At 38.9% G+C, this 144,179-nt stretch overlaps 5 protein-coding genes across 13 annotated transcripts; 1 reads left to right on the forward strand and 4 right to left on the reverse strand.

Moving 5' to 3' along the window:
- Positions 1–25,507: 25,507 nt before the first annotated feature.
- Positions 25,508–53,123, reverse strand: opa1 (OPA1, mitochondrial dynamin like GTPase). Of its 6 annotated transcripts, none has more exons than XM_011473988.3 (31): positions 52,908–53,123; positions 51,592–51,919; positions 51,402–51,498; positions 51,177–51,284; positions 50,307–50,360; positions 48,592–48,671; positions 47,111–47,260; positions 45,922–45,975; positions 45,591–45,695; positions 45,328–45,414; positions 45,035–45,148; positions 44,834–44,914; positions 44,677–44,751; positions 44,508–44,579; positions 44,207–44,306; positions 43,928–44,058; positions 43,382–43,454; positions 43,225–43,297; positions 43,024–43,139; positions 42,089–42,153; positions 41,825–41,901; positions 40,341–40,506; positions 39,936–40,088; positions 39,653–39,761; positions 39,279–39,358; positions 38,932–39,072; positions 38,721–38,837; positions 38,549–38,642; positions 38,190–38,300; positions 26,690–26,762; positions 25,508–26,598 (listed from the first exon to the last, which is right to left on the reverse strand). In XM_011473988.3, the coding sequence occupies exons 1-30, from the start codon at positions 52,934–52,936 to the stop codon at positions 26,698–26,700; spliced, it is 3,105 nt and encodes a 1,034-aa protein (XP_011472290.1). In that variant the 5' UTR covers positions 52,937–53,123; the 3' UTR covers positions 25,508–26,598; positions 26,690–26,697. The 6 variants fall into 6 exon arrangements, with proteins under 6 accessions (XP_011472290.1, XP_011472288.1, XP_020558024.1 ...); XM_011473986.3 differs by having other exon boundaries at positions 47,111–47,263; XM_020702365.2 differs by lacking the exon at positions 50,307–50,360.
- Positions 53,124–56,437: 3,314 nt separating this feature from the next.
- Positions 56,438–86,046, reverse strand: atp13a3 (ATPase 13A3). 2 transcript variants are annotated; one of them, XM_023954222.1, is made up of 34 exons: positions 85,839–86,046; positions 79,746–79,825; positions 77,449–77,535; positions 77,165–77,338; positions 75,433–75,660; positions 75,043–75,113; positions 74,800–74,883; positions 74,276–74,345; positions 71,256–71,390; positions 70,377–70,449; positions 69,840–69,971; positions 69,564–69,734; positions 69,146–69,303; positions 68,103–68,291; positions 67,923–67,984; positions 67,624–67,774; positions 67,165–67,284; positions 66,979–66,996; positions 66,531–66,684; positions 66,143–66,263; positions 65,788–65,912; positions 65,257–65,417; positions 64,399–64,527; positions 64,215–64,294; positions 63,985–64,027; positions 63,787–63,896; positions 63,498–63,594; positions 63,343–63,415; positions 63,052–63,229; positions 62,698–62,876; positions 62,521–62,609; positions 62,266–62,346; positions 61,493–61,585; positions 56,438–60,139 (listed from the first exon to the last, which is right to left on the reverse strand). In XM_023954222.1, the coding sequence occupies exons 3-34, from the start codon at positions 77,497–77,499 to the stop codon at positions 59,957–59,959; spliced, it is 3,783 nt and encodes a 1,260-aa protein (XP_023809990.1). In that variant the 5' UTR covers positions 77,500–77,535; positions 79,746–79,825; positions 85,839–86,046; the 3' UTR covers positions 56,438–59,956. The 2 variants fall into 2 exon arrangements, with proteins under 2 accessions (XP_023809990.1, XP_023809991.1); XM_023954223.1 differs by lacking the exon at positions 61,493–61,585.
- A 3,127-nt stretch (positions 86,047–89,173) lies between these two features.
- Positions 89,174–95,423, reverse strand: tmem44 (transmembrane protein 44). 3 transcript variants are annotated; one of them, XM_011473992.3, is made up of 10 exons: positions 95,143–95,422; positions 94,954–95,065; positions 94,788–94,878; positions 94,464–94,642; positions 94,080–94,166; positions 93,829–93,999; positions 93,581–93,742; positions 92,421–92,540; positions 92,201–92,344; positions 89,174–89,410 (listed from the first exon to the last, which is right to left on the reverse strand). In XM_011473992.3, the coding sequence occupies exons 1-10, from the start codon at positions 95,313–95,315 to the stop codon at positions 89,231–89,233; spliced, it is 1,419 nt and encodes a 472-aa protein (XP_011472294.1). In that variant the 5' UTR covers positions 95,316–95,422; the 3' UTR covers positions 89,174–89,230. The 3 variants fall into 3 exon arrangements, with proteins under 3 accessions (XP_011472294.1, XP_004068012.1, XP_011472295.1); XM_004067964.4 differs by having other exon boundaries at positions 94,954–95,080; positions 95,143–95,421; XM_011473993.3 differs by lacking the exons at positions 92,201–92,344; positions 92,421–92,540 and having other exon boundaries at positions 94,954–95,080; positions 95,143–95,423.
- A 225-nt stretch (positions 95,424–95,648) lies between these two features.
- lsg1 (large 60S subunit nuclear export GTPase 1) lies at positions 95,649–100,894 on the reverse strand. Its single transcript, XM_004067899.4, has 14 exons — positions 100,551–100,894; positions 100,338–100,464; positions 100,092–100,212; positions 99,927–100,013; positions 99,659–99,745; positions 99,512–99,572; positions 99,125–99,301; positions 98,590–98,943; positions 98,343–98,444; positions 98,107–98,250; positions 97,797–97,920; positions 97,515–97,594; positions 96,336–96,509; positions 95,649–96,220 (listed from the first exon to the last, which is right to left on the reverse strand). Exons 1-14 carry the CDS (start codon positions 100,647–100,649, stop codon positions 96,041–96,043), a joined length of 1,917 nt encoding a protein of 638 aa, XP_004067947.1. The 5' UTR covers positions 100,650–100,894; the 3' UTR covers positions 95,649–96,040.
- A 1,068-nt stretch (positions 100,895–101,962) lies between these two features.
- On the forward strand, positions 101,963–103,899 carry fam43a (family with sequence similarity 43 member A). The gene is made up of 2 exons (XM_011473994.2): positions 101,963–102,063; positions 102,169–103,899. Coding segments are annotated over exons 1-2 (1,068 nt in total). The 5' UTR covers positions 101,963–102,062; the 3' UTR covers positions 103,236–103,899.
- Positions 103,900–144,179: the final 40,280 nt, after the last annotated feature.

Here is a 144,179-nt window from a genome sequence, read left to right on the forward strand (position 1 = left end):
GCCACATAAAGGCCCTCTGCCTCCCAGCACTTTCACCTTCTGAGTAAAGGTGCCCCAGATAGTAAGGATCACCTTGCAGCGCCTGCAGCTTCACTGAACACAGCGCTCAATGTTGGCCTGCCTGCTGACAGCAGCCTAAGAGTGAGCGGAGTCCTCAGAAGTGGGACGAGTATGTGCATACATTTCATGTGTATAACTTAATTTTCTCATTGAAAGCACTGATTTGATCCCAGGACCGAGCAGACCAAAATCCTGCATCCTTTTCTGAGGAATTTTCCCATTAGTGAACCAGCTCAACTGCCCCTAAAATTACTTCACTCACTAAGCTGCCCTTGTCCTCACTCTAATCTAGCCTTTAAAGTCTTGAATCATTATTATGGCACTTCCATGCACAATGAAAGCAATAGAAACATAAAGCCTCTCCCAGCAAGCAAGCACAACACTCCAGGACGGCCTCCACTCGGGTCTTTGTTGGTTTCTGGATTATAGATTCATTTTTGCTGGACGTGTGGTCAAATTCAACCATGGGAAAAACCCTGTGTCCCCCACTCTTTCATGTCGTTCTCATTTTCTGGGCATCTAATGGTCATAATCGAGGCGGCCATTCTGGGTATGTGTTTGAAGGAGTGGTCAAGGAGCCACTAATCCCCTCATACACTGTTTGTCGTGGTGGCCCCCAATACAAGAGCTGATTTTGTTGCAGAATTCCAAAAGAGAAGGGGGAGGATTTGGGTTTTTGCTCTTATGAATATACGCACCCACACTTACACAAAGACACAATTGCTCTGGTGGGAATGCTGGGACTCCTAGAACAACAGCAGCCAAGCCTTTCAATGTTGGAGGGAGTTTAAAAACATAGATTGATCAGGAGAATTTTATTCAATTACTCAGATTTATCATGTTGAAAATGGTTAAATGAATGTAGATCAGTGGGTAAACTTCTTTGGAAAGAATTGATTTATCCAAGGTTGAATGTTTAAACAGCAAATGAAAACTCAAGGAAAGAGGTCACATTTAGAAGGAGAAACAATAAATGATACTGAATTCACTCTTTTAACTTTCCATACTTTTTCCCTCTGTCTCATGAAATTAATTGGACAAAAAGAACGCAATAACTTGATGTGAAACACAACAGAGGGTTGCAGCTGCATCTCACTGAGGTCTCAGGTCCTTTAGTGTTCAGCAGATTACCAGAGTCAAGTGAGGAGTTCTTAGCCCTGAAGTCCACTCAACCCTCCCTGAGCGAGTCACACAAAACTAGATTGAAGATGCTCTCTTAAGCAGCTGTTTGTGAAAACGAGGAGACCCTCTCTGCTAAACGCTGGGGGCCCTCTTCAGACCGACATCAGCAGGGTTTCTGCCTTCAGTTCCACCCCCACCAGTGATCAAGTTCACCCTTTTCACAAGCACCTGGGCCTTTGGCTGGATGGCCTGTCACTCATACAGATCCAAAAACTAGATGAGAAGGTTTTATGATGGAGCAAAGGAAAGGAAAGGAAAAGAAAGGAAACTGAGCAGCTCTCACTTGTTGACAGCTCCCTAATCCACCTCAGTTTTCCCTGTTTCTTTCCATTTCCCCATCTCCGCCTGTCCTGTGGGGCTGCAGATTTCTGGTCCAGCAGTCTAGGACAAGACCACCATTAACTGCAGGGCTGTGCAGAGGGCGCGTGGGACAAAAGGCCCAACACGCCGTCCCTGCCCTCGGACAAGGCCTGAAACAAATGTTACAGGGCTGGCACAGAATGGAATCATCCGGCCAGTGTCACTGAATACATTTACCTACCTCAGAGTCCTTTCAGATCCATGCTTTGTTTTAGCCCAGGAAGAAGGGAGGGCGTGAATGGAGGGGCGGGCGAAGGAGGGGATTCGGTGGTGGTGGTGGTGGGGGAGGGAGGATGCATGTGTTGAGAGAAAAAACGCAAGGGAGGAAGGGAAGTGAACGCATGAAATGAACGAAAGAAGCTCCAGGTTTCCACAGTGACAGCTCCAGCTTGGAAAACACCAGTTTTGTTAGGGATGGGAGGAGGCGTTGATGTGGGTGTCCTCCCCCCACATGGACACCAGGTTTATTGTTGTGTCTTGTTTTTCTTTTGGCCACTCTTTTCTCCTCCTTTGTCTCTGCTGTTCTTGCTGGGGCCTTTTATAAGCCTAATTGGAGACCTGGAGAGCAGAGCAAACTGAAGATGGGACGTCCTCCAAGATCGTCGACCTTAGTTTGGTCAAATAATTAACAGTGAGACAAGCTTTCAGACCACAAGGTTAGAGGTAACAAAAAGTCAAATTGCAAGTCTGAGTGATCGGCTGACTTTTCTTTCACACTTTTGAGTTAAGCTGGAATTCCTCACAAACAGGACAGGATGGAGTATAGTACTCAAGTACAATCCAACAAGTAGTTAACATCATCTTTAATGACCCGCTGCAAGGAAAATTGTGTTTTGGGTGTTTTTAACAATCCCTTGTAACATTTTAATGGAGGACATATATTAAGAAAATTAAGATTAAAATTGCATTTCTGAGCAGTTTTTTTTGTTCTAACTGTGAATCAGGTGCAGAAGAAAAAATGCCATTGGAAAAAGCTTGTAGTTGGATCAAAACTCTACAGCTGGAATAGTTCCAATCTTGTGCGCCATCTTTGTTGCACCAATAATGTTAGGATGGGGTTGTGAGGAGCTGTAATCTATTGGTAGAGAGTGCAAACAAAGCAATGATGGGAAATGGGGACAGGTTTACTCTGCACCAACAGACAAGAGGAAAATTTCAAATGAACTACTGCTGCTCTGCAGAAACTATACAGGGTTTTTTTTGGTCCAAAAGTATCATAATCATAACTAAAATATCACTGGGAACACTTTTAATCACTAGACTAGATGATCGGAGTAAGTTTTCAATTATAGTCTTTTGTTCCTACAAAAGTGCTCAATTTCAGCTAAAAATACTTCTAATTAGACACATTCAATTAAACCAACATAAACTATAACATTTTTAAGGTTTATTTTTTAAATTACATTAGTTCCAAAAAAGTCTTCAAAGAAACCTTGGAGGAGCATCTCTTAATACATAAAACATCTCCCATGTTCATCTTCATTTAATTCAGCAGGGAACAATCTCAAACGCAAAACATCTATACTGCATTCACAAACCTAAAGAAATAGCCTTTAAACTCAAATTCGGCCCCTAAAAAGTAATTAGTGTGTCATTTCTCCTTTAATCCCCTCAGCTAATCTCCTCCAATCCACTGGGTTTGATTCAGTCATCTTTTCTCTCATATTCTAATCCATTTTGCCTTTGAGTTTTTGTGTGGCTCGCAGTGTGCTGCCACACTCACAAAGAGCAGTCACTGAGCTATGACATTAAAGGTTTTGTTGGGCAGCTTTTGGGTGCACAGTGCAAGGAAGTGCATGTTTTCCTTCATGTTGTCATGGGAATGGACAGTGTCTTTCTTGTACTGCTTTAAACAGAGATAAATTAATTCTTTTGTGTAAATCATGGCCTCTCGTATCCTGCTTTAGAGCTGCTTTCAGCACCTGAACTGTAAAATGTGAACCAGGAAATTTTTGTCATAAAAACAGGGGGGGTTAAGTGGCAAAAATGTTTTATAAGGATGTGGGCCTTAAGCATGTGAGGAAGGTCTTAAGTATACCTCAGCCAGTGCCACCGCAAACTGCCACTGCTATTCATCAGAGCTTTGAGGGGAGTCACAGAGATGAGAGATGGAGCTGACTGCAGAGAACAGTTAATTTGGAGCTCTGGAAATCCCCACATGGAAGGACAAGTTCACGTACCAAGTGAGCTAGTTGTCAGTTGTGGTGAGGAATTATCAAGTAAAAGCTGCTCTCATAAACCCAAACATGAAGGTTTTTGGTTGTTTTTTTTATCTAAAATGTTACCAGGAACTTTTCTTTTGATCAGTTTTTTCTTTATTTCCTCACAGCAAAGTGAAGTCTGAGGCAAACATGCAAAACGTGGATTTCTTTTCTAACAGTAAATAACATCTTACATTCAAAACTCAACAAGTAAAGAAAACAAGAAGCCATGATATGAATATTTATCTGAACATGCGGTTTGAACTTTTAAAAGGTTGTAAGTATCTTGCATAGCCACACCATTTACCGCATTATTTCTTTGACTCTTTTGGATGCCGTGGAAACGTTTTAGAAATATTAGAATCATGTTTATTTTATTTAAAAAAATACTCACTCAATGAATGATGTATAAAGCTGCAGAGTAATCCACAGAGACATAGACTGGAAAGATCACCTGTCCATCAATGTTCAAACTACTTGCATGTTTTTTGAGAGTAAAAATCTTCTTATACATGACAAATAAATGTCTGAATGAGCTACATTTTTAAAATCAAGTTCTGCTTTCCTGATAGCATCAAAAAAAGTTAACTTTTTAGTTTACATTAAGAATAAATGTAACTAATGTAACTGGAGCCACATAATTTCACCAAAAACACTGGTTGTAGCAGAAACAAGTCACTCCTGTTTACCAGAATTTTAAGCTCTCGTCCAACTTTTCAACACATTCGCATTCAGAAAATGTTTTTCCTTCTGTTGCCAGAAAAATTATCAGAGAGATGTGATAGAAACTTTACTATGTTATTTTTTAAAATTTGAAATGATGCACAGAAGGAGGTGTGCTCTTTAGACTGACAGGTGATACAAAATCTTTAGTTCTAGAATGACTCATGGTCGTATCTAAATCTGTGTTTACACTGAACACGATTTGTGACGGGCCAGTTTCAATATTAAGTCAATGTTACAAATGCAATATGAGGTCCTGCAGCATGAATTGAGCAATGGGTGTGGCACAAAGGTCTAGCATTAGCGGGATTGGAGCTGCGCGGCCACAGTCAAAATATGTCAACAATGCTGAGGTTGCTGCGTCACGTCAACCAATCAGGGACTCAACTTTGGGCATGTGACGTTTTCAGTGGCCAGGTAAAACATAAAACCAATATGGTGGATCGATCTGGTAGTTCTCCTCCTGAACTTCCATCCACTTTCTTAACCCGCTTTATCCCTTTCGGGGTAACAGTGTTGCCAGAGCCCATCCTGACTACTGTTGGAGGTACACAGGTACTCCCTAGACAGACTGTCACAGGGTCATTGGAGCTGGGGCAATCACGCTCACTATGCTGGCTGCTGAGAGACAGAGAGCCGCTGCGGCATTAAAGATGCAGCCTGCTCGGGCCTCCAGAATCTTATGACATTTTCTTATTTTCATTGAAACAATGATGAAAAAGGTCCCCTAATTTTATTTTTGTTTTAATGTTTTCCCTCTTGGGTTAATACAGGACAGCAAGGCTTCAAATGCGGTCAGACAAAAAGACCGGGGAAGCCCCCATCTTTCAGACACATCAGGAGTGAAGTTCACTGTACTGGGAGAATCTCTGAGTGATCTCATGAACCCAGACATGGTGACATGATTACCGATATTTTTGTAGAGCTCTTTAAAATAAATATCCGTGTCTTCCATGCATTGTAAATTAGTTAAACACAGACAAGTATCAGGCTAGAAACATTAGCTGGAAGCTAAAGAACAATTTTTTTTGGACAGGGGGCGAGCAGAGAATTCGCCGTGCAGCAGACGAAGGGGAGCTGATGCAAATTTGTGGCTTTAAAAGTGTCTAATTTTCCTGTTCAACCATTTACCAAACGGTCAATCAGTAGGTTCTACCAAGTTAAGAAGTTGGAAAACATGGAACAAAAAAGTACCTTAAAGCATTCTAAAAACAAACTAATAGGTCACATGTCCTCTCCTTTTTCTTTTATCTCTTTAAAGTCTCTGTTTTTAATCAGTTTTATAATAATAATAATGGATTGGATTTATCTGCGCTTTTCAAGACACCCAAAGCGCTTACATTGTGTCCATTATTCATTCACTCCTCATTCATACTTGGTGATGGTAAGCTACGGTTGTAGCCACAGCTGCCCTGGGGCAGACTGACAGAGGCGTGGCTGCCATTTCGCGCCTACGGCCCCTCTGACTATCACCGGGATCATTCATGCACATTCACACACCAGTGGAGCCACACTGGAGGCAAGGAGGGTGAAGTGTCTTGCCCAAGGACACAACGACATTTTGGCTGGTGGGAGCGGGGATCGAACCGCCAACCCTTCGACCATTGGACGACCCGCTCAACCACCTGAGCCACTGTCGCCCAAATTATCTTAAAGACCCACTTCGATAAAAAATGTTGTAGTCTTCTTCTTATGATGGAGGACACAAATAAAGGAAATTAATCTTAAAATTGTATTTCTGTGTATTTTTTGAATTTTAATTGTTCAGGAGCAGACACAGATATGTCCTTGGTAAAAGCTTGTCATCGTTATGTACAAATTACTACAGAAAGACAAAAGCTTTCTGCTCCACTCCATTCCTATGCATCCACTTGCAGACAAATATATCTATGTAAGTCTTTGTTTTCCTTGTCTGAGCTGGAATCTGGCTCAAAACTGATGAACTCCTGCCGCTCTGCAGAAACTATGTCCTAGAGAACAACAGTTTTTTTTATTTTGCCTAAAAACAACATAATCATAATTAAAAGACCACTGGAAATGTTTTTAAAATAGATCAAAAGATGATTAACTACAGTATTAAGTTGTTTCTTTTTGCCAATATTGTGGATTAGTATTAGAACATTGTTGGAAGCTGACTAAACTTTTCTTGGCCTTTTATAGTTTCTCAGATGAATTTCCTCAGTCCATCACTAGGTAATTAATTATGTCTTTATTCCAATACCTGGAATTATACGGTGACCCCTTACCCCTCCTCCCCCTCAGCGCATCAGACTCTCAGAATCAGTCTGTCCCTAATCTGTCTGCCAGTGTTTCAGAACCACCAAAGAAATATGTTTGCCATGTATTCAGCATGGCCTTATGTCAAAATAGAGGCCTTATGTGGTCACAAAAGACACCTCCGCCAAACCTCTATTCTGGCTAATTGAGTTTGTCCATGAGGCCGTCATTCATTGTTAAAGAAGAGAGCAAAGTCCCCCCCGACAATCTTGCCAAAAAGTCAACACTGGGCCAGACGTGCACCCACACGCACTAAAAAACACACTACAATACAGCGCCAAGGGGTCTGGGACATCCTGCAGACAGCATCCTGTTCCCAATGAATGACTCTTGTTTCACAAAGGACAATTTGGCTTCTCTGTGGCTCGGCTACCTGCGTGGGACCGGAGTGCCTGCCTGGCTGACTTGTGGCTTCTCGTTTTAGTGTTTGGCTTTGGAAACGTCTTTCCTATCTTGTCTCTCCTCCTCCCCTGCTCCTTCTCTTTCCTTCTCTTTCCTTTTCTTTTCGTCTCAAGTGGATCGCAGAGAGCGCCCTGAGAACCTGGCTGGCTGCCTCGTTGACAGCCCTCCAAACCTTACTCCCCCGTCCTCCAAGGATGGCCCACTGAATTAGCCTCTGTCAGTGCATGAACTGACATCAGCATGCACTGTGTCATAGAAAGCAGGCATGTAACTGCACTAGGATGGTGGCAGATACACACACACACACACACACAGAGCAGACAATGCCAGAGCCTAACAAGCAGTTTGCTAGATAAAAGTCAAGAGGCATGGGAAATGAGCAAAGTGAACTTTCTGCCTGTAGAGGAAGACCTACAGATACATACGTACACACACGGTGCGAATGCCACAGCTTCTGTTTCACAAGCTTCATCTCGTGACCCTTGTGCTATCCTAGGCACTTTAACATTGGGAGTGGGGTCATCTAGACCCACTAGACAGTGCGCTGAACCTTTTTCCTTCAATGATTTGTGAACCTCACTGGTGTCCATGGATTACATGAAATCTTTCCACCTTTATCCACCTTTGTCATGGTAGGGAGAACACGTCAATGTAAGGGTGGGGTCATCTAAGATAGCACAAGGGTTAAAAAGTGAAAACAAATGATGTAGGCATTAGTTATGAAACATTGAATATTCAGGCTTTGAAAATTACTCAGAACTGAGAAACACATGACATAAAATAAAACTAATTTTGTAATTTCATTTAAAAATTAAGCTGAACTACAAAACATTTAAGACAATGCCCGAGTGTCTGAACATTTTTTAAACGTTATTTTATTATAAGTGAAAAACACAACATTACAGCAGACAACACACATGTGATGGCAGCAAAAAATGATCAAGCCATCACTACACTCCAATGTGTGGAAACACTTTGAATTTTACAAATACGTGTGACCACACAGTGTGCTAGATTGGTCTAATAATGTTCCCCTTTGGATTATTTTCATGTGGAAAAACAACACTGGGCACAACTTTATGAGACTAAAATGTGAATGGGTTGATTCTTGTTTACTTGTTTGTTTGAACACATGTCCAATTCACACTTGGTTATCTTGCAAGAAATCCAAGGAATCTGAAAAACACCTGCACTGTTTAGGTATTTATCTTTGTGCTACAAACAACTTTTGGCTAAAAATGTCCTGAATCAATTTTAGGTCAGTGAATTGGATCGTTCAAAATGAACCAATATCAACTATCAATTGTATTAGCAACCACTAATGATGATATGAATCGAATCATTATTAAAATTAATCGTTAGACCTCTATTAATAACACAGATTGGACAGAGTTGGAAGTATCCAATCATAATTTGTGTTTTCCAGAGACCACTTTCTCCACATTGGCGCTGAGCTGTAAGGCTTTTTGTGAATGTGCGGTTACAGTGTGTGTGTAAGTGAAGAGGTAACATGTGGGAAGCGCCCCCCCGCTGGTTCTTGCTCATTACCCAGAGGGCACAGCCCACGCCTGGTCACTTCCTGCCTGACCTCCCTCAGGAGAGCAGAGCATGCTGGGCTTCGGCTCACACGTGCTGATCACAAACAATCCTGCTTCCTGTCCCAGATGGGGCAACAGACACAGGCAGAACCACTGAGAGAGAAAGTCATGGCTTCTTTCAGACACTTGCTGCGTTCACTTCCTTCAGTCTAACTCTCTGAGTCTCCCTCTCATTCATTAGCCTCCTGACTATTCACTCCGGCCCAGCCGACTCAGCACTAGGAACAAAATAGTCACTTCCAGTCTTGTTCCAGTCTTCCTCCCACACTCCTCTGTTTGAAGATGTGAGTCACCTTAGTCTGAATCTTTCATGAATGGGGTTTTTATGTGAGGGACTTTTTGTCAGCTTACTCAAGATAACTTGGCAAGGAGTTAACACCTGAGCAGGGAGCAAGCTGGCTGGGGATCAGTCGCTAGAAACTAAATCTGTGTTTCTTTGTAAGGGCTTGTAACTTTTAAAATAATGAAACAGTTCTTCCTTCTAGATGGACAGCTCAAAGATTTTTACAGAGAATAGATACCATCATGACACCTGTAGACCAGGACTTTCTATCATTTTCATTTCCTTACAATTATGAAGGAGGGGAGCATTACCAATAAGCATACAGTTTCTGTTGAAATCCGATGATTATTAAAATAAATATTGATTTTTCCTTCTAACACAATTTAACTTAATTTTTTGCATTTGATTATCATTAATTCTACCATTTTTTCCTTCACTATAGTAAATTCATTAGTTTTATTTTGCTGTTTGATGGCAGATGAATAACAAATCATTGCAGCTAAAAATCTGAACGCTTTCTGTAAAATAAAAGAGAAAAATAGTTTTGTTTATTTAATCATGTCAACAAAAAACATTTGTCTTTTGTCTTCAGATCATTTGAGAATCATTTGAAAGATTTGGTTCAACAAACGAAAAACTATTATGGACCTTTTAAACATTAATTTTATCCAATTTTTCCAGACTTTTTTGTCACAAAAAACATTTTTTCTTGGAAATGGAGCGCCATGATCATTGTGAAAAGCTACAGGTTTGTGACATTTTAACTCGTGAAATGAAGAAAAAAAAAAGGATCCATAATTCAGATTATAGTCATGAATGCCTTACAAAATATTGGGTAAAAGTTTTTGCTCAATACGATATACTTTGTTAAATTTAACTACTAAAATGACTTGTTTTTCAAGTTGAGCTTTTCATTATATTTTTTTTCAGTGGAGATCTTTAGCTGCTTGTAGATCTGCAAATTTTGCTTTTTTCTTCAGAACCATATTCTTTGAAGGATTCCTCTGTTTGCTTTTGTTAGTATTTTCTTCTGTTTTTGGGTTAGTGATGGTTTATATTGATGGTTCATGACCTTATTCCTTCCTCTGACTCCTGAATGTGTTCATTCATTTTTTTAAACTTCCCATCATCTTTTCAGTGCTAATTCAAGGTGCCAAAGTTTCCTCGGCGTTCAGAAATTTAACTGCAAACTATTTCAAATTGTTGATGCAAATGTATAAAATATAGGGCAATTCAATTTTTTCCCCCTTGTTTTTGGTTCCCTTTACACCTCCAACTAGGACAGCATGAAACTAAAATATGCAAACTGATGGATTTACATATGTCCCTGTATTTTCAACACGTCTTTTCATAGCATCTGTTGGTGTGTGTCAGCCACTGCTGAAAATTTGCCATTAAAGGGAAATATCTCTGCAGAAAACCTCACACAATATGACGACTGATGTGTTGAATTGAAATTCGGGGCATCTTATTGATGCCAGATGGGCTTTGTGAGAACTAGATCGACCTCAGAAAAAAGACGTTGCTCAAACATTATTGTTTACCAGAGGAGCCATTGTTCATTCAGCATCTGCAGCTTGTGCATCAGCATCCTGCAAACTGTGGACTGCAGCGGCAGGGGTGCACCTTCTCCTTTGCTTTCAGCCTCCCATAGAAACCTGCTGCTTAACCACAACTCTTTTCATCGTTGGCCAGCGTTCTTTACATTGAACCACCAGGAGACTGACCCTCTGACTCACCACAGGGAGGCTAACCAGCCCTGCGCGAGGTCATCAGCTTAGGCTGGTGGCCGGAGGGCACAGGCCTGGTGTGGAGGTCAGACCAGAGTTGTTGACTCTGGTACCTGACCCGGCCTCGCTCTTCTCTGTGGGGTCAGGCCTGGAGCTCAGACGACGGATCCCCTGCAGAGAGCAGTGGATGAGCAACTATTCAGTGTGGCTAAACCAGGAGCTGTGTCCCGCTCTGTGCTGACCGCCTGGACCATGCAGTGGACTCCTGCTGCTGGCCACACATCAGAGTGCATGAGGCCACGCTCATTAGCGAAGGCTTTCTGCACCAGAGATATGTGTGAAAAGTCCCAATTAGCCGGAATTAGGTTACACGGAGCAGTGACTCGTCAATTGATCATATTGATCAGACTCTCGGTCTGCTGTGCAATTGGTCATAGTCAATGAGGTGAGAAGAAGCAGCTGAAGCAATGCAGCCCTGGAATTAAGAAATCAGAGAAATGTTAATACAATATTTGAGGAGCTCAGAAAAAAAGTCAAATGAAAAAAATTGAGAGCACCATCTGTAGCCTCTGGAGGAACAGCTGGCAGTTTATGTGTTTTGCAGTTTATTGTCTCCAGAACTTTGAGAATTGTTCCTTAAAAACTGTTTTACTGCAATGCTCTTTTCTTAGTTGTACAAGTCAAAAACCACTTTGATCACTTTAATGGATTAGGTTAATAAACTCCAGTTTAAAATCAAATCAACAAATCTTTAAGTGTTAACATTTAAGTGTGTCTTTAATTGGTAATTGTGTTTTAATTCAACTTTACCTTTTCTCTCTGCATGTATCTGTGAATAGGCTGCAGTAGCAGTGTGCCATATTGTTAGACTACAAATAAATTATACAAAAGATATCTAGTTGCATATTTTATAATTGCTTTCTTTCTCACACCCCTCTTTTTTTGAGTAAATTGGAAAATATAAATTTTTCATTAGGTACAGTTGAAGCCCCTTTTGCTGAAGTTTTCAAATGTTTCTGCTCATTTTTCTGTGCCAGAATAGTAATTGTATCTTTGTACTTTGATATCTATGCATTAGTTACAGGTTGTCCGCAAGCAAAAAATGGGCAAACTCTTAAAGTGCACGCTGTCGATTTTTCAATTTTTGAACCCCTTCAAACACTGCACACAGTGCACGGAGCTGGTTGGTGCTGTTGAAGTGATAAGTGTGCACTTCTTGCTTGCACCCTGGCTGTTAGAATCTAAAATATTAGACATCAGAGTGTAGTTTGTGTTGGTGTCCTCCAGCCATCTTACAGCAACTTACATATCACGTAAACATCCCGTGCATACAGCTTTTGCGCTCAGTCAGTAAAGAGGCAGTGTACCCACCTCACTAACAACTGGAGTGCTGCATAAAGAGCACCGTACATCAGCATCACCTGTACATCATAGATGCATATAACTTACATTATCCTGACAAATACTGTGACACATGACAATTGTACATTCCATTTTCATAACGTTTCCTTAAGGTGGCTGCATGAGCCTTGAGGGAACTGCAAGACACACTCATGTCTATGACCTTCCCGCTGCTCCCACACAGGTCAGGCCGGCGTTTGACGACTGGCTGCACCGCATGAATCCAAGGAAAATGAATAAATAAATCAAATGAGAGGGCCTTTTTATTATTGTCTTGATACAAGTAAGAAAATTATCATAAAGTTCAGAAGGAGAACAATCAGATTCTCCTCCAAGTAGGTTTTGGACTCCACCCACTAAAGGATAGCCATCAACATGTCACAGGCCAACTCTGAGTACCTGATTGGGTGGTCACAACATGTCTTATGCGCCAAAGTTCTGAAATTTGAACTCTGAAAACATGGTGCTGCATGAACCAAAATGCACATAGTCACCAGACCACCTTGCGTGCCTGACACTAAAAATTTGAGTCTGCAGGACCTCTGATCACATCTGTACATTGATTTAACATTAAAACTGGACGCCCCTGTGGCACAAACCACACTTGGTGTGAACGTAGCTTTAGGTGTATAGAAGCAATACTCATTCAAGCTAGTTCTAATCCAATGGAGTCGTAAATTATGATAAGGATGGCTCATTATTGTAAGTATACATTGTCCATTAAAGTTGTTACTAGTTGAGTGTTTAAGTGACCTAAGTTGACCCCCAAAGCTCATTAGGATTTATCATCTGGAGATCTGTTTTAGTCTGGAATTCAAAAATCAAAAATAGAAGTGACGAGCTCTGCCTTCTATATGGTCAGTTTCTATTGACCACAAATACTCAAACATTAAACTGCTTCAGCCAGTCTGCTCCTCTGAGACAGGACAGGCTACATTCAGAGAAAAGGCAAAAAAAAAAAAAAAAAAAAAACAACTGCTGGGGTTACAAGGTGAACTGATAACACACAAGGACAGGGTGTGTCTTGTTCCATTAGACACCCTCATGTCTGTCTCCTCCTCATCCATCCATCCGTCCATCCACCCACACATCCATCTTTCTCTGTCGACAGTGTGTGACTGAGCGCCGGCTCCGAGAGGAAGTCCGTTTCAAGATTAGAGTCCTTATCAGTACCGGGGCCGCCCCCTCTGCTCCCATCATCCATCAGGCGGGCAGCCACCTGGACAACTGCTGACCCTCTAAGCTGGTTGGACGGTCAGGCTGAGACGACTCGCAGGAGTGGAAGCGATAAAGTAGATAAGGAGCAGGAGAACATTTTTTACCTTCATGCTTTTGGGAGGGGTTAAGTAATGCTATTTTCCTCCTGCATATATATTTGTACAATCAGTAAAAATGGAACAAAGAAAAAAACAGAATAAAAACAAATTGAACACGCACTTCTGCATTAAGTGTGTGTTTTTCTTTGCGTTAGTACAGTACCCTGTAAGGCCAAATCATGGATTAGTGGAGAAACATCCATCTTCATCTCACCATAGTCTCGTGCTCGTGCTAAAATAAGTGGCCAATTAACTTGGCAGCAGCCGAGTGTGTGCCGATCTGACTGTAGATTAATGACCAGCCAACACTTTCCCTTCCCAGACCCATTTATCAGAACCAGCAACCAGGTCTTATGATGATTAAACATCCGGACTGCAGGGGCCTCTTGGGTCTTGGGTCCCAGCAATACTGTAGGGACCAATTGGATTTAATTGCTCTCCTTTCATGGTTGTGAAAGGGAAAAGAGACAGTTTAATTGGCAGGTCCTATTAGCCATTGAGGGGGCCGGAGCTGAGGAGTTCTGGATGTCGCAAGGATCTATAGGCGGAGAACACTTTGTTCAAGTACACTCATTTAAGGCAACTGGACATTTCCTAGATTCTGTCCTGTCTTCAGACTTGACAGCCTACAAGGACTTAGAATAGAAGTGGGGGCACTGCATGTTGACAGAATTTGATTTTAACGATGAATAAAAGATTTTATAATCCAAGTGTTTTTTGTTGAATGGAGAATCATGAAACATAAAGTACCTCTACAGATTAAGTTAGAGTTTTTACATACAGTCAAACAAAAAAAAAACATTAGGAAACTGAATAGCTTGTATTGCTGCTTCTCTGGTGGAACTGCTCAGTAGCTCTAACACTATGTACCCTTGCTAACCTCAGCAAAAAGTACTTGATTCTGAAGTTAGCCAGGAACACCTGATATAATTAGTCTGGCAGACGGTTCTGATAAAATTACCTCATTTGGCTTCGTCTCCTTAGACAGCTGTCGAGCTGAAGCTGAGGAGTCCCTTCATGTCTGGGAAGGAGGTTTGTGAAGACTCCAAACAAAAGCAAACACGATTTGTGAACGGAAACGTAATTTACTAAACAAACTTAAAGCAGGCTTAGAAAAAAGGCAACACGAAATGAAATGTATCAAATAAGGACCCTGGACATGACGTGACAAAACAAACGGGGAAAAACAAAAACTGTGGACTTAAACAAAGCTGAAGGGTAATTAACTAAATAAGAGACACCTGAGATGATTAGAACTGAAGCCAGGGGTGACGTGACTGTGAGCAGACAACTAAACACAACGCATGCACACTGTTTGGCCAGATAAAAGAAAAGAAAAAACAGTTTCAGTTTGCTATCAGAAATATACAACGACACCGATTTAAGTAACTTTAGTTATCATTGCAGCAAAAACTGGAATTATCTTGAAACTTTCCTTTAAAAATGTATGAAACAGATAATGATCAGGAATGAAAATCTTATGAATAAAGATTAAAGCTCCTGCTTTTTACTGTAAACTGTTATTTCTTTTAAATGTTGGCTACTTGGAGGGTATCGATGGCATTTGAAAGGCGATGGAGCGCTGTGGCCAGTCTGACCTCGCCTCACCCTGGCCTTTTGGAGGCAGGCTTTTCAGATGCAACTGGACAATACCGACTGGCGTCCGGCCTCTGACTGGCTTCTGAGCCGATTAGAAACTGGACCTGCCACAGAGGAGAGGAGCCGCGGTGTGACACCACCCGCAATCCAAAGAGGTTCCTCTCAGGGGCCAAGGTCAGCGGCCAGGATGACCTCTGATCTCCCGCCATGTTTGAACACGTAAACGCACAAAGCGTGGCCCAAAGGGATTGATTAGAATATTGGGGATGAAAGAGGGCAAGAGGGCTTCGAACGGGTTCAAACAGTTGTTGGTGGGTGTGCATGCACAGTGTTGGCATGGCGACTTGGTCAGCGGCTGTCAGACCACCAGACCTTCACTGAAACCCCCTCCCCTTCCCCAGATGTGCATCTCTTGTTCAATGTCTTATTGTTGGGGGCCAGGGGAAAGGAATTACACCAGGGATGATCCTGTATTACCGAGCCGGCCTGCCTTTAAGGTTGAGCTTACTTTTGTTGCCCGTGCTCTGTTTTCCCCTTCTTTCTGTGTCGCCGCAGCTGAGCTGCTCTCTTTGATGTCCTCATACACTGACCAGCAGATTGCAACAATTCACATTTTCTTCTTTTGACAACAACTGAATGGATTGTGTCAGAATAGGTGAAAAGGAGACTGACTGAACAAAAGATGTGGCATCTGCGGTTACAAAACAAGATATTCTTTGATATCTTGGTGTAAAAATTATATTAATTTTAATGAGAGCAATTTTGGGAGGGAAACAATCAAAAAAAACCATCCAGAAGACCTTTATTTTGAAAAATTATTATTATGAATCATTAGGTTTAGTCTCTTTACTGAGCAAAACAGGGGAGAATAAGGACATTTTAGTTAAGCAACATTCAGAGTACACTAAGTATTAGAATTAATATCCTAATCAAACAAAAGACACAAGGTTCTCAATTTTTGCTGCATGTTGCACGACATCTTGTAACTGTACACCAAAGTGTGGGGCAGAACAGAAACACATTTGGTGCAAATGCAGGACAATGTAACGAGTTCATAGAGCATCCATCCAATTACACTCTGGACCGCTAGCTTTCAGCCTCTTACAACCCCAACCTGACATTAACGGTGCAACAAAAATGGCGAGCAATATAGGAGCTATCCAGCCGTGCAATTTTGAGCCAGATGCTGACTTCCATGGATTTATTTGATCAGTCTGCATTTGAATGCATCAGAATGACTACTGTTGGGTGAAGGTGGGGTACACCTTGGACAGGTCACCTTAAATCAAATTCATTTTATCTGTTAATTGGTGGAGTTTTTAATTTTTTCAAGGCCTATTGTTGTGTTTAAGAGGATTTTCTGGGAAATTAAAATCTCTTTCTTTGAACTTTCAGTTGATTTGTTTGGATCTGAAATTTTTGAAAAAAGTTTGGACACTCCTACTTTAAGAAAGCTTTACAGTCACTTCCCTTTCACCCATGCACACACACACACACACACACACACACACACACACACACACATGCACATTCACAAACTCACACAATGAGGGCATTACACTGAAACCAACAGAACCAATGTGGTTCAGTGTTTTGCCTGAGGCGGGAGGTAAACCTGTGATCCTCTGATCAGAGGTCAACCACTCTACCTCTGCACCACGGCCGCCCCAAAATTGATTTTTTCTTGAAAATTTCCTCCATCTATCTTTTCAAGCCCTTCACTGGATGTTGTCGTTTGTCCGCTTACTTCAAATCTTCATACCTTCATTTCACTGGTTCACTGACTTTACTTTATTTGGTAAAATTCTTCTATTTAGAATTGAACAGTTTGTATCTTTAATGTTTTCACTTTATGAATGCCCTTGCTTAAAAACATTCCCCTCTGCACAGCATCTCCCAGCTGATTAGAACTACATTAACCTGCGACCTCCAGGTAACCTCTCAGCGTTCAGCTGCGTATACCTGCAGAAAGAAGGCGGTGCATCAAGCTGCCTTAAGACTGACCAGTGATCCTTTTTTTTTCACTGTTCATTTCAATGCTCACACCCGGGGGGCTTTGTGTGCATGTTGCTGTGCGTGTGTGTCACGGCAGAGCAATAATCACTGGGGGTCTTGCTCTGACGCTCATGTGTGTACTCATTCAGCACAGAGGTCGTGTGTCAGGGGTCAAAGGGTCTTGAGTGTGTGGTGGTGGAAGGGTGGGGGGAGGTTGTGGTGACTCTGGGGTGGGGGTGGAAGCAAACATGCCTTAAGGTAGATAGACTGACTTAATGGTCCTCTAGAGACCACAGGGGCAACGTCTGTGATGGAAGATAAACCCGCTGTATCTTAGTGGATATGATTCGAACGAGTCATAATGTGTAAGTGTGTCTGGGTCTGTGTGTGGGAGGAGGGAAGGTGATCCTGGGCAGCATCTGGGCAGATCCTATCACACAATAAAGGAAAAATAAGACAAGGTGGGACATATTTTGTTCTGCCAGCTAACTTCAGAATTTATTACAGACCCACTCTAATGAAAATCGTGTTTTTAAAATGCTGTTTGAAAAAACTTGTTGCAGTGATGTAGGTGCTACAGTCGGTGGACCACAAGCTCCCTGCTCTGCGTCATTCTGGTGCATCCATATGCAGATCAATCAAATATATCCATGTATGTCTTAGTTTTCCTCGTTTAAGTTGGCATCCAGCTCAAAACTGTTCGGCTGGATCGCTCCAATATTGCTTGACATTTGTGTTGCACCATTAATGTTAGGTTGGGGTTGTAAGATGCTGAAAGCTAGCGAGACAGAGTGCAATTGGATGGATGGATGGATGGATGGATGGATGGATGGATGGATGGATGGATGGATGGATGGATGGATGGATGGATGGATGGATGGATGGATGGATGGATGGATGGATGGATGGATGGATGGATGGATGGATGGATGGATGGATGGATGGATGGATGGATGGATGGATGGATGGGGACAGCCTAATCCATGCTTACAGGTCTGCACACAATTCAGAGGCAGATTTCTAATGAACTACTGTCACTCTGCAGAAACTATGTCATAGAAAAAAAAGTTTGATTTTGGCTAAAACGGCAAAATTATAATTAAGAGACCAGTGGGAATACTTTAAAAATAGATCAAAAAATGATTGGAATGGGACTTTAAATACGGAACTGTAATGCCTCAAATCAGTGACTTTAATCTTTTTTTCAAGAAATAGTCTCTAAAGACCAATGTCTTTACAGTTACTTATTTGACTAATATCCTCTTTCATGTAAAATGCAAGACAAATCTATATAACTTCTAGCTGAAAATATGTGCCAAAAGAAGACCCACCTTTAAAATCTAATGAATTGTTAATCAGTCAGACAGTTTGAAGGAAAATTTTAAAGAAAAAAATACTTTTTAAAATTAAAAGGAAGTTACACTTGTATTTTTAGTGAAATTTTGGCAAAAAATGAGGTATTAGTAGCATTATTAGATGCAATATCAGTTTTCAGTTTCCTGACACGTGTTATTTATAGCATCAAATCATAATTACTCCATACAAAAGTCTTAAATCTGCTTGACCATCCTCATTAATGTGTAAAATAGAACTTGCATGGATTTTCTGCATATTGACTGCTTCCTCTCAGGCTTGGCCCCTGGCGTGTGTGAGCTGTTATGTTGCTGTTTGCTCAGGGACAGTCAGTCTTGTGCCTGCAACCACATTATCCACCTATTAAAGTCCCTATTTGCCTTCCTTCTGTGAAAAGGACTCTGCGTCTGGCTGATGAAAGGCTGCCGAGTGGCTGCTTCTCTCCAGGCTGGAGAGACGACGACGACTACAGTCAGTGATTGTTGGCAGAGCAAACATTCCTGAGCACCCGCAGTCACACTTGTGCACGTGCAAACACACACTGCAGAGACAAGACACACGAGTCTGGAAGTGATCTCATCAGCACACAAAACTTACCTACTTAACTAAGATGCAAACTTAAGGCGCATAACAGACGTATATTCAAAGACAGACAGGCACCAACAGGCTTTTGTTTGTCTTCATTAATTGAATAGATGTTTAGGTTCTAAAATGTTGTTAAGTAAATTATTAGTCTTAACTAAAATTGTGAATGCAATTAATCTACATTTTCAATGTGATTCTGATTGATGCAGTTTACACTTTACCTCCCTGTCATGTCTGCCATCAGGGATTAGCCCCGGCCTCCTGACATCCAGTGGCAGCAAAGCTGTTCTCCAGCAGCATCCAAACACTCAGTGGGCAGAGAGGAAACCTTATCCGACGGGTTCAATATTTGCTAGTCCAGAGAGGAGGCGTGTGGAGGCTGCAGGAGGTCAAGAGGTCAGTGGAGCAAAGCTGTGGCCTTTCAGCCCGGGCCCGCCTGACCAGCAGGTGAGCAAACAGGGAGGCTGAAGGGATGACCCAGAGGTGCTTTCAATTGCAAAGTTGGTTTTAAATATTCACAGGTGAGCACGATGGCTTTAGGCATTCATTCAAAAACAATGCAGAGGAAAGAACTAAAACAGCTATGCTAAAACACCTGAAACAGGGACTTTTTTTTGTCCAAGAACCCCTCTCTTTGCATTAATGCTGGTTCTCTTTAAACACATTTTTTAATAAAATTGTTTAGCCACGTTGCCTTAATTTGTGACTAATTTGTGTTAAGGTCATGAGAAAAACACTCTTAATAGCATTTGTGTGTGCATTTGCAGTTTTTCTTTATCATTTCCTAAGCAGATTTTCCTCTTTTATTCTGTGAAAACATGTAAAACAGTTTTTTAAGAAATGTAAATCTTATTAAAGTATAAACTCTGTCCAAATCAGATTAGGACTTCCCAAAAAGGACAAATGTTGGTCACTTCACCAAATGTGTTTCTGCTACATTAGCATGCAGGGCTGCATCCAGTATTGAGCCTGGCCCCAAACATTCACACTAACCTTCACTGAATGTTTGCTTTTGGTTTTAGTGCCCGCTAAGACACTATTGACGGCCAGTCAAGTAATGTCAGCCGACCGTTTTTCGACTTGCTCACTGCGGCACTTATGCGATGAAAGGTGGTCTTCAGCCCCCACTCCATGCATCACTGTCACCCTGCAAGAGGAGGCAGATCAGCCTGACTGATGTGAGTAGTGTGGACAGATACACTTTCAGCCTGGCAACGTAGCCAGGACCTGGCAACCCTCCTCTCTGTTTACCTAAAGGCTTAAAGCAGCTGAGTCCAGACCTCACCTGCTGGCCTTGCTGGTTGCCATGAGGGCTCACACAATCCCACTAAGACTATGCAAGCCCAGAGATGCTTCTTGTGATACAAAGTCCCTCCCTCAGACTGAGTCCTCCACACGATTAACAAACAGTTTGTGCAGCGGTCGCCTTTCCCATGGAAACTTTGCATTTGTCTCTATAGGAACAGAGACGAGGACACAAGATCCGCGAGATTCTTCACAGAGTTTGAGTTAGGATAAAGACAGGATAAACATTACTTAGTTCTGTATATGGTAATTACATAATGCATTAGCTCAAAACAGCAGTTAAGTGCTTAAATAAAATACTTTTTTTCCCGTCAAATTCAAAATAAAGAAAGGAAAAAGCAGAAATATATATAAAACTTGAATTTGTTTACACAAAAAGAAATTAAAGTAAAATTTTAATTTAAAAGATTAAGTTAAAAAGAAATATTTTTAATTTCTTTTTACTTGTGAATTTTATTTTATAGTGTGAAACTGAGATTATTGATTGAAGCAGTGACCCCAGTTTGATTGTGTTTTTTATTTCAACTTTGAGGTCACAAAATTACTATTTTTTTTATCTGATATTAAAATGATTGTTATGACACTTTATCATATTTCCTTTGGACCAGCACTCAGTTGCAGTTAGCAACAAAGTTAAAAAACGGTATAAACACTATTATTAAAATCACATTTGCTGCTTCTGGTGCAGCTTCTGTATCTATGGATAATATTAGTACTGATGCATCAACACTCGCTAAAAAGGAATGTGTTATCAGTTTAAAAGTGGGTATTCCCAAGAAAGTCTTGGATATTCCCTGGAAAGAAATCAACATATTGTAGATTATAAAATTGTGACTACAGTAAAATAACAGGCGTGTTGTCAACTGTGAAAGTTTCTGAAAATTCTTCAGTGAAAAAAGTGGAAACTGCGAACAATTTTACTTTAAAAATGACAAATTTAATTAAAAAAACGGTTTACCTAGCAGTCTAGTAGTGTCATTTAGCTGTTTTTTTCTGAAGTACAGTTTACTTTTAAAATTTAATATTTGTCATGTTTTAAACAGAGGAATATTTTTTCTGCAATAATAAATATGAGTCTGTGTGTGAACAAGAAAGAAAATATAGATTAGGGATCATGGACTCATTTGAGTTTCCCACCACAAAGGTCTGATTCATCAATGACGGCCAGCGCTGCGAGACGATGAGGTCACTTTATGGATGCTCTCAGGGTGAATGTCAGACTGGTGACAACCAGCCGCACACACACAGGCTGAGATTCAGGACCACCACAGGATTCACACGCCTTGCTCTTCTTCCGTTCCTAAAATTTAAACACCACCTTAATTTATAGCTCTCACAGAGTAAGAACAGGCCTCTGTGTGTGTGTATGTGCGTGTGTGTCTGCCGTGGCGGTGACATAGTAGGTCAGCGACCTCTGTGACTTGGCTAAAATCCCCATGGGCCTAGTTCAGCTTTGGAATGGACCTCACAGCGCAATGGGAAGATGGCTGCAGCATAATGAACACAAAAGCCAATTGTGAAGCCATTCTCTGCAGGGCAGAAAGCAGCGGGCCCCGGGGACAGTACAGGGTTTTGTGGGCTGTAACAGAGAAGGAAGCCTGTTGCTTCCACAAGCCTCTGATAAGATTCATCAGCGGTGACTCAACAGTGGAGTGCTGTCTCCTGGGGCACGCAGTGTTAGATTCACATCCACTGTATTTATCTACACTCGTAGACTGAAGTGCTGATAAGTGACTCTCAGGGGCCAAATTTGTCTCTTTTACAGGAAGAATTATAGCGTAAGTTAGACGCTGAGACCAAGGGTGTGTCATGTAAAAGAATTGCAGGATTTTCAGTTGACTAAACGTGTAGAGGAAATTACACTCCATCTTCTTTTTTAAAATAATAAAAAAGCTAATTCTGCCAATGAAATTCACTGAAATATAATTAAAACTATATATATATATATATATATATATATATATATATATATATATATATATATATATATATATATATATATATATATATTACTAAAACTATGTTTAAGGCAGGTAGAGAAACCTGAAACTGATCAGCTTAAAAAAAGATTTTAACTTTATCTATCACTTAATTACAAAACTGTTAAAAAAAACTGTCAAACTAAATGAAAAAGTGGGGGTAAAAAAGGTGGAAAATTAATTATTCAAACGTGATTGCTTTTCCCTTTAAGAAAGGGAAAATATCAGATTTATAAAGACAAACTGCTTTTTGGTCAATTGTTTACTGAAATCCTTTATTTTTCACCAAAAAAAGTTAGTTTCAGAGTAAAATGTGTGGCAAACAAATGGAAACTTGGTTGAATCCTCTTGAATTGAACACTTTTGCTGCAATACTTGCATCAAAAAGTCAACCCTGAAAGTATAAAATGGAAACTTATTCGGAATGCAGTATTTGACTTTCCCCGCAGTTCGGATCAAACCTTGATTTTTTTTCACAGATTTTTTTGTTTTGTTTGATATATGTATAAAAAAAACAAAAAAAAATAAAAGTTCAGAAAAATCTTTTTTTCATTTACCAATAAGGAAGTAACAATGAAGAAAAACCTCTCACGTGTTCTTTGGTAATAAAATAAATAATAGATTCTTCTTAAATTTAGCACAACTATTGGATACTTTTAACTTAGAGATGCAACGATTCCCTTTCTTCACGATTTGATTGAATGGTGAAACTTACAGTTCAGTTTTAAACCAAGAAACACGGCATCCCGAGCACATATGTAGGTTTCGCTTTTTTGCTCCCCAACTCTAAACTAGGTTTATTGATGGGGGGAACTCGGCTTTTCTTGCTCATAACAGATAAATGTTGCAGACTCATAACAATTTTTAACAAAATGTTCTCATTGCTTTCAAAGCAGCACTTCTAAACATCTTCCCGGCCTCATAGATCTAACAGTTTCTCTGAAATTGTGCTTCCTCCACAAAAACCCATTTTCACCTGTTAACCGGAGAGAGAAAATAAAGCCAATGGCATCAACCAGAACAAAAAAATGTTAACAATGCTGCCAAACACCTAAAATCTTCCCACAACATGTTTCCTTTTTTCTAAAACGTATTCAAAGTTTTCATCATCCACGGACCCCCCCCCCCCCCCCCCCCATGCCCAAAGACCCCAAATGTGTCTATGATTAGGTGGGGGATTAAAAAAATGAAGCAACAAGATTCTCCTATTCTTTTTTTTCAGAAAGACTAGAATTGGCGCTTTGTGCGTGTCGGCCGCAGTGGCACATTTGACAGGTCTGGCCCGGTGGCTTTTGTGTCGGGGAATAAAGGGGATTGAGCTAAAACACAAACTGAGCCAGTGTGCCGTTTGTGGCGCTGGCTATTAGTCAACGTGACGGCCTTTGCAGATGCTAATGGGTCATAGTGTGGCCTCCCTCCTCACAGAACGCGGCTATCTGATAGCACAAAGGCCATCCGCTAGAGGTTGACTTTTCCCCCCTTTTCCTTTCATGGCTGCTACAAAGTCATTAGGCCTTTTCTCACTCTGTGTTTAAGAAAACAGGAAAATAGAAAGCAGCACACAAAGCGCCAATCTGACAAGAAGCAGTTATCTTCAAGGTTGAAGCCTCAGGTGATGAGGATGAGGCCCATCCCCACATTAATCCCCCCTGACTGTGCAGCCCTTTAAGTAATGTAGACATGGAGTAACAGCCAGGCTCCTGTGAAAATAGAGATGATGCCCGCCAGTGGAGGACCTCTGGACTCTTGACTTATTAATCAGTCAGACCCTGAGCAGCCTGCCTGCCTGCCTGGGGCTGCTGCGTGCCTTCAGCCTGCTCTGGGACCAGAAAACAGCCTGCAGAGTTAACTACTCTGAGGGTTTGATTGCCCAGACTCGGAGCAGCTCATCAGCACGCGGGTCGCGGAAGTCAGCAGCAGCCAACTGTGGGATAAAAGCAGGCTATACGTACAAACACACACACATCTGTACAGTGAAGGTCTCTGGGGTGGAGAGCAACTTCAAAGGAGACCCGGTTAGGTTGCATTTTTATTTTATCTTCAAATAAAAGGCTTTGCTGTGTTCAGAGAAACATTGGAGCACTTATAGTTCCTTCAGGTTGACATGAAAATCAAATCCTTATAAATTTACTTGTTAAAAATGTTAACTTCAACCCTTAACAAGCTATAAACAGATAAACTTCAAAAATATGCCAGATTTTGCCCCAAGCTAACTACAATTTATTGAAAACTTCTATACGTTTTTTTGTTTTGTTCTCAACTTTTATTGTGGAGGATGGACAAAGAAAACAAGCACTAGTCAAAAGTGAAAACCGTTTTGAGTTATTTTTCTATTTCAGTGCAAAAAAGCTAGTCTCTATATCAAAATGGTTTTGTTCTATAGGTTCACTATCATTCAGATACTTTATTATGATAGTTACATAACAGCTCAAAAGCAGAGTCTGGTTTTTATTGATTAGTTTTCAGTAAATCTTTAGAAAAATTGGATTTGTTATTCAGGCATCAAAGGGGTTATTAATTTCCAATTTTGTCCATGCAGTGTTTGACATTTTCTTTTGTCACTGAATTATTTCAAAATTTCCCCTGTACTGTAATCTTTCACATCACGTTTGATCAAATCCAGTTAAAACTCTTCGGTTTTCATGGGTGCTGAATATCTGCCTGCATTTATGGATAAAGTCTGGAAGAGTTCCATCTCCTACAAGGACCTACGTTGCTGTGACACTAATCCTGACAGAAATGACTCTTACTCTGCCAAATGTTTTGCTTCACGCGACAAACTGAACACAAAAAGTCATTTTTTATATGTGTCAATTTTATTTTAAATCGGACACAAATTAAATAAATAAAGCACATCTGAAGGGCTACACCATGCACACAAAACTTTCTACAACATAAGACAAGTTTTTAACCCATTTTCCTTCACAGCGTCCGTCGGCGCACTTCTGCTGTGCATCTATCCATGCCAGCCCATTTTGTTTCTCTGCAAAATGCACATTATTATTTCCAATATACAGATATGGATAAAGGGGATCAACACTGCGTCTCCCCTCTATCGAGGCAAATTAATTTAATTTATGGTAAAAGGAGCATCGAAAGTTACAACTGGGAGTGAGAAGAAACTTCGGTCCTCAGCTGTGAGACGAAGGACAACTAGGGAGTTTACAAATGTGGATATTTTATGGACTTCCAAGACAACAGACAGGTTACTGTGTCTGAGCTTCCATTTACTCACAGAAAACAGGAAGTGCGCCTGTGTAATGTACACACACACGAATAAAACATTTCTATTTGAAGTAATGAAACACTTTGGAGGAAGATAATCTTCACTCAGGAGCAACTGCAATCACTGACAGACTGGATCTTAACCATCATTAGAACCAAACTCCACATGACGAAGAAGTAGCTTTCTCATTTCAACTCGCTTAAAACTTTTTTTGGCCTAAATTCCTTTTAAAAATCTATCACCGAATGAATGTTTCTAAATTAAACACCTGAAACCTTTGCAGCATTTTGTTAGATAAACCAGAACAAAAACAGAAAGATTTGGCGGATGAAAAACCTTTAATTTTTACATTTGAAGAGTTTTTTTTACCTCAAAAACAGAGCTGATCATTTTCACTGCTCCTCCTTATAACCAGAGTTTCTCAGTTTAATGTTTAACATTAAACTCAGCCTTCGAACTAAAATGAATGGATTCATGCAGACTGGCTGGAGAACCAAAACTGTGGGATAGTTCTTGTGTGATAACAGTTCAACTTCTGTTATCAGGATTGGATAAACTGCTATGTTCAAAACTGGCAGAATGAAGGTTTGACTGGAAGCAACAATGAAAACTGGTTTAGTGCAAAGATCAGTGAATGCAGAAACGTGTGCGGTGACATCAGCGTAAAACAGCAGAAAGATGGTTGAATTGTAATAATGAATGGGAAGGTGGACATGAACACCATCCTTATTTATTTTGAACAAGAGCTCAGATGATAACACTATAGGAGCTTTCGGTTTTCCCAATAAACTGCCTGAATTTCCTGTCTCCTTCCAAAAAAAAAAAAAAAACCCACTGGAGAATGAAATGAGAGAGAAAGCCAGGAAGCTGCTCCTCCTCCTCCTCATGCCGAAGCTCAGGTCCATCACTTCATCAGTGCCAAACGATGAAGAAGAAGCCAAGACAGAGATGAGGGCTGAGGCAGGGCCACGGGGCAGCGACAGTCATTTACAGAGGTGTTTCTTTGTTCAGTCCATTCCTCCACTGTCATCCAAACACATGCAGTCAACAGCACTGACGACACAAACAGCAAATGAATCGCACAACGACTACAGGATAGAAACAGAGCATTTACCCGGTCTGTCATTTCTCCTTGTGAAGTGCTTCTATGAAAGCTTCAAGTTTCTCCTGGATCTCACGAACTTTCTCTGCAAAGAGGAAAAGAAGGAACAGGACCTCAAAAACTTCCCACAGAACATTTAATCAGAACCTGCAGAACCTCCAATAACAGCAAATAAAGGCAGAGGAGTTTAGACAATCATGGAGAAATGTGATACAAAAAAGGCTTTTTGTGTTGATGTATATTTATGATGGATTCATTTCTGTGTTATATCAGTATTCATGTAAATTTCCTGAAATTTCTGAATAATGTTGCATTCACACCGGACGCGATTCACACGTCAAATTTGTGTCTGCCGCCTCTCTTTTGACGCCCATCAGATTTACTGCTCAACGTCTTGACGCCCCAGCCAAGGAGCAACCGCACACAACATCATCCATGGAAATCTTGGATGATGTTGAGCGAGTATTTTGGGTTTATATGTTTTGGAGAACTCTACAGAGGCGCCGGCAAGCAGGTCGCCGTGTCAGGGTTCAGCAAATCCTTCAGAGTTTCTACTGGTGTTCTTCACTCCTGCAGAGCCGCGCCTGGGTTACAACCATTTTAAAAGTTACTTCCGTCTGTCTGTGGCCCAGTTTGAACATTAACCTGCTGGGGAAAAATAAGTAAAACTGGATCGTTTTATTATTGTCTCGCTGAAAATAAGATAAAACATTATAAGGCCACGGAGCTGGAGCGTAGGGTCCGACCGCTGAACCCTGAGCAGCTGGGCTCGATCCTCTTCCTCTGCTCACTCGCTACACTGAGTTGCCAGAGGCTGTCCCAGTTACTGTTAGGTGAAGGCGGAAAGGTCGCCAGTCTGTTAAAGAGTCCATGGCGCTGGAGCTAGTGATCGCTGCTGCCCTTTGTCCGGCCGGACTGAGGGTGCCATAGGCTCGATTGCTGGCGACCTGTCCAGGGTGTATCCCGCCCTCACCCAACAGTCACAGAGACAGTCTCAGGCAACCAAGCAGCCCTAGAGGGTTAATAAAATGGATTGAAGACCAGTACAAAAATCATAGCATTAAGTATCCATATTGGATTAATTCTTCTACCCTTTAATCGAGTCACTGAAAACATCACGTGGCCAAAGCTGAGTCCCTACGCTCGACGCCCAAATTGCGCCGCAGCACCTCCGATTGCGTCTGTACATTGACTTAACACAGTGCTTCTCAAATAGTGGGGCGCGCCCCCGGGGGGGGGCACGAAGCGATGCCAGGGGGGGCGCGCGGTGGTGGCGGTTTTAGGCACAGGTTTGTCCGGTGCGCAAATTTAACGTGGGGGCAGCGGTGACAGCGGCTCAGTGCTTGGAAAATAATCTGGTCCACTATTCGGTTCCTATTGTCTGTTCTGTCTGTCCGCGGCTGCGCGAGTGAGAACGAAAGGGGAGGGGTGGTGTGGGCCCTGTCTGCCAGGGGAATCGGGGCACGCGGACCACTGCTACCGCTGCCTGTTGCCCAAGATCACCGCTGCCCTTAGATTCCTAAGCTCATGCTAACAATGTCATTCTTTATGAACTATTGTAGACATTTTGATGACGTGTCTTTATTTTCCATCCATGTTTTCTTTGTCTGCCTGTGGTTTAGTTAGTGTCAGACAGACATAAAGACCGCAGGTAATGCAGGAAAACAGCTGCACTTTTATGAGATCAGAAATAAACAATCCGTCATTTAGAAAAAAAAAATCAGCACGTTTTTACCTATTTCTTCAGACTAAAAACGTTAAATATATTGGTGCTGCTGTGTTAATGTTTCAGATCAATTTAGATTTAATATTATTTATTGATTGAATTATTTTTTTCAGCATCAAATGGTTCAGTTGGTCAAAATGTTTCTAGTTTAAATAAGGAATGACAGATTTTTTTTATTTCAGGTACTTTCAGCTTCTTTTCTGTTTTAGACTAGAACAGGGTTTCTGTGGCTAAATAAAGTTAATATTTGTTGAAAGTGGATTTATTTTGCTTTTTTCTTTTGTTAGTGTTAAAAGATACAATTTTAGGTATACAAATTTTATAGATACTGACCTGATGTATTGTCACCGCGCGAGTGTGTCTGTGTGTGTGTGTGTGTGTGTGTGTGGGGGGGGGGGGGCAGGGGGGGCGCGAAACATTTTCTTTTCCTAGGGGGGGCCTGGCAAAAAATAATTGAGAAGCACTGACTTAACATTAAAACTCGATGCCCATAAGGCTGAAATTGCGTCCGGTGGGAATGCACCTTTAAACACAACTTGTTCCCATCAAAACTTCCAAACAGACATCACCTGATGATCAAAGCTCTCATCCTGCCCCCCCTCCCCTGGTTTTGTTCCACCTCCCTCCTGAACCTAATTCTAGCTGAAGGACAGAAAATAATTCCCGCAAGAGGCGGGAATCAAATGGAAAAGCGGCCGCACTGCTTTTGGCGAGTAATCTCCCATTGTCCCAAGTCTGCGTAAAACCAGCAGTCCTTCCAACCGGCGTGTACCGTCACATGAGAAGAGCGAGCCGTCTAAAGCAGAGCTAATCGCTGATCAAACAGTGGCTGAAGCAAGTCTGGAGGCCAACGCAGACGAGCAGGAGCTGCGCCTTGCCAATGCCAGCTGCACCTCCAGGCCTGGCTCCCTCTCTGGCTTCCTCATAACCCTCGCTAATCTGTCTGGATCAACCTCAAGCACAAACTCAAACAAACTAGCGCTGCTCTATCTTAATCTGGAGCACCCAGCTACACCAAATCCACAAGAGAACCACTGTTTTTGTGCGAGGCTAAAAACACGGCTCTGAAAGACTTTTCCGGGTGGATACGTCATTGCGGTTTGGACCTTAGAGCAACAGCGTGGTATCTATTTCACACCAGGACAAAGGTGATAACTAGGTGCTTTTGGGTGAAAGAAAACCTCATACGAGGGGTCCTGCGTGCAGCCCCCTTTGATGGGAGTACTGCTGCAGAGGTGTCCTCTTTGATGGATGTGTTTTTTTTTCCAAAAGGTGAGCTCAAAAGCCATAAAAACATGTGGAACAAACCTATAAAACTATGGAGAATTGGGAAAATAAAGTCACCGTTTTGTCTTGAAAACCAATTTGAGAAACCTCTTTTCACCTTTTCACCTTTGCTAGGTGGCAGGAAGGAAAAATTCCCAGCCTTTGATACTCTGTTAACACACAAGCAGGAGATTACTCCCCCTAATGGAGGTATTAAAAGGGGCCTGTGGGGGGGGGGAATGCTGACAAGTTAGTGCAGCAGGTGTGTGGCTGCATGAAACTTAACCCTGCGGTTCCTCATTGCTGCACCCAGCCCACCGGAGGGCAAGGCTCAAAAGCGGCTAACAGCTTAGACTATGTGTCCCGACCACATGACGACGTGACTAAAAGAAAACCAATCAGAGCAGGATTACTAACATCTGTCTGACCTGAAGAACAGCGAAGAAAAGACAAGCTGGGATAGTCAGATTCTCAAAAACACGGGAAAACCCCGGTTTCCAGCTTCAAAGTTTGTCGCCTAGTGCAAATTGTGGCGGTGGAGAACGCTTTGATGGATTTCAAATGTAGACTGTTTAGAGGCGGGGTCAAACGTGAGGGATGGTGGCAACTGTGGGCAGAAATCTAGTTTACCTGGGCAGTTTGACATTTAAGGTACAATAACAGGAAAAAGAAGCTTTAAGGCTGACTGTAAAAGACATTACAACTGATTCTAGAATCCCTCAACCAGTGTGTTATCAAAGATGCCAATATTTCTGTGTGAACAGGAAACAGATCGTCTCATAATGCGGAAAATAAGGCAACAGGTACAAAAAGCAAACATAAAAAAAAAAACTGGTGACGGAAGTGACATCAGGTGAGATGGTGATGAAGATTTTTCATATTCTGACTAGAACCGGGCCAGGCAACAGAACTGAACTTCTGAGCACATTGACAGAAATGAAGACATAGTAGTACTTCAAAGTATGTACATCTATACATGGTTACTGATAACACTAAGCTTGACAAACAAAAACAAAATATATGTCATGAAAACACAAAAGCTGGCCAGACTAAACAACAACAGAAAACTATTCTGTTGCTGTATTACAGGGTCTACTTACTTCTCTAACTTGTTTCAATCACAGCCCCTGAATTGGATTTTGTTAAATAAAATCAATGTATTGCCTTATACTTTCTTTAGTACAAGACAAAAAGATTTTTATAAGTATTTATTCCTTAACCCATTAACCATCCAGAAACAGAAAGATTTTTTCATAACTGGAGCAGATTTTGCCATTTATTTCCTAATTTGTCATATTTTACAGATTTTATTTTTACTCTAGATAAGTTATTTACAAGACTGCAATGCCATTCTTATGAAGTTTTTTTTATCAGGTTGTTCTGAGAGTTGGCTCTAGTAACTGCAATGACCTGCAGGATCTATTTTTTATTTATTTTTTTACCTGTTATGGTCACACGTGCACAGAGCAAATATTTGTAGAATTGATGGCAAAATCAGCGATGAGCCCTCAGCAGCTTTCTGCAGCCCAGAAGGCAAAGGCAGAGCGTGAATAGCATCTATCTAAACAGCCAAAGTTCTGGGGATAAAAACTGTGAGAAACAGATACTTATTCCCCCCCAGCACCATCTGTTTGTTACCAAAAGACCACAGCATGACAAAGAGAGGGCCTTGACAAGGCTTTCTTTTCACCATCCTGTGGAAATGCAACAAAAACAGTGGACAGACTCACCACTGCTTTTTCCATACTGTGCAGTGTGAGTAGCGGTTTAAAACTCTATTTAAGCTCTTGTTTACTTAAAAGATGAGCCCCGAAACACAGTCATTCAACTGCTCACCCCTTTATGTGGCCATGAATATTCCCATAATCCCCTATCCTCTATCCCACAGGCCCCTTCTCTAACATGCTTGGTGATGTGTGAGTTCCCGAGGTTGGAGGGACTTTGGCAGGCCAAAAGAAAGAGTGTGAAGCTTTTTCCTTAAATCCTCTCTTTCAGGGCCTTCTCTTGGGTGATCTCCACATGAAATGATATCTCATTCACTGACACTTTGTAGGGTCCCGTAAGTCGGCCATGGCCAGAGAACTGGTAAAAGGAGGACTGAGCCAGAAAGCCTTTAACTGATCCACAATTAGACTGCAGCCCTGCAGGACAAGTGACCCGCTCAGAGAAAAGACGGATGACAGCCAGCGCTTCTTACAGGAGAAGGCTGTTCTGCTACAAAGAATAATGAGTAGAAATATGATGAACCGTTGATTCTGCTGGTGAGTAAAAAAAAAAAATGGGATGGGGAAAACTGGTGTTAAGTTTTGGCATGGAGCTCAAATAAAGTCCTACTGACAAGGAAACAGCAGCTCTCAACATTAACTCAAGAGAGAGTCGTCCAGGTAAGAGGTTTACTTCCTGTCTCAGTTGGTCATAAGTCATGAAGACACTTTTTATTTCTCTTCACTGCCAAGGCTGCAGTGTGGGTGGGGACATTGAGCGATTATATGCCGCGCTGTTTCCGACCTGGAAAACTGACCTCTTAATGTAACAAACAGAGGAGCCTTTTACCTCAGGGTGCTGCTTGATTTGTCACTGAATCTGGATCGCTCAAGTAAAAAAAAAAAAAGGCAACAGGAGACGTGGATTCAGAAACGGAAAGTAGGAAGACAGTTGAAACGCCATGCCAGTGACGGGGGTGATGATTTAGCTCCTCAGACCTTTTTATCTAAAAAACAGATGCCTGTGTAGGAGCAGCCCAACCTGGTGAGAAGTATACATTAGTCTGGATGGGTCAAAGCTTGGGGTCAGACAGGGGGCAGACACAATAAAAACAGCAGCATTTAAGCAGAAATTACCCTGTAAATATCAAGGTAAAGACTGTTGCTCCGCTGACTGTCAGATCATGTTGAAAACCGTTGCATGTTCTTAAAAATGTATTACAGGAATCCGTAAAAATGAAGGAAGATTTAGCTAAAGGTGTCAAATGTGAATTGAATCTAACACTTTTCCCTCACAATCATAAATCATTTTTTTCTGGGTTGGAAGTAGAAAACATTGACTTTGATGGTGGCAAGATACACATATTAACAGACAAAACTACATCATCATTTGTGCCTTTTAAAAACAAGCATCAGACAGGGAGTCTGTCTGTGACTCACAGTGTAAATCATAGAAGATCAAGGGTGTAAAGTTTTGAAAGAATCACCTTTTGCACTCGAGTGGAAATCTGGACTGAGGCTAAGTGGTAATCCATTTTGAGAGTTCACATGGACACAGGGATGTGAGACGGACAACCCGGGTTTAAAGTGAGATCTTGTCATAATCTCTCAGACAAACCCTTTTTCCACAAGGGTTTGAAAAATGGGTTAACTGCCGATGACCTTCTGTAGCGAGCACAGACACGTGAACCCAACTGTACATCTGACAACACACACACACACACACACACACAGGTGTGGGAAAATCGAAATGTTGGTCAAAACATATCTGTAAAATTCAGATGATGTCCCTTCAGTTTAGTGTACTAATGTACAACCAAAAATGCCTATATTTTTAAAGCAATACAAGAAAAAAAACCATAAAAATTACTTATGATTATGGTCATCGCATTTGGTTTTTTAAAGAAGACCTATGACCTAATGACAGATTACACAGATTTCTAGTATAATCCCCCATAATGAGCATTCATTCAATATTGGAAAGTTCTCAGTTGATCAAACAAGTTGAGACAAATAATCTCTATTTTGGTTTTTAGGACATAGAATTTAAGTCAAAAAGCTTCCTGTCTGGCATGGAGGCATCTGCAGGAATGATAGCAAATCCAGTAGGCGAAGGATTTCCTCCTTTTCCTGCCATCATAAGTGCTGGTGCTGAATATCTGCAGCTGCTGTTTGTTTAGTGTGATCATCACAAGAAAGCAGCCAACTTCAGTCTAATTTATTGTGTTAGTCATCATTGAGCTTAGCCTGTTAAGACCTACGAATGTTTCAGTTACCATGATTAGAGGATGCATTGGGCTTCAACTACGCCCACTCAACTTCAATACAAAATGATTTAACTGGCAAATGCAAACTGACAGAAACCTGGAAAATACATTTAAAAAATCTAACGGTATTTGGGATCAAACCTGCTCGGTGTTCTGAAAGAGCCTTCGCTGATAGCCTGAACTTGACATCGTTCAATGAATAAATGAATACCACCAGGGGTGCATCAAACAATGACACTGACCTTCACTGACACAAAGCCAATATGATAGGTCAGTTTCTGCCCAGATGTTTGCCAGCTGTTTTGGAATCCAAACTTTTAGCAGCATGAAATCCTGTCTGGACCTCAAACCTGCCGTAAATTTCTTTAAACCACCATAAAGACACCTGTTTAGACCTATGATTCAAATTGCTGGACTATATGTGTGTACAGTAGAATAAATCATATTAAAAGAGTAAAATCTATGTCCTACTTTACTTTAAGTTAAATCCCTTTTAGAGACACTGAATGACCAACAGCAGTGGAAACCTATTTTAGAAATTGTATTTTTAAAAATCTTTTAGCCTTTATTTAGTTATCAAATCCTTTAGAACCTTTTTTTAGACCATTTTTAGTGGCAAAAACTTGTTTTAATTCAGTCGCAGGAGTTTAATTAGACATAATATTTTTCTGATTCTAGATATGTGAGGAAGGATGTATGGATGGACAGGAAGTACAATGGATGGAGAAATACGGATGAGAGACGGATGAGACAGACTTGGGGAAAAAAGGTTTAGAGCAGAAATTCAATTTTAAAGACAGAGAGGAGGGGGCTTGACTGTTCATGCAGCAAATCTATTTCCAAAAAATAAAACAAGAAAAAAAAAAGAATGAATGGGCTATGTGAATTTAACTCTCATTTAATCACAAATAAAGCATTTAGCATCTATCAATCTAATAGATGGGTTAATTGAATGGAACAGAAATAGGTTTTTGTAATTTTTGTTTTCTATAAAGAGTTGCATCGTTTGCTTACATGAGTGACTTGCCATGAAAGTGCCGAATTATTCCCATAATCTTTGGAATGACCAAATATGGATATACTGTGATAAAGGTTTATAGACATTTGTAGAATCTATTTTTTTAGGAAATATAAGTGGTTGATTTTTAACGTGTTTTATTTTTAGCCCTCCCTCTGACACTGAGGGCAGTTTTCCTGGTGAAAACTGTCGTACATTTTTTTATCTACTGGCCAAGTCAAAAACTAAATTTCGGCCACTGGTGTCGAGACTTCTGAGTTGGAGGAACAAACCATACACTGCAAAATCTGTTTAAGGGCCTTTGTTACCAAAACTGGGAGTACGACAAATTTGTTTAAACTCAGAAGGACTGTCGAGTGTGAGAAGGGTTTCTCTTTATGAGATGCTAAAGCTAGCGGTGGCTTCAAAAACACCTCCCTGCCGCATTGCTTTCCCACCCATTTTACAGCTAGTATTTAGTGTACAGTAGTACTTTGTGTCTAGCCCAAAGGAGATGTTAAATAGCTTTTGTTAATTATATCCTGTCGTTTGTAATTCTTGTTAAAGAAAGGGGAAAAAATTCAATGAAAATCAGAAATTGAATTTGGTATTGAGATGTTCTTTTTTGGTCATATCATCCAGCCCTCAGTCCTGCTACAGTGGAAGAAGCCACACATTTGGAATTTATCTTTCGATTAAGACAAAAAAAAGTTAAAAACCTTTAATTTTGCCAAAACTCTGGAGTTTTCTTGAACTTAACGAGAGCTGACCTTAACGAACATGTTAATACATAGAGAAAGAAAAATTTTCTTCAAGATATAAACTAATTAAGCCTCTATGCTGCTAGGCTGTTGTCTGCTGGTTCGTTACACTTCAAACTACAGTAAATGCTTCCTTAAAAAAGCATTTTGTGATAACATCATCACTTGGTGCAACATTTTTCTTTCCAAATGTCATCCCAGCACTTTCAGAGATTTTTTCCATTGAGCCTCACTAATCACTCTGAAGGAAACTGCTGTGAGGAGGACGAGGGGGAGGAGATGAAAGGAAACACAGCGAGTGTGAGCCTGAGAGGACATTCCACCAAACAGGCCCGGACAACCACGGCTTTATTGTTTTCTGCTTCAACACCAAAAGAAACAGAGGAGGAGAAAGTGAGTGCATGTGCAAACATGCAAACACTTCGCGCATTAGCACAGTTTTTAGAGCACTTTCTGTTGACACCTCTCATCCCTTAACCCTCTGATAACCTTACAACACAAAAGCTGAAATCTATCATTTTTTATGCATTACTGCATTCATCAGTGCCAAAACGCCCGCAGTCAAGATTATGGGTTTATTGTAAGAGGTTACGCAGCACCCAGGTGTTCATGTGCTGCAGCTCCACAGCGTGCCAGCAACAAAAAACGGAGGAAATAATGGACTTGATTTCAGGGGTCACAAATTCAAAGCAGTGTACGATTTTTGATTTAAAAAAAATCCCTATATACCCACAAAAATCTAGCTCGCCCATCCCATGGCAGCAGTTCAGTCCATTTCTGCACTAGAGGAAGTATTTAAGCAAACAAAACGATAGAGAAAGATAATTTGTGAGACTTGCTGTCATTGTCAGAGAATCTGATGAGAATATGGAGCAGCAACAGTGTAAACAAGTTGTCTTGAAATCAGAAGTTTATATCAGAATGCACCACATGGGTTTTAGCAGCAGAAGCCCCCCACTGGAGCCAGAACCACAGACTGCTATTTAGAGTTTAGAAAATATGAACAGATCATTAGTAAAATATGCTCCAAACGGAAAGGTTCATAATGCAACATTCAGAATAAATTTGGGGGTTTTGGAATGCGGAAAAAAAAAAAAAAAGAATCCATCCTAATTTGTATCGCTGGTACTGTGAGATCTAGTGTAACACTAATGCTTCCCCCCCAAGTTGTCTTATAAAATTTAAAGTTTGGGTTTATCATTTTCATCTAAACTTTAAGTCCAGGCACACTCTGTGGAGCAGACACAGCAGTGACGGCCCACCACTCTGTTCTAGCACATTAGGGCTGGGCTGAGCTCCAGGGATGGCCCAGTGCCACACAGCTGGTCTGGCACACTTTTGACAGACACACACGCTCACACTGTACCGTTCATTCACACGCTTTCTCGCTGGCACACACACCTGACCTGCGTTTGTAACATGAGCAGAATCAGTTTGCAAGCAGGGCAGAGCGGAGCTGTACAGCAGAATGCAGAGGAGGACAGTTCTATCCTCATTCAAAGTCATTTCCTCTTTCCACCATTTTTACCACTTTTTCCTTCTCAGATCCTTCATTTTCAGTTAGGACATGTCCCGAAAAGATTTCCTTTTTTCTCTACGCACAACTAATAAAAATGAACAGGGATAGAACTTGATTCAAATCACATGGTGTGTGGTAGAAGATACCATGGGAACTAAAAAGGTTTTAAAAGTGAAGGTTGATAAAAGTTGTTTCACATTTTCATCCCCACGGCTTAGTCCCCCCCCCATAACCAATGTAACGGCCCGTTCTCATTTCTGTAAGATGAATTCAATATTAACAATAAACAGCTGAGATGAATGTCTGACGTTGCTAATTGATGGCAAAATTGTAACCTTTAAAAACAAATAAAAAGAGTGAGTCATAATAGAATAAAGTAGCTCAGGAGTGGTGACGGACTCATCTCCAAGGTCCTGGAGTATTATGGCAAAGCGTAAAAACAAAAAATAATAATAAATTAAAGTTTTTTTTTCCTTCCTTTTAATGAACGATGAACAGACAGGAAACAAAGACATGAAATGACAGGAAAATAATAACATCTGGGTTGACTAATGCTGTTAATAGAGATTTCAAATCCTAAAGGAATAAACTGGTGAAAATATGTAGTCCATTAAGTTGCATGTTTTCTTATTTTCTTAGAATATTACTATTTAAAACAAACAAAAACCATAAAAAATGTCCTCTGACAACCTAAATCAGATTTTATATAAACAAAGAATTAAAGATTGAAAGAAATATTTTGGTTATTTATTATTGAAGAGCAGCTACAACAGATGAGGTTTATAAAAATGGTTTTTAAATGTGATTAACAGTGATAATTTTAGGATTTTTCCCTTTTCGGGATCTTGAGACAATTAACTGTGGTAAAGAAAAATTGCCCAAGGGAAAAAAAAAGATAAAAATCAAGCAAAAAAACAAGACAACTAAAACTAATGCAGAGTTTTAGTTGCAAATGTTTGATCGAACTGCAAAATACAGATTCTTTACAGTAACTCTGACAAGCAACGTGCCAGCTGACATAAATGGCCAGCTCTATAAATTAAATCAATCTTGATTGGCCAGACAATTGCTGAAGCACCAGCGCCCTCTACCGACAAGTCAGAGAACTAGAAAACTCTTTAAAAATAATGTTTTCCTAAATATTTGTGAAATTGAGCTGAGTAAGCAAATTGGAAGAGCTGAAAGTAACAAAGGAAAAACATTTAATTCATTTAAGTGATTAACTGTATGTAAATGCTGTGTTTTCTGCTACGTGAGCGTTCATGCGTCTTACTGAGATCTTCAGCCAGCTGGACTCTGCGGCCCGTGATGAGCTGGGTCTTTTTCTCTGTGTCTTCTCCAAAGTCATCCAAGACCTCCTTCACATTTTTCTCCAACCGCCGCACTGAGAGGAAATTAAAAAAAAATAAAATAAACACACACACAAGGAAGAGATAATAATCAATGTCTATTCTAATAACAATGTTCAATTGCAATTTTATCAATAGAAGCAGCAAAGGGATGAGAGAGCAGCTGTTTGTTTTAACAATGACTAGATTTGAGAACTATGGCAGAGAAACAGCTGTCAAAGTAAGTTTGAATGAATAGTTGAAATATTTGTGTCCCGTGTCCTAAGCTGGTCCCTGAACTCACCCTCTGTGTTGGTCAGCTGCTGTCGGAGAGTGTTGGCTGTAATAATCAGCATCCTCTGGATCCTCCAGAACAGAACCACGTCATTGCACTCCAGCTGGAACAACATTGAAAATAGAGAAGTGATACAGCCAGATGAGAGGAGAAGTTCAGCATCACTCATCACATTTCTTACCTCTGAATCAACAAAGTGTCTCTGGTAGTAATAGAAACCTCTCTTGCAGAGGTTGCAGTGACTTAATGCCTTGTGCAAAAAGTGTCGGCGATACAGCTGATGCCACGTATCCTTGATCTGGACAGATACAAAACAGATAACAGCATTTAAAGTAAAAAAAATAAAAATAAATCAGCCGTAATCAGAAAATTGTGGCGGTATTTGAGCTCACCAGCACTGGGTCCACCTCTACTCCTCGTCCCTCCAGGTTCTTCCTGACTGTTGTGACTTCATCATTGGCCAAATATGCTGTGTGGTCATCATGCAGCTTCAACAAGCGATCCAGCTCATTTTTGGTTTCATTACGGATGTGCTATAGAAGAGGAGAGAGGAGTGTGAGCTTCTTCATTACAGTGGGACAGTGGGTTTACATGAGCGATGTTATTTATGGTTCTCATTAGAAACCACACAGGGGGATGTTTTTTTATAAATGTTTCACCTGTCAATAACACTTTTCTGACCAAAAAAAAGTTTGAGTTTTATGTAGACACTGTAAGCACCATTTCCTGGAAAACTGACCTGATCTGGTGTTCGATTCTTCCAGTTTATCCATCTCTGTTTCCAGTCTGGGCCAACCATGTCTTTGATTACTGACTCAGCTATAAAAAAAAAAGGAAAAGTGAACTGATGTTAAAGATGAAAGAATGTTGTGCATTTGTTTAGTAATTAACATGTTGAAGGTTCCTTTTAAGTCTGGATTAAAATAAAGAAGGCACCAAATAAACTAATAACCAACTTTCACATAAGATTGTAAAGTTTCTTTGAATTTTTACTAAGACAAATACAATAAGTTTTAGAGGTACTGATGTCATTTGAAATGGAACTAAAGTACAAGTCGTCACTTCCACTTTTTTATCTACTGCTGTGGAATCTTGTTTAAATACTTGACGTACTGTCTCTGAGGCGGGACTGCAAAGTTTCCTCCATGAACTGGATGGCTGCATCCCACTGAGGCTTGTCTGTGATGGAGCGGTCTTCCAGAGCGTTGTGCTGGATCACCCTCTGCCACAAACATGTACAACATTTACACAGCAGTTTAACTCAAATCTTGGAGTTACAGACTTTTCATGAAAGTCACATATTTGGATAAAAATGCGGCTGCTGTGGGAGGACAGATCAACAAGTCCCCGTGCTCGCTGCATCTGTGCATTAACAAAGAATGGCTTCTTTGTTTACCAGGCTGTCCAGGGCTCTTTCGTTCCATTTATGCCTCTTGATGCTCTCGTCTTTCACAGCCTCCTTCAACTTGTCAAAAATGTCATCCTGGTCTTTGCCTTTGTATTCAGCCATGAAACGGGCAAATTCCTCCTGCAATGTTTCCCAGGCAACCTAAAGGAGAAAAAAGTGGTGAGGAACGAGAAGGTCAGGCACTAAAATAAAACACTAAACTGATGCACTTCAACAATAAGTTTTGAAATTGTTCTGAGAAGAACAAAAATATCTAAATTACTGATTTTAGAAGAGAAAAAGATGATGTATTCATTAATAAACTAAAAGTGTTTTTTCTTTTTTACTTAAATCAGAATGGTATGTGCAACAGTCTAAACTTTACATTTTATAAGAGATTTAAAAACTCTTCACCTCAAGCGCTTTGTGTGGAAGCTGCTTGTCAGTCCACTGTTTGAGTTTTATGTCCACGGTGGTATTAAAGGTACCAGAGTCCATTGTTTGGGCAGCAGGTAGATAAATGTTCTCGATGACATGCGTAGACACGCGCTCCCACAGCTTCTTCTGTAGAATAGCTTCCCTTTTAGCATAAAAAACAAGACAGAAAGTCAAACAGCTGTTATTTGATTTAAAATATTGTTTTGACTTCTACTAACTCCACAAGAAGTAGGACCTTTAATTGAGCAAATGTTCACTATTTGAAGTTTTAATTTGCCCTGTTAACTTTTTTTTCAGACAGATAAAATAAATGAAGTAAAACAAACAGAAAAAAGGCATTTCAAATAAACATCATACTGTGATCTTAAAGTCCCACTCTGATCATCATTTGATCTATTGTAAAAGCGTTCCCAGTGGTCTTTTAACTATGATTATCCAGTTTAGGCTAAATCAAAAAACCTAGGTCGTTTTCTAGGACATAGTTTCTGCAGAGTGGCAGCAGAAATTTGCCTCTTAGTTGTGGGCGGGACCGCTGGCGCAGAGCAACTCCCGGTTCTGAGAGCCCAGAACAGGGAGCTTGTGGCCCACCCAGCGTATTTCTGACGTCACAAACATGCTCTGTTTCAAACAGTAATTTTTCATCTGCTCCTGACTCACAATTTGAACAAAAAATAAACAAAAATGCAAATCAGAGCATAATTTTCTTTATACATGTCCTCCATCCTCAGAAAAATGCCACAAGAACACGTTAAAACCCCCCTTTTCAGTGGAGTGGGTCTTTAAACATGCCTTGCCTTTTGCAGTCAGAACAACTGTCGTTCAGCTTAACACTAAATCCCAATACAGCTCTACTATGATGCTATTAGCTGTTAACAGTGTCACAGCTTTCACCGGCTCTCTGAAGTGCAGTGCGACTCTTCAATGAAGCCGTCGCTCCCTAGAGCCTCAACACCCCCCCCAGGTAGCACAGCAGTGCCGCACACCTCTCTCATTTATCATCAAACACGCTCATATTTCACTGAGCTCCTCTTTTGTTCCAGCTGGCGCTCCTCACCACAGAGAAATGCTCCCTCCAATACTGTTCGCTATTTAACTGCACCCCCACCGCTCTGTCCACGGGCCATTCATCAGATTATTGATCTCCAAGAACTAAAGGCACGCAGGATGGAGGATGGCCATACCACCATGCAAACATCTCATTTATGCTAGGTTTTCTTCACTAAGCTATTAAAAACACGCCAAAAATGCTTTAGTGATAAAGCAGCGGTTTGCTATTTTACATAATCGATAGTTGAATGCTATAGCTGCTGCAAAAACACCACCAGATTACAGGGAGTAAGACGTCTGCGTGGGGTTTTTTAATTTTTCCGGAGAGATTTCCTTATAACACCAGTATTTATAACAATAAATGATACCAACAATAACTAAAAGTAACTAATAGTAATTGATACTAAACTTACCAGTGTTGTGGGGTGACTTGACTTAAGCTAATGACTTCATCCAAGATTTCATTTTTTGCCTTTTCGAAGAGTTCATTCTGAAATGTAAAAAATGACATCATTGCTGCAAACCGTAATAAAAACCTGAAGAAGCTTTTTCTGATATTTTAATTTTTATCGCATAGAAGAAAACACGTTTATCAACAACATCCATAATTGAAAATGTAGTTTCTATGAAAAAGCGAGAGTCACAGAACAGTAAAGACGGGTTGTTCGGGTTCTTACTCGGTCAAGTTCTCTCAGTCGAGGATAATTGTTTTTCCACTCCGTCTCCAGGTTGAATCGTGATGCTGTAGAAGGAAAAAAATACAAGAAAATGTCTATTTTTTATGTTTAAATATATATTATACAATTAAACTGTTTAATTCATAATAAGACAACAATATTTATCTAATTAAGCTGTTAAAAGAACACACGGGCCTGGATGAGGTGGTGGTTAAAACTGATCTACTTGCTTCATCAAAATCCCGTTCTGTAAAATCAACAGGCAATGAGCAAACGCAGACAGAGCTCGCTTTGTTTTATCCTGCTATGATATAAGGGCCACTTTCAGCTTGCTAATGGTGCCCATCCTTTAATCACAGGCTGAGAACGCTCACCTTCTTAACTGCTCTCATAAAAAGGTGCAGCGGTGGGGCCAATAACCTCCACTTTATCAAATGTCAGAGCTTTAGTGCTCACATATAAACACACAGTCAAAAGACTTTATACGCTAGCACACCAGGCTTGCTGTCCCTTTCCTTAACTCCCTATCCACAGTGCAGATTAGTCTAATTGCTCCTTCGTGAAGCTGCAGTGGCGCCAAGAAGGGAGGATGGAGGCTGGCTGCGTGTGATTTGATGGGATATGGATCAATACAGAAGACAATGGACCTATAGGAACTGCAGTGTCACAGCCATAAATCTCTGCTGTTAGCAATGGGCTGTGGTGGTCTAGACTAATTGTAGAGAGGGGGGGGTGGAGGGGCTTGAGAGACCAGTACGCTGTAGAGCCAAGAGAGCGCTGTCAGCTCACTGTACAGTTTATAATAATGAGCTCTACAATGGAATTCACTTTTTGAATAAGAAATATAGATTTGCAAAAAAAAAAAAAAAATCCATTAAAAAATGAAAAAAAAAAAAACACATCAATGCCCTGTGGAATAAAAATGGCAGTCACACCTTTGAAGACATCAGCTTGCTGCTCCACAGACTCCCTGACCATCTTCCAGAAGCAATCAGAAACGGCCAGGCTCAAGTTCTTTGTGGTCACTTGATGAGCTTTTAACATGCCATCCCTGGAAGGAATCATAAGTCACCATTCTTTTTAAAATACCACATGTATTCAGGAAGTAGAATTGTTTAATTGACAGCATAACTTGCCTTAACAATCTGGAATTCTGGAAAAAGTCTTCTTCGTAGTCTTTTATGGACTCTATGCGGTCACCACTGCTCCCTTTATGAATGAACAAGATTATTATTTTTGAGGAGAATCTTGGAGATTTTTAAGTGTATGCAGCGCGTTTTCTAACCAAAGTACCTTTTCCGGTCACCACAGCAAAATAGCCGAGGGCTTTCATGGGGAACAGCTTGCCTTCCACTATTTGCTGGATCTGAAAGAAAGAGTGGGTGAACTTGCGGCTCTATATTCACCACTGGTGGTCCCGAACCTTGATCCTGAAGTGCTACCGCCCTGCAAGTTTCCCAGGTTCCTACGTACTTCTGAATCAGGTGATTCCAGATTTTGAGTAACAAAACAGATCTGATCCAGGAAATTAATAAAAATAAGGCAGGGTCCCATGGAGAATAAAGCAGGGAAGTTGCTCTCAAGAACCGAAGGTTAAAGAGCACTCAGAAATAACATGGTGTAACAATATGAGGAGGATTGAGCTCCCTCTTGTGGAGAAGCTGCAAAAAGGTTCAAAAGCAAAGTGAATAATTTGTTTGTTTATGCTATAATATGCAGTTTTTAAATAAATCAGTATTTTTAAATCTCAAGATGAAAAGACTGAGAGGCATTACCAAACAATTAAACCCCCCAAAAAAGCCCTTTATGAACATTAATAAGATAGTGTGGTCCCCTTACTCTGCTGGGACTGGCCAGATTCTTTTCAGCCAAATCAACTTTGGTGAGAACAAAGATGGTCCTCTTCCCCTGAGGGTCCATCTGGCTCACCAAGTCTGTTACAATGCTCCGCTCTGCATCCACACTGCCATCTGAGTGAAAGGAACAAACCCAAGAGAGGAAAAAGAAAAAAAGGTATAAAAGAAAGCTAAGAAACTAAAAATCAGTTTCTGCTTACTCATTTATCAGTTCTATTTTCAGTCAAGTGTGTTAAATTTGCATTATTTGCTCACAGCTCACCCTGAATACAGAGAATGATAGCGTTGGGATTTTGCATATAGGCCTTGCTGATGCTAAAAATGGTATCCTTAGTATCTGATGCCATGCCCGCTGTTACCGTCTGAGAAAGACAGAGAAAGTTAGCTTCATACGCCAAACCTTTAGACAAATATTCAACTTTGGCCTTATGTGAATGTTTCTATTAAAGAATGAATGCAATTATGATTTAACACAGCTGCAAAAAACATTGTAATAAAAAATGATGAATAAATGGTAAGACAACTAAAAACTCCTACATATTCATTTAAAAATGTGTACTCACACTAATGACACCTGGTAAGTCGACAAGCACCATCCTCTGGATGCCCGGGCCCTTAACACTCAAGGATATTGTCTAAAAGAGAAACCATCTAAGTCAGTACTTCATAAAACAAAACCAAAGTAGATCAGCAGGTGAGAGTTTTAACCAAAATCTGAATGAAAAGTCTGACCTCAGAGCTGACTGTCTGCCCCTCCTTCACGCTCTTCCTCATCCTCAGCTCAATCTCATGCCTCAGGGCAGCCAGCTGCAAGAAATCGGATAAAACCCCACAGTGTGAACACGCTTTTACACACTTTTTTTAGACGGATGAGGAACCTGGAACTTACATCTTCCTCTTTAGTGAGGTCGAACTCTCGGCCACTGTCTTTGAAAATGGCAACGTGATGAGGGCCTTCGCTTAGAGTCACCTGCAGATTATTTCATTACTTTTATTGTATACTAAACAGCTTTATAACGACATGTGAACATCAATATCCATTTCTTTACATTCCACTTTTAAAACCAGACAGTTAACCAGCTTTAGTCACCTTAACAGGAGAGCGTGTCATCATTTCTCCAGAGCCTCTGGGGAAGATCCTGGCCTGAGCAATCATCTCGAGCACGCTGGTCTTCCCGGCGCTCTGATCTCCAACCACGACCACCTGAACAGAAGATGACCGCCCTTTAAAGCTCCAAAACTAAATTACATTGTGTGCTTTAGCTCTAGCAGTTAGTTAAAATGTATTTATTAAAAAAACAAGCCACATTAGGCATAAAGTAAACTTCAGCATTCATCATGGATTCAGTTTGCAGCAGAAATGAGGCTGAAGGAGCTTCTTACCCGGGGCAAATGGTCCTGAGTGTTGTAGTTGGCATCATAGTCAGACAAGATGTCGAGGACTTCTGAATACAGGTCAATGAGAGACTTCTGCAAAAGATGATACAACAGAAGTTAAGTCAATGCAATCACACGTCTAGTAAAATTTAGTTTAGAACACCTTTTAATTAAGCATTTGTTCCAGTTCTTCACTGAAACACACCCAAATACAAAAATAGTTGTTATTAAACAGTAATACTAACAGAGAACGTAGAGAAACACCTCACCTTTACTTTCCTTTGGTGAATCCCTTTATCATCTTTCTGCAGAACCACTTTCCTTAACTCCTTATTTTCCTTCTCGAGCCTCTCAAGCATGCGCTGATACTTTAGCTGAAAGGAGAAATAAGAGCATCCATTTAGCATGAGATATTTCTGAGGAGCTAAAACCCAGATGTAAGGTCAAAAGAAAATTACGATTTGCAAATAAATCTTCATAATAAGTTAAAAAAAAGTAAATATCTTTCAACTGCTCCAGACATTAATTATTTGATTATTGAGGTTTTTTTTCAGTAAATGTAAATTTAGAGGACAAAAAATGAAATACAATACACTGTACCTGAGTGCGCAGCAGCTCTTCTTGAAGCTGGTCGATCTTTTCTCTGTCTGATGACTACAAGGTACAAGAGAAACAAGAAAAAAAACAGCAACAAGCAGTGTTAATGCTCTCTGTGTGTTTCTACTCATGGTTTCCATGCTGCTTTGACAGTTTGAGTTCAATAGAAGGAAGTTCCACCAGCACCTCAAAGGTTTTAAACATGCAAAGTCTGGTTAAAGCAGAGGAGGGAGAAACACTGCAGCCCGAGGTCTGCTCCGCTTCGATCTGAATGATTGTGGACAGACAAGAGCCCCGCACAGAAGGGCTAAAATTAACCGGAAAACAGTTTGATTCCATTTTTCTCAGACAAAAAGGAAGAAACAAAGCAAACAAGAGAACAGCAGTATGAAAAGAATTATGACACAAACAAATCAAAGTGCATCACAGAACTATTTCCACTCTGGAAAACTCAAACTTTAAAAAATATATATGAAGATATAAATATATATGATATCAAAAATCCCCAAAAACCCTGAGGCTTTCATCCAACTTTGCATTCAGTAAGCAACCTTTTGAATTAAAGTTCAGTCCACTCATGCCCTTATCAAAAGTGCAGCTCACACCATGCAGCAGACCACCACTCCATTTAATGCAAGTCTTCTGGCAGTGCAGCCTGTAATCGGTAGCAAAGCTGGGCAAGTGGGCTGTTTTCTGACACAAGTCAGCGATGAACTGTGCATGCCTGCCCCAACCCCAGACCATCGCAAGTTCACACAAGGTAACTATGGCTACTGTGGGGATAAGAATTAACTGGACTGACAGGTCTTAACATCTGGAAGGGAAACTAAGAGGTGAAAGAGTTTCAGAACTAACTTTCAAGTGGATCAATGCATATATATTATAGCCTAATCAAAGGGAAATTTACTTTATAAATACATTAAGCCTCAATAATTAAAAAGTATACAATAAAAGGCGACAGTTTAACTATTTTCTTTGCCAAACACATAATGAAACTTGTCTAGAACTTTAAATTTGTTTTAGTTGTCCATTTCTGTGGAAAGGACAGCAATATTACATGTAAATGTTGACTTAAAAAAGTCAAATCCAGTCATTTAGTTTTCTTCATAAATGTCATATTTTAAACTGTAGCTGCAATGTTTTAAGGGCCTATGGTGGGACGGGACAGAGCTAAGTTAGGTGGGACCTTCACCTTGCGATTCAGTTGAGGGGGGCTTGGAGACGCACTGGGAGTCGACTCTGGTGATGGGGGCCGCGCACTATTGGTAGCAGCGGCCCGCCGGACCTCCTCCTCGTGCTGCTGGATCTGCTGCTGAATAAGAATGAGCTCGCCGAGCAGACCCTGCTGGGGTACGTCATAGTGAGAGACAGGAAGGAGGAGCAAAAAAATATAAAATAAAATAAAATAAAATAAACAACAGGGGGGGCATTGAGGTGGGCAGCCATGCAGGTCAGCTGGCACTTAAGTTGTCAAGATCAGTCAGTGCGACCCAACAAATCCAGTCTCCTTTGAAATCAAACTGAAAGCAGACGGGACGCCTCAGCAAAAATGAAAGAGATCTGTGATCACCATGGCAATAACTTCAGCCCTCCATTGATGGAATTTAAAACGAAAAGCAGTAATCCACACTGTAGAATGTGCTTCAAGTATTTTCTACCACATTTTCATGAGCTGCAGCAAAGCGAGTCACAAATACATGTACAAGTGTACTTTTCTGATTATTAAAAATGAACATTTAAACAAGCAAAGCAAGCTTTAAAATATAAATTAATTATTGATACATCAATGAGATGGAATATGTTTAAAGCCCCCAACACGATACAGAAAATGTTCAATTCTCAAATGATTACTAAAGTCTGGCTGTGTTCATGTTGGTGACCAGCAGTTCAGAGCAAAAGCAGGAAGGAGGAGAGGAAGGCCGCTGTTTCACTGGCAGACTTTCATATTGGGTTCGTTTGTGTAAAGTTCATACGTAGAACAAAGAACAGGCGGCATGAAACTGCTGAAACTGTAAATGAAAGAACAGAAAAAAGCAAGAAAAGAAAACTAAAAAAAAAACAAATCATTTTCTCTGGAAAGAGAGAAAAATTTGACATAAAGCTTTGAGTCAAGCTGCAAAGAAGTCTATCCTGAATGGTCAAATAACACCGGCTAAACCTTACCAAAAGGCCAGGGTTAATACCTTACAAACTTTTAGTTTGAGTGCAGAAAAGATGGAAAGTTTGGAACCGTCTAACATCTATTGTAAAATGAACTTCTATTATACAAGAATCCCATTTTTTAATATATTTTTTACATTTTTTTTAATTCTTATAAAAATGCCACTGCCAGATGAAAAGTTTTATCCACAAGTTATTAACAGTACCACAATCCATCCAAAAATCACGTAAAAAATGTTATTTTCAAAGCATAGATTAATTGCTGAAGGGTTTAAAGAACATGAATTTACATTTTTACATAAAGCCAGTGCTTCAGAAACTACCAGCATGATTTTTGAAAGCCAGTGTATGTATATTACCATGCGAACATGACAAATATGTCAAATCTACGTTTCAGGTTACTTTAAATAACATTTCTTGATAGGAAAGCAGCTTCAACAGGATCTTAAAGAAAGTGAGGTGCAGAGGCGCAGCGAGAACAGCCTAGAAGCATCACCGCATTTGTTAACTTGCCTTTTTGTACTGCTTGTCACCATCATGGGAGGCTGCGGTTGAAGCATCTGTAGCTTTTAGAGCAGGATTACTTGAAGTTTCTACCAAAGACAACAACAAACATGGAAAAAGTTACAAATGGAGGCATCTAAAACTATGTTTAATACACCAAACATGTCTATAAGCCCCAAAATCAAACACCAGTGGGATTTATTTCAAATGTTTGGAAAAACTCTGTAGTGTCAAAACCTTTTCTGCTAAGAAATAAATAGGAAAAAAAGTTAAAGGTGTTTTCTCTTGTGTGACACGTGTAAGGCTCAATTTGCTTGATATTTATGCTCACCTAAGTGGGACATACAGCCCTGATCTTTGGTCTCATAATGTTATTGTGTATTCCATACCTTCAAAGCAGTGAAAGCATGATTGCAGAACCACTTTGATTTCCCTCATTTTTATTTTCTTATGTTTGCATTCAACTGGAGCTTTGCTTTTATAGATTTTTATTTGTTAATAATCAGTATGAAATTATGTTAACTTGGCTGAGAAGCTAAGCTAACTTCACAATAGGCCTGCACAATATACCGCAAATTTATTGTTATCGCAATACCGAGCTGTGCAATACACGTATCGCAAAAGACAGCGAAAATTGCGCTTAATGGTTATCTTAAATTTGCTAAAAGAATTTTATGGCAGCTTCAAGTATTTAACAAATCAAATATATTCCTTTATGCATTTGACCAATCGGATGGAGGCCTTTTATGTAAGATGATTGCCTCCTATGTAGACGAGGCTCATTTGGAGTGTAATTTAAGTTATGTTGACTCTTATTTAAATTAAACGGTTGAAGTGAAATGAAAATGACGTTTTTTGGTTGTTTTGCTATTTGTTCATGTGTCACAAATTATATTGTCATTGCAATATTGATCACTAATATCGCAAATCGCGAGTTTTCCTCACATTGTGCAGCCCTACTTCACAATGTCTAAAAAATGTAGATATAATTACAAATATGTCATTTTCCATGATTCCTAATACAAATTAAATCCATGACAATTCTTTACATGATCAAATAGAAAGTCTGTTTTTATTATTTAATAGTAAAGTTTTTTGCTAACCACTAAATTAAGCTGTAAGCTCCACACGTAAAGCAGAAATGTGGGTCAAATATAGCAGAACAAATAACACACCCTATGTTTTTAGAGAGCATTTTCCAAACATTTAAAAGTCCAAATGCAAAGATAGAAATTCAGGCGTTTCAAAAAAATATATAGATAGTTAGAAACTGCCAGAAAGTTTAGGGCTGAAAGTTTAAACAAAGAAAGCAAAAACCCAAGCGGGGCAGGTTAGAGAAAGGGTGGAAGTCAAAGGAGGCGAAAAAAAATCTGTGGTAGAAAAAGTGAAGTCAAAAACAGTTAAGTTAGAGTAGATTGAGAAAAGGACAGGGGACACACTACAGGCAAAAATCTAGCTTTACTGATTCATTCAAACATAAGCCAAAAAAAAAAAAAAAAAAAAAACAGATGCCAGAATGAAAATCTCATTCATGTAAACACTGAAGGCCGGTTGGCTTCCAAAAAATGATAACATATAAAAATTCTGGACAAATAATTAGTTCACAACATCAGACTGCAAACCAGGAACTGGCATAAGTTCCAATTTCTTGAGGGGAAAAAAATGCCATCAGTGAGGAAAAGGAAAGATAAGGGGCGGCTCTACTAAATGTAGAGTTTACACACCTAACAAAAGATGCACACCAGAGGCTCCTTTGACTTCACTACCCAAACTCAAACCTGTGAAGAATGTGAAAGGGGGACAGGAGGGGTAAGAGAAAGGAAGAACACAAGAAAAAAAAAAATCATAAAAGACAGAGGCAAGGGGGTGACGGTCAAAGCACGAACGCAGTTAAATAACTTAGAGGAAGCTTTTGCTGTGTAGTCAATAAAAAAATGTCAAATTAATAAAGGTTCAGCTGTGAATCAGTGAAACAATTAATTTGGATGAGAAACGTATTAATTTTTTGTGCTGGAAGACTCATAAAAAGTTTATTATAAAAAATATGACAGGTTTGACATCCATTTTTGTTAAGATTTTAAAAAATCTGCTTTGACAGCATTTAAAAATGGAACAAAAACCCTGATTCAGCTTTGCTTTCCTCAAAATAAGTTATTACACCCCAAACTTAGTGTTTATTATAACCAGAGCAAGAGGCAGAAAGGTTCTTTAGAAAGAAGAAATAGTAAAAACGTCTACTAAGAAATGTTGTTGGAGGTTTAACTCTATATGATCCCACTGTTATCATTTCTTTAGAGGCAGAAGACAAAAAATCAAAGACTAGTTTTAAAGAAAACCCAAATCATTTATTAAGTTAGACAGAAATATTCTCCAAAAATTGCTTAAACAATTTTCTTCTTGAACACATTACCAGTGGGATAAAATAAGTCAGGTATGTGCTGACCTTTGTCTTTGATTATATCTTATATAAAGAAAATTAGCAGACATTTCTACACCGCTAAGAATTGTAACCAGTGGATCACGTGCTTGAGAAAAATGTCTTCAAGCTTTGTTAATGAGCATCATCAGAAACAAAAGAAATTCTGTGTACTAACCAGAAGAGAGGAGGCTTTTCAGAAAGGTGAAGTTCTCTCCAATTTTATCAAAGTCTGGAAGCAGTTTGGCAATTTCTTCCATTTCTGGAAGAGCTTTGGCCAGTTTGTCTGTAGAAAGAAAAAAAAAGAATACCTGAGCAACACTTTCTCCAAATGAAAGACAACAGCCTTGGCTAACGAAACGCATACACCTAAATATTTCCTTCATATTTAATTAAAACTTACCAAGATCAATCTGTTCACTTAGTTCCCACACAAAATCAGGAATGACCCAGTTATATTCACTAAAGTCAGGTAGCATGTCTTTCCATTCATCATATGTCTGGAAGTTAAAAACAACAAAAAAAAAAACATATCAGCAAATATAGGAAAAACATATTTTCATCATATTGTGCACAATAACATTTACACTGACCTTCTTAGCCGTGTACCCTCCTCCCACCGCTGAACCAAGCAGAATGTATCTGAGCTTTAACAGTCGAGCAGCGAGGCGAGCCACCCAAAAGTTGCGCTGTTGTTGGTAGTTCTGCCAGCCTGACCCTTTATTCGGCTTTGGAGGCCGCATCGGTAATCGAGAAATTGAAGTAAAGTACCGAGCTGATGCTGTGCGATGAGGCGTTCGCTGAGGGTTAGTGTTGCCACAGTAGCGGTGATGGATGGCACGGGACAGAGGGTGGAGCTTTTGCAATGGGACCCGGAACCTTATCCCCATATTGGTTGAGACCAGGCTCTTGCAGGCCACGCTAAAAGAAAAAGAAAAGTCTGTAATGTCATTACATGAGAAATGATGCTGCAGGGAAAATTGACATTGTACAAAGCTGATAATAATCTGAATCTCCACAAGAATGTTCAATTTAAATAATATAATGACACTATTACCAGTTCAGTTTAAATTCCTAACTGCTGATGCTAAATAAAAAATACAAAAAAGAAAAATTATTTTAAAATTAAATTAGAAAATTTACAAAAAAGTTTACTGTTAATATGAAGCTTCCCTTTTTTTATAACTCTGTGAGAAGCCAAAAATGTAAACAAGTTTTAGTACCAATTTAAGTATCATTAAGATGCTTAAATTTAAACAATTATCTCATAATTACTTTATCTATTACAAAGTGTTTGTAGCATATGTGCAAATACAAAGCATCAAACTAACTTTTAATAGGGCATTGAGTGAATGAAAAAGCCATTTTTGAAAGAAATGTGCATAAGTATGAAGAAGTAAACTAAAACGTTCCATACTTGACTTGTCAGTTCAACAAATTGTAATTTCGGTGAGGGAGTGTCTGTTGCAACGAGACTCGACATCACTATTATAGTTAATTTGTGGTGATTTTGAGAGGAAACTATGATAGATGTGTCTTCAAAAGATATATAATAAAATATGTACGTGACAGTAACAATGTAATGTAAAGTTCGTTTTATGGACGTAGAACTAGAAGAACGGTAGATAACCACGGTCACTAACTGACAGTCAGTCAGTCAGTGTAGCTTAGTTGACAGTGTTTTTACTGTGACACTTTATGAGACACTTTAAAGTTACACTAACGTCAGATAAATCTCTTAGAAAATATTAAAAAATAAAACCACCCCTAGTATTTTAGCAGATTGTTTCATCAAGATATTAAAATCCCTGAAGCGCTAACGAGACTGCCCTGAACCCGCTACATGCTGCTTGCTAGCAGTAGCACTTCCTTTTTGCGATATTATTTCATTAAGCAAACAGAAACTTACCAGGTGGCCTTTTTCCCGATACGTAACATGGTTCTATTTACAACAGCTAAACGTCAGTGTCTTTCCTAAGGATTCTTTAGGCGCCGTTTAACTCATCTTTCCACATGGTACACATTGGCTTGTCTCTAATGTCAGCTAACTAGCTTGCTAGCTAACAAGGACACAGCGAAGAAAAAACAGTCCACTTCCTGTGTTCGGTACTACAAACATAACGGCACTGACAAAACAAGGATGTCAAAGATTTCGTTCCTCTTCTTCTTCTTGTTTTTTATCATTTAATTTAAACTTACTGGAAAATGCTTCAAATGAGATGATGTTTCCATTATCATCCATAATGTGTAATAATGACCAAATACTGTTATCAAACCATCCTTTGTAAAATATTGATTTGTTCCTACAAAAAAATATACCAACAGTTCCATATGTGAGTGTTGTGTGGACTAAAGTTGTCTTTAACACCTGCTGATGATAAGTAGAAAGTTTAATAGGATGTGTTCTATAGTCTAAGTCACATTTTAGCATGAACCCAATACCGGCTAAATGAGAGAAAATACTTGAATGTATATGAAACCAAATGTTTCTCCCATTTTGTAGAAAAGACCCAATTCATTTTAATCATACCATCCAAACTTTCAAACTCTATGGCTTTAATGTAATCCTGAATAGTTTCTTTTTTCAAATCTTAAGACTCTTGTTTTTTTATATGAAGTTGAAATTGGCCTGGTTTCCTTGCAGATGTAGGAATTGACAGTCAATATGCAAGATAAACAAATCTTGATAAACATTACAATTTAGTGAGAAACACTCTGCCCAAAATAGAAATGTCATGCTGTGCCACATGTTCAAATTGACTATGAATTTTTCTAAAGTTTTCTATAAGTTCGTTTCCTCCATTGTTTTGCTATCTTTGGTAATGTGAATACCAAGATATTTCATGACAGTCCTATTAGGAATAATTGACTGATGAGAATGGTGTATTGGCAATAATTCACACTTGTTGAGATTTAGTTTTAAGTCCTAAGCTTTAGATAAACCACAGAAATTTCCTTTATAACTAACAAAGTGTTCCAAAAAATGTCTGTAAAAGTTGTTGGTAAACCCATCAGATCCTGGAGATTTATCTAAATCTAAACTTCTCAAGGCCTTTTCTGCTTCTTAGATAGTAATTTCTTCTGCACATAGTTTTTAAAGTTTTCATCCACTTTGAGAGCCAAATCCTTGATACGATTAAAAGAGCTATCAGTGTCCACGACAGAATCGTGATCTGTCCAAGATGTCCCCTGCCTTCGCCCATTAGTAGCTGGATATGGGTACCAGCAGCACAGTGACCCAGAAAGGGACAAAACTGGTTTAGAAGATGAATGAATGAATGAATTTTACACGCTTGGAAAACTGAATTTTTTCACCTGCATTATATAGCTAAGATCAGAAATATCATGTCTGAAAGTGATGCTAAAAAACTCATCCATAATAGGCTGGATTACTGTAACTCTTTGCTAGCAGAGTGCCCTAAAACTTCTTTAAAAATCTTCAGCTTGTTCAAAATGCAGCAGCAAGACTTTAAGCAGGAACTAGCAGAAGAGAACACATCACTCCTGTGTTAGCTGCACTTTACTGGCTCCCAGTTGAATCCAGAATCAAGTTCAAAATCCTCCTGCTGACTTATAAGGCCTTATATGGTATGACCCCATCCTATATCAAAGACCTCATAGTGCCTTTCCAACCAAAAGCAAATAAAAAAAAAAAGATTGAGTCCAACGAGTTTCCACTATTTAACTGTGTTGGTTCTACAAATCCTTTTTTCAGTGCATGCAGGAGACAGTTTCTATTTTCAAAGTTATGCTTAAAACATTTCTCTTTGGATAGGCTTATTGCTAGACTGGCTTGCAATCAGAGAATATTTAACTTACTATTAACTTGTTTAAATTAAACTTAATAATAACAAATAGTTGGTATTAGGCTGCTAGAAGTTTGAAGCTGGGGAAAGTATGGTGCACTGGGGTTCTGTTCTCTATTCTCATATACTTCTCCTCTCCTCCTCTATTCTTGATCATTTATTTATCATTCCCCTCTGGGGAAGTGGGAGTGATTTCAGATTCCAGTGGGCTCCTCTGTGCTCCTGTACTTGGCTGTGGTCCTCGCCTCTGGCTCATCTCTGCTCCTGCACTTGACCATGGATGAAGCCCATCTGCTGAACTATATAAGCATGTAGATCATTTGCTGGACTTTAAATATGTAGTTGTAAAGTTAGATAAGTTAATTCTTCTCTATGAGTTCTGGTAAATCGCCTGTCCGTCCTGGGGGAGGATCCCTCTTTCATGTGGACACCCCTGAGGTTTCTTCGTTTTTTCCAGAATCCGTTTTTTTTTTAGGAGTTTTTCCTTACAGTGAAGGAGGGTCTTAGGGCAGGGATATCCAGTTTAGTTTAGTCTGTTTAGTTAAAGTTTTAGTATTATCCTATTGAATTCTATGCATTTATGATCCTTTTTGATTGTATGTTTACCTTACAATTACCAGTCTGAAGCCCATTGAGACTGTTGTTGTGAATTTGGGGTATACAAATAAAATTAAATTGAATGTTGCACCAAGAGGTCCAAATCTGTGGGATCTATTTATCAACAGACTTATCAATAAGCTAAATATTAGTTCTAAATAAAAACGAGTTCTTGTATAAACTTTGTGGAACCTTTAAAATGCTTTGTTAAATTGGATTACTTATACATAGAATAACATTTTTGATTCACCTGTCAAAGAAAACTGTTAATGGTCAATAAAATAACTGAAAAAAGAAAGGATATAGGTCATTCTAAATAAAAAACAAACAATGCAACAGACTTTTTTTGTTTTGTTGCCCTACCTTTTTCAACAACCAATAGAATCAAATGTTTTGTAATCGTCAATGAGAATTCAGGTCATTCCACTCCTTACTCGTGACCCTATTACTCCAACCTTCTCGGAGGCCCTTTCTTTAGAATGCACCTTCTAGATATTTGTAAAAATGTTAAAAGAGGACTTTGGTTAGGGGTTCATGCAAGCTAATTAACAAACTGGTCAAAGGCTTCGCTCTCTTAGCTGGGTTTGACTCATTATCCTCTTTGAAGACATGAACTGTAACTGATAAAAAGCTTTTAAATCTCAACAGTACATGTTCCTCCAGAATACTTTGATAATCATAGGATTTTAATATCCATGCACAGATTCAAAACACTTCATCTAAAGTGGAGCAATGTTGTCCCAGACTACAATTAACGGCAAGTTCTTTTCTTACATTTGTAAATACAAAGTTAACTCTCCCAAAAACATTGTTACTGAAATGCCTTGTGATAAATGTGTTTTTTGCAGCCTGAGTCCTTTTTAAAATATAATTTTATTGTTGCAGTTATCAATGAACAGACAATAATTAAGGTAAACACAAATGTTAAAGTCCAAAATCATTTGATTTCTTTCAATATTTTAGTGGAAAATTCTTACTGAGGAAAATCCGATCTCTCTCAAGGCCAAAGAAATAAATGACGAGACAACAGGCAGAAGACTGCAATAGGAACATTTAATGAAAAGAGAATTAATCAAGATCATTTCAAAGTACAATTTTTGTCAGAGGTTGGGGACAGATCAAAATAAATAAAATAAATTATAAAGTACAAAAGTTTTTTTTAATTTACATATCTGCCAATAACAAAAATACATATACTTCAGATAAGCGGTGGAAGCTGGAAACGGAAAACAAAATAAACTAAAATCCATACAAACTTAAAAAAGAAAAGGTTTTACCAAAACTTGATTTTCTAAAATTTGTTTGAAAATCAACTTTTTATGTCTTTACAGATACATTTCCCTGAGGAAACCTCCACATCAGTCAGATTTAGTCTGAATGTCAAGCGATAGCTTGGTTTACACACATTTGATGTGATGACATCGATGCAAATTTGGACAATCACAGTTTGTTGTACCTGCAGAAAAGCATATTGGTAGTTTTAATAAAACGGTTTGCTTTGATGGAACCATGGTGCAATTTAAAAAAAAAGCAACATTGAAGCAAGGAGGAAAAGCAATAGTAGTTTTTGCACATCTTTAAACTGATTTTTCTGCATGCACATTCAAAATTCTTACAACTTGAGACTGAAACATTTTGTTCCTAGCAGCATTTTACTATCTGATTTTTCTAAAACAGCTGATATTGCTGATACTAAACAGCAATGCACAATCTGCTTGCCAACTCCATTTCTCCTTGGTGCGATGAGAAATTGTAAAATGGCAGATGAAGAAACAGCAAAAACATACTTGTGATAACAAAAATACAAAATAAGCTTTGATTGATGATGCTCAACTCCCAAACTCCCCTCTTTTCACAATCATGTGAAACACAAAATAGGCAAAAGAAGAAGTCAGAGGCTGAAAGATTGCTTGCCTTGTGAAAGCTCCAAAGATAAACTGTCAAACACTCAAACCCTCCAGTAGAATTGAGCTACTTTTTTATCCAAGAGCACAAGTCAGGCTTTACAATAAATGGTTTAAACTGTTGGAGAAAAATGCCCTTCATGCAAAAAGAACAAAAAAGTGGAAGAACAGATACAACAGAAAATACAAATTAATAAGTAAACAACTGATTAAAATACAGTACCGAAAAGTGTAAAAAGACAAAAGCCCTTTGAAAAACTATTTATATGCACAGTCTAAAAATGTACAGCTCTCTCTTTCTATAAGTAGATATAAATCTTTTTATGTCCACTCTTTCTCCATCTCATTTGATATTAATGAAGACTAAACATCTATCTTTTATTTTCATTTAACATTTTTCAGCAGCCATATGAATGAATTGTCTTTGGGAATAAAATAGTCAGTAATCATAGTTTCCTTCCATTAAATAAGAAAATAAGTCTGGGGGGGAAAAGCCATTTTTGTGCATCTGAAAAGTATTCTGCTTTTTATCTCTAAACTTTATAAGTTCAGCAGATCAGTAAAGACCACAAAAAAATAACTGATTCATAAAAAAAAAAACTATTGTCATACGGGACATTCAAAAGTTCATTACAAAATGTGCAGACAAAAGCTTCAATTAAGAAAACATACATTTAAACAAATAACCAACAAAGACTGATGCATATTAAGGTTGATACATGATAAGATGCTAAAGTGTCGATGACAAAAATCAGAAATAATCGTTCTAATTCTGCCTGGGCATGAGAATAATGTCTGAATGACGGGCTTTGGACATGGAGTTGCATAACTACAGATACCATTATAATACCTGTAAAATGTATATCAGAGGCTGCTATGGGCCTCGTTCGTGAAACAGAACATCAACTGTTTTCTGTTTAAATACATACAAGTGTTGCTGTGCATTCTCACAGTTTTCTTAGTATGTTTGTAAGGTTAAGCTTTTTAATTAGCTGAATTTAACATAACTTTTCAATAAATATGATTTTTTTTTAAAGAATTCTTAAAGTTCAGTGGCTTAAGTACCAAGACTGTAGATTTAGTTAGAAGAGGAAATGAGTTTCAAAAATAGCCCTTTATGCCGACTGGATCTACCAATATATCATGCATTGATCTTTCAAAAAAATAATATTATTACCATGCCTTGGTATCCTTCAGAAGCACAACTAAATCATTCTTCCATGGGAAGAAAATCTTACTTTCAAAGGAGGGACGTTCATGGTAAACTTCAAACTTTTGGACAACATGATAAACTACAAAGATGTGTGATGCGTCTGACCCATGTAGTCCCATGCATGTGTGCATTAATGGTACATGCTGCTTCGGATTCAGAAACGATGCCTCTAGTTTCTACAAAAATGCTGTATAGTTTTCAAGCATCAAACCTTGTACATATGAAGCTGACTGGAAATGCCTCAGTGAACAAAAGTTCTAACGCCATGCGAGCAGCAGAGTCCAACAGCTCTCTTCACACTCAAAACATGTTCTGATAAATAAACATTTGATAGAGTGTTTGTACGGTTCTAAAAGAGTAAATTGAGGAACGCGGTGAAATTCCTAGTTAGCTTTTTTAGAATGTGTCAATAACTATGATTACTTTACACAATAAGGCTAAATATGATTGATAAATATGAATGCCGAGTAGCAGATTCTTTTCTTTTCAGAGATAAGCTGTAAAGCCAAGAGGAAAAGTCCATCTGTTCACTTAAATTTGTGAGCAATAAAATCTGAACATTGGAATACAGAGAATGCAATTTGGAGTGAATGAATGGTTTTAGGCCCACGGCTTGATTTTTTTTAATGTGCACTGATTCATGTACAGAGTCCATGCAACTTTAAAAACCCTCAAACCCAAAACTTAATGAGGCTCATAAACTCCAAAAACAGGTTTTATGTAACCAGGGGGGGAAAAGTGTTGTGTGGATCTGAGAAGTTGCAGTGTAAACAGCAGCAGTTTTGCAGATTCCTACATTTTCCACATCAGCTTTAAGATTTCAAATGCTGCCATTTATCAGCCTTACAAAATCTGTCCTATTGTACATATGACTGTGTGTCACTAAGTGTGTAAATCCATGTCAACCCCAACAGAGTCTGCAGCAGAAGAGAACGCTGACCAAAAACCTTCAAGACTACCTGTGTTTGCCTTCGACCAAATGTCTAGATGGTAACCTTTCAACTACTTTCTGCCACTCTTTACAAAACTGGAATCTTATTTCAGGAACAGTGTTGATCATTTGAAATGTTGTTACATTAGGAGGCTTTAAAGAACCTGCCAGATTCTAGCTTTTTTTCCATGTTCTTCTAAACACTTTTGCAAAGCTTTCTGAGGTTTTTGATTGAACGTTTGACTTTACTGCCGTTTTCAAAACATTGCAAAAAAAAAAAAAAAAGAAGATACCTGAGATCTTTTATTGTATGGAGTCCATGGGTAAGAAAGCTACAATGAGTTTTTTGGTATATGTGTGCAAACCCACAGCTTTTGCAGTTATATTAAGATGGGGAGGGGTAAAGACTAGCAACAGAAATCTTGTTATGCACCTTGATAGCAAAAGAACACATCCTCGTATGATCACTAAGCATGTTATAAGATAAAGATGGTAGTGTTATGGATGCTAGGAGTTGATTCTCATTTCATAAGTAGAACTGTTGGCTTCGGTGGTGGTGGTTGGCCTTGGGGGCCAGTCGGGGTCCACCATGAGCTCCTTGGCCAGATACATGTAGCGGGCTTTGGGTGCTCTCTTGCGCAAACAACTCAGCCAGGAAAGACGCTCATAAATTCGCAAATCAATCCCCCCCTGCAAAAACATTTGGAGAAACAATTAATACGTTTTTCAAACAAGAAATCAAGAGGAGAGTTCTGCTTTTGCTGCATGCAGAATGCATAACTTATGAGGATTCAGCACATGCTTAGTATTTCCCACATGCATGTGGCTAAAAAAAGTTAGCATGATAACTATACAGACTCTTTAAACGAAAAATAAGCCTATGGAATCACAGGTCAAACTGCAGATCTTGGAAAATAAAATAAAAACATAAAATTATCAATTTTAAAAAATGGATTTATCAAAATTATCCTAATTAAAATTAGGCTTAATTTTTGATTGTAATAGATTTCATAGGTTTCCCATAACCTAGTAGGTAAACTTGGGTCAAAGTGGACAAATATAGAGGCCATCTGAAAAAACCGGGCGACACAGTGGAACAAGAAGGACAGTCAGTAATGAAAGACCTGACAGTTCTGGAAAGAGTAAAAGCTTGAAACCTCACATATATTTAGATGTTAAACATAAAACGACAAAAATAAATGCAATGCCAACTACACAATAATTGACTCATTAGCAATGTTTATTAGCCAATATATTGTACAGTGGGGCATGAATTTTGATAAACCTAAATCTAATCTAAAATCATTTTAGCTTATGAAATAAAGATTAAACTATGCTTTATTACTAGGGGGGGGACCACAAGTTACTGTTAAAGAATTGTCCTAAAAGGAGATGCTAAGCATTTAAAATCAAAAGAATCAATACATATGGATTTTGACCCCATTTCATCCTTTGAAGTTGCACTCCAATAATCATTTGATCTATTTTAAGAGCGTTCCCAGTGGTCTTTTAATTATGATTATGCCATTTTTTCAAAAACAAAAAATGAAAGTCATTTTCTAGGACAGTTTCGGCAGATCGCCAGTACTTCATCAGAAATTCCCTTCTGAGTTGTGGGTGGGACCACTGGCTTGGAGCAACCCCCCTGAGAACTGCTGTTGTTGCTGAAAACTCAGAGCAGGAAGCTTGTGGTGCATATTTTATCTTTTACTAATAACATTTTTTGTCTCCTCTTGATTCACACTCCCACCTGCATTGAATTAAAAGTAAAAGCTTCAAGAACAAAATTTCATCTGTCTCTGACCAGACAGCATGAACCTTTTTATGATTTGCCAAACCCAGAGCACTTTTCAAGCCCTCAACAGAACGCCCACTGGGGGAGCACAAGAAAGAGCATAGATGAGAGGAAGACTGGGGTGTTTTGCATGCATGCCTTAGAAAGCAGGTACATTAGCAGTCTAGAGAAAGAAGTGGGAACAGATAGAATACCACACACAAGAAACAAGAGAGGGGCTAGTGAGGAAGGTGTCAGATTTTCCCAACCTGTGGTGTCGGGGCGGCAGGGGAGACGCCAAAGTTGCCCTGTTTGTCTCTGCTGAACACAAGCTTCCATAAGACGATGTCAAGGATGAAGGTCTATGGAATAATAGTGCAGTGTGCAGGGGAAAGAATTACAGAGAGTCTAGTTTGATATTTGAATTCACACATCTCCTGTCTCTCGTTTTGGGGGCAAAAAGGTCTTTTGCTGATTTGTAGCTCATCAGCGCTGTCAGCCCTCTTTTGTTGACTTTTTTAAAATCATCACATGTGGTTAAAAGCCATCTAATAAGATAAAAGTACATGGATACTTTTGTCATGGAATGCTGAAAAGGTTAGATGGTGTAGAATTGAGTCCATTGAGTTAGATCATTCGCTTAAAAGGGTTAGCAAAAATTGCACTTGTAGCTGAGGAGTGAAAGCAGTGTGTGCTGAGCAGGTCGTGTTTGCCAGGACAGCCATCTACAGGCAAAGAGAGAAGCTGCTCTATATGGTTGAAAGGGCAAAATGAATTATCCATCATTAATTATCAAAGATAAAAACTCTAGATTTTTTTTACTTATAAAACTTCCCAGTTTTCAAATGTTTAACTTCTTCAAAATAAAATTCCAAATAAAATATTTTTACTCAACACCAATAACACATTTTAAAATTGACACAAGTTTCTTCCTAACTGTTTAATCAAAGGAGACAAATGAGCACATTGCATGAAAAAAAAAACAAAAAACTGATTATGGTAAAACATATAGTGGAAGTACATGATTCGGTGAATCTCTTACCTCCACCAAAACAGACACAGCAGCATTGACGAGGATGATCAGAAAAAGTTTGACCCTCCATTCAAACGGGACACAAACGATCTACAAAGACAAGACAAATGTCCAACTCTGTTCTGTGAGAAATAAACCTTTGACTACACAGGCTTCAATGCTTTCCAGATCAACTTTTCTAAAACTACCATCCATAAATATTCCTTCTTAAACAGAGATTGGCTTAATGAAACAGTTTAAAGCTGACCTGTGATGTTGACTTACCTCCAAAGTTTCATCTATGCTTTCCACAGGATGAAACAAGATGAACAGCAGAAATATATACAGACCCACAGTAGAGAGTACAAAAGGCCCTGTAGTGATGACAGCCAGAAAAAAAACTTAGCATAAGAAATCTATTTGAAAATACCATGAATAAGTATTTAGAATAAGATGTCATACAATTTTTGTAGCTGGGCTGCCTGAAGGGCTTGCCCTTGGAGAAAACAACTGCAACAATGAGATACTGGAACGAGGAGACATAGAAGAGGCTGGTGTTCTCAAAGTTCTGGATGTTATGTTCGTCCAACTCCGTGTTGTTCAGTTCAGACACATTCAGTTGTGTTGAGTGGTTGCAGACGCTAGATGGAGACAAAGGTTAGTTTGAGAGTGATGCTGAGGTGTTGTCAGTCTACTCGCAAACAGGTTTATTTCAAAACCCACTATGTGAATACACTGAAATGCATCAAAACATTATTAATGGGAAATTTTGACACATTTAACTTCTCTTCATCAGATGGAGTCGATGGTGCTCACTCTGTAAAAGGCGTCCAGACGGTGTACCAGGCCTGCTTCTGAACCCAGACAAATGTAATGATCTGAAAGCCCAAGCAGATGAGGATCTGGGTCAACACAGAGAACAGCAAAGGGCCAGAGATGAGACCAGACGGGGGGCGACGTGGCACCAGATCTTTCCACGCTGGATTCAGACTCACTGAAAAGCAAACAAAAAGACAAGTTTGCACACAAACTGGACACTGATGCCTTTGGCGGACTTGTAACACAAATAGAAGAAAAGAAAAAAGTTCTTTGTTATTGTGTACTCACTGGTAAAGACAATAATGAGAATGATAGCAATATCTATGAAAAGGAACTGAAGGTCCCCAAGGTTACTTAGGATCTAAAAAAAAAAAAAAGAGAAGAAAAAAATTGACCAATGTAAAATTAGAGGGTTTTAAACAATGTGTGGGCACATCACTTACCGAGTAAAGAAGAGTCACACTGATGTACTGGATTATACTATAGAGAGCCATAAACTTGAATACACAGAAAGAGGTGATAAGAGCTGCACGGCCCTCCCTGGAAAAGCAAGCAAAGCTGTCAACTACGGACCAAGATGCACCAAAATAACAAACAACTACATGATAGAAAAAGAAGCATTTCAGAATTTTTTAAACCTGGCAAAAGACAAAGTTTAAAGGCAAAACTGGAGTCAATTTCCCAATTTTGACATTTAGGAGACAGAATAAACTTCTAAAGTAGATCCAAAACCTGATGAGGTTGGGGACACAGGAGATGTTGGGGGTCCTTGAGGTGAACGGTGATGCCACTGATGCTTCAAGCTCTGACAGAGAGATCCCACCATGTGCCCTTTTCAGAGCCTGAGTGAGGGGGAACAGAAAAACAGCTCATCCATGCTGCCCCCTAGCGCGACACATCAGAAATGTTTTTAAATAAGGCTGTAATTACCCCACAGTCATTTGCTCCATCTCCACACATTCCTACATAGTAACTGTTAAAAAAATTAAGAAAAATAAAATCAAAAAGGGTCTTCAACTGTTTTTAGGTTTAAATTAACTGTACGATTTATGTTGAGAAAATGACCAAATAATGCAAGATAGCAGATTTAAAGACAGCCATGACGCAATTGTATTTTATTTTTTTAAGGTCTACACCACATGTTTGACTTCAGCACTCACTCAACTCCCTGCAGCGCCTCGATCAGCTGGGTTTTCTGGTCAGGTGCCATTCTAGCAAACACAGTCCCACGCAGCACAAGCTACAGGGCATTTAAGCAAGAGCCATAATTCAAGACATTTGGATATTTCTGTGGCTTTATCAAAAGTAGTCATTTCTTTTCCCATGTAAGACCCCCCCCCATACCTTTTGTAGCATGTCAGGGAAATGCTCCAAAATTGTAGCAAAAGACTTTCCATTCATGGCAAAGTGGTACTGCTCCTTTGACTTGGGCTCATCTGCGTCACACACATCCTCCAGGGTTATGTTTACTTCCTGTGTGTACATTGGAGCATGGATTAGGTTTCATTCTTATAGGAGTCATTTATTATTGGAGACTCACTACTTTTAAATTAACTTAAAAAGAACTTTCTTTATATGTGATTAGAGATAAAATTAAGTCTTCACAGAGTGTTATATTTGATTTGGTTCTAAATTGTGGGATTACATTAGTAGTGAAGTAGGGGTGTCCAATTTGTTTAAAAAGAGGGCCAGAAACCCTCTTTGTTTCTCTTGAACCCTTATAATAACGATAAATTCAAATTAACTATTGCAATTTTTCCCTTTTTTCACATAAAACACAAGTTAATTTAAATACATTTTTACCAAAACTGAATTTGAATTTCAGAAATAACATAAGTTTCTTTTTGTCAACATTAAATCTGTAAACATCCAAATGTAAATCATGTGAACAGGAAAATAACACAAATCGTATTCAGAATGACAAATCACTGTGGTTTTAATCACACAAAGAAAGAAATCTGTTCTTCTCTTATGGCTCAGATAGCCACAGATTGTTGCCACAGGTTTACAGCGGCTTATAACATCAATTAGCCAATCACAATTAAGAAACTGTAAACACAGTTCTTAGAAAGCATTGGGGGCCGCATATTATCAATTTCTGACAGGAGCCGATGGAAATTTGAATGCAGGCCACTTTGGACTTTGGCCATTTCTGAGCTAAGGGAAATACAGCTGGCATGTTTCTCCCTTTGACTCACTCACCTCATATCGAGAGGTCTTGCTGGGTTTGTCAGCATATCTCCAAGTAATCCTTGCAGGTTGTCCATACTGTGGAGGGTGAGCGTCAGCGATTATGACGGTGTCATCGGGAGGGATCATTCCACAGTCACGGGCCACTGAAATTGCGGTCAACATGTTGTCACCTGAAAAACGGTGAATAATGTTATCCACACCGTTAAAATTCTGATTGAAGAAATCATTAAAAGGGACAATCTGCAATGATTGATATCAATGGAAAAGGGTATAGTGTAACATTCAATGAAATGGACAGATTGTGCTGGAGGAAAGACATGTTTAATATTACTGTATATCTGATCAAATTCATGCCATCAAGTTAAAAAATTAGCCGTTGAAGAGAAACTGAAGCCTCATGGAGCTAAGAGGGGATACCAACACTTATTTTTGATTTGATTTGAAATAGTTCATTTCAAGCAATCAAATCAACAATACACAAAACAATACATTCAGTAGTTATACATAATCAAGTGTAAAATTATTAAATAGTTATCTCACCAGTGACCATGACAGTGCGGATATTTGCTCTATGAAGATCTTGCAGGATTCCCGGAGTTTCATTCTTCAGTTTGTTCTGCATGATTATAAGACCCAGGAACTCCATGTTTGTCTCTATGTGATCCCTGATTCAAACAACACATGCATTAGTTCATCTGTAAATACATCACATTTATACAAGCAACATGACTCTTCTTTACTTCATTGTTCATGTTCTGATGTTAGAGTTTTGTGCAAACTTTATTTAAAAATAAACGCACCCAAAAAACAGCTTATATGAGGAGCATTTTCCCACTTTCTGTTTTTCTTTGTATCCAAACTTCTGCTACAAAGAATAAAAAGTATATAACATTACCTGCTGATATTTTGGACTTTGTGCCAGGAGAGTTTGGATTCCAGACGACGGTGAGCCAAAGCAATCACTCTAAAACCCTGCTTAGTGTAATCCTCTAAAACTTCTGCAAAGTCCTCCGGAACTGCAAACAAAACATTAGAACAAGAAAACTGTTTCAAATATAGATTTTTGGATAGGACTGTGACAAAGTTACTGTAAAAAAAAAAAAAAAACTCCATTTGGGATTCAAAAGCCAACGGATGAACTCCTAGTGTGGCAACATAAAATTGTTTAAATTGCATTTGTAGTTTTTATTGAACCTTCAGAGCGTTTCTCTTTCAAATCGTCAGCAGCGTGGTTGCATTTTTAACAGTATTGTGAATCAACATGTGCTTTTTTAGCAGCTCACCCGTCTCATTCTTGCAGAGACTTGCCACCACCTCTGGCGCTCCCTTCATGTAGGCGTCCATACGCTTCTCCCCCAGCAGACGAGCGACCACACTCATTCTCTGAAGCGCTGAGGAAAAAGGAAACTGCCGGACGATGCCTATCTCATACGCTGACTGCAAAAAAAAACACAATCAAGGAGAATGAAATGTTAATGACAAAAATGCTACATCTTAAAGAAAATAAACAGCATCAGGCCGCATACTTATTTACTGCATTACTCGTATTGTCAATATGAAAAACAATATGAAAACAGACAAACAATGACCCTTATAGGGTCTACATTTCATTAAAAGAAAAACAGATTTTCTAAAATATCTGGTAAATTGAGGAACACTAGGGAGTATTTATAAAATAATAAACATTTATACTTATAAAGAAATATTTATTCAAGGTGACATACTACTTACCGAAAGCTCATAGAGTTCCTATAAAACAGAAACAGAGACACAAAATATCAAACCAAAAAGAAACAAGATTTGCTTAAAAAATGTTACTTTTTAATAAAGACCATAATTATCCATAATGTGGATTTGGGATAAAATGCTGAATAATATTCTTGATGGATATATGAACTGTTAAGCTGCTGCATGTACCATGTCCCGTTCTGAAGACGATGCAGGTTCTGGGGGCAACAGCTGCTTTGGTGGGCGGACTACAGTGGGCATGATGCGATTATGGAGTGACGTTTCTTCTTCAGTGGCTTCTTCCAGGATCTGTAGCAGATAAACAAAAAAAAAAAAAAAAAAAAAAAAGAGACTTTAAAGTCTTTATTTTGTGCTTTAGCGTTACTTTCATAGGATGGATTTTTGTTTTGGACGTTTCTTTTTTGTACATTTATTTGCAAAAACCTGCACCCCAGTTTTCATCTCACAAATGAAGCTACAGTTAGGGGTCACTGATGTAATGAAGATATTTCCTTTTATTTACAGTCAGGATAAATATTTGGACAGAGACACATTCTTATGGTCCTGACTGTATTTTAAACCTAAAGTGTCAACTTGGATCAACATGATAATCAGTTCCAACACATTCCTACATCCAGGACAACTCACCCAGCCTGTCGCCTCAAACATTTTTAGGTCCAGTGGATCTCCAGACAGCTGGCCTTCTATTTTGGTAAGGGAGTGGCAGGTTGCCATGCAGGCCACAAACTGTGACTTGACAAGATTTTCCTTGTAGGCATTTTCCTCCGACAGGTGAAAACTGGAGCATAGGAGAAAGGGATGGAGTGAAAAAATAAAAAGGGGTGCACTTTACTTACTTGGTTACTTGGTGAAATGAGTTACCAAGCTAACTTTATTTCAAGATTCTCAAGGATGCAGAACATATATCTCAGAAATCTGAAGCTAACCTGCTATTTTCAACTCTTTGAACTCCCCAAAGGTCTAACCCATCTTCAGTCAGGGTCCCAGTCTTAAAGAAATAAACACAAACAGTGACTCAAGTTATTTAACCAATCAAAATGCTCTGATCCAATTCCAACTCATGTAAATTTGACTTTTTTGTCTGCATGTACATGTGAGACACTCACTTTATCAAAACAGAACAAATTGATTTGCCCACAAATATTGATCCTCTGCGGGCTGATGCAGAAAATGCCAGATTGTTTCAGACGCCTCTGGGCGTACACAATTCCAGCTGTCATGGCTGCCGGCAGCGCTGGTGGCACAGTGATAGTTATGATGTCCAGGGACTCAATGATGATCGTTTTTGCTGGCACCTGGCAGGTAGACAGATAAAAATGTAACCCATCTTCAAAACCCAATCCCGGAACAACTTTGCAGCATCCAACATATTCTGACATGTTGACTAAAAATACCAGACAGTATTTGACCCCTTTCCCTGAGGCATCCAGTCCAAAGGTTTAGTACAAAGCTTAAGTAGAGCAGAACGCTCCAAGGTCCCATTGGCCTGCATTAAACTGAATAAATAAATGCTTGTGCTCATAATCTAAAATGTTGCCTGGATGATGTTAACATGTGACCATCATGATACAGCCATCATCATCATCACACTTGGTTGTAAAAACAAAACAGAGCCCACAGTTCTTCAATATTCCACCCTGAGCACAGCAGAACTAAAACCATCTGATTGAAACTTCTCCATTAATAATCAGCTTAATATTTGCAGGGATCATTTGCCTACTTCCATATCTTTAACTTATACCCATTTATTGGTGTAGCTGCTAAAAATCACCATTTGGTATAAAAAATAAAAAAAACAACACAGCAGACAAGCACCACTAATGTCCAAAAAACATGATTACCGACTGATCTAATAAATCCTAAACTAATTCAAACTTTCAATGGCTGAAAACCAATGTCTTAAATATTTTATGAAGCTGCCCAACCTTAGTCCTTGTGATCTATCATCCACTTTGTTTTCCCAGCACTGCTGATTAGCTGGATCAGCCGGTATCGGGCTCTGACTGAAAAGGTTTGATCCTAACAATTGGCAGCATATATATCTATGTATATTGATATCTAGGCAGGTAGGTAGATCTTTTGGAGCTTGTCATCTCAAAAGTAGCTCGCGTACCAGAACAGTGTGGGTACCCCTGTTTAAATGTGTTACCTTGTTTATGATACTGAGTACTATGGAGTATATAAAGCCAATCCCAGCCACAGCCACAAGACACAACAGGAAGAGGTAGGCATCGCGATACAGCTTAAAGTCAGTGGGTTTGGGGTAAAGGATGGAGCGCACCAGCTGGCCCTTGGCTGTGCTGAACCCTTAATGAAAAAAGAAAAAGAAAAGAAAACCTTTCAAGCTTTTATATCACAGTGTTTCGTTAACATTAAAATTTAAAAAACTTGCAGAGTTGTATTAGTGGCTAGCTAAATGTACATGTCTAAGAACTTTTTCTGTTTTGGACAAAGTTTATGTTACAACGGGTGTGTCTAACTTAAATTGTACCCTATTAGAGTAACATTCCTTTTTTCAAAAAAGATATTTTCCATCAAAATGCAGTAAATACAACCCCTTCACTGACCTGTGCGGACCACCACAGCTTTGACCAGCTCATCTGTGTAAAAGCGGGTCTGAATAACATTGGTGCCACAGAAGAGAGTGTGTCTCTTGTGTTCCTCTGTGTTGTAGGCATCGTCACCCTCCCCTTCCACTGAGTTTGGGAGGTTGGTCTTTGTCACAGGAACGCTTTCACCTGGAAGGTAGAGGTGGCAAAACATTTGAGATCAAATAAAAATGAAAACTTCCAATGCCAGGAATTTATCATTCGTCATCCTGGTGAACAGATTTTTTCTCTAACCTGTGAGCATGCTTTCATTAACGATACAGGTGCCACTGACCAGCACAGCATCACAAGGCATGATGGTCCCATTGTTGGGAATAACCATTACATCACCAGGCACCAGGTCAGTAGACAAGATCTCTTCGATATCTGACGGGAAAAGCAGCAGTGAAGAGCTGAAGGAGGAATTCAAATATATCTTTTTTATCATAAGATGAGAAATGTTGGGGGGGGGACAAAGTTAAACATTAACTAAACTAAGACTTTATTTATACTCTATTAGAATTTACTTTAAAGGAACACCTCTGTCAGCATCACCACATGAGGATGTTCAGAAAAAAAAGTATCAAATACAACTTGTGCTTTTATTTTGTAGCTGCTTTCTTATGGCTTCAGTATGGCTCAAACGGGCCCAGCAGCAAAAACAATAAAAGCTATTTATCTGTCTGTAGTCTAGGAGGAAAAGAGTCTCTTCCAAAAGCTAAAACATGCCTGTGCACGTTACGATTTTATTTATTCTAGGTAAAGCAGTGAAGGGAAAAAATTTTGGCATACCTTTATTGGTTCGGCATACAGACACACGGACAATACTATGAGCTGTCACCATATCATGAAGCATGATATATTGCTAGAGAAGAGGAAGAGGATAAAAAGGCTTTTTAACTCTTGTAAACACATGAAAGGTTGCATAGTTGTTTTCATTTGGGTCTTAATATTGAAACCCTGGATTAGACCTGACAGACAGAGCATTCCTTTGGTGTTTGAGGTCATTAAATCATTAAACTAAAAATTATTTAAAAATCCAACAAGTTTCATCTTGTGAAAAGACTTTTTTTAAATAGTTGATAAAGTTGCAAATGTCAAACTCTGTAAAACTAATATATTGACAGCTGTAAATCTTTACAATAATTTAGTGAAAAACTTTGTACAAATGGACAAAACTACAAAGAGAAAAGAGGTAAATAAAAGAAATAAACAAATTAGTCATTCTCTTGGTTTTATAAAGTGTTTGACTTCCTAAAACCCGAGGCAGACTCATGAACAACTACTTGGTTAAAGTGGTTAGCAGCTTTAATCAGCAGGTCATGTTCTGGACTTTGATCTGGACATTGCACCATATTGTGTAAAAGTAGTAGTTTTTTCGTTTTCTTTTTATCAGATGTCAGGCCCTTAGCAGACAGGAGGCTTCTCCTTAGAATCTTTATATTGGAGTTTGTGGTTGACTCAGTGACTGCAGTGTTTGATTACTTATTTAACAACTCTGCTTGTGTGTGCCAAATACAATTTTGTCCTAAAAATACATGTTTACCAGCAATCTCAACTACAGCATGCAGAGTTGGATATTCATTAATTATTTCAAGTATATATTAAACCACATTTTGTCTCCACGTTATTGTGACTTAAAAAGTGACACATGAAAAGCTGGTAGATCACCTTTTTGATGGTGTACAGAGAGGTAGCTATGGATACGACCGACATGAAAACAATGGCCACAGCATAGTAGTAATACTCATCAGCACTCCACAGAATCACACTGAAGAGCTGGAAGATGTAAAAAGGGTTGAGGACCTGAAAGAAAAAACAAAAAAATGTTGAGTTGTTTTAGCCATTTACAGAAGTGAATTCCATTAAGGTACAAGCCCATACAGGGCTTTTTTTGGACAAAAAAACATGGAGAGGAAAGAGGGGGCGGGGCATCCTACCAGCCTTTAAACAATTGAGGCTGCAATGCATTTCTGATTTTGTAGTCACAAAACTCATTGTTTTCTAATGAGACCATTACAACAACAAGGTGAAAGTAATTTTAGGCACTAAAAATGAAAGTATTTCGGATCTATAAATATATTGATGTCTCTATGGTGTGGACTGGAAAAACAACAACAAATAAATTAAAAAATAAGCATTATGAAATTCATTCATTCATTCATTCATTTTCTTAACCGTTTTATCCCTTTCGGGGTCACGGGGCTGCCGGAGCCTATCCCGGCCACTAGTGGGCGAAGGCAGGGGGGACACCCTGAACAAGTCGCCAGTTTGTTGCGGGGTAGAATGTCCTCACTCACACACCCATTCACTCCCGCACTCACACCTATGGTCAATTTAGAGTTGCCAATTAACCTATGAAGTAGAGGGCTGCATTGGGATTGGGTCCCGCCGGGTCCCGCGGGACCCAACGCAAATCTCGCGGGATTGGGCGGTTTGAATTGTACTGCGGGCGGGAGCGGGCGGCAAAAAAAAAACTCTGCGGGATCAGTTTTGCCATGAATATCTCATGAATATATAATAGTGGACTACGTTAGGCTGTGCGGCTGTTGGAGTCTTATGTACTGAAGCTCCGTGAAGGCACCAGGTAGAGACGCCCAATGGCCACTGTCATCTAACCTGTTGTTGGGGGTGTGCAGCGCCCCGCCCCGCCTCTTAGAAATTGTGTTCTTTAAAGCCTGATAGCGCGGTCGCGTATGGGCGGAGCTATCAGCTAAAGTTCTGGTCTGATCGCTGCATGGAGCGATGTGTGCATCAATGCATGGTAGACACGAAGAATGTGGAGAGATCAGGTTTATTATTTTAAAGAGTTCTGCTTGATAATCATGTTTCCATGTTTGAGTTCATAGAATCATCCCAGAGAAAGTCTCTGCTTCAACTCCCACAGTGAAAGCTGCGTCTCAATCTGACGCCGTGTTTCCATCTCTCTGACAGAGTTGAAGCCAAAGCCCCTCCCCCGCCTCTTTACCTGCTTTTCCTCTCTACCTGTTCACCTGTTCACATCCTCTGCAGCTTAGAGTTATTTTCCCCGCGCTCCCAGTGTGTTCTACACAGAGAGCGCAAAATACGGTCATAGCAGGTTAACACGTTAGTCGGAACGCTCTAGCGCAACAGAAGGATGAAAGAGCTGTCAATCTGGCAACACTGCGCGGGATAAGGAAGAAGCAGAGGTTTCCTGACAGGGACATGATGTCAATTGATGAAGCAGAAAAGAACCTCAAACGAGGTTCATCGTGTTCAGATCTGCGTGCCAATGCCCCACTGAGGCGCAAAACAGCAAAAACGGGAAAAGGCTGAAGCTAAAAAAAAAAAAAAGTATTTTTCCGTCAGGAAAAAATTAATTCATAGATTTTCAGCTCTGTTGAACCATTACAATGTTTTTCTTCCTGCAAATGACTTTGACCTGCATCTATCCCAGCTGGTTCAGCGCGCTTCAGGCCGTCTGTCGTGGACAAACAATGTCGCGGACACACGCACACTTTTTTTACCGAACAGGATTTGTGAAAATATATTTAATGATTATGTTGCACATTACACAAAAGAGGAATGCATGAAAAGATGAGACTGGAGGAGGGACATGAATCTCTTTAATAATATCAATAAAAATACGTGTTTTTTTCTGCGGGACGGGAGACGATACAAAATCAATGCATCTCTATTACTGTGCGGGACTAAATTCTATGAGTTTTGCGGGTGCGGGCGGGAGTGGACATACAGATTGTGGGTGCGGGCGGGAGTGTAACGCATACGTTGCGGGAGCGGGCGGGATTGGTCAGAAATTTGGCGGGTGCGGGCGGGAGCGGGATGAAGAAAATAGTCCCGCGCAGGGCTCTACTACAAAGCATGTTTTTGGACGGTGGGAGGAAGCCGGAGACCCCGGAGAGAACCCACACATACACGGGGAGAACATGCAAACTCCACACAGAAAGGTCCCCCACTGATGTTCTGTTTTTCACGTCCCCATTATGAAATTGCACATTCAATTTTAACAAGCCAAATAATATTTCTAAAAGTCATCTTAAATTATATTTGCCATAAAAATAAATGGAGGAAAGCATTTCCAACCAGAAAATACAGTCAAGTTCATTTTCACAGTTTTAAGGTTGTCATTTAAAAGTAAGTGCTGTCATTTAGAGGATGAAGTTAGACTTCAGAATAGGATGATATGTTGTGGTGATCTCTACAGGGAGCAGTCGACAGGAAAGAACAAGAACTGTTGACATTTACACTCACAAATAGAATTTAAGGTTTTATAGAAATAATTGTTTATGATAGGAACCCAAATCTTATCTATTTTACCTCCTTATACAGAAAAAGGCCAAGCAAAAGAAAATGTTTTCTTCAACAAAGCAGGGTTCAACTCACTAATTTACTATCGTTGACATGTAAATGCAGTCAAAGACACCAAACAAGCAAGTTTTTAAATGATCACAAAGAGCCTCCCTGACCATAGGTTACATTATGCTTGAACAGTATTGTCTGGTATTTTTTTTATTCTTTGAATGTTTGTACCTGTTTTTGTAAAAAGTCAGCCTCTATGAGAAGGAAGTGTTCAAAACACCAACAGGCTGGCTCTGACACAATGCCTGCAATACTGCTAGCATCATCTCTACAGGAAATTGCAGTTTTGTAAAATACAAAGAGTACGGGTAAAGTAAATGCAGCATGTGTTAGAATAAAGTTAGATGTACCTCTTTGATAAGCAGCTTGAAAACAGAAGGCACTTTCACTGCGATTTCATTCACTCCAAAGAACAATTTCCTAAAAAAGGAAAAAAGTCACAGTTTAATGCAATATAACTGTACAGAAATAAGAAAGTAGCATTAATTAGCTTCTTTTATTAAAGCTTTAATTGCAATGATAAATTATTTCAATTTTTAACAACATTTATGATCAACTTAAAAAAAAGACTATTTGGATTCATTTATACCAAGAGTCTGTTTGTTGGGAGATTTGACAAAGTTCAAGCTGTTACCTAAGCAGCAACTGAACAATTTAGTTTAGAAAATGCATCCAATAAAGTGAAAAATGGAACATGATGGAACAGGAATTGTTCTTTTTTTTAACTAGGCATGTCTTAGAGGAGCTTTATATACAGAAGCTTGCCACAACAACATTCTTTTGGAACAAGAATGTCAAATTTGTAGCTTTGGATGTCCGTCTATAAATTTGCCTTTTTGGAAAAGTCAAAGAAAAAAAAAGATCTATGCAATACCTGTATTCCTGCTGGTTCCTGGTCAGGCCTGTGCTGTGCTCTTTGTGGATGGTGGAGCACTTGGGTTGCATATCCTCCAGGCCACTAAAAAAAAATAGTTCAAATGAAGTGGCAAACAGGGCAACTACGAATGCATCATGTTTACAGAGTTTTCCTTAGATTAACACCCTTTTTTTTAAACTATGAACCCAATCCCTCTAAAATATACAGTTTATACAGCTTTAATAATTAAAGAGTTCTTACATTAGAACCTGAAAGTTCTGCAGCTCATGGTTCCAGTAATACTTTGTGCTATGGAAAGTAAAATAGCGAATCTGAGGAAGACCGAAGAAAAGAAAAAGGAAAAAAAAAGATCTTTAGGTCATTTAGAAATTGTTAGGATTAAAATATTTGCAAAAACATGTCTAAAAGTGTCTACATGCATACTTTGAGTAAATATGAATGAAATAAGATGCAAGGCAATAATTGAATTCTTAAAGATTTAAACTTTGCATTATCTCAATTTCAAAAGAAATAAATATTTATTTTTTGATCAGATGCTCTTTATAATAAACCCACAGTGAGTCGCCATCCTCTTTGTCCACTGTTTACACTCGAATTACAAAAAGATGCTGCAGCTAGCGCTACACCTGCCTGTGTGGGCTGGTAGTCGGAAAATCTTGTCATGAGCTCCTGAGCAGGGCCGCCATCGGAGGGGTGAGGAGTGTGTCCGTTGGCCACAGGTGAAGCAGCAGGGGTGGAGAAGGGTGAGGAGTGCGGGGATGAGGGGGAGGTGGTCTGGGTCTCCAGGCTGTGGAAGGGGTTGCTCCCTGGAGCAAGCATCACCTGCACCCTTGCCAAGAACCAGCGCCGGAATTCATCCTGGACAATCATGGATGTGGACAAAAAAAATAACAATCAGTAAACGTGACTCCACACTTACTTTACTGCTTCAGTTAAAAAGAAAAACAAGTTTAGGGTGTAGGAGCAACAGGCATCCATTGTTTAAGTTTTCTAGACTTTCGAATCTCAATTTTCCTTTTGGAATAAAGGAGAACCAAAATAACACCCCCACACACATTTATAACCCATAAAAACACTTAAGTAAAGTAAAAATAAATAAATAAACAAAAGGAGTTACAATATAATTTTATTCCTTTGGCCAATAAGGGCTACACATATCAGTAAAGTCTAAAAAGTTTTGATATCGACTGTGTAATAAAAAGTACTTACACTATGTAAGAGAAAAACGTGATCAGGGTTGAGTTCAGTTTCTAACTATTTTTTAGACTAAGCTGGTTTGACATTGGGGGTTTGTTGCAGTTCTTTTTCCCTTTTTATTTTGACAACAACAGACAAAGGGGTTGACGAAGAGCCTACAAAGCGAAGGAAGTAAAAGTGAGAGGAAAAGAAAACCAAACATTAAAAATGAGAAACCAAACGACAGAAGAATGTAACTTTAAGGGTTTTGTCAGAGTTAATGAGCATGGGTGACTAATATTTTTTATACCAGCAAATTACCGTAATACATGAATAAAAGTATAAAAAAGATGGAGATGCCATCAAACGAAATGCAGACTATACAGTGAGTAATAACAACAAACATTTGAAAATGGGTACAGACTTTAACGGTGCCATTGTTATGCACCAGTGACACAATGACCACCTATTTATCCAGTCCTACTTTACAAACTTAAATAAGCCTATTTGCGTTTTTTCTTAAATCACCAAATCAGAATTTGTACAAAAAATACCTCAAAATTGTAAAAAAAATAAGATAAGAGTGTAGATACACACATTTCACACATTCCATTAAACATCCCCAAAGCAAAAGCCAAACCACCACCAACTGTTTCACAATTGCTTTCAATCTTTTCAAATAGATAAATTAGCTCAACGTTGTACTTCTGCAAAATGAAACTTTACAAAATTATAAATAATAATAATAAAAATAATATAAAATATAATTTGATTTTGAGCATAATGTTCACCGAATGTTCAGTTTATTTAACGTCACTAACTTTCAAAACCATGGAATATATTCAATACATATTCCAGCCAAATCTGAAATACAAAAAGGTTTATTATTTATAACAAATTATAAATTAGAATAATATTTTTTACTTTGTTTAAAGCATAAAGAACCTGTTTAAAAATAAAAAAAACTATATGAAATGAAAGTAATACACAATTTTTCTTCCTAAATATTTAACATTTCTCCTGTCAAAACTGAAATTGATCTACAAATACCTTTTTTTTCTAATCCTTTAGGTAACTTAATGGTAAACTAGCAAACTATGATGACATTTCATAATGATGGGCAAAGATATAAAACAAATCATTGACAGAGCATCAACCTGAATCCAACATAAATGTTGCTACGAACCGTGGAGCGCAGCAACACCACCTCTGCATCTCGGGCCGTGGTACGGGTGCAGGTGGACTTGACACACCATTCTGGCATCCAGTAGAGTAGGAGAAGGAGGAAGCCTCCTGTGCAGAGCACCCCAAAGCCCAAAAGGGCCAGCCGCCAGCGACATAAGCGGTAGCCATGCAGCTCCTTTAAGGTGGAAGACGAAGAGTTTTGATGCAGCGAGTCAGAAAAGTAGTCATTCCTCTATTGGCCTGTATAGTCATTGTTGAAACGAAAAAATAAAGACGAGGGCTTACCATCTCTTCCTCCTCCCCCTTGTTAAGCAGCTTTAGATCTTCTTTCTCCATATTGCAGAATAGTTTGCCAATCCCCTTCCCTAATCACTGTAACAATAAAAAATGATGATGATTATGATAACAGGAAATGAAGCAGAACATTTTTATTTTACCTGACCTTTTTAATCTACTTTCACTAAAAACATGTCTCATACAAATTCTTCTTCTTTTGTGAAAAAGAAGGAAGTCCAAGCAATAGCAAACAAAGCTTCAGTTTTACTAATGAGGCTGTACAACCTTTCCTCCCAATGCTTTTTATCAAATAGCTCCTCATTAAAAAGTAACTTCAGCACAAAGATGTTGATGCAAACAGTCAGAAACAGCGACTAAAACACTAAGTTATGACAAATGTGTCCTTTCTTGCTTAGGTTTTTTAAAGCGACATCATTTGTATTTTATCTGATACCAAAAGTAAACTAGTGACTACTTGCCTGAGTTTCGCCCTTTCACACAAAGCCCTGTTGTGTACTTTGCAGGGAGGTATTGTCTAATAGGCATTAACTTCAGATGCAGCCTAACCTCCATTCTGTCTAAGTCAAACAAGAAATGATGGGGCCACCGACATAAAACTGGACATAATTCATCAATATACAATTATGCACAAAGAAATTCTGGAAACCAAAGCTAAAAATACATGGAATGACACGAACAAAAGGCTACAATGACCATCGTTAAAACTAGCATAGTGAGTCAGGGCATGTGGCCTGCAGGGGAGAGCCTCTCCTGTCCCTCAACAACCAATGATTTTCTATGTCCCTGCTCCCACACACAGATCTTATCAGCCGCTTGCACCCGGGAGAACCTTTTCTCCTGCAAAGTGCGACATATTTTGCTTTGGACCAAGCCCTTCCTTGTATTTTATTATGGCAGCCCCCCTGGCCGGCGCTAGGTACTAGGCGCAGTTCAACCAGAACATTCTCTACTAAGCTGGAAAAGCCAACACCAAGAACTTGCTGGCAAGTGTCAACTGAAACATTTCTATATTGAAGTGGTGACTAAGAAAACCCAGCAACAAAAGCACGCTGGCTTTAGGAATAAAGCCTGTGTGGTTTTGGAGGCCAAGTCTGCTCAGATCGCAGAGGTGCAGACTGTAATTATAGACAGAGAAGGCCAAAGTTAAAGATTTGAGCTGAACTTTGTTCAGAAAAAAACACTGCAAGTACAACTCTAAGTGCAGAACAGTTTGTATTTTGATTCTCTTTAGGGCAGAAAAAGGACAAAAACAATTTAAATCGTTATTTTTCATAAACCTTATTCAATTTAACAAATCGGATATCAGGTCCTCTTTCTGGTGTGTAAGAGTCAAGTAGATATTTAAACCTGGCCTTGAAGATGTATACATTAACAGTGTTGTGGATTGAATGATTCTATGCTATGAAAAATAAAAGTAGTTACAGTTTAGGACACAAGAGACACGCTCACACCCAGGGACTGTCTATGAAATTAATTAGAAGCTAAAGAAAACACGGTAGAGATCAATGTTTAACATACTTGTACTTTGGCTACAGCACAGTCAACCATTACATCAACTCATATTACATAATATTAGGCTTTCTATATGAATTCCTTTTGTTATGAAAGCCTCACTAGTATGGCTGAATCTTTGTTGAGGTTCCACATCAATTATCTTTTGATCTAGTGGAAAAGCGTTCTCAGTGGTCTTTTAAACTTGATGATGCCATTTTTAGCCAAAGTCACTTTCTAGGACGTCATTTCTGCAGAGCGGCAGCAGTTCATTAGAAATTTGCCTCAGAGTTGTTGGCTCGGAGCGACCCCACCCCCCTTTCCCTCCCCACTGTTGGGCGCTCTCCATTTAAGCGGAGCAGAGAGCTTGTGCCCTGCCCAGTATATTTTCAGCGAGGTGTTTCCAATGTACTACTTAATATATGTCCTCAGTCACGCGAAAAATGTCACAAAAACATGTTAAAAACACCAGAAACATTTTTCATCAGAGTGGGTCTTTAATGCCTAATTATGATCACAATTTAATAAATACTTTCTCCTCTTAAGACCCAAGCTACTATTTGAGCCAACCCCCTAAACATGTAGTCACAGGGCTCTAGTCAGGCACAATTAACTAGTGTGGTAATATAATCAAAAATGTTATGTCCATGTATGTGCAAACCAGGTCCTAAGAGGTTATGGTAAGACACAAAATTCTTACTGATAACATTTATTTGAAAAGTTGTTTCCAAAAAACAAATGAGAAGTTTTCAATGTATGGTTGAGAAATGAATTAGGGCACCAGGATCTCCTACCTTAAGAGCCGGGAACACGATGCCCAAGGCGGTCCACCTCCCCACAGGTAGCTTGCGCTCTCAGAACAACAACCTGGAACCTGGAGGAGAGGTAAAAACAACATTAACATCGTTTTCCCAAACTTCAGTGGCTTTGGCAAAAGTGAAAAGGTTCACTTAAACAAAGTCTCACACAAAACCACACAATGACCTACAAACCGTCATATTTTCCAAACTACTAGTTTGCCTAGAATATTTAGTCAATAAACAAAAAAACATCACTATTTAAGTACCGACGTTAAGTATTTTTTACTTTAAATAACAGCTATTTTAATGAGCAAAAGCTTCAATACAAAAAAGTTCTGAGATTGATAAATTACAGAGACACAAATGATTAGGACAATCAAAGTTACTGAAAAATTATAAGATTATGAGCAATGACAGCAAGGATGTCTACAAATGTCCTTCATCAACTTTCAAACATAACTTTGTAGGTAACCTTTACTGTGACACTGGTAAAATAAATAATACAATAGAATTTTTACACAAGAACTGTCAAAATGCAAGAGGAAAAGAGTATCATTTGTAAAAGATCCGTCACAAATGGGAGTCTTGCCACGGAGGATCAGTAATTTCCAGTTAGTTTCATTCAATTTCATGTTCATTTAGCTTTGAGCGTTTTGATATGACCTTAGTCCTGTTTAACCATAAAGCTCAACACTACTTTTGCAAACATTAAGAGAAATCAGTTGAGCTGGAATATCCAGGACCCTGTTGGGGCCTCTAGAAGTAAGCATGACTTCAAAGTTATTTATAGAGACCTCGAGCCCAGCCTAAAACTACATTGTTGGCTCTTATTTGATTAGTCTGCTATTGTATTAATAAGCAGTGTTAGCTTGTGGGGGGAAAAAAAGAAACACGGCAGCCATAAACATTGTTTAAAACAGGATTAAACATGAACAAGTTCATGAAAATTAAAATAGATGTCAGTTTTGAAAGACTAAACTTCTGACTGTAAATATTTAAGAAAATAATGATACAGGACAAAGACAAGAAAGTGCAGAAATGCTAAGATTTTTTTTTAAAGACACCACCAATAAATTACTAATTTGCTTGTTTTTCCAAATATGCTCAAGCTCTTGTCAGAAATACAATACCAACAATTAGATATTGGCATTTCCCTTTCTATCCTGTTCTTCAACACATAGGCATAGAGGAAAAAGTGAACAATAAGACACGACCTTAGTCTATAATTCATGGAAGCATTAGGGGGGAAGTATTTTGTTGCTATCATTCTCTGCACTCAAAACGCTCTCTTTATCACTTTCCCTTTTCTTTGCTGGGTATCAAAGCCAAGCTTTGTTCCCAATCATGAGCCAGTCAAGTACGGATTTTTATCACCATGGCCAATGAATTTCCCCTCAAATGTTTGACCACCTGCCAATACATTACTGGCTACCATATATGCCTTAGCCAGTTTTTACAAAGCATAGAATTTTCATTTATTTGTATAGTGAGGGTAACATGTTTTAAGAACGGCCTGATGGGAAACGAATGCAACATGGAAGCTGCATCTTTGCAGTTACAAAAAAAGAAAAGAATATTCGGGGCTGAAAGCTTAGAAAGGAATGGCTTTTTTTAAATTTTTTACAGAGTGTGATCTTTCTTTAAACCAATTTGCTCCATTCTACTAATAAAATAATAATGATTTAAAAAAACTTTTTTTTGTTTTTAATTTATGAAATTAACCATTTTATTAATGAAAGTTCTTTTCTTTTTCCAGTTTAAATCACAAGTTAAGTAAAGTCTGTTTTCATAATCAAAGAAAATTAAATTTGGACTAAAAATTGGGAAGAAAATCTATATTTCATCAAAACAAGTAGAATTGTCTATTAAATCAAATTATGAACTTGTACATTTTTGCCAAGTCACCCATTCTTATCAGTACAATCCCAGTTTAAAGACCCAAACGTGTTTTTAACATGTTCTTGAAGCATTTTTGTCATGATTAAAATTGTTTCTTCATTCCAACCATGGTGAATTAGGAGAAGAGAAAAAACGGACAATTAGAAACAAGTCTTGTTTGTGATGTCACAAGCTCTCTGCTCCGCTCCATTCGGATGTATCCACTTCAAGACAAATAGATCCATGTCAGTCTTGGTTTTTGTCATCTGAGCTGACATCTGGCTGTACGGCTGGACACCTAAGTGTTGCTCGCCATTTTTGTTGCACCTGTCATGTTAGTTTGAGGTTGCGAGGGGCAGGAGTGAAATTTTAACCCTTGTGCTATCTTAGATGACCCCACCCTTACATTGACGTGTTCTCCCTACCATGACAAAGGTGGACAAAGGTGGAAAGATTTCATGAAATCCATGGACACCAGTGAGGTTCACAAATCATTGAAGAAAAAAGGTTCAGAGCACTGTCTAGTGGGTCTAGATGACCCAACTCCCAATGGTAAAGTGCCTAGGATAACACAAGAGTTAATTGACTGGAAAAAACCAACAAGTGTCTCAAAAATAGAAATTAAATCCAACAACAATAAACCAAAGTATACAAACCATCTGTAAATTCCACATAAACACTACTTCAAATATAAAGTGCTTTTAGATCGTTTTTCCCTTTATAAACCACTTCAGCCATACAACCAGTCAGATTTTAGACAAACATTACCCTTCTGAGCAAATGCATTGCCTCAAAGATATAATGAAAGTTAGATTTTAAAAGATGGTAAAGTTAAAGATTTAGCAAAAAATGACCCCAAACTAGGCAAACTAAAGGCAACAGACTGGGAAAAACTTTAATCTCAGGGATCAAAAAATGTTAAATCTGAACACATGGTTTAGGATTACCAGTAGAAGTGCTTAAATGCTTTTAAAAATGTTCTTTTCCCACTGTGTGGGGGATTAAAAACAGGTTTATGTGACAGATCCATAATGTCCATTTAAAGCTTCAGTTTGAAAAGAAAAATCCAAACCCTTTAAGAAAAGCTCTAATACCCCAATTAATAAGCATTTTAGAGAAACTGTATTAAGATTTGATCAGCAATAGTAGATAGGGGGAACTGGAATTATTGAGGAACAGTGTTTGTCAGTGTGGATTAAAGTTGCTGTTGTAGCAAAACATTTTAAGAAAAAAAAAAAGAAAGACATTTCTAAACAATTTTGTGATTCGAGCTTACTCTGATTTGCCCTGTGTTGTGCTCTTGTAAAGCACAGCACTCATTTATACATGGTTTTGCTCACTTCTGCTCTTTTGGAAACTCTGGAGAGTTAGAGGAGCCATCACACTAAGAAGAACTGTATTAAAGCACATTAGGAACTGAACCAAGACCCTGATGTTAGAGCAGACCGGGGTTTGCCAGTTTGCTCAGCATCACAGCTGAGGTGAACTGTCACACGGGACAAACGAGGCAGCCTATCCCAGGACACAAACTCTGGTGGGGATTCAACCCATCAATGTTGACCATTCAAGGTTCAGACAGGTCATTAACAACATTTCCAAAGAAAAACTGACTAGGCCATTTTTTGTTCTACTTCCCCTTTAATTAAGAATTGATGCAGACCGCTGTAAATGTTGCTTTACAACCCAAATGATGAAGAAAAACAGAGCACAACAACCTCCACCAAAACTAAATAGATCTGCTGTGTTATCCCACTCATCTGAGGCTCCTATTCAAACAGTGTCGGGCTGCTGAGTAGTCTACCATGTCAGAATACTTCTCACCACCACTCTGAATCAGCACCGGCAAGGCCAAACATCACAGGTTTATGTCTTTAAGCTCAACTGTGAAAAGTCGTGAGCCAGAAGCTAAAAGGCCGCTGGAATATCAACACCTCTCTTCTTAACTTTAGTACCAAACCACTTCAAAACACCCAGTAAGGGGGGAAAAAGGTTTTTTCACAAATATCAAGCAAGTGCAAAGGTAAAAAGGGCAAATGAAGCAGCTCAACTTCATTGTCAGGGGTAATGTTTTCCTATCCAAATAAATAAAAGATAGCAAAGCCTGTCCACCATTAATTTCTAGTAAAGTTTTGACATCATTAGTCTTAAACTATAAAAGTCTGTACACAAGTCAACAATAGCTAAAATTGTCAAAATATTATAATATATTATTATAATGTCTGGAAGATGGGCTTAAGAATGAAAAATAAAAAAAATGTAATAGATGTGATTCTTAACATAAATACATTTATTCAATCAAAACCTTTAATTTCAGTCTGGTCTGTTAACAAATGTACGGATCACCCGTAAATTTGATTTATCTCATTACTTTATTTGACTGCAAAACTTTGCAAATAAAAATATTTTTATACTAGCTCAGCAAGATGACAACCTGCAAAGACCTCTAAAAGTGTTTTTTTTTTTACTTTTTTATCCACGTTTGCCTTTAAAAATTTTTGCTGATTTATTTCATTTTTTAAATTTCAATTAGCACACAAATTATTTGTATTCGTTCTATGAACTTTTTTTAAATTTACATTTTGACAAAGATGCTAGCTAGTATTTTTTTATTTATATTCAGCTGATTTTGGGTTGGCTTTATTATCTATGTAATTTCTTTGTAGCTGTTTGAATGGAATTTTGGTAAATTATAGCTGAAAACTCTACACTGTATTAATGTATTTTTATGTATGTATTTTACTTAATGTTTCTCCATGTGATCCTCAAGAATCCTCACCACTGAAACATTTCTCTGCTCCAACACGCCAGAATAAGTTCATTAGCTCCACAGACACATAATGCTGAAAAAATCTTAACTAGGTGTGCTAATGCAAAACAATAAAAATAAAATTAAACAGTGAAACTCAAATCTAAAAGATTAGTAGTCTTTACATATTACATTGGCAATTTGGGTCCTCAATGTAATCTTTCATGGAGAACTCCACAAATATAGAAAAACCTTGAATTGTGCTCAGCAATATGTATTAAGGCTTCTACTTCATTGTTTTATCGTATCTGATTTAAAAAATAAAATCTGGTTCGACTGCTTGAATCTAAGGATTGAAGGAGAATCTAAAATAAACGACTGCAAGAGAAAATAAAAAAGAAGCTTTTGGAATGGTGTTTCTCAAATGTATTTGTTATTATACATCACAAAGGAAACACAACACCCCCCCCCCCCCCCTAAAATCTTAACTTTTGCACAAGTTGCCCAGATTTAAGTCTACATTGCTGATTTCATGAATCCTTTCCTTTGCTGCAAAAGTGCACCTTCATTGGTCCCTCTCAATAAAAGTGAATTCATCATTGATTAGTTAAAAATATGCGTTATATCAATTTAAAAGGCAATTGTGACAAAAAAAAAAGTTGCCTAAAAAAGTCAAGGTTAAAGTAATATGCTTCTAAATTATATATATCATCAACAAAGTTCTCTTGCCTTTGTTGTGACACCACAAACAGTACCTCTGAACTTGGATAGCTATTTTTTCCTTTAAAAACTGTGATAAATGATCTCGAAAAGATATGCAAGAAGACGTGTTTGCCATTATGTCAGAGCAAGGTTGTTTTATACACAGTGAGTTGGTTTGAGAAAGTTTGTCTGGTAAAGAACTAATTCAGTTAAAACTGATTTCACGTGTACAAATTATATACACGTGTTTTAAGACCAATTCGGTTTAGTGAGGTCAGTACAACAAAAAACACATTTTCAATTGAAAGGGTTAAGTCCACCTGCTTAGTTCCATCATCTATTTGCTGATTACAGCAACAATTAAGACCCCCCTGGTTTCTGTGAGGTATTTCTCTAAAGCTGTGACTCGTCGACACATCTCACACAGAGTCAGGTAGAGCTTGATCTGGTAGATTAGTAGACACCGTTGGATGCTTGCTAGCTAGCTAATGCTAGCCAGGCTAACGACCGCCCTCAATGTGTCTCTTCAATTCATAATTCTCATTTATTTGTTTACATTTAGAGGAAATTTGTGTTTAAAAAAATATAATACGTCCAGCTTTTCCCAGTGAATCCCAGAGTAGAGAGGCTGAGCACACGTTTCCGCAAAGCTGATATTACCGCAGTAGTTTAGCCGCGCTTCATAGCAACTAACACATGGGTGATGGTGACAGCGATGATGAACGGAGACCGCAAACATATTATTTCAGAATAATACTCACCCAGAACCACCTGGACACTCTGAAGATCACCTTCGTGTCATGATTACAAGGGCCGTGGGTGTTGTCGGAAGGAAAACGTCGGAGGAAAAAACTGCGCTGAGTTTATTTGAAAAACGCTATCAAGGCAGAAAGCCGAATTGGAAGGTTGCGCTGTGTTGACAGCTGAGAATGAGTACTCTAGCAGCAGTGAACTGGCCAGAACTGGCTGCGTGACTCCAGGAAGTGACGTATTATGATGGTGTCACTCAAGCGCACGCAACTTAAACGACACCAAAAATGGAAAAATAAAGAATCCTAATGGAATAATAATAATCCTTTTTTTTAAGTTTTAAATGTAAAAATAATACAAATATCATTAAACAGAGATTATGTACACTCAAGAGTAGTTATTTGAAATTATCGATTTAAGGTGATTTGTAAAAGATTGGAACATTTTCTCTTTCATAATGAGGAGTGAATGAATAAAAGACAAATTGTAAACGCTTTGAGCGTCTGGAAAAGCGAAGATAAATCTAATCCATTATTATAATTATCATTATAAAAGACTTTATCAACAACATCGACAGTAAATAGTTTAAGAATTTCTATGATTATAACACAAGAAAAATTAAACAATGGAGCCAAAAGAAGAAAGCAATGTCAAAAAATGAGAAAAAAAGGGGAAAACAATTTTAGAGAGCACATTCCTATTATTCACATACGTAAAAAGAAAGAGAGCAAAAACAAGGGGATCACCAGTTGAATTGTACAATTGTACTTTTTAAATATGTTACAAGTTTTTAAACATTTAACATTTTCAGAGGTTTTAACAGATTCTGATTTTTTTTATTTCAAGAAAAAAAAAAAGGGCGAGATTGGTATTGTTATTTACATTTATGAACATAATATTTGGTTAAAATGAAAATTAAATTCACTAAGTAGACCCTGTTTTTTCTTTTGTCTTAGAAAAAACCTGAAATGGAATGTTTAAAAAAGAAAGAGAACATGTATTTTATCTTTACTGTCTAAGATACTAGACCAAAATGCTGTAGCATGTGTGCGAGTTCAAATTAAATGTGTAAAAGTTTCAATATGATAGTTGTAAATTGAACAACTGCTGTCATCATAGATTTAAAGTGAAGTCACCTTTTTAGGAATGTTATTTTGACTTCAGGATTTTTTTTACACAATATTTGAACTAAATGAAAAAAAGTATATCACTAAAACAGGTGTTCAGGTTATTTTTTAACCCGGATTAACAAAATAACACTTTTTCAGTGGAAAAACACACTTCAAAAGTCAAACACTTTATCAGCTAAAGAAGACATAAGGTGGAAAAATGTGTTTTGCACAAATCAATCTATTAGGCTTTAAATCAAGAGATTAGTGGGTTTCATTATTCTTGCTCCAGGGAGGTGCCATCAAAGAATGTTGTTAAGTGTTTAAAAAATGTTATTCAAATTATCTAAATAATGTAATTTTTTGCAGTACATTAAGCAAATTTTAAAGTCTCATTAATGAACAATAATTATAATATAGGCCATTTTTATTGTTTTAGTTTTAAGATACAAGTTCATTTTAATACATGTATTTACACCTTTAATCTAAATTTTAAAACATATTTTCAGACTAAAACAACTATTTTATAACCTTCTAAATTGCTACCTTCTAGCATCTGTCCTACGACAATATAGTCTTGATAAAATATGTTGAAGTCTCTCTTCTTTTTTCCCTTAAAAATGAATCTCCTAATCTTAAATACTAAATATTTGATAAATTGTTATGAATTGATCAATTAAATGTATTTTTTCCTCTTTTTTAGTCTTCAACATCTCCCCTGCTCTCTTTCAAACATACTTGCAAACTGATCTGGTACCACTCGGGCTGAAATCATTCTACATCTTCCATGTTCCCTCACACACAGGCCAAGACAAACAGAAAGGCCCGTTCCCCCAATGTTGCTTCAGATGTGCTAATCCAAGCTCTTTTACACTTTTGCAAACAGAATTCCATGATTCTGTGTGACGCACAGTTTGTTTTCTTTTAGCAGTCTCAGAAGGGACAGAGATGAGGCCCACAGATTGAGCAATGCTAACTCAGGACTTTTCCTTTTGAATCAAACCAAATACAGAACATTTTGTTTTGGTTTGTTCAAAATAAGCAACTGCATACCCCAGGTATGGAAGTTTTTTCCACCCATAATTTTAATAAAATTTAATTGTGAATTGAGAATTACATATTACTTTGAATTATGGGTGAAAAAAACTTCAATAGGTGCTACAGTCATATATATATATTTTATAAATACACACATTTGATATTTTTTCAACAATCCTGCCTTTTTTTGATTAAATGATGGTATTTATTTTCCTGCATAGTAACAAGACATTTTATTCTCAGTATCCTCCTGTTTATATTTTGCAACACAACTCATCCAATGACTCCTTTTCTCAACTTATTAGCTCTAAATTTTCAGTCACATAATTAATGACTATATGACACGGCCTTAATTGATATTCAGTAAATAGTCTCCTAGTCAATTCAAAGTCATGTCTGCTGACAAAACGAGGGCTTATTTTACACAAAGTCTAACTGCTGATATCAGCAATAGCTTTGTTATGTCTCAGTCACTTCCCAGTCACCTCTTTCAGACAGAAGTGTCACTTGAAAAAAATGTATCAGGGTGGAGTTCAAACTTTTCTCTACTATGTGCATTGTTTAGTTATCTGGCCTTAGGAAGTTTCCCTAGTTTAAAAAGCCCCGCTTTGTGTTTCCACCATCATCTCATACAGCTGCAGAGCCAGCAGATGAACAGAGGTCTGCTGAGTGATGGAGAGGACCGACAAGCCTTGGGCGTCTAGTCGGAGGCTTATCTGCTCCACCGCTCCTTTTCCCAGTCCAGCCCTGATAACCCAGGATGACCACAAGACTCGAGATGTGACCCAAAAACCTTTATTGGCAACAATGCCGGTTGTACTGTTGTGCGAGGCGTTTCTTTTGTTCCCCCCTATAAGTAGCAGATACAAATTCTTAAAGTACATTCTGTAAGCTGTAGTTGCTTCTGTTGAACATTGGGAAAACTAGAGCGGTGGTGTCAAACTCCCTCATCTTGCTGCTCTTTGTAGATATCCCTACCTTACCTGTTGGGGAAAACCTGGATCAGGTGCATTTTGCGTTTAAAAAGCTGCCTTGGCAGAGTGTTAAACAAACAGTGGAAAACAAGCAGAACACCAGACATTAAGGAGGAAGGGGGGAAAAAAAACTCCTCACCTAATCAATACTTTGCCCCCAATCAAGTGTTTGCTTCAGTTTCACACTGAACTGAAAAACTGGCCAATGAAGTGACAGATACCAGGTCAATGTTTGCCCTGTTTATTAATTCTCAAATGACTGCTTTATTTGCGAAAGACTGTTCAGATTACAGCAGGGCTGCACTCCTCTGAAGCAGACAGTGTTTTCTTTGGGGGTTCGGAGTATGTGCAGATGCTGAGGGGTTTGGGGTTTACTGGCCAGTCTTGAAGGGGGAATTCATCTCTCTCCTGGAGTTTCACTGTTGGTTTACTCCACTGTGAAATGGCTGCTCCAAAATCCCACTGGAAAGTGAAAGGATACAGAAGGTGGGTTAGAAAATGTCCTGGCAATCAAAAATGGTTCTTAAAAACATTTATAAACAATATTGCAAGTTTAAATATATTAAAATATTTTTTGCAACACCTAACAGTGTTATGGTATCTTATACTTGTTTATGTCACACTATGAATTAGCAGTAAAGCTTTTTTATGCAATATCAGACAATAATCTAATGGCATGTACCTGGATTATAGTAAGATTTTTTACTGGTAGTTAAAAGCAATTCATAATTTTCTTTCTTATTAAGACTTAGCTCCCATAGACCACATGACAGAATCTGCACAATCTTTGACCAAATTGCAACACCATTAAATAAACGGATACATAAGGAGGTTTCCTATGTCTGTAGAACATTAACCCCCGAGTAGTGTGAATCATCAGTCAAGGTTTGGCAAACTGAAGTCTTTGTTTAGGAATGTGTTCCTTCTCTCCCTACCTAGTTTTCAACCTGTCACGTTTGCCTGTCTTGTCTCTGAGAAGTAAGGAGTAAAATTTTAACAACGCCATGCTGATGGAAATCAACCTGAAGTCCTAATCATGCTTTGTGTGTTTTTCTCACATTTTTTTAAACATATACTTAAGACTAATTCAATTAAAACCCTTTATGGTTTACTGCACCTTTAAAATGTCCATATAGAGTTTACAAAAAATATGGCCTAAAGGTCAAAATCTACATTTGCTGTATTTCCAAATATGAATCAACAACAGTTTTTTTCCCATCCCACCAACTTAAAATGGCCTTACTTGAAGTGGAATATTTCTTACAGAGGATATTATAACCCCTGGTGTCAGGAAATTCTCCATTGAAAGCTGACAGGCAGCCCACTAGAGAGCAGTACAACGTGCAGGTTGAATTTTTTTGGCTTTCGCCTGTTAAATATTTGACATGCTTTGGCTAAAAACAGGAACCTATTTTTTTTTCCACAAAAAAAAAAAAAGGATGCCAGGGAGCAGTGGATGCCGTTTGTTTTTATTGAACACATGCTGATACAGATCTGAAAGTCTTGTTTTGTTCCACCTCACAAAGCCTTGTTTAAAAAAAATAAATCAATACATAAAAAAACTTTAAATGAAAACGTATTTGTCGTAAAGCTATTGTGTCATATCTGCGTCAGTAAAGATAGACACAGTTTTGTATGGAATTTAAGCCCATTTGGTTTAAGTTTGCTTTGTAGCCTTAACCACAACATAAAATTACCTCATAAAATGTAAAATATATATTTCAGATCAGAAAAAAAAATAAAATAAACATTAGCTGACATTATACAAGCAAGATAAGAATATTTTGAATTTGAAAAATGTTTAAATATTTGGTGTTTGTCATATTACAGATGATACTGAATTACTATAAAACAAAAGTCAAATATGGTGGTAGTGTGATAGTCTGGGCTAATTTTTACCTGAGGACCTGGAAGATTTGCTAAATGAATTTTGCCCTAAACCATGGACTTTTGAAGAAGAATCTCATCCATCTGCCACTGTGCACATAATTGGCATTCAGTTGTCAGTTATGTTTGATATAAATTATGGCCCAATCATTTATTACTGTTTTTCCACACAATGTTTTGCAAGGATTGGACATTTTTGTCCCTTATAGTAAAAAAATGCTCTTATTTACAATCGTCCTAGGTCAATCTTTTACATTGGTTTTGGGGTCTGAGTATATTAAGTGTGGCAAAAATGCAGACAAAAGTGGCATTGGGATGGGGCTTTTCATCATATTTTATCCTATTGTTGATTTTCAAGAGGGCATTGTCCATGCACAATGTTCACGCACAGTAAGATTTCTTGGCAAAGGGTCACCACATAAGAGGCCATGAACATTCCTACAAATAGCAGGGGGTTGTATATATTGGCCTCTTATAGACAGGGCAGCCATTTTGCACTGCTTCCTAGGCAGACTGACCCAGCCCAGGCCTAATCTTTCAAAGATTCCCTATGGCAGAACAACTGGGTCGTATCTCAAAGAAAAACTACTGAGCGACTAAGAAAAGAAAAACTTGCAATTTAATTTCCAAAGAGTTTGCCAACAATGTATTTTATGATAAAATAAATATAGTATAAATGTCAACTGCCTAAAATAACGCTTTGAAATGAATATTTGACTCTAAACAAAATGATCACATGCTCACACTCCAGTAAAAGGTACAGTTCATCATTTTGACTAGAACGTGCTGACTGTTGTCCCCTAACAAGAACATTTCTCTGCAGTCTTCTGACTTACTTCCCCATAAGTCACATGTTAAACTAAACTCCAAGTAGGTTGCAGCCAAACTACTGTTTTTTTGCCTTTTAAATGTTCTACTTCTCAGCTACATTCTAAATTTCCATTTCAGAAATTCTAAACTTAATTATTAAAGGAATTCCTTAAGTTAGCCGAACTTCAGTCGTACTACTAAAGACGGTGAAAGGTCATAGGTTGAATAATTTAGGATGATCATACAGCATCTTGTAATTTTTTTCTGATGCAACACAAGCAGCAAAACTAATAGATTTGGTCTGTTTTATCTGCTGTCACCACCCAGTGGCACTTTGGTAAAATACAACTTTGAGAGTTTTTTTATGAGCAAATAAAACAAAACAAAAAAACTCTAAAAATTAAGAAAAGATTTTTTTAAAATATTTGCATCACTTAGATAATGAATTGACATTAATTTAAGGACGGTAGACTTGTGATGAGTAAATAATTAAAATCTTGTGTTAAACGTATCCATTAAAATGGATTTCTGAGGTTCATCTGTTGTCCAACCCACCTCCAGATCAGAGCTGTCAGGCGAGGAGTCATAGGACGTATCTGAGGAGCAGAGACTGCCAACTCTGACCAGGCGCACCCTGCTGCACAGAGCTCCATCCTCCACCCTTTCCTTGCCCATCATAACTTCTTTAAATGATATTTGCTACGAGGAGACATGTTTATTAAGTAACCGAGCAGTGGGCTGGTACAAATCTGATCTACAACAGACCATTCCTTACTTTTGCTGGCTGAATACTGACATCCATATACTGACCCATATCAGTCATCTTCTGAATATTTTTCACTTTTCCAGAGAATGTTGAATATTGTCGTATACAATCCAAGACATTAGCGAAGACCTTAGATAGAAAAACAATGTAATTATTTGCACATGTCTTAAGTGATCTGAACAAGATTTTCAGTGGGTGTAAAAATATTTCAGAACTTACAACGTATTCTGCTAAATCTGCTTTTTGAAAGAAAAAAATATATGTAGCTCTTCATTTTCACTTCACTTTGATAAGTGCGGACACATTATTTTGTTAAAACTTAGTTTAAGACTTTAACAAGCAGACAAATATATATTTGAGTCTTGTCATAGAATGTCCTGAATTCTTTTGACTGAGAGGCCCCAACACAGAAAGGAATACTAAGATAATGTAGCAGCAACTGGGTAAGAAGTAAAAAATACATTTGATCAAACCCCACCACCATTTGGTTCTTTAAACCAAAATGAGGAACTTTGGTTTACACTTGAACAATTTTATCTACATTGTTTCTTTTGTAATAGTAAATTATGACTTTGCACTGAATATTTAACAGAAAAGTAATATTTCAGACATGATCAAGAAAAACAAAGACAAATTGAAAAAAAGAAATAAATTTGAGTTTTCTTGTAAATTTAGAAAGAACATGAAAATAGCAACATTTTTAGAGTAAATTCCAACATGAGAAAAAACTGAAGGTAAACAACATCTGAAACTCCCAAAGAAATAGGAGACAAGACAGACCAAATCATGAATAACGATTAAGATTAACAATAAAACAATTAAATGACTAAGTTAAAATATTAATCCCATTGGGGATTTATAAAAAAATAAAACCATGGAAAAATAAATAAAGTCTCAAGTTGGGAATGATTGACGACCAGTTATTATAATATCCTAGAAAGAAAAAAGGGCCAAAAAACTGGATACTTGATTCGATTATTTGTCTAAAAACTTTATAGAAGAAGTAATTTTCTTAGTTTAAGCTTTAAAATGACAAATACTTGTATATATAAATTTAACTTGGCCTAATTTGAGCTTAAAAACATATGCAAAGCAAAGTTAACTGAAAGTCTTACAGGAAAAGGTTTAATAAAAAAACATTAGCAGTGTCACTAAATAAAGGCATTCACCTTTGTTTGAGCAGAAAAGTTGGAACTTGGTTTCTTCTGTTGATTTGAGAACCCAGTATGCTCTGCACCGATGCTTGAATCACCTAAAAGACTTTCCATGTCCGGACCAAACTTCATCCGGCGCTGCCTTGTTGCTCTCTTGCAACTGTAGATTAATAAAATCTGGAAAAGTAAGGTTAAAAGAAAAAAAAACAAACAGAGAAGCAGCAGCTGCAATGTCTAAAAGTAATATTAGGCCACAAGGATACAATGAGGTCCAGAAGAACACAACTAGTTGCAGAGAGAAGCCATGGTAGGACTCTCAGGAGAAACCCAAACTGAGTGTTAGAAAGGAGGATAGCTGCAGTATAGAGAACACCTGACACGGAGCACAGCAGCCTCGAGAAAATGTAGAATCGAGTAAACTTCTGCCCTTTGGTCTAAAAGAAAAGGAAGACACAAGAAAGGCTTGATACTGGCAACATTTCCATGTAGCACCTATGCCAGTTATGATACTCACTGCTCTGCAGAGCGCGGGAAACCTGGAGGTACAGGCAATGACAAAGGACAGAAGGCCCAGTGTGTAGCCAAGGATTTCAGTGTTGTCCTTCAGAAAGGAAAATATTTAAAAGGATCTAGTCAAATATGACAAATATTTCTCTAAATCATAAAATGCTCAAGATGAGAAAGGCTGAAAGCTTTAAGTCCAAATGTGTCAAGATCCATAAAATCTTTTAACCTCTGATACACAAGAAAGACAACTTCTTAGTATGGACATTAACTTAACTTGGTCCCAGCCAAAGAACAAAAACAACAACCTAATATTGGTTTTGAAAACTATTCAGGCGTGTACACACACGCAAAAACATTGTATGCACAGGAACGTTTGTCTGTGCGATCACACCATTAACAGACTCCAGCTGGGAGGCTGCAGACCAGAAGCCAGAAGCCTCCGTGCTTTGACAGATCTGACTGTGGGAGGCTCAACCCTGGACTTCAAAAACCCTCCTGCGACCACCATCAACACCCCCACAGCCAGGAGATGCTGCCTCCTGCGCTTCTTCGCCATCCTCAAGCGCCTGTCTGAAGAAGAAAAAAACATGTCCAGTTCATTTGTGTGGTTATCAGTAGTCCGCTCTTTGTTTTGCATAAAGTTTTAGGTTTGAAGGAGACACATTGGTTGTACTTTGCATACTTTACAACTGCATGATTTTCTATTTTAACTTACGTCCTTCTGAGTTCCAGCACAGGAATACAGAGAAGCAGCACAAAATACAGCTGAAAGCATCCAGAGCAGCCGCAAAAGAGCCCATGAAAACCTAAAAGACAAGGCAAAAGTAAGAAAAACCACATCCCAGCATGCAGCTGATGAAAAACAAAGCCAAACGACTTACCTGAATGTGCAGCTGCCTGGACATGATGGCTCCCATTGCGCTGCACAGGTCACCAAGGAAGCAGTAGAAACCCAGGATGGTCTCTCCTGAATACTCCCCTGGAAATTTGCACCTCAGATACAAAAGCCTTGAACAGGTTTAATGCAGAGTTTCTCCCGGGACATCAGAGGAAATGTGAGCTTTACTTACAGAAGGCATGACAGCAGCAGGAGCAACGCGGACAGCAAAGTCAGGCCGGCAGGTGCGCACAGTTTGTCCGCGTCGTGAGTGAAGCAGGTGGAGAACCACGCGAGCCAAAACGCAGCCTGGTTGGACAGGAAGCTGCTGCCTCTGAAGCCACCATGCACCGAGCTGCCCGACATTTTTGTTTTCTGTCGAAAATAACTAAACTTAAGATCACGAGGAGCTCATCCTTTAAATGACGAGAGGACTCAAAGGACTGCGCTAGGGGGAGGGGCTTAGATACCTGAGATACACCTGTCCAAAGCCAACAACAGTATCAGCAGGCCCACATTTATTTATTTTTTTAGAATAAATGACGTTTGCATCTTGTTTAAATTGGAGTTCAAGAATTATTGCTTTATTTTAGTGTAGCTACGATGCTTTGAAAAAACAACCATTTCTTCCAGCACCTCATTTCTAAAACAAATTATTTTTGCGTGAAGATATTTTACGTTAAAATGATCACAAGTCTCTTTGACTTCAGAACAATAAGCAGTTTATTTTTAACTTGCAAAGATTTGCAGCTTCTATTGAAAACAACAACCTGGACCCAAACAGCTTTTATTCTGAAAAACAGTCTGACTTCAATCCGAAAAATTTGGCATTAAATACACAACATTTCCATTGTTTGTACATTACACATTTTCTCAATGTGTAGCTGCTGTCATCTGCAGTTTTGATCGGGTGATTTTATTTTTCAAACCACAGTAGGCTATTAGAATCTGTGTTGAGTTCAAAACATTTCATTTTCCTCAGATTAAAGAATTCTCAATCACCAGTGGTTCAAGTGACTATCAGCTGGATCAGAAATTGCTTATAAACTTATACATGTTTCAGTTTATTTAAAAATCTTTAAAACAATCATTCAGGCATCCAGATGCTTGGTGGTCCTGCGTAATTTTTGCTTCTTGTTCTTGTTGCCGTGCATCTTCCAGGGTTTTCCCTGGTGTGGTTGTGATTCAGAAACGGCTTGTGCGACAGGCCCACTGCCTGGTTTGTAACCCATGATGGACTGGACGCCTTTGGTGAGTGCACGCACATTCTCCTGCAAACAGAAAACAACACACTGTTAGCCAATTTTAATAAGTAGGCGGTTTAAAAACCATCCTGGAAACAGAAAATCTGTCTAGAAATGAAATAGAGCAGCAGGCTGGTTTTACCTGATGAAAGAAGTTCTTATCAACAACATTTTCAATCCTCTTGATTTTGCCCTGTTTGTTTGTTGCTGTGGAGAAATGACCCACGTCTGGCTCTCTCCTCTGAAACTTGCTGTGCTGTGGTTGGAAGTCTTCAGCCTTGATGTGTGGAGGAGGATGGCAAAACAGAAGCTTTCCCTGTGAGGAATAAAACACTGTAAGCTTTACCTGTACATGGCTAAAGAAACACTGAAAAGATTGGAAAACACTTTGCTTGCATTGATGTTCCACTGTGCAGGTTTTTTCTATTTAAATTTTGTTAATGGATGGAGGTTGGAATGGAGGAGGGGGGGGGGGGGTGCTAAACATTTTACTAGGCCTGCAGAATAAATCGCAAACTTGAACTAAACAACATTTTACAAACACTGACGTTTTTGTTTTTAAAGGAAATGAACTGAAGCAAACAGTTTGATTTCGCAATGACGATATCAAACTGTGTAACACACATATCGCAAAAGACGGTGAAAAGTGCAATTTATGTTTACCTTACATGTGCTAAAACAGTCTTATGGCAGCATAAAGTATTGAATGAATCAAATAAATCCCTGTTTGCATTTGACCAATCAGATGGACCCCTTCATGTTGTAGACCAACCGGATGGAGTCCTTTTATGTTAGATGTTCACTTCCTATATAGACGAGGGTCATTTGGGGTATAATATAAGGTATGTTGACTCCTATTTATTACTAAACAGTTGCAGTGAAATGAAAATTATGTTTTTGGTTGTTTTGCCATTTGATCATATATCGCAAGTTTTATCGTCATTGCAATATTGATCATTAATATCGCCATATCGTGCAGCCCTACATTTTACCAATAAAGTTCAAAATTGGCTCAGTGTCTGATTTTTTTAATGCATGTATTTAATTAAACTGTTTTTTTTTTAAATCAGCAAAGCTAGTACAAAGTGTTAAGATTAGATAGCTTTAAAAAAGAAAAATCTTTAAATTAATTACAGGTGTTTGTTTTTATAATAAATCTATAAAGAAAAACACTAAAATAAGTATTGTGAATTATGCAACTAGTTACTTTAGATTTGTTTTCCTGTATTTAATTGGCCAAATGATGACATATATTTGAGTAACAATGTTATAACCCGGGACAAGAAGATAATACAAGTCAACCAACTAATATCAGACTTACATTGACATAATCTTTTAAGATGTAGCGAGCTGATCGGGGCTGGTCAGGCTGCCCGTGTGATGTCATAAAGCCCCTCATGTCTGAAACAAATGAAAGACAAACACGTCGTTTGTTCGATTTCCTCAAATGTCTGCAGTCAAAAACAAAAAGCAATGAATTAAACCAACAGAAAAATGGGATAGAATTTCTTCAAACAGGTAGAAATACAAAAGCAAAAGAAGCATAAATATGATGAGATGGAAAGCTTCCCGCTAAAACACTATTAGCATCTCCTTGACTCACATCCGTACGCCGTCAACAGCTCTTCTGAGGTGGGAGGCCTGTCAGGATCTTCATCCTCTCGTGGTCTGATGATGTTAATACCGTATGTTCCTTCTAACACGTGTCGAGGAATCATCTGGCACACGTGATGAATCCATTAAGGTCTTGCACATTTCAGGCATTAGGCTATGTATAATGTTTACTTGGTGACACATTCTCCACACAAAAGTGTTTGAATTATAAAAAGTTTCATTAAAATGGAAAACCAGTGTGAATGATCAGTTATCAAAACAGCACCAATCCTCTTTGGCTTTAGTTCTTTAAAGGATATATGGGAGATTGCAGGTACATGATCTCTCATCTGGTCTATGGGCAGAATCCCTGAGCAGATCATCTCCGCTTTGGTAGAAACGAAGGAGGGCATGACCAGACCAGGGCAGTCACAGAGACACAGGCCCGGCTCCACATACAAAGTCTGCACAAAAATGATACATATATATATTTAAAAATCAAGATCTTTCTAAAGAAAATCAGTAACCTGAATCGTTTTAGTGAATAGGATGGTACCTGAAAGTGCTTAGTGTGTCCCGGTGTGGCTGAAACGGAAACCTTCTTGTTCCTCAATATAGTGTTAATGGTGGAACTTTTTCCTACGTTGGGATATCCTACCTGTTAAATCCAAACCAAAACAGGAGAAAAATGTAAACAATGTTCAGAAAAAACTCAAAATATTTGTCAGAAGAAACTGATTCCAGATTTTAAACTCTCAAAATGAACAGATTCATAGTCTTAATAAGGGGATCTTTTTACCCACCAGTCCAACTGTGAGCTGCTCCTCTTTACACCTGGGCCCTTTGTGCGCAGCCTTGAAAATGTTGAGCAGCTCATCCTTATGTAGAAGTCGACTAGAATTGTGGAATGTTTCACTGGATGATGTAGGAGTTCCTCCATCTCCTTCTTCCTCATCTTCTGAGCATGTATGCCAGTCCTCCTCGTCAACTGTTACACTTTCCTGCTGGTTTTCCTCCTCACCACTCTCTTCCTCTTTACTGTCCTGATTTTCCACATTTTCACCACTTGCTCCTTTATTGCTTAGGTCTTCATTCCGTGGAACATCATCTTCCTCTGGATCACTTTCTCTGCACTCTGGGTCGTCCACTTCAATGCCCTGTGAGGAGACACGTGTCAGTCAAAGGCAACTGGTTTTAGAGACTACAGAATGTCAAAGCACATTAAAGAGCAATCTGAATAACATTCTTAGCTTAAAAAAGGGAGCAAGGAGGTCTGCAGAGTTCAAATGTTAAAAAAAACTTTTTTTAGACATTTCTTTTTAAATTTGACCTCATCACCTTTTCTTCTGCATCCAGCCGATTCCCTTCAGCAAGTGCAGACCAGAAAACTGCCCTGAGACCCTCTTTCTCAAAGAATCTGGCCCAGACTTTTCTCTGCTCTCTGGTCAGGAGGTCTGCCTTGTTCACTAGAAGCATGTTGACCTTATCTGGTGACACTTCCTTCACATAGGACTCCTGGTGGCAAACAAAAGAAGATGGATATTAGCCTTTTGGAAATCTGATTTAATGCTGATTTATTTGGCATATTGTGACTGTTGAAGTAATTACTGCCATTTTTGCTAAACTTGTCGATTCTTCTGATTATTTTTGGTTTTGAATCACAAAAATCTATACGTTTTACTGCCCATTCCATTTTAAAATCTCTCAAACAAACCAAGGACTTACCAGATCGGCGCATCTGAACAGTAAAGGATTTCTGGCATCAACAATCTGAACAACAATGTCACTGAAAGAGAAAAAGACAAATTAAGTATAGCAGCTCATAGAAATAGTATCATTCCTCCCAAAATTCAGGTTTAAACTCAATACTACCTTCTCTCAATCACTCTCCACAGCTGCCTCCAGAATTCAAGATTTTTCTCAAATGGCGTCAGAATTAACTTTTGTTCCTCCTCCAATCTTTAAGAAAAGAGATTAAAAAAAAGACAGACAGTTCAGATTAAGGGTCTCATAAGCCACCAGTTAATACATTTAATGAACCTTTGTGCATTGATGAGAAAAATACAAACTATAAAAATAGGCAAAGTGACCTGTACTATTTTAAATTCGAATTTGACTCAAAACACAACTATTTACACACTTTGCAAGTGTTCTTCTCCACAGCAAGAAGCTGTCTTTTTCATCTTGCTGAAGAGCTTCTGCACTTGTGCTTTCATCCCAGTGTGGACTTGAAACACAAAAAAGAAAACATTTAAATTAATCTGCACTTTGGCGTCACGTAGTCAAGTCTGTCGAATGAGCCTACCGGCGAGGAATTCTCAGGAAATGTTTATTTTCTTCATGCAGCTTCTTCAGCCGAATTTTCTCCTCTTTTCTTAGAATGCCTGCTCTGGCTTCAGCTGGCACAAATTCAATGTTTAGTTTCTCTGGAGAGCAGGGGAAAAAAAGTCAGTTATTTTTGCTTTTCAAAGGTCTGTTAAGTAGATAAAACAAAAGAAAATGTTTAGTCACAATTATAACATATTTTCGTCAATAAATGAGGGTTTATTACCTGCAACAAACTCTGTCCCTGCCAACTCAGCAGTGGCCAAAAAGTCATCCATAGAACTCTGCTCTGTCACTGACTGCAGGTTTAGCCGCCCCCAGTCGTAGCCATCGTTCAGTTCACTTGTGTGTAGCTGGGGGTGGGGTTAAATTATATATTTAAATACAAGAAGTTCATTAAAAGCTAAGCCTTCAGATCATCATGCAGGGAATGTCATACCCATGAGTCGCCTCTCTTGTTTCCTCTGCTTGTTTGGAGCCTTTCCTTTATCAAAGCTCTTCCCAGTCCCACTCCCCCGCCGGCCTTTTTCTTCCCCATAACTACTCCTAAAGCTGTCGAGCAAAAATTGAGAAGTAAAATTCAACTGTGTAAACACCTCGCTAGCAACAAAAAACTGCAATCCATGTGCTGTTCGTTGTTGACGCAAAGTTCGGAAGTGGAAAGAACCAACTAATATGGTCAAACATCTAAGAGTTTAATTACAATGGACGAAAATACACACACTAGATGCGTTTATTATTAAAACACGGAACTCATAAATAACTAAAGGATATTTTAACATGGTTATTTTATAAAATTGCAGATTTATGGCGTTTTCTATGAAATCCTAAATTTGGTACGGTCCGGTGTAAGGTTCAGCTATTAAATGTGCTCTGTACAAACCGGAGCTCAACAACAGAGGTTCCTAATAAGTACCATAAAAATATACGACAGCTGTCAAGACACTTTCTGCTCTCCTATTCTGCAGAAAAAAACCTGTAAAATAACCCTAACACCTTTTAGCATACATATATATTTTTATATCATCACTCACATAGGTTAGCCCTCCATATTTCAAACTACGCAAAAAACACGCTGCAATAATGGAGGCAGTTCACTCAATTAATCACAAGATGGCAGCAAAATCTAAATGACAGAAGCCGAATTTTTTTTCTGACTCGTGCTTTGTTGCTTGACCACAAACTATATTTGTGAACATGTCCATAATTATGAACTGTTTTAACTTAAAAAGTAAAAATGAATGTACTTTTATATGTCCCTGGTTTCCAACAAAGGACAGTAGAAACGTGACTCCATCAGAATAACAATTCTATTCTATTAAAAAAAACTGTATGAATATAATTATTAAGTCGTCAATTAGTTTGTCGTCAACACAAATTTGATTTTTTACTATGCTGTATTAAAACCCAATTTGTGTTTCTTAATAGCCTACACATATTTTGTGCTACATACATTTATTAACATTTAATAAATATAAAATCTTTCAAAATGGTTTTTGTCGGGTTTTGTTCTTGTCATTATTTATCTATTCATTTAGGCGGGGAAAAAACTGAGGTTTTATTCTTAAAAAAAGATCTTAGCGTAAATATAGTAAAAGGTGAGCTTTTATTTTTTTTTTTATTAATTCTGTAAAACTTTGTTGGTCCGTATATTTTCTATTGTTTCTATTCTGGTTTGAATATAGCGTCTGTTCCTTCCGATTTTTACGTTTTTTTTTTTATATTTAAAAAGTTTTCAAAGTAAAAAGATAACAACTGGACCATGCGCCACTTCCATCTATCCATGTGAAGAGAAAAAGTTGGCTCAGTCCTTCCCCCCACGGTAACTCACAGTTGGTTTGTCCCAGTTTATAACGGGGAATCTCCTAGTTTCTGTGAGTCAGTGAGTTTTGCGCTGAGAGGCAGATGCAGAGACGCGCGATGGGCTGGACTTTAAGGGATGCTTGGATGAAGTACGTTGATCTTTTCTCACTGAGTCGCTCTTAGATGACTTGAAAAGCTCCAAACAGCCAAAGGACTTAGAGAAAAACTAAAAGATTTGCTTTCCTGTCTCTCAGTGCTGTTGTTGAACGCAAACACCTATAAAATGCTGCCTTGGAAGAAGAACAAGTTCGACTTGATTGAGGAAGACAAGCAGACCAAGCAGAAGGGCTATGCGGTGAGTCTCAACTACTCAGCGCTCACCTCCTTCGCCAAGTCCTGCCCCGAGAGCGCGCTCAGCCGCGTGGGCAGCATGTTCAAGTCCAAGCGGAAAAAGGTGAAGATCACCAGCGATGACCCCACCTACACGGTGCTGTACCTGGGCAACGCCACCACCATCCAGTCCAAAGGAGAGGGCTGCACGGACGTGGCGGTGAGCAAGATCTGGGGCAAAAGCGAGATGGGCAAGAACGGCACCAAGATGAAGCTGACCATCAGCTCGCAGGGCATCCGGATGGTGCATGTGGACGACAAGGCGAGGAGGCCGGGCCACTTGTACCTGCTGCACCGGGTGACGTACTGCGTGGCGGACCCGCGGCTGCCCAAGGTTTTCGCGTGGATTTACAGGCACGAGATGAAGCACAAAGCAGTGATGCTGCGCTGCCACGCGGTGCTGGTGTCCAAGCCGGAGAAAGCCAAGGCGATGGCGCTGCTGCTGTACCAGACCTCTGCCACCGCGCTGGCCGAGTTCAAGCGCCTGAAGCGCAGGGACGACGCCCGGCACCAGCAGCAGCAGCTCATAGGCGAGCAGACCATCCCGCTGGTACCGCTCAGGAAGCTGCTGAACGGACAGTGTTGCTACAAACCCCCGGTGGAGCGCAGCAGGAGCGCGCCCAAGCTGGGCTCCATCACGGAGGACTTAGTCGGGGAGGAGGAGGAGGAGAAGGCGATGCACTTCGAGTGCGAGGACATTCTGGACACGGACAATGTGAGCAACGGCAAACACGAGCTCACGCAGATTATTAATGACTTGGGAGAGATGAGCATAGGAAACGACGTGCAGACTCTGAAAGCTGACCTCAGGGTGACCAGACTCCTGTCTGGGGAGAGCACGGGGAGTGACTCCTCCATAGAAAGCAACCAGGAGCCTCCACCACTGAATAATAACGGCTTTCAGGAGGTGAAGGTGCTGGAAATTGTCTGAACAGGTTCAGATATTTCTCCTGTTCAGTTTCGTTTTTTGTCAGGCACATTTTCTCTCTCCATAATAGCATTTCTTCAGCCATGTCGGGAAGTGTCAGATCTGTGCCACACTACATGTGAGAACCCACTCTTATTTGGAAGTTCTTAGGCTTTTCAGATGCAAATTCAAGTTTGAATGCATTTACATCTGAGACAACCAAATCCTGGGGTGCCTCAGGACACAGTGCTGTAATACCGTCTTCTTTATTTAAGAGGATTTATTGTAGCATTAAGCTTGTTTACCTGACTTCTTTCCTCACTTGAAATGGCTTTTTTTTTATTGGAACGTGCTCGTCTTGATCCAAAACATCCTTACATTTTTTTAAAAGTGTTTTTTTTGTTCTCAAAAAAGTGGATCTTAAAAAGCATCTGTTATTTCATGGTCAGGGTGTATTTGTAACACTCTGTTGACTCATTTGACGCTGATATTTTGCACTTCTGTCTTTTTTGTTATCTTGTACATATTCTCTTCTATTTTTTATTTTGTTGGTATGTTGTCTGAAACATATGTCATATCTTTGCTGTGCAAAAGAAGAGCAAAACGTTATGTACTGAGATGTAAAAGGAGATGTTTTGATTATAAATGTTATTTTTCAATAAAAGACCAAATGTGGTTTCATAAGTGAGCAGAGATTTCACTGAAAAGAACGACAACAACGAAAATGTGACAACTATCTGAAGATTTATGCACGAGTTGGGGTTTTCCTGGAAAGAATGAAGATGCTGGAGGGAGTTCAGCGTTAGGCCAGATTTTTGCTTTAATTCTTTTTGGCCAAATTGATTGCAGAGAACAAAATGTAAGATCCTGAGTTAAGGTACTGAAGCTTCATTCATTGGCGCTGGCCTCAGGGAGGACAGGCCACACATGAGGACGTCAGCAGAGGTGCAGGCTGTACCATCACATGGGTCCCATAACAACAGGATAGCAGTAGCTTCTGCCAGGACTGCTGTTATGTGCATTCATGTCCTGTCCTCACATGGACACGTTTCTTGAATTTAAAACATCAACATTACTCTCAGAATATCAGTCAAATTAGTATATTTGTGTCTCTTGTTTAAAAGTGGAAGCACAGTTTTCACCAGATTTGATCGGTTCTCTTTATGAAATGCCACCACTTCAGGCTGGACCTGTGGTGAGCTGCAACGCAGACATTCACATCTCACATCACTTCATGTGAGCGGTCGTTACGAGAAGAGACAGAAAAAACCATGTGTCACGGCTGCAGAGGCTTTTGAGCTGGCACTTCCTCTTTACAGACAGACCTTTTCTCCACAGTTGTTCAGATAAAACAGTTTATTTTGATGTTTCTCACTCCCACAGTGTACATACTTGATCCAGAGGACTGTTTCACTGGTAAGTGATTCCTGTAAAAAGCTTCAAAGCAGCTCATCATAAATAACATTGTCTCAGAAAAACAAACACTGAGTTGAGACTGAGCTGAAATAGCGAGAAAACAACCCACCCGGATCATCTGTGCCTCGGCACAAACTATAAAAGTCCATCTCTGATCATCTTTTGATCTATTGTAAAAGCATTCCCAGTGGTCTTTTAATTATGATTATTCTGTTTTGAGCCCAAAAAATGTTGTTTTCAAGTACATGGGTTGTGCAAAGCAACAGTAGTTTATTAAAAAAATTCACCTCTGAGTTGTGGTCGGGACGGTTGGCACAGAGTAAGCCTGCCCTCACTTCCCATCATCCCTTCGTTTACACTCTGTCCAACTAGCTCCCAACGCTAACATAACAGATGACATAAATATAATATTGGAGCAATCCAGCGGTACAGTTTTTGCCAGATCCCAGCTCAGACGAGGAAAACAAAGATGTGTAAATACATTCTAGTCATCTCAACTACAAGCTTTTTTTTAACAAATTTTCTCATCTGCTCCTGATTCATAACAATCTGAATACAGAAATACTCAGATATGCAATTTTAAGCTTAATTTTCTTTATATATGTCATCCATTAAAAAAATGCAACAAGAACATGTTAAAAACATAAAAAACGGGATTTTCATTGAAGTGGATCTTTAAGTCAAACCTGGTAACAGAGATAATAGCTGAGTAGAGTGTTGACTGAGTTAGATTTTCTTCAAGCATGTTATTGTTGTCTGCAGTGCTACTGTCTTAACCCCTCATCAAAGTAAAAACCCTATCATTCACTGAGCGTGTGGCTCTAAATTCCACTTTAAGCAAACTCAGTTCATCAGGCAAATATCGGCCTGGCAGATAGAGCTTAGGTTGACACGGACGCTGAGCAGACCCACTCTAATTAGCAGGCGGCTGAATGATGCCACAGGCCATTCCTGTTCCAGGTCACCGCTAAAACAGGCAGCCTCATGGTTTCCTTTCGAACCATTGCATCTCTGTTATGAATAAGAAAAGCTGCGAAAGCGCAAGAGCTGCCAGTGAGTGAACTCGTGTCTGATTACAGCTCCAGTAGGAGAGACGTCAGAGTTGAGTCACAGAGCAGAGGTATGGTGACCTTCCATGGGTGATGGAAACAAACGCTGCCTGGGCAGCAGTCATCACGTGGATTTCACCAAGTAAATGTAAGGCCCTTACATTGCAAACATTTTACAATGAATAAAAAGTATCAGCTGACTTGAACCCAAGTGATCCAGTGAGAGCCTCTCAGAGCTGCAAACGTGGACAAGTCTGTACGAGATTTTAAATGTTGGTCTACATCGAAAAAAAATAGGACAGAAAATTGTTAACAGTTCTACAACCTGTTTAAATATGCAGACAGACTGGGGTGAAATGTGAGAAAGAGCTGGGGTTGAGCAGTCTTAAATAACTGTGATAAATTATTTAAAAACAACTCGAATTTAAGAAACAGAAAGAACTGCTTTGTTTGCAGTTGGATGACCATCCAAGTCTGTGAAGGCAATGTTATAGTCTCATTTGAAAAGACTCGTGTCTAGGAAAAGTGTTATGCTACGTTCACTGAGCGACTTCCTCTAATGAAAAGCCTATGTATATGCGTGTTTCAGGCTTCAGTGTTCAAAACTCACGTTTACGCATCACTACGCAAGTTTTCAAGTCCGTTGGGCTCTACGTACAGAGCGTGCAGTAATTGAACAATTGGGATTGTTTTGAAAAGTTTAAACACTTGAACTTTGACCAACCAGGGGCTCGGATAGTGATGACGTCCTTTTTAATTCACGGAAATGCAAACCGTTTGAAAATCGATCAGGAAGAAGAAATTAATAATTGCAGTTTGTGTCCGGCTGGATTTCTATGACAGCAAGTCTTTTATATATCAGAATAGAGTTGTAAAAGGGAAAGCCTGCAGCAAGATTTATGAGATTTGCACCGCTTCGACATTTCGCACCAAACCTCTTCCACCTCTTTTGAGTATGTGCAGTAGTATTGGGTAGCGACGGTCCAGTGTGAACAATGTATGTGTGCTATGGAGGATTTGAATGGATGTGGTGCCTGCATGCTCCTGACTCCCGCATCTGTCCTGACCGAACAGTTAAGATACTAAAATAACAGCTTCAGTAATAATCTTCAAGAAAACACAAACAGGGCCTATGAGACATACAGAAACCTGTCCGTGAAGACCATGCAGTAAAGCTATCATTTGTGGTTCAAATGTGTATAATCAACTCTGTCCTCAGCTGAGGAAGCTACTGTTGAATGCAGTTTTACACAAAACAGGAATTAAGGTGTGGCAGACCTTCAGGCTAAAGTTCTATGAGGCTTTGATGGTCTGCTTTTAGAAGAGATGACACACTCGAACTGTGGCCTTCACAGCCAGACAGTGTCCAACTGTGTCAGTTCACCTATGACGTTACCGGGACGACAGCTGAGTGTGTGAGAAAGCAGAGAGAGAGAGAGAGAAAGCGAGAGAGCGAGCGAAACAGGAATTAATTATAACTTTGAACATGACAGCTGTTCTCCACCAAACGAGCATGTGTGACGTGTTACAGTGACTGTGCATTCACAGAAGTGGAGAATTCCAACATCAAGATAAAACACATGGAAAATGGTTTCAAATAGCAAGGCAATATTTCAAACTTTAAGGCAATATTAGTATCATTATTGACAAAGATTAAGAAATCTTCTCCCAGCTCAAACACTAATAATAGCACCTCAGCTAAATGAACCTCTGTTTCAATATTATTAACAATAACAAAACTGTTTGAAATATATATTTTGATCCTTTCATTTGTAATGTTATTCCACTCTGCTATTCTTATGTGTCACCCTTCCAAAATCTTCTGGCCCCTTCTAAATATGTTCTAGTTTTTTACTCATTTAAGTTTCCCCATGTGGACGTCACTATTGGTTGCTGATTGAGTCCACACACCATGTTTGTTTTTTTAATTTTTCAAACTTAAATTGAAGTAATTCGGGTTCTTTTTAAGCCAAAATAGTTTGAGTTAGTGCTCAAACTTCCAATAATTTATAACAATGTGGAACCTTCACAGCTAATGCCTTGGTTACAACTTCCCTTACGGGTGATTATGGACTGTCTGCACAATGTGCCCCCTCTATGTCTCTTAAATATAATCAAGCTCCTTGGTGCCACTTGTTTCAAGGATTCAGGTTTTTTATATGCTGTGAAACACTCAAGCCAAGTTTAAACCAGTGAAAAGTCGGAAACTCCGTGCATTTCCGACTTTTAATTTTCACTGAAAAGTCTAAGTCAGGGGTGTCAAACTCATTTTCACAGAGGGCCACATCAGCATAGTGGTTGTCCTCAAATGGCCAGATATAACTTTTACATGTAACTAAATGTTAAAAGAAAAATAATGTACCTACTCCTTAATGTTAAATAACTCAATATTTATTTATTATAACTTTTTAAAGTGACAATTATGGTTGCATAGAAAAATATGTTTGCTTGTTAATCTATCATAAATAGTTAATGCATAGTTGTCCAATCCGATATTTCAAGTCCAATTCCCCCTAGATATGAATAAATACACAACAATTTTTATTTTGTATTTTAAGAAATTAAAAACGTTTATGCTCTCGCGGGCCACATAAAATGACATGGCGGGCCACATTTGGCCCGCGGGCCTTGAGTTTGACACATGTGGTCTAAGTAAACAAATGCGTATGAGCATTTTGGGCTTCGGTGTTCAGAACTCTTGTGTTCATGCGCCGCTTTGCAAGTTTTTAAGTCAGTTTGCTCTACGCATAAAAAACACACAGGAACTTGGATTTGCTAGTGACTTATGAATAGGTTGCTGTTCAATACACATACCCTTTATAAAAATTGATCATGACAGAGAAATGAATAATTGCAGTTTGGGAATTAAATGACACCAAGTGTTTCATATATTGGAATAGAGGTGTGAAAGAAAAAGTCTGGAGCAAGATTTGCTTCAACATTTTGGACCAAGCCTCTTCCAAATAGCTACATGCGCTAGTCTTGGTTAGCAGCAGTCCAGTGTGAACACCATGCACTAAAAGCACGTTCAAGAATGCCTATGAACATGCATTCACTAATTTATTCACTAATTTAAGGTCTTTTGCTTCTGCTCGTTTCCCTCCATGAACTTGAGATCCTTTTGATTTCATGTTTTACTTCGAAGCCCATCGAGACGACTGTTGTTGTGATTTTGGGCTATACAAATAAAATTGAATTGAATTGAATTGAAAACCGTGATGTGAAACCTAAAAATAGCTGATTTGTCCGTGGTTATTTTTCTGAGATCATGGAAGACTTACATCAAATGCAATGCATTGAAATTCATTTTGGATTTGCAAAAAGTCAACTATGAGAATTTCTTTAGGAAAACCTGAACCAAAATTATCAGCAACCAAAGTGAATGTTTATTCAATTAAATTGTCAAACCAGTGAAATAAATATGACCTGAGCCAAAAATTGAAAGTTTCCGTAGTAAGTTCATTAATTGTTTTCCTAATAATCCATATGTCCATACATCACTTAACCTCATAGCAGCTTAAAACTCCTTTGACTCAAACGGGTTGAGCAGTTCAGTTCTCTGTGGGCCTCTGTGCAGTCTGCTCAGGTAATGAGCTGTGTCTGTATCCATGGGCCAAGCCCCATGAGGCCTTGAAACTGTAGATGTCCCAGTGTCCCTTTCAGCCAACAGTGCTCTTGTTTTTCACTTGCTGTGACACAAAAGGCTCGCCCCTGGAGAGCCATACATTTCAGCAAGGTTATTTTGGTCTTTCCGTTCATGGGGAGGAAATGGAATAATAACACAGGAGTGAGAGGAAAGCATGAAATGCTTCTTAGACTGATGGACTGTGAGCAGAAAGCAGAATACACAATGCATGTAAGAAGTAATGACTTGTCCTTTAAGTAGAATGTTCTGACACAATCACTAAACATCTATGACTTTGTTTTATTTCTATCATCCTCATCAGTGATAGTCAACACATTGGTAATAGAAAAGCTGTGGCTGAACAGAACACAAACATTTTTGTGTTTATTCCAGGAGAAATTAAAACCCAATTTCTACTGAAAGTCTTTATGCACAGCAAATCTGTCAAAAGAATAAACATTTCAGGAAAGATTAAAAAAAAAAGAATAAATTAAGAATAACTGACCCCTGAAGTGATCAGTGTTTGGTTGAGAGAAATGCTGGACATCTTTTTCAAGATTGGGGTTAAACTCTAAGCATCGGAGAATCCGAACTGAAGGATATGACACATCCACATATAAAAAAAAAAAAATTAAAATAAATGTTTATTCTAAAATAAGTCACTGAACATTAAAACCAAGGAGAAAGCAAAGAGTTTTGAAGTCCTTGCACAGTCTAACCTAGCCACAAGGGTGCCCAAAAAACTGGAGCTTTATCATCTGCACTTAAAACAGTACATTCCCTAAATCAAATGTAAACCATATCATGTCTTCTGTTTATGCAGTTCTAAAGGGCATGCACTTGATTTAGCTGTTAACTGTGTAGCTGGGAGCACAATGGTGGAGGCTTGAACTGAGTCGGATCCGAACAGACAATGTGCTGTCAGGTGACACGTACTGGCAACACAAACAATGTTTTAATGCTCGAGTCGAACAGCAAATGTTGCAGTTTACTATGTATTTTATGATCTGATTTTACTACGGTGCCCCTGATGTCTAAATCACACCAATAAATCACTCAATGTAAAAACACTAAAGATAACAGTAAAAATGCAAAAACAAATAATACAGAAACAATACATTTTAGAAATCAAAACAATGTTTCACAAAAATGAAATGAAATAAAAATGAAACTACAGTCATTTCCAGAAATCAAATGCAATGTTAAAAAACGAAACACATCAAGAAACCAGAAAAGATAGGTATATGGTGCATCGCTGGGTGGATGAGGGCATTTGACTTTTGACGTTTGAGTTTTTTTTAAATGCGTCTTTACTGTCCACATACTAATAAAAAGTTTTATGATTAGTAGAGAGCATATCCAGTATCACTGGATACCAAATAAATTTCAGTTGAAATGATGGACAAACATTTCATTTTGATTTCTGAAAAAATTATGTTGTTTTTCTGAAACGTTTCATTTTAATTTTATTTTAAAAAAATTGTTTTGTTTTTTTTAATTTTCATTGTGATCTTTAATATTTGTGCGTCGAATCATTTGTTGGAGTGATTTGGCCACCGTGAGCTAGGCCACATGAAAACTGAAGAGTTCTGCAAGTCACCATTTAACTTGATGAACGCATAAAAATCCCAAATGAAGAGAAACACGGCTGAAACTACTGCTGGAAATCAAAGGTTTTTATTAATTAAGCACATTTTTTCAGTCAGTTCTTGTCGAGCTTTACTAAAATAAATGTCTTCCTTGAGTATCAAATGTATGTGCTTTGGCAGCATTGGAATTCTTTAACCAACCAAGCAAGAAGCAAAGTGGGGAGGTTTTAAAAACCTTTGGTTACCGCCTCTCAGATCTGCCGAAATCATGGACTGAATTTCAGTTTTCTGTTTCAAACCGAAACGGGAGACTCGTGAACTTTCCGACACCTCGGTTCTCAGGCCGCACAGGATGAACATGTTCCCATGTGAGAATCTGCATGGATGCTGCTGTGAGAAATCCCTGCTCCAGTGCTCTGAGTTGTTTTCCTCTAAACATTTAGTTCATTTTAAAGCCTCAAAGAGGCTCTGAGGCAGGCACTGTTCAAATAGCAGTCCTCTGGCTTTCTACATAGGGATTTTCCAGGGAACTTGGAGACCCATTGATTCCACTAAAACAATCAGGTTTCTTTCCATTTGGCATGTGACATGTTACAGACATGCTGCCACTGATAGGTACATCCTGATGCTCTTTATTGATCAGGGCTTTGTGCACAGGCACGGATTATGGGATTGCTTTGACTTGCTAGTTGCTTTGTAACATTTTGGCCTACATGTCATGAATAGAGGGCAGCCCTTTATAGAATGATCGAAGCATTACAACAAAATTAAAAAGAATATTTCCTTGTAAGTGATCATTAAACTTTAGTTTTGAAAAATATATGTTAAAGATGCAAGATCTGTTTATGCATGTTTTCTTTGTGTCATAACTAGATTTAGGAGCTTATTGCAGTTGCTAAGCAGGAATTTCTCCCTTCGGCCAGCACTTCCGGTGACTGCTCCCTTTCATCAACAGTCACATGCTCGTTGGGCTGAAATAGTTGGCATTCACTGACAGGTTCAGCCAGTGCAGCATTTAGCACTGAATGTCTCAACAGATGACTGGGTGACAATTCAAACCACGTGTTTTCCTGCACAGGGAATGTAAACACAACAGGTCCTTTTGTTTAGAAATGTTTATCTCCTGCCACTTTGTCTAAAAGCCATTACAAACTCAATGTGATTCTCATTTGGGCGCCTCACCTGATATTGTTTAGGCTGAATTAGGATCTTAGTATGCAAAATTGCTGTTTGACCAGAACTGCTGTGAGTGATGAGGTTGTCTTTATTTTAAAAAAGGACTTCATGTTCTCTGTTCTGGTCTGCCGGATTCTCATTGCAGGCGCAGCAGTTCACGTGTGAACATTCTGTACAAAAGAGCTGTCATTTTGGAGGCTTCAAAAACCACCACGCCAGAAGCATCAACATGTTCACCACCCAACATGTGTCACTGGCTTTTCAGGACTTAGCCAGATGGCAGCCTGTCTCTTCCAAGCCTATTACAACGTCTTAAGACACAGGCCATGAGCCGAAACAGACAACAGAGCAACTTTGCTGTTCCTCTTTGGTCAGATTGTAATCCCTCCCACCCACTCTACGACGCTGACTCCATGGAATTAGCATGTGATCAGGTTCATGAATCAGATGTTTTGGGGAAACAGAGGTTGCCATTGGCTGTTACCCCACCTTGATTCACCTATTATTCCTTTTGAGTGAGCGTTGAAGTGGCTTACCATAAAAGTGATCTCAGATTCCTTTTGTTTTTCCCTTTAAAATGAAAATACAAAATAAATAAAAAGTGCATTGTCACTGCATTTTTTTGTCAGAAATATTTTCATATCAGACATGTGACTGTGTGTAATCCACACTGTAAAGCTCTTTTTCATTGTATTACCCTGTTGCAACTGCCCGGCTTTAAGCCCCGCATTCCCTGTTCTGTCAATCCAGACCTTTAGGTGAGAAAGTTGCCAACATCCCCTGCTTACATAAGCAGGTTTTATGGAATACCTGGACTTTGTGTTCACTTATCACAGCAAAAAGAAACTTTTTGTCATCGTCTGAATGTTAAAAGAAACTACAAGAACAATTTTCATTGATTGTTTCTGAGGCTGTCTTCCTGTTTATATATATTAAAAGCTTTAGCAAAAAGAACAACAACACAACAACATTGCATGAAATCAGCTTTTGATATACAAAATTCAAAAGCCAATTAAAGTGCATATAGAATAACTTGATAAAAATAAATTTGAAAGATTGACAGACCAATTTTTATGTCGTTTCATGAATTTAAAAAATTGCTAACTTGACTAATTTGCCCACAGATGAAAAAAGAAATCAGTCAAATTCTGCAACAACAAAATACTCGAGGAAAAAAAGTAAAGGCATGTGTCAAAAGATGAAATGTGAAAAAGCAAAATACCACTGATGGCAAATCATCTTTAGTCGTAATTGTTGTATGTTCGATGTTTTCTGTAGGACTCCAGTTTAAATATATATTCTTTAATTTGGCTAACGGATCTTTCAAATGTTCCAGTTTATTGTAACATGAATCGACAACATCACATAGAGGTGTTTTGTGAAATACTATGAAAATGTTAGAAAGGAGCAACAATTTAAGTGGACATCAGTTGTAGATGTTTGAAATTGTCACTGAATTTCTTGGAATTTTCAAAACATCCATTTTTTAAACCAGTGCATCTGCATTTTGATCCAAAAGTATCCAGATTATATGTAAACCTTTACAAATGTTAAGTAATTCGGGATAAGGTAACAAAGGGTAATCTGGTCATGCCTAGAATAAACAAAGTTGCCAAGCAAGAGGAACATTTGTAAATTAGACCCACATTGATTCATTTTTGTTGGCAAAGTAAGAATATGGAGATCTTTATCTCAATTTATGTTTTGTGGTTTATTTCTTTATGCCAGTGAGCTTTAGCCGTGGTACTATAGATTCAAAGCTGTGTGACAACTATGCTGTTGAAGTCCATCAAATACATTAACTTTTTGTTCAGCTATTTCTTTTTTAATATATTTTTTGAAAAATTAACATTTTTAGTTTTTTTTTTTTACTCTGTCAGCATTTTTTAAGCCTAAAAAAATAAATGGCAAAACTTGATTAACCCTAGGAGTTGTGAAATAAAGACTTCGGTCTCCTTTCTTATTGTTTTTACAGTAACATCTCATTTACATTTTGTTTTGGTATTTGTAAGACTTTGATTTTCCAAACGGCACAAAATAAGTGTTATCCTGGTGCAGATATGCAAGTATAGTATTTGACTTGTGCCACACCAAACAAATATTCAGACTGAAAGGTATGAAAACACATTGGAATGAAAATAAGAAGATGGAGATGCAGATTATCAATGGCTACCATAAAAACAAAGGCAAACTAAAATCCTGTGTAGACTCCTCAATCAAAACAGCATTGTTGAACAAGTCTGAGTCATGCAAGTTCATGTGTTGAAATATGAAAACAAACATGCTAGCAACATTCTTTAACCTTTCACCTTCCCTTGACATTCCTTGCTTGTTTTTGTCCGCTGCTGGGGAGGAACCATGCTTTCCCTAAAAGGTTAGAGAGAAATTTTTTTGTTAGACCGGTTTTTTAAATTGAGATTGCAATCATTAGTAGTTGTGCATGCTGGTAAACCAAACAATAGAAAGCATGTGCAGATTTTGTTTGATCTGGGTTTGTCATACAGTACTGTGACTGCTACAGGGGCTTATTGTCGCCACTCGGGCTGGCTGATGTGTAGATAGATAGATAGATAGATAGACAACTTTATTTATCCATTTGGGAGGTTCCCGCATGGAAATTGACATCTCCATCGCATACAGCACTGGTTGACATACATATAGGAAAAAGGAAAAAGCAGCACAGTGACTAGAAAAATTAGGAAGATTAGAACAGTAAGAAACAATTTAAATATCTGCAAACAGTATATACAAAAAAAAAAAAAAAAAAAAGGTCATTCAGGCCCTTTCCCTTTCCTTTCTGTCCCCCTCCCCCCTCCTAAGTGGTGGTTAAAGAGTTTGATGGCCCGGGGGACAAAGGAGTTCCTCAGTCTATTAGTCCTGCACCTTGGGAGGAGCAGCCTCTTGCTGAAGGTGCTTCTCTGGCTACTGATAGTCATGTGCAGAGGGTGGGTGGTATTGTCCAGGATACCTGTCAGTTTTTTCAGTGTCCTTCTCTCTGCCACAGTAGCCAGAGGGTCCAGCCTTGTGCCAACCACAGAGCCAGCCCGCCTGATCAGCTTCTCCAGCCTGGAGAAGTCTGTCTTTGAGGTGCCCCCCCCCCCCCCCCCCCCCCCAGCACACCACAGCGTAGGTTATTACACTGGCGACCACAGACTGATAGAAGATCCCCAGGAGCTTCTTGCAGATGTTGAATGATCTTAACCTCCTCAAGAAGTACATCCTGCTCTGGGCCTTCTTGTACAGCTGCCCCGTGTTGCTCGCCCAGTCCAACTTGTTGTCCAGCCACAGCCCAAGATATTTATAAGTCTGCACGACCTCCACCTCCTCCACTCCTATCAGAACTGGTCTGGGGTTGGGTCTGTCCCTCCCAAAGTCGACGACCAGTTCCTTAGTCTTGGAGGTGTTGAGCTGTAAGTTGTTTTTGTGGCTCCAGACAACAAAATCATCCACCAGGCTCCTGTACTCCTCCTCCTCGTCGCCACTGATACACCCCACGATGGCTGTGTCATCTGCGAACTTCTGAATGTGACACGTGTCCGAGTTGTAGCAGAAGTCCGCGGTGTACAGGGTGAAGAGGAAAGGGGAAAGTACAGTCCCCTGTGGAGCTCCCACATTGCTGACCACAGTGTCAGACGTGATGTCCTTCAGCCTGACGTACTGTGGTCTGTCAGTGAGGTAACTGGAAATCCAAGCAACCAGGCACGGGTCCACTCGCATACTGGAGAGTTTTTCCTGGAGTACAAGGGGCTGGATGGTGTTGAAGGCAGTGGAAAAGTCCAGGAAAGTAATCCTCACAGTGCCTTTTCCCTTGTCCAGATGCGAGTGTGCTCTGTGTAGGAGGAAGAGGATGGCATCCTCTACTCCAACCTCTGCCCGGTAGGCGAACTGTAGGGGGTCCTCAGCGTGCAGCACCTAGGGTCTGAGGAGCTTGAGGAAGAGCCGCTCCAACGTCTTCATCAGATGTGATGTGAGTGCCACCGGTCGGAAGTCATTCAGCTCGCTGGACCGGTTCTTCTTGGGGACCGGAACCATGCATGAAGTCTTCCAGAGGGTGGGCACTCTCCCAAGTTGCAGGCTCAGGTTGAAGATGCGTTGTAGGTTATCAGTGTGGTATCAGGGATCAGGAATTGGCTTTCTTCTTGGCCTAAGTCCTCAAAATAGGACTCAAGGGCTGAATGCATAAAAACGTATAACTCAGTGGAAGTTTTACTTTCAGGAGACAATTAACAAATGGAGGTGACAGATGTAACAAAATGGGATGTTGAGTTTGACACAATCAATCAATCAATTTTTCCTGTTTTTTTTTCTTTTCTGGTTTGTCTGCCAGCTTCTTCCTAAATGTCATTGTTGGTTTTCGTTACTACCCCCCATCCCCTTCTGCATGTTTCCACTTTCTCTGCCGTTCTGTTTACCAGTCTAGCTTCAGATCCTGTAATTTTATCTGTTACGGTTAACAACAACAGGTTTTGTGTGTGTGTGTTGTTGTGTATTTTTGTGTGAGTAAACTTTCCATATTGGACAGCAAATGGAGTTTTGCAGCCTCAGAGAGCGAGCTCTCGTCACTTCCTTCCCGTTTCCTTCATTTCTTTTTGCGACCTCTTGCTGCAAGCTGCCCCCTGTTTCCTTCACCTGAGAATTCACAAGCATACCCACACAAACACAAAGAATGTCAGTAGCAGCACAAACAATCTTACGCCGCTTCTTCCCAGCATACCTACACATGTAAGATTGTACTCACAATTGAGGGCAAAAACTTTGCAGATGAATCTACAAAGTTTTATTTCCTTTTAGACAAAAAGTAAAAATCCTGATGCATTTCATAGGTTTGGAATGTTTTGGATATTTTTGCCTCTTTGGTGATTTACAAATCTTTTAAGGACACAGATTTTTACAAACAATGTGATGCACATTTGTGTGCACTCCTGTCATTATTAAATGATTAGGGTGAGTCTCCCAACAATGACACAAACATGCAAACTATGAGGTGCAGCAAGTAACCAGAGCAGGTCTGTACATAGCCTCCTCTGCAGCAATGAAGCAACAGCATCTGACAGGGTGTTTTTCCGTGTAAACAGGGACACTGCGGTGAAGACAGATCAGCAGGGAGATCCCCTCCAGTACCTATTCTTGGTGGTTGTATTAGAAGTTACCGCTATTGCTGCATCAGAAAGCTGCTAATGTTGCTGTCCATGATTATGCCTCCCCTGTTCATTAAAACAACTTTCCTTCATTCAACGTGGAAAAACAGGAAATTCTGCATATTGGAAAGATTCGGCCAATAAGGTCTTTAATCATGGACCTCATTATAATTAAATTGACAGAAACTGTTTTTTAGTCCAATATGTAAATGGTACTTACTGATGCAAGAATGCTCCCAGTTAGTACTCTAGTGATTAAATGGATTTGTGTGTGTGTGCCACTTTGTGTGTGTGTTACTGTGTAATCGCACATTGATACTTTGCTTTTGACTGCGTCTCCTCGGTCAAACTGCAGTTGCGCAATTTCCACAGGAATTTGGCAAAAACATCCGTCTTCAAAACCCGCTTAAACATTTTTGGGATCACAGGGTTGCTGGAGCCTATCCCAGCTACTGTTGGGTGAAGGAGAGGTTCACCCTGGACTAATTGCTAGTCTGTAGCAGGGACACACAACCACACTCTCACACCTAGGGAGAACTTAGTGTAACCAACTAACTATGAGAGGAGAGCATGCAAGCTCCATTCAGAAAAGTCCCAGCCGGGAATCAAACCAGGGCCTTCTCACTGTCAGGCAAGCTTGCTAACCACTATAACCACTGCATCCCCATGCAACCCTTGGCAGAGGCATGCTCGCCCCAAAAACTAATCTCAGCAAAAGCCCAGTTTGACTGATGAAAGTTTTGGTTGCACCACCACAGGTCAGAGAAAAATATTGTTTCAGATGGAAAGGAGATGCAGTCTGGCTGACATGTCAGAAAGATTGTGTTTTTTTTAAAGTAAAAACTGGGCTCTCACGGAACATCCCTTCATTTTATAAACTCACTGAAACCTTTTCAGGGTCATGGGGGTGCTGGAGCGCAAAGGCAGGGTACATCCAGGACGAGTTCCAGGCTGTCGCAGAGCTACACAATCAAACACACAAACATTCACACCAAGGGACAATTTAGAATAATCAATCAAACTACAAAGCATCCTTTTGGACTGTGGGAGGAAGCCAGAGTGTCTGGAGATAATGCACAAGTGCGCTGGGAGAACAAGCAAACTTCACACGAAAAAATTAGGGCAGTGAGGCCAGAGCACTAACCACTACACCATTGTGCAGCTCCTATTTGCTAAACAAATTAGATTAATTAAAATCCAATACTTGCAGATATTTGTTTGACACCTTTAAGACAATTAAAAGTGTCAATACTTGCAGATATTTGTTTGACACTTTTAAGACAATTAAAATGAACAGTCCTTCCAAGCTTTTTGCTTGTGTGCCCAGCCCAGAGGAGGATTCCTCTGCATCCCGTTCCAGTCTGTCACCAGAGGAATTAAACCTCCACCTCCACTTAGCTTTCTCATCTTTCCACAGTGGAAGATAAAAGGCAAGGATGGGGTCTCTGAGGAGTTTCCCCCAAAAGATGTAGAAGAAAAAATATGAAAGAAGTGAAAAAAAAAATAAGTTCAAAGTTCAAAGAAAGGGAGAACAACGTTTAACGGGGGAGAAAGAGGTATAAATCCTGCAAAACTGGTAATGAGTCTACAATGCGGTGTAAACAAGGAGTGGGAAAAGACACTGATTTGTTTGTATTTCTTTAACCCTTGGGCTATCCTAGGCATTTTGACATTGGGAGTTGGGTCATTTAGACCCACTATACAGTTCTCTGAACCTTTTTTCTTCAATGATTTGTGATCTTCACTGGTGTCCATGGATTACATGAAAACTTTCCACCTTTATCCACCTTTGTCATGGCAGCGAGAACACGTCAATGTAAGGGTGGGGTCATCTAAGATAGCACAAGGGTTAAATATCTTTATTCATTATTGTTGGTGTTTACAGCGGAGAACAGTAAAGATGACCTTAGAAAATGACTTTGTTGGCTGATTTACTTTACCTAAGAACTTCAACAGTCTGAGTTGAAGTTTATTCAAAATTTTAGATTTTCACCAACTAAAATGTGTTTGAAATAAGACAAAAAATTACAAATTGACTTCAAACAGAATATATCTTTATTTTTAAATTACCCAACCATAACTGAATGTTGGTTACCAGCTTTGTGTTGTTCACAACTGAGTCACACACAATGCTGACCACTCAGTATGGGAGATAAGTGGCTATTAAATAGAGACTTTATAAGCCATCTAAAGCAGAGAACAGTCTGCTAAATGATCAACCACCTTTTTGCTGCTGTGTTAGAAAAAAAAGGCTGAACTTGGACTGTCTTCCTTTTTTCTTTATGGTCAATTAAAAACTCAGAAACAAACAAATGAAAACCCATTCATCAAGGCTGTCAATGATAGGCAAACATGCAGAGACAAGTCACATATTCTCCTAACTCATGGTCCCACCCAAATAGCACTCTCCACAACCAGCATTTCTTCACGCTGACCGTCCTGAGCTTTTTCAGTTATGACAATCATCCTCCCCCAGCAGGTTCCTCCTCTTTTTTTTTTTTTTAGACAGTGTTGCTCAAGCCGAGGTTATGCTAAAGGCAAGAACTACACAATTCCTCTTTCTCCAAAGTTTTGAATATTTTTTTTTCTGAATGTGCCAAGAAGTTTATCCCAGAGATTCAATCTATGGAAAACTTTTTCATGATGGAAAAGGTCTGTTCCCTGCTTGGTTGGCTTGTTTAACAGATTTAAATGAGGAATGTTGTACTTGAAAGTTGTGGGATGATCTGACATTAAATGTGATCTATTTCCAAAGTCTTTACATTTCCAAAATCTTTGAATGCTTCCCTTTAACCAAAACCTGGATTCCCTTTTTATTTTGTTACTTTTAGCATTAATTGAAAAATATGTGAAATTTTTGCAGAGATCCCTCACATTGATTATATTGTCACAGATTATGACCTTGTCTGAATTCCCACACCACTCCTTAACTACTATCTAGTGCCTTTGATTTGAAAAGCAATCTGGACAACATACTTGCTACTTTATTTAAAAGGCAAATATGACAGATTTCACAGATTTCCCAAAGTAAAAAGATAAACATTTTATGAAGACTATCTATGAATCAACTGTATTCTAAAGCTGAAAACTTAAGCAAAATGAATTCAATTCAATTCAATTTTATTTGTATAGCCCAAAATCACAACAACAGTCGTCTCGATGGGCTTCGAAGTAAAACATGAACTCAAAAGGATCATGAATACAAAGAGTTCAATAGGAAAATACTAAAATGAACTAACAAACTGACTAAGCTATACTGGCATCCCTGCCCTTAGACCCCCCTTCGCGGTAAGGAAAAACTACTAAAAAACCGGATTCCGGAAAAAACGAAGAAACCTCAGGGGTGCCCACATGAAGGAGGGATCCTCCCCCCTGACGGACAGGCGATTTACCAGAACTCTTAGAGAAGAATTAACTTATCTAAATCTACAACTACATATGTAAAGTCCAGCAGACGAGCTTCATCCAGCCGTGGTTGGGGGGACAGTCAGGGGTGCTAGTCGAGCCTGAGACAGGAACCACAGCCAGGTGTAGGAGCAGGAGCAGAGACGAGGTACTCGGTCAGGTACAGAGCAGAGACGAGCCAGAGATGAGCCAGAGGCAGGATCCACAGCCAGGTGTAGGAGCGGGAGCAAAGGCGAGGTACACGGTCAGGAACAGGAGCACGGATGAGCCAAGTGGAGTCTGGAAGCACTCCCACTCCCCAGGAGGGGAGAGGGAAAGAGTGACAATACATGAATCAATGAATTAAAAAGAAATTTTTGTCAAATGAAAAATCGTTCAAATGCAATGCATTATGTGTGTTTCATTGTTTTTATTCGAGTGAGCATTAATGCACAGGTTTTTTTGCAGAGGCTTCTGGGAAATTTCTTGGACCCTGAATTTTGGAATTGTAGATTCTGACAGCCTGAAAAAATGGTGAGTACACTATGTAGTGCACTAAATAGTGAGTAGAGAATAAATTTGCACACAACACATGTTTACATGAGCACTATATTTTAAATAGGGAGCAAATATAATATTTTCCAATGCATATAAGAGGCAGAATATTCCTGTTTATATCAGGAAGTTCAGAACCCACCATTTGTTCTTGCATCCACTCATTGTGCAGATACTTGTTATCTCCTGGCGTGATTGCTGCAATTATCTTCTTACGGGGCTTTTTGCCCACAAGTTCAAGCCTCAGCAGATGATCCAAAACACGGCTGTGTGTTTATTTTTACCCTACTGTACAGATCTCTACATTGGCTCCCCATGGCTAAAGACCTGAAACTCACCTACAGAGTGATCTACTCAACACCAATATACTGTACCTGAACACCATCTACCAGGTGTGCAATCATGCAATAGATCACATGCTAAATTCTTCAGCTCTGTAATCCCACAATGGAAGAAAAAAACAGTCAAACTCTGAGCACAAATGCAAAAATAATAACTCTTCCACAACTTCTTTTGCCCTTGAAAACTAACATAAAACATCAACAACATCCAACTTGACTTTTCTTCTGACCAGAGCATTTTTCATACACAGCTCACATCAGAATGTGTTGACTCCTTCATGTACTTGTGGTACAAGTCTCCTTGGATAAAAGTATCTGAAAAAGTGTTTGAATCTAAATGTGCTTTTAGCATATTCTGAATAATACATCTTTTTTTAGAATAATTTTACTTTTGATGATTTGACACCTTTAACCCTTGTGCTATCCTAGATGACCCCACCCTTACATTGACGTGTTCTCCCTACCATGACAAAGGTGGATAAAGGTGGAAAGATTTCATGTAATCCATGGACACCAGTGAAGATCACAAATCATTGAAGAAAAAAGGTTCAGAGCACTGTCTAGTGGGGTCTAGATGACCCAACTCCCAATATTAAAGTGCCTAGGATAGCACAAGGGTTAATAATGTTTTTCTTTTTTTATTCAAATAACATTCTTTTTTATTCAAGAGACTCTTAAATTTACCAAACACCTCTGACATTTTTTCCTTTAATTATTGAGCTGCACACTTAAAGGAATTTTTATAATCCTCCTGATTTACTTTGAACTGTCAGTTCAGGAGTTGTTGCCATTTTTCCTGACAGTCAGATGTAATGGTGCGTTTCACAAGATCCCTCTTTTGCCTGCAGGGTAGTGTGCACACTCAGGTTTGAACAGGTTTGCATTTGAAAATGTGGATTTCAAAGTCGTGACACATTATTTCATGTGACTGAATGACTCATCACTTATTTGAAGAAAGATTTCTGCTTTCCTTTTCCTTGATGTGAGAGGAATGCGTTTTGAAGCCAAAACATCAAAATGTGATATCAATAAAATATATTTACAGTTTTCGATTGTAATTCATATCTTTTGTTGAGCAGTGATCCTATATTTCTTGTCAGACATTTAAACATTAAAGCTGAAATACCGTTATCTTTAAATGTGCAAAACTGTAAAAAGGATTTATGAGAAATCTGACAAGGCAAAGAACCTATAAAAAAAAATATCAGAGTTTTTTACATTTGCACAAGAGGGCGTAAAGTTGGTGCAGAACAAAAAGACTCCAAGTGTGATCAATCTGTCAAATATGTATTAGCAGATTTGCTTAACAAAGCAGAAAAAGCAGAACTTTAACTACAGGCAAACCCACTAACGTGTCAGTTTTTCCAGTTTTACCCTCAACTTATTGCTTTTGTGGATGTGAAAATAGGGAAAGGCTGTTTATGTGTTTTAGGTGTGTGGTAATGGTATTTTTCTTCATTTCACTTCTTTAGTGTTTGTGCTGGGCCTGCTTCCTGTTTTAGTTTTAAAGAGCATTATGTCTTAAACTTTGCTTCCTGTTCTTCATCCAGACCAAGTCGGAGTTATCTTTCAGAGATATTTCTTGACCATAGTCAGATCCTTGCTCTTGCATTGGCTCATAATTTTTAGATTTTTGGATCTTGTGTATTCAAAAAACATCAGACATTTTCATCTGTGTTTCAATTATGAGTCCAGCGTTTGAATGCATTCATTCATTCATCTTCTAACCAGTTTTGTCCCTTTTGTATGGAGTTATTTCCTTTTGGGGTCACTGGGCTGCTGGAGCCTATCCTGGCCACTTGTGGATGAAGGCAGGGACATCCTGGACAGGTCACAGTCTGTCGCAGGGCCACTATCACACACGCATGAACACTCACATTCACACCTAGGGGAAATTTAGAGTAAACCATTAACATATGACACATGTTTTTGGATGGTGGGAAGACGCCGCAGTCCCGGGAGAAAACCCAGCCATGCACAGGGAGAACAAGCAAACTCCACGCATTTAAATAATTTTTCACATTTCCTCTACAGAACTGACAGTTTTGACAGAAATTGTCTATTGAACAGTTTAACCAGTTGGGGATGCAAATGAAACTAAAAGGAACAAAAAAAATGGGAAAAACAAAAGCAAATTAATGAAATATTGAAGTTTCTCTCAAAAATGTGTTGAAATGCTAAAATATAAAGTAGAAATTTTCTTCTCAATAAAGTCTATAAAAAGTCTTGAAGATCTTGACCCATAGTTGTTGATTACAATATTCATGTATAGGTTAACCCTTTGTACCAGAGCTTTAGCTCCAGTATTTACATTCTTTTGTCCACAGTAACTCTTCAACAGTTGACACAATTAATGCAGAACAGCAGTAGTTCATTAGAAAATTCACCTCCTTGTTGAGGGCGGGACTGTTGGCGCAGAGCAACTCCAGCCCCTTTCTCAAACCCATAAATGAAAACCAACATTACCGGTGCAACAAAGATGCCGAGCAATATTGTAGCTATCCAGCCACACAATTTTGAGCCAGACGCCAGCTCGGATGAGGAAAACAAAGACATAAATTGATCTGGTTGTCTACAGGTGGATGCATCAGAATGGAGAAGAGCAGAGAGCTTGTGGCCCGCCCAGCTTATTTCTTACGCCACAAAAATGTGCTTTTTTTTTCAACGGCATTTTGTTGTCCCCTACTGATTCACGATGATTTGATAAAAGAAATACTTAAATGCAATTTTAAGCTTCCTTTTCTTTATCTGTGTGCCCTTATCATCAGAAAAATGCCACAAAAACATGTTAAAAACACCAAAAGCTGAATTTGCATTGAAGTAGGTCTTTCAATAAAATTTGATGCCAGATTAAAATTGTGAAGCATTTAAAACAGAAAAGGCAGAAATTTGTATTTTTGTGTTTGGTAGAAAAGTTAATAGTTATGGTCAGAATTGAAAAAGTGCTCACATTTGGACAATTCTTGTAGTGTTTTTGAACTTTCAAATTCTGAGATGAAGGAAAACAACCTGCTTTTCTGGTTTAGGCACTTTCTAAAACATTCACACAGGAGTCGGAAATGATTATATGATTTCTGACTCCCTTCTAGATTTGTGACGCAGAGCTGGTTGCTGAGTCACTGTCACTTTTGATGAAAAGCAGAAACCTGCTTGGAAAAACGTGCAAACCTGTGTTTGGAAAAGCTAAAAGTAAAACAAAATCACAAATTGTTGGAAGTTCACTATTACAGATTTGTGAGCAATGTTTGAGAGAAATTGTTATTTTGTGTAAATAAAATGTTTCTGATCTTTGAGTTTATTTAAAAAAATGTGAGCAAAAACAAAAGTGTTTTATTTTTTGTTAAATGTATTTTTAAGACAATTTTCAATTAACTGTTGAAATCCTATGAAAAAGTTTTATTGTGCATTTGTGTATGTTTACATCTTTGTGAGTTTTCTGGTTTTTGACCATCGATATCTGCTTGACACGTTTCTGTTGTTTCTGTTTAATCTCTATAAACATGTGTCTTTATCTCGTGTCCCTGGTTGTTTATCTGTTTGTTCCTCTTAATACTCAGAAGCGTTTGAAGGCCTACTGTTGCCTGGCGGCTCTGAACTGACGAGGTTGTGATTTATCTGTCACAATGGGTGTGTGTGCCACTCGGCGCGTTTTCATGCGTCTTAGAAAGACAGCAACATCAAAAACGTTTAGAGCTAGAGGGACAAAGACACAGCAAAGCGTTCACAAACACACTTGAACAATCATGCAGGGACACTTTGGCTCGAACAGACAGGAAGTGAGATGGATAAACAGGCGTCATGGCGGATGGCAGTGGGGCTAAAGCGGACCGCAGCACTGAGATGTTTTTCTTCAGACTCCAGCATGTCCACTGACCTGCCTCCAAATAGACATTTTTTCCCCTGTCTACTGTTTTCAAAACCTTTCTCCAGAAAAAAAGCCATTTCCAGTATTTTCTGCTCTGCGGCAGTGAAGTGTCAACATCAAACAATACTTTGTAAAAGGAAAACTGTGCGATTTTCCAGGAATGTGATCATCATAAATTCCACATAAATATTGGTACCTGATGTGATAATTTATTACAAAAACAAGAAATACTTGTTCTGGCGTCAGTTCCTTATTTAAAAAAATAGTTCTGTGATACTTTCTTGCAGAACATAAACTTTCAAAGCATTGGATGAATATGGGAAGAAATTGAGAAGCAAAGAACTGTAAGAGAAACCAGCATGTGTGACTGTCCTCAGCTCCATTGTTTAAAGCTGAAGGCCTTTTTTCAGACATCTCATGGACCAAAATAGTGATGGAGACACCGTAAACAGGAAACAGGATACAGGTTTGGAGCATGTATTTTTCAAAAGAATTTCCTGTCTTCTGCTAGCTCTCCCTGTCTCATTGCTCAGTCATGGTCCCACACCTCCACATATTAATTGGAGCTAGACTGTGTGTGTTTGTAACTACGCCCCCTCCAGGGTCAGGAAGTTTAAGCCAAAGCATCAGCTGGCGTTTGTGTGGAACTTCTCCAAAACTTTTAGAACAAACTGACCAAAGCTATAGTGACTTGAAAAACAGAGCAGAATAGCCACTATTGGATAAACAGAAGGCAGATCTTTGGAAAGCTTTGAACAAATGCATCGACTGATGGATTTTTGGAGAAGAGCCAGGTTGAAACTGTGCACAGTTTCTCTGTTTTGAACTGTTCTTACTTGCCTGACAACCTTTTTTTTTTGTGGCAACACAGCTAAAAACTCCATTCATCACATCTGACAAGTGAAAACAAATCAACACATGACAGAGCATACTTTAAAAGCTTCAGCAAATTAGCGGTACTCAGCCGATTCGGAGCCGCAGCTGAACATGGTAAAAGCTTTAGCTTTCACTTATATTTTGGAAAGTGCGTCTGCAATCCAAGAAACTACAAAGAAGATGTTACTTTCTCGTCTTCAACAGAGTTAATCCTTCTAGTGTAACAGGCTATGAAGATAGTGACTTGTTGGCAGCCAGTTAAACCACTTTCAATGAATCTTTACCCCTGAATCTGCTGGAAATCTGGGGATCATTATTGTTGGGCAGTTAAACATTGTCAACTACAGTTCTTAGTTTGAACAAAACTCTGCAATACCAGAACTTTTTCCACATTAAAGTCCTATACTCCAATCATATTTTGATCTATTTTAAAAGCGTTCCCAGAGGTCTTTTAATTATGATTATACTGTTTTCAGCCATACTCCAAAAAACAGTAATTTTCTAGGACGCAGTTTCTGCAAAGCAGCAGTAGTTCCTCAGAAATTAACCTTTGAGCTGTGGGTGGGACTGGCGCAGAGGAAACCTATCCCTGCTTCCCATCATCCTTCTATTTACACTCTCTCCTGCCAGCTTACAGCCCCTCACAACCCCAACCTAACATTACCGGCGAAACAAAAATTGTTAGCAATGTTGGAGCTATCCAGCCATACAGTTTTGAGCCAGATGCCAGCTTGAGCAGGGAAAACAACAACTTACACAGATTTGTTTGTCTGTGCATCAGAATGGAGCGGAGCAGGAAGCTTGTGGCTTGCCAATTGTAGCTTGTACGTAACAACTACAAGCTTTTCTAATGCCATTTTTTCACCTGCTCCCAATTCACAACAATTTAACCCTGGTGCTATCTTAGATGACCCCACCCTTACATTGACGTGTTCTCCCTACCATGACAAAGGTGGATAAAGGTGGAAAGATTTCATGTAATCCATGGACACCAGTGAAGATCACAAATCATTGAAGAAAAAAGGTTCAGCGCACTGTCTTGTGGGTCTCGATGACCCAACTCCCAATGTTAAAGTGTCTAGGGTAGCACAAGGGTTACAAAAGAAAATCTCAGACATGCAATTTTAAGCAGAATTTTTTTCATATGTCCCCCATCTTGATTAAAATGCCACAAGAGCATGTTAAACATCAAAAACACTGTGTTGCTGCCATTTTGGGAATCAAGCATGCATTGTTTTGAAACATCCAAAAAGTAAAAATCTGTGACTATGGTGTAGAGAAAAAGCCAACAGCATTTGTTGGCTGTCACAATAGAAGAACTCTCATTTTACCAAATTCTGTAAAATGAAGACAAAAAATGGACAGATCGCTAGATGCCAGCAGACTCTTTAGGCAATATTTTTGTCAGGTAGTCCTATGGTTACAAATTTTATTTGTCTTAAAAGTGATTCATATTTAGATACTGGATACTGTTTTGATTTTATCCATTGCTGGTGCCAATCCATTACTTTGAAAGAGTGCCAACTGGAACCTGTATTTTTATCTATTTTGTTTCTGACGGTGATTGATTGACAGGAAAACACTAAATCTGTTTCCAAAAACGTGTATATGTGAAGAATCAGGATCAAAAGTTCCGGCAGAGCCTGAACGTGTCCAAGCTGTTTGTTTCTCTGTCAGTCTCCATTATCCTCACCCGCACCGTGTGGACGATCATTTTTTTTTGCAAAATAATGCTATTGATGCTCATTGCTTAATGTACCTATCATGGTGGCCTGTCAGTTACTCTCCCCCTCCCCCGTCTTCTCTGCCTTGGATGCGACCAGCTGTTCTCACTCACCTCATTACTGCCTCTGCCTTCATAAGGATACCTTGGATCATCATTCGACGCCAGTTCGTTGTTCCTCCAATGGAAAATCCAGCTCTGGTACTCACCTGGTCGCGATCCTCTGGTCTCACTTGCTTCGTTCCTGGACTCCCTCTGCAAGACTCCTCCAGCCAGCCGACGCTCCTCACCCTGGGAAAAACGCCACAACTCACCTTCTGCCAAATTAAACCTCAAAAACCTTACCTATTAGTCTGAGTTTCCTTCCCGGTTCCAGCGTTTGGGTCACTCTGTTTCCACGTCTGATCATGACAGTACCATGAATGCTGTGTGTATTTTGTCAATATTATAAGAATACATTTTAATAATATATAACCCAATCTTCCTCACTGCCCCACCGCTCTACATTGTGTTAGTTTGTGCACGGGGAGCTCCATAAGAATCCATGGCAGACCTTTATTTTGTTTTGCCGACAACACAGAGGAAACTGATCAAAGGCAGACAGTCAAGTGAACACGACAAAGATACAGCAGTGACTGCCTCTGCTTGACTCCCACAATTTGACTCCCAAAATGGTAGGGAGGGCTTTTATGCAGACACCATGTCTAAAGGGCGTTTGCCATTTTGTAGCAGTGTCCGGATCTTCATTTCAAAAATTGAGTGCTCTGGAAGTTAAGTTTCCCAGAAGTCTCTGAAAAATCATTGTACATATGGTCACTAGACCAAATCACGATAGAATAGTGAAAGCTTTTTCAGATCATGTTGCAACAAGTGCAGTAAAACTTTTGAGCAACCCCTTTTTTTTTTGTTAAAACAACAGGTCTTTGAGGTCATGGTGAAAGTTTCCTGTTGGTCTTAACATGCTCATAATGAAAAAATCTTCTGCCCGGGAATCTGAAACCAGAGATGTTGACTGCACTGGCAGAGTGGGACCCTGATGCTGCTGCTGGAAGTGTTTTTCCTTCAGCAACAGCAGCAATGCCAAACATGCCGTCCGGGTGCCGTCATCTGTTTAAAAACTATCCGAGGGTGGTTTCACTTTAAGATTAAGATTGCATCCTTGATTCCTGCATTTTTTTAAACTGACACAACATAAAAGGAGGTCAGACAAAAAGGGTCAGACACCACGGATGGATTGACAAATGCTGCACAGTCTGGCTTTGCAACAGCTTAAATTCACGTGGAGATGACACACAAGCGTGTGTTTTAATTCCTCTTAATTTGAGGATGGAATTAAATTTAGTGCAAAATATTTTACCCACCAACATATTTTTTCACAGTCACATCTCGGTTTAGCCATGCAGAGTATTGAACTCTTTGTTCTGCCATTAATAATTTGGGTCAGTCAGGTCTGGTTGCTTTTCTACTAAAATAAAACGAGTCTGGTCTGATATTTTAGGTCACAGCTTTAAAAACAGTGAGACCTGAAGGTGTTATTTCTTTGAACCACTAACGTATTATTATGGATTATATGTTTTGCTTGGTTTTAGCCAAATAACTTTGGAATTTCAAACTCAAAATCATACATTTTTTTGCATTTTTGAATAAAGACATTACTTCAAATGCAGCTATGGCCATTGAACATTGCTTAAATGTGAAAACCATAAATAACCACATTTCTGAGCAGCATTTTCTTTGACCTCACTCTGCTTAATTTGACCTCGTTTCGACTTTCACATTTTTTTTTTCGGGTGGACATTCAGTTCCTGTGATGTCATAAGTATTTGCTCTGTGATCGGAGCTGCTGTCTGTGTGGAAAAAAAAACAAAAGGAGCAGCTGTGCGTTGTCACTAATGTCAGATTGGTAAATGGATGACAATTGAGCAACAAGGATGGCACAGATGCCGAAATCCCCAACGCTGCTCCACTTACAGAGCTGGGTAGGAGTGTCACGGTGAACAAAATTTTGTGTGTGCAGTTAGCCGCAAACACTGTGAAACCATAGTTTTAATCTATCTTGACTTTGTCTTGCCCACGAGCTCTAAAAACCAATCAAAAGACACAGTATAAGTTCAGGCCAATGCCCATTTTATTTTGAATATTTAGAAAAAAGGTTGGATCCAAAGGGGCCTGAAATAGATTAACATAAATGATCAATTTTCAAGTTGTAGTTGTAGATATTATTAAGCTTTACAGGAATTAAGATTACTTTGCCATGGGGAGCATAATTTAGCACATTTGATTGCTGTTTTCTAATAGTACAAACGTTTTATCATCTTAACATAGTAGCTTCTCACTTTTTAAATTGTGCATTCATCTATTTCAGTCAGACAACTCTTGCAGAAGAACATTTATTTCACAACATCTTTAGGATGACATTCACAATTTGATTCACAACTTCGTTTTGGCATAAGGCTCCGTTCAATTCCTTGAGACAATTATTTTTCCATACACTTTCGGGTAACAACCCCCCGTAACGGAGCCCACAGGTGGAAGCCGGGGAGGAGGGAGGGGCAAAGAATGAGCGCTGAAGGTAAGAGAGAATGAACAATTGTACACCTGACTTAAATAGGACGCTAAGCAGGTGGGTTAATTAACAGACCCGCCCTAGGGGAGTAACCTGCAATTCTGCCGAGTGTCTGCCCGAAATGCGACGAGTCGCTTATTTCAAGTACTTTTCCACACAAGTTAAAGCACTTGTGTAAAACAACAGAAAGTCATTGCAACTACTTTATACTACTACTGTCTGTACAGCGCACACGCACTTCTGTCTCCCACCCCGCCCTACAATGCTCGATCTTTGTCTGGCTCCTGTCTTGCATCATCTTATGTCTCTGCTGGTTAGTGGCATGGCTAAGGAAGTTTTACATCGGGCGACAGCAGCGGCGCTTGACTCTGACTTGACCTCCATGTCTGCCCTATTTACAGCTGCCGCCTGCAAGGTCTCAGGCTGCAGCCCAGAGACCGAAGAGTGAAGGCAAATGGTTGTGAATGTTTCATGTTAAAAAGTGTTTGTTAAAAAATTGCCAATTTGACAATTTTTTTCTTTTCAGCAACTTGAAGTTTTTTCTCATTTTTAATAGCCAATTGGAAAAAGCCTTGTTTATTACAAATCAAGATGATGTCTAAATATGACAATACCTGAGAGAGAAAAACCCCAAAAGGAAGGGTTGCCCCGGGAGACAAGTGCTTCCTCCTCATTGCTCCCACCCACATTTCTCTGTGGAAAATATTACTTTCATCCAACGGATTTCATCACAACTGTCATTTTTTCCTGGTGATGCGTTCTTGCTTACAGTTACAACAACTTCGCAGGAATCCATCAGCACTGCAAGGAAATGAATGTGTGGCAATGAGGGAGTGTCTGCAGGGCGAGTGTGTGGAGTCTAAATATAGAATTTCAGCAGCAGCTTGGTTTAAATAAAGAATTAAGAGTCCAAGATAAGCAGAGGGCTTTTGGCTACTGGTACCACAAAGCTCAAATGAAGGAGTGGACTTTGGAGAGATTCAAAGACTCTGAAGATGCAGAGTTGAAAAGAGCTTGAAAAGTATTGCAATTTTTAAAGGTGGAACTCTTGATTTACTTTCCACCTCTTCTTTTTTTTTTTTTTTTTTTAGGAAAACACAACATTTAAAAGCAGCATATCTATGCAACTGTGAGGAAGAAGGCAGGTGGTGCAGGAACTTTTGCAAACAAAAATGACCCAACTACTGTGTATCCCTGTCGTTTCCCAAGAATATTGCATAACAGGATAAATAAAGGTTCTGAAGCAAATGTGACACTTTCAGTTAAAGACTAAACTTACCATGCTTCACTACACATAGAGGTGTGACTTATGTTTCCACAATTTCTTTAACTTCCTCGAAATTCTTAGAACTTTTGCAACCCATTAAAGAAAACTTCCTGTATGGTTGCATAATTTTCTTTTCTACTTGATAACTAATGCTTGAAATCCATTTTCTCTGTTAGAATTTTGCCGTTTTGACTTTTTTTTTTAAAATGTTTTTGCTCAAAGCCTCCAGTTTGAACTTGAAGCTCCTCTGATATTTGAAGGAAAAAATTCTACTTCACTGACCTGCATCATGTGTGACACTCAAACCTGAATCTGGTGTTGTGTTGAGTCAGCGCAATGAGCCTAAAAGCGTTCCTGTTTCGATGAGGGAGTGAAAAGATTCGCAACATTTGTGTGATGGACTCAGCAACAGCTTGACGACATAATTAGCCAGAAAAAATTACACAACCCCTAGATCTTCCAAGGTAGAAAAGAGCTTTCTTCTGTAATGACAATAACATTTGAGGCATTCCGGGTATTCCCAGAAAAAAACAACTACATAGTGGAATGATTCAAAATACTGTCATCTTGTCAGAATCTTTGGATTTTTTTGTTCATGCTTTTCATTGTTTGGGTATTTTTCGCTGTATCACAGTCTCAGTCAAAAAGAAATTTCATTTATCTGAACAATTTTTGTCACGCAAGATAACATATTTCTGAAAAAAATCTGTTTTTTTCTCATGTAGACACAAATAAATTTAGTTAACTGTAATTTTTTTTGGCATACTCATAATATTTTTAGTTGTATTTCATGTTTTGGCAGAGGACACCATGACCAGACTGTAACCCTGCAGCTCCTGGATTCAGTGTGTTTTCTGACAGAGAATGATTTGTGTTAGCAGCTTTTTAGAGGTTTTGTCTGAACCTGCTGCTGGTATTGTGTTCTGATGAAAAATGTTGTGGTTTTTTTTTAATCATCCCTCCCTGGGTATCAGGATACCCTGACTGTCGGAAAATCCTCAGAAGACTGTAATCACTGTTCCAGGCTTGATTCTACGCCAGCTGACTTTGATGGTGCTGCATGTTTGCTCCACAGCAACACACACTAGTGGCAGCACAGTGAAGCTTTTTTTTTTTTTGCTAGCTTGGCATTTATTATCCTCCCCAAAAACTAGTTGTGTACAAAGAAGAAGACAAACAACCTGATTTATTCCCAATAACATGGAAAAAGCACCTTAGGCTTTGCAAGTCACTGCCTTTAATAGCAAGACTACCTCATCTGTAAATTCCATCTTAATTTTCACTGGAAAATCCTTCGTGGTTTTTGGTGAAACTAAAGTATAATATCTGCCTTGCTGTTTGTGTAAACCTGTGTATTCTTGTCAGTAACTCATTTGTTCCAACTCAGGATGTGACAAACACTGGAATGTTTTCTTTTACTTTTGTTTAACTGCTGATCTTTTTTACTTGTTTCTACCAAAAAAGAAAGTTAGATCAGAAATTCTTTACACTTTTGTGGATCAAACCTGTAGATTTTCATACTTTTAGATTTTTTCTCATGTTTCAACAACTATCCTACCTTTTTAAAGCAATAGAAAAAGAACAAATGACGCACTTTTCAAATTTTGTGACTATTCTATTAAACCAAAGGTTTCTAATATGTTTTTTTGAACTCATGCTGATCTGTAAACTACAAGAATGACAGAATTGTGAAAGCCTCTTTAATATTAAAAACCTAAATCCATTTGACCCTTTTTAAAACTTTTTCTGATGTGGAACCTGGTTAGATACACAAAAACATCCCCTTACTACCACTATACATATCACAAAAACAAAGTATTAGAAAAACTCCTAAAGTGGAATATTATGAACATACCAGCATTTTAATCCATACAATGTAAATCCAACTTACTGATGTTGCAGATATACAAAAATGTGATACAATGCAAGTCATTATAAAGCTAAAAAACAGTACTTTCACAGAACATAAACTGTTTCAGGAAAGCAGAGGAGAGAATTTATTAAGAAAGAAAATACATCAAACAACCTTGTGTAAGGACAACACAAACACGTATGTGTGGAACAGTGTTGAGGAAAGCATCAAAATTAGTAAAAAAAAACAAAAGTGACCAATAGGCAGCAAAAAGGACAATGTAAAGACAGCCATAACATTTTTGGTAAAGATTGTTGCTATTGATGCTTTATTTCCACTTTTCTTTAATTCTTTTGTGTTTATGTGAATCGTGATTATTTATATTTAATGAGTAAAAACGTATGCATAAAATATAATAAGACTGGGGGTGGGAGTTACGATTTTTCTTCTACCCACTCCTTTTTCAAGCTTTTTTTCACTTTCTGTTATGTTTAAATATTTCATATTGTGTAGGAAAATAAAAGAAAATCAATCAATCAATCTAAATCTATGGTTTAATATCCATCATTAACCATGTTCTTATCCAGCCTCCATTTTCTGTTCTTTAATTTAACACAAACCCACAATACCAGCTGTTGCAGTTTTTCAACTGACCACTGGAGGCTGGTAGCTAAAAGAAGAAATTTTTCCATCAATTCCCTTTAAGAAAGTTAAACTTTAATACCTCATGGTGTCACTTTTACAAAAAAAATCTACACATTTTACATTCTGGCCTTTTAGTTGTTGCTAAGGTGAAGACCAAACTTATGGTGAGGCTTCGTTCTGCCATTACGGTCCTCGCCTGTGGAACAGTCTGCCAGAGAACCTCAGGGCCGCAGAGACTGTAGAGGTTTTTAAGAAGAGGCTCAAGACCCACCTTTTTAATTTAGCTTTTAGTTGATTTTAACTGCTAATTTATTCTATTGGTTTTAGTATAGGCTATTTTATGTATTTAATTTCATTTTATGCATCTTATTCTCAATTTTATGTTTTTATTTACATCTTCTGTCTTTAATTTTAGTATTTTGTCATGATTTTAGCCCCAGTGTTTCTTGTGGGGATCTTTTCTTCCAGGGCTTGCCGGCTTGGTCAGCGGTTGTTGCTGCAGTTGTCGCCCTTGCTGGGGCAGCTGGAGTCTAACTTTGCAGCTTCACGGCTGTGAAGTGGACCCCAGTGTTGTCTCAGTCTGGGTGGGCGCTGTGGCGATGTTCATTTGGCCAGGCTGGCTCCTGGTATAAAGAGATTCCCAAATACTGTTTCCTCACAGCAGAGCCAAGCCTTACTTATTTTTTTGTTTGCTTATTTATTTATTTATTTAATTTAAAGTTACATAGTCATTATTCTTTATACGTGGGGGCCATGGGTCATGTGTTTTAAGGGAGGGGAGTGGGAAGGGTGAGGGGTGGGTTGGGTTTTTACTGTAACATTGTGTGTTTTCTCTTTTTAATGTTAAAACGCTCCGAGCTGCGCAAATGCATGAGAAGCGCTATTTTATAAATAAAGTTTGATTTGATTTGATTTTACAAAAAGAAATTCTACACTTGCCAGTGCGATGGAAAGCAAATTTGCAGCTTTCACAACACATTATGATATCTTTCCTGTTTCAGCTTTTCTCCAAGAAATCTTCAACCTCTAGCAGAACACATGTAACTTACTGGATTAGATTAGATAAAAAAAAAAAAAAAAAAAAAAACATTGGATAGCTTAGCTGCTCTGGAGCTGCAGTTCCATTCAGCCAGAAAGGCTGATTCAGTTTCCTGGTTCTTTGTTGGCAATGAGGATTTCAGCCAAGACCACTGGACAAAAACATAAACAGGAAGTGACCCATATTCTTACACAATGCAGTCTGGGTGAATTTGTGCCGGGTAATTGCTCTGGTCTGCAGCTGAGAGGTCTGTGAACTCAGAGGGAGGACAGGATCAGGGAAAAGTGTTTACAATAAAATTTAGAAATTAACAAGTTAAGACAGAAGCTGCCAGCTTATGCCGGTTGCTGAGCGGAATCTGGAGCCAAGCAAAGCAGAGGAAAAACAGAGCTGGCTAACAGAGAATCATTTCCAGGAACAGCAGGGGCATCAAGTTCGATGCTGGCAAAAAATAAAGTTGGCCCTGGTATGAATGCATCAAAGCACATAAAACAAAAGAAGTAAACAGGTCTCTTCGACATTTAAAAAAAATTATAGTATAAAATTTGCATCAAGTTGATGGAAAAAGAACATTACTTAAAAGGATTCAATGAATGTTTAGGTAACTGCTAAAAAGGAAGTTTAATTACTTTTACTGAACCTCTAGACACCTGAATTTATTTTGTAGCTATGAAAAAAACCTCGTTTTTATTGATATGTAGATCCCAAATTGAGGTAGTTAAGAATATTTTGCAATATTCTTTTCATTAGGAACATGGTCTGATGATCTAAATAAAGGGTCTTTGCAGCAGTTGCTTTTCTCCTAAAATAACTTCTTTATTCTTGTTTTTGTTGCCACAGAGATTGCAAATAAGCCCCCCTTTTTAGTGCACATAAAACACGTTTTCATTACAGATATTAAAATAAAGTGCATCACTCCACACACATATTCAGGATTGGTAATAAAGCAACTAGAATTTTGTGTTTTTTATTGTTCAGTAATATTAAAGTGGGGATTAGCCTAGCTTCTGCCCAACATGCTGTAACTTCTCACAGAGGACTGGATTTTCCAGGTATGTGAATATCAGAAAATGATATTGAAGAAACACCTGATGTAAAGGTTACCTGAGGCAACAGTGAAAGTTGATTTTAGCTGGTAAAAAAGTGTACGACAATGATTTAACTATGTGACTTAGCTAATGCTAATTTGATAAAAACAATTCTAACTTAATGAAATGAAAGTGACCACCGGTCCATTGTCTCGACACGCTGTCATCTCTTATTCCAGAAAAGTAGTTTAAAGTTTAGAGTTTTCATGTTTTTAAAAGAAAGAAAAAATGCACAAACAGTGAAAAAGTGAAAAAATAAAATTTGATGGTGCCAAAAGTTTGATGGAAGAGCTGACTGGTGCTTTTTATGCAGTGTATACAGTTTCAGTGTGTAGAGTTACTTTAATCTTTTAGATAAAAATCTGTTTATAAAGGGATTTTTTTTCTTTTTAATAGTAGACCTATGATGACTTGCAATCATTCTGGGAAAACATCTGATCTTTGGGGTTTATATATATATATATATATATAATTTTACAATATTGTTTTTTAATGAATTTGTTTATTTGACCATTTCCCTTTGCTTTACATGAAGACAGCAGTATCTAAAGGGTTACAAGCAACTAAATCCAACAAAATAATGCTCAATCTCCAGGTCAATATGGAGACTAGCTAATGCTAGGTTGGTTTGATTTAAATTGTAGTTCTTGTTAAACTAAAGACAACACTAAAAGCTTATCAAACTTCATCCAACCTTCTTCCTCCTGCTTATCAGCTGCCATGATAATTAAACTATCAGACAGACACCTTATGTACTTTAATTTCATCTCTGTGTCACCATGTTTGATTAGGACTCAGAGGAATGTGACAGGTCTGCGAGAGGTACATAAATAACTTTTATGAACTCACAATAGGAAAAAAAAAAATCCAAGGTTGTGGTCAGGTCAGGAAATCCCAAAATAAATCAAGAGTCCAGAAACAGCCCGGCAACAGGCGGGAAGAACAAAGAGAACAGTTGGAAACAATGAAAGTAAATGGTCTGGGAAGGAAAAGTGGAAGGAAAAGAAGCAGCATAGCTAATTAGAAATAAAAAACTGTTGGGAAAAGTTTCTGAAAAAGGAAAATGCAACTGTCACCCATGCAACAAAAGCTGCAAAACAAAAAAACACAGAAAACACAGAAAAAAAAACACAGAAAATAGAGTCCATTCCTTACATTATTAAAAACACTTCTAGTTTGAGGCTAAACTTAAATACCCAGGAGTGTCAGACTCCAGGGGGGTATTCCAAAAAGCAGGTTATGTGAGTTACCATGGTAAGTTTGAGGCTAAGGAAGCGGATAACCTCAGCTTTCGGTTCCAAAAATGGAGGTATGTTTCATGGTATGCTTGGTTCCCATGGCAACTCATGCTCTGAACATAACCTGGTCTGGAGCAGGTTTAGTTGAGGGTTAGTTTGTTTTCAGAGAGGTGAAGCAGCATGGCGTGTCCATTTGATGATGATTTAGTGGATGAAGAAGCTCAGATAATACTTTTTCCACCGTGAGAGGGTGATAAGACCACGTATCGATGTTGTTGAGATCAGTGGCGGCTACTGGTCTGTCAGAGAGGGGAAGCTCATTTTCGGCCTACATCATGAAATTGTTTTTTTATTTAAAAGTAAATTCTGCCCTTCATTTATTGCATGTTCAACCCTGATCTTGCCCATGCAACTTAATCTTGCACATAGACTCACATGTTCATTGCTCTTTTCATGTCTTTTATATGCCCTGTCAAAGTTAGACAGATCTCCAAACCCCACCTTTGACCAAACAACACATCTGTGAGATGGTTTCATCAAGAGGCATGACCAGCAGTACATTTTATTTGTCACAGCACTTCCAGTCAGCCAGCTAACTTTGTCATACCAGGAGAGCTAAAAAGACCTGTTCCTCGTAAGGAACACTTTCAAATGGCTTCACCAAAATCAGGTTGACAATATTAGCACCTTCTGTTAGATCGGCAGCGCAAGGAATTGTTGGATACCATTCCCTTTGCCTGTCTGGACAGATTTGGGTTTAAGTGTGAGTTTTTGACCTAATGTGTTTAGTTGTTTAGCTGTGTTACTGTGTTTGTCCGTTATTTTTCTCCAAGCAGAAACTCTTTCTTTTGATGATGCAGACGTATTTCTTTATTCTTCATACCCCATCATTAAAATCTCCGACTCCGTCTCATTGAAGTATAGTGCTCTCTTTTTTTCACCACGCGTTTCCATAGTGACTCCAGATATCGGTGATCCGTTGAGAATGCCTACTTGCCGTGCATGCGCATTAACCCAGGGTTACCAAGTTGAGCGTAAGATTAAACGTGCCTTCTGGAATACCCCCCTGGCCTTGAGGGGCCAGTGTCTATGTGTTTTCCAACTAACCTGGCATTGTAGCACCTTATTGGCTAAACACACCTGATCCAGGTAATAAGCAGAAAATGAGGCAGGATTTCTTAAAAACCAGCTAAATGCCAGCCCTCGACACCTAGGGGGTATTCCAGAAGGCAATTTTAAACTACCCCAATTTTAACCCTGAACTCTAGGCTGAAATCTGCTGGAACTTGCTTACTCTGGGTATGTCGGTTCCAAAACACCGGATATGAGTTAGCATAATTACACTCGACTTGGAAACCCTGGGTCAATGTGCGTGCACGACAAGTACATAAAGACATTCTCAATGGATTTCCGGTATAGGTACAATAACCGTTCGGCCTACAACTACCGTTCAGGGTCCTTTCGACTGAGGATAACGTCACACTACGGTAGCCCCACTTGGAAAAACTACATAGCGTCCAGATCTGCTCGGGCTCTACATATATTCATTTCACGTTTCCTTTTGTAATATAAAGTTCTTTCCCCTCTTAACCCTTGTGTGGTGTTCATATTGTTGTTACTCAGCCAGTGTTTGTGGGTCTGGTGGACCCGTTGCATGTTGTGGTTTTTAATGCCTCACAATCAAACACTTTGATGTTAAAATACTCGACAGATGTTTACCTCATCCAATTACAATCAGTATATTTGGTTAATATTTGCCCTTTACCTTTTTTAGATCACATTCATAACTCATTAATTAAAACGTGATAAAGAAAATCAATTAAAATCAAGATATGAGTGGAAACAAATTTTCAAGTGAAGCAAGGGTTTTCAAAACTACTGACTTTTATTTATTTGAACACAGAAACTGAACCCATTCAGGTGCACAACACAAGCTGAACACATAGAGTAAACCTATTAGTCAAGACAACACATCAGCCCCATTGAACACATGGCCTTCTAGCCACTAGCCTGTACAACACATGGTCCTGGCTGCTGACGGCCTGGTCCTGTGGCTGGGTGCTGATGGCTTTGTTTTGGAACTGGCTGATGCTCAATCTAAATGGTAAATGGTAAATTGCGTATACTTATATAGCACCTCTCTTCCAACAAGGACAAAGCGCTTTACAGTCACAGACCCATTCACCCAGTGACACACATTCACTCACACATTCAGACACTGGTGGTGGCTCTGCTGCCAAACACAGGCGCCTGCCTACCACCAGAGGCAAGGTGGGGTTCAGTGTCTTGCCCAAGGACACTTCGACTCATGGGCGTGCAAGGCGGGAATTGAACCTGCAATCTTACAATCATGGACCGACCGCCCTACCGCTGCTCCACGGCCGCCCCAATCTAATCATCTTCTTCAGAGACACTGTCAGACTCTTAATTTTCAGAAATGTGATCCTCCAATTCTGAAACCTCCTCTTCTGAATCGTCTCCCTCTACATCATCCTCAAAAACGTCTCTCTCTTCTAAAATCAATTCCAGGGCCCTCTGCGCAGAAAGTCTTTTGGCCATTTTGATCAGTTGTGATAAGAAACCACACTGGCAAAGCTATATTTAACGTGTCCCGCCTCCAATTTGTAGCAGATAAAGAGCGAGATATTAAAGATTCCCGCAAGAAAGTCAAATGGTCAAATCTGCGGGACAACGAGAGCAAACAGAGTTGATGCTTGAATTATTCTAACAATGTTGCAACCATGTGTGGGAACCGCAGGTGCAGAAACAGAACTCACATTTACCGTGAATCTTTCTCTCTCTGCCACTCTCTCTCTCTCTTTCTCACTGGTCACACACACACACACCCACACCTACACACACACACACACACACACACACACACACACCCACAGCAGGCCCAGACAGGTGGAGGACAGAGTGTAGGTACATAAAACATCAATTTCCACACTTCTATTAGCCCCGGGTCCAGTGGACCCGAACATCTTATATGTAATAGAAATGTGTTGGGGGGGTATACGGTGTGTGGTCATTAAAAATGTATTCTGATATCTGTTCTTCACAGAAAATGAGCCAAGGCCAGTGAGTCTGAGTTTGAAAAATTAATTAATTGTATCATTTTTCTTTTGATAAAAAATGAAAACGGGTCCCACAGACCCGAACACCACATAAGGGTTAAGTTGTGTCTGACATTATTCTTTATAGAGTTTATGGAGAGATTTTGCCACAACCCACTTTGTAAAAAGATCTGTGGCTGTTAGAATGAACCTGCTGCTCCACAGAGTGAACAGTGTGTGCAGGCAGGGAAGCTGCTTTATTTGTGTGCAGTCCAGAGAAGGGTTCTGACCGCAGTCCTTTCTGGTGCAAAAGCACTTAATAACAATCATAACAATAATAAAAACACCTTTAGAGGATAATCTCGCTCTGTGTCGGAGCTCTGTTTGTTTATAACAGACTTCATAGTTTCTTCTTCTATGGTAGTATCGTAATTTGTCCAGACCAATCACTATCTGATACGTCATCGGATCAACAGACAGCCAATCACATAATGTGACGTCAGCACTACTCTAAGGACCTCGAACGGTAGTTGTAGGCCGAACGGTTTTTGTACCTATACCGGAGTCACCATGGAAACGCGTGCAGAAAAAAAGAGAGCGCTATACTTCAGTGAGACAGAGTCTGAGATTTTAATGACGGCGTATGAAGATTATGCGCCCATCAAAAAAGTAATTGATATGGTGCCTCTGTCAGACTCCTCCCCCTCTCCTCCCCGCTTGGCTGCTGATTCTCCCCAGCTGCGACCACTTACCTCATCACCTCATCCGCCTTCTTAAGGAGCTCCAGGATCATGAGTCTTCGCCAGTCCGTTGCCCCTGATGGTGCATAGTTGGTCTTCAAGTCAAGCTATTACTGTTTCGCTACGTCAAGCCTATGACTAAAACTCTCTCTCTGTCTACTCACCTCCAGGAATCCAGTTCCACGAGTGGTCGCCCGAATCAGCTTCCAGCCAGACTCCCCATTCTGTCCTCCCCTGCGGTCCCACCTCGAGCCTCTGCCGTTACGAATACACCGTCTTACGCCAGCATCTGCCTACGGAGTAATCCACCAGTGACGCCGTCAACTTCTGCCTCCCGTCTGGAATCTTCATCCAGTTCTGCTCTCGCTCCGCCTTCTGATCCTCTGATTAAAACCTCTTACCTGCCACGCTCGCCTCCCGCTGTGTTTCTTCTGGGTTCCAGCATCTGGGTTCGAAATTGTTCTGTAGCCATGACAGTAATACTGCATCAGCAAAAGAAAGAGTTTCTGCTTGGAGAAAAATAAGGGACAGAGTAACTGCACGAGTTTCTGATCTTATTTCCAATTACATTGTGATGCAAAATGCTTTTGGAAATACACAACTTCTCCAACTTAAATGAATTAATTCAATTGGTAACAAGTAATTGAGTTAAATTTATTCAACCTAATGTCTTATGTCTATCCAACTCAATAATTGTTTATACAACTCAAATTTACACATCTATCTAACTAAATGTCATATTACTTCAATTCAATTAAATATTTTTCCATCTTAATTTATTGTACTTCTTGAACTGTCATATGTCTAAGTTTGGGCCCGCTGATATTCTCAATTTATAAAACTGAAATGAATGATACAGTGTGGATTTGCAGTATTGACCCTGAATACAGTCATCATAACTGACTTCAGTACTGACAACATTAGGTGCCAAATAAGCTCATGATCCTCTCCCTCCCTCTCTCTCACTCATGGTGCAGAAAGAATTAAACATAACAGGATAAAATAACTTGGCAAGACAGTAAAAAAGCTACAACTAGGAAAAACTAGGGAAAACTAGTAAAATTAGGGAAAGGGAATGGTATCCCACAATTCCTTGTGCTGCAAATCTAACGGCAGTACCAAAATTACACCTACTTGAATTGAATTAATTTGAATGAAAGTAAAATAACTGTCTGATAACTATGTGTTATTTTTAAGTTGACTAAATTAAAAAAAGATTTATCTTAACTGAAGCAAATAATTAAATTAGATCAATTTGAAAAAGTTTATCTTTACAACATGGATATGTGGCCTCATCACCCTCTCACGGTGGAAAAAGTATTATCTGAGCTTCTTCATCCACTAAATTATTTTCAAATGGACACGCCATGCTGCTTTACCTCTCTGAAAACAAACTACCTGTAACCTTCAACTAAACCTGCTCCAGACCAGGTTATGTTCAGAGCATGAGTTGCTGAGAACTAAGCATACCTTCAAACATACCTCCATTTTTGGAACTCACATAACCTGCTTTTTGGAATACCCCCAGGGACTGTGTGAGGCTTGTTAGGTCCTGAACCATTATTTTTCAACAAGCTCCTCCTTGAATCTGAAAGCCGGATATTTTCTAGGAAAACCCAAACCTATGAAAAAGAAAAAACAACATTTGTGTTTTTCTTGAGTGTCCTATATCTCTGTGGCCCCTCAAATGTTATTGTTTGTCCCTCTTTAAAAATGTAATCCTATCCTTATAAGCCAGAATACTTTGTCACTTTAAAAAAGGATGTGCCGAGGTGGCGTTAAATGATATTAAAGAAGCATATGTAAGTGTTTGGCAGTTAGTAACAAGACAAGAAATACCAAAATAATCTTTTTCCATCGTATTTTTGATTTATGTACAGGGAATAAAACCTGCAGACAAAAATACCACCACACTCACAATGCAATTTTGTTTAAACTGCATAGAAATCACACCTTTTGCAATTTTTGTCTTTAGGAAAGTACTTTCGAATTAACTCCAAAAAAGGCAGCCTAAGTACCTTCAGAACACAAAAGCAACAACAGGACATTTTCCCAAAAATAAACTACCGGTAAACAGTTCAGTTAAACCTCCGCAATTATATAGAAAAGCATTCAAAGGCCACTCAAGCCCAACTAAAGTGTTCAAATCAAACAGCAAAATGAAGTAACATTATTGTATATGTTAACCATCAAAAGTGAAATAGATGGAGGATTGTTTACTTTATATTTATAACGTTCTTTTGTTTTTTGCAGCCTACTTTGACATGTAGATGTGGAGGAGCTGGTTTACAACCCTTCTGATTGAAGTTCATTTTTTCCCCTGGGCTAGCCAACCCTGAGAGCTACAGCCCTGCCTGTTATTCTGTTCTCCCTGGACGGTTTGATGCTGAATCCTTAGCTTAGGTGTGTTCAGTCAGTCAGGATGCAGAATCACCTGAGAAAGTTAATGAGGCGCGAGCTGGGCAGGGAGAACTAGAATGCAGGTAGGGCTTGAGGTCCAGTCAAGATTCTTACTGAAAAATTATGATCTTTTTCTTTTTAAAAAACAGCTGAGGTCAAATATTTAAAGGTAGCTAGTCACACCATAGGTCAGAAACATAGACAAGAGCTTTGAATCTTTATGATGCAAAGTGAATCATAAATAAAATGTCAAATGATTTTACCAAAGTTTTAGCTCCACTGTTTACATATTTTAGACTACATTAACTCTCCAACCGTTTATGCAATTAATGTAATTCCA

The sequence above is a fragment of the Oryzias latipes genome, chromosome 4 (assembly GCF_002234675.1).
Source record: "Oryzias latipes chromosome 4, ASM223467v1".
Lineage (NCBI taxonomy): Eukaryota > Metazoa > Chordata > Actinopteri > Beloniformes > Adrianichthyidae > Oryzias > Oryzias latipes.

Bases quoted from the DNA above. Each gene is read 5' to 3' on its own strand.
- opa1 (XM_011473986.3), bottom strand. From the start codon at position 52,936: ATGTTACGTATCGGGAAAAAGGCCACCTG. The intron at 45,976-47,110 runs GTGAAGGTCCCA...TGTACCTTGTAG, and splicing joins CCCCTCAACTGAATCGCAAG to TCATCAGACAGAGAAAAGAT. The intron at 45,149-45,327 runs GTAAGAAGCTCC...TCTTCTGTTCAG, and splicing joins CTCAGGACCATTTGCCCCGG to GTGGTCGTGGTTGGAGATCA.
- atp13a3 (XM_023954222.1), bottom strand. From the start codon at position 77,499: ATGGAGAAAGAAGATCTAAAGCTGCTTAACAAGGGGGAGGAGGAAGAG. The intron at 75,114-75,432 runs GCAGGTGTAGCG...GGTCTTCCTCAG, and splicing joins CCGACTACCAGCCCACACAG to ATTCGCTATTTTACTTTCCA. The intron at 68,292-69,145 runs GTAACACATTTA...TCTACCTGCCAG, and splicing joins TACTCAGTATCATAAACAAG to GTGCCAGCAAAAACGATCAT.
- tmem44 (XM_004067964.4), bottom strand. From the start codon at position 95,315: ATGTCGGGCAGCTCGGTGCATGGTGGCTTCAGAGGCAGCAGCTTCCTG. The intron at 95,081-95,142 runs GTAAGTAAAGCT...AACCTGTTCAAG, and splicing joins CTGCTGCTGTCATGCCTTCT to GCTTTTGTATCTGAGGTGCA. The intron at 89,411-92,200 runs GTGGGTTGGACA...TTCACTTTCCAG, and splicing joins CTGACAGCTCTGATCTGGAG to TGGGATTTTGGAGCAGCCAT.
- lsg1 (XM_004067899.4), bottom strand. From the start codon at position 100,649: ATGGGGAAGAAAAAGGCCGGCGGGGGAGTGGGACTGGGAAGAGCTTTG. The intron at 97,595-97,796 runs GTGAGTCAAGGA...CATTTGTTTCAG, and splicing joins GCTGTTGACGGCGTACGGAT to ACATGAGGGGCTTTATGACA. The intron at 96,221-96,335 runs GTAAAACCAGCC...TTCTGTTTGCAG, and splicing joins ATAAGAACTTCTTTCATCAG to GAGAATGTGCGTGCACTCAC.